The sequence below is a fragment of the Anarhichas minor genome, unplaced genomic scaffold (assembly GCF_050575085.1).
Source record: "Anarhichas minor isolate MPS153535 unplaced genomic scaffold, ASM5057508v1 ptg000005l, whole genome shotgun sequence".
Classification (NCBI taxonomy): domain Eukaryota; kingdom Metazoa; phylum Chordata; class Actinopteri; order Perciformes; family Anarhichadidae; genus Anarhichas; species Anarhichas minor.
In genome coordinates, this window is record NW_027466451.1 from 750934 (window position 1) to 868628 (window position 117695).

The 117695-nt window shown below is 42.4% G+C and overlaps 3 protein-coding genes across 7 annotated transcripts; 1 reads left to right on the forward strand and 2 right to left on the reverse strand.

The window, feature by feature from the left end:
- Positions 1 to 30560: 30560 nt before the first annotated feature.
- Positions 30561 to 98343, forward strand: ndrg4 (NDRG family member 4). Of its 5 annotated transcripts, none has more exons than XM_076112452.1 (18): positions 30561 to 30634; positions 59926 to 60020; positions 63411 to 63559; positions 67454 to 67492; positions 79192 to 79297; positions 83707 to 83827; positions 84053 to 84115; positions 89746 to 89806; positions 89938 to 90024; positions 90138 to 90194; positions 90751 to 90854; positions 90944 to 91000; positions 92268 to 92319; positions 93945 to 93992; positions 95817 to 95852; positions 95990 to 96041; positions 96221 to 96259; positions 98189 to 98343. In XM_076112452.1, the coding sequence occupies exons 1-18, from the start codon at positions 30561 to 30563 to the stop codon at positions 98341 to 98343; spliced, it is 1395 nt and encodes a 464-aa protein (XP_075968567.1). The 5 variants fall into 5 exon arrangements, with proteins under 5 accessions (XP_075968567.1, XP_075968560.1, XP_075968574.1 ...); XM_076112445.1 differs by having other exon boundaries at positions 59926 to 60016; positions 63404 to 63559; XM_076112459.1 differs by lacking the exon at positions 30561 to 30634 and having other exon boundaries at positions 59939 to 60016; positions 63401 to 63559.
- Positions 98344 to 101617: 3274 nt separating this feature from the next.
- Positions 101618 to 108477, reverse strand: LOC142971808 (olfactomedin-4-like). Its single transcript, XM_076112491.1, has 7 exons — positions 108351 to 108477; positions 108125 to 108244; positions 107811 to 108029; positions 105707 to 105860; positions 105305 to 105532; positions 103377 to 103545; positions 101618 to 103147 (listed from the first exon to the last, which is right to left on the reverse strand). Exons 1-7 carry the CDS (start codon positions 108402 to 108404, stop codon positions 102712 to 102714), a joined length of 1380 nt encoding a protein of 459 aa, XP_075968606.1. The 5' UTR covers positions 108405 to 108477; the 3' UTR covers positions 101618 to 102711.
- Positions 108478 to 112601: 4124 nt separating this feature from the next.
- On the reverse strand, positions 112602 to 113693 carry LOC142971998 (uncharacterized). Its single transcript, XM_076112751.1, has one exon. The coding sequence runs from the start codon at positions 113691 to 113693 to the stop codon at positions 112602 to 112604; it is 1092 nt and encodes a 363-aa protein (XP_075968866.1).
- Positions 113694 to 117695: the final 4002 nt, after the last annotated feature.

The following is a 117695-nucleotide window of genomic DNA, read 5'->3' on the forward strand; positions in this document are numbered from 1 at the left end:
ATAAAATAGTTCTTTAGTGGTTGATGATTCGTCGTGGAACCACACAGTGTTTTAAAGAACCATTATTTTCTCTATGGTTTGAATGGGTTTTCCTTTTTTCAAGATGTAAGCCATGCTGATAAGCAACATTTTGTGGTGGTGTTTGATATTTTATGCTATTTTTGACTTATCACGTAAAAAAACAAAACACAAAAGACTAAATTTAGACTAAACAATGCAAGCTTTACTTATTTGCTTTTTTCTGGAGTTTTCAGCCATATTACATGGTCTTCATCAGCAGACGGAGTGTGCTCAGTTGTGATGGAGATGAATATATTGACAATAGCCACTGCCTGTTAGGATTTGGACTGCTTATTCACTGAACTTGGAAAATAGAAGCTTGACAAAACAATCCAAACTCAAGTTCATCTTACTGGCATTTTTTTGAGCTTTCAACCATCAAATGGTAAATAGACTTGCGTTTATATGGCACCTTTCTAGCCTTTCTTCGACTAATCAAAGTGCTGTACACTACATGTCAACATTCACCCATTCACACACAGTCATACACTGATGGCAGAGGCTGCCAAACAAGGTGCCATCAGGATCTAATCTAAATGCTAGTTGACATACACGGCCTGCGGGAGTATTTGGGGTTCAGTATCTTGCCCATGGACACTTGGATCCGCCGATCATCCGATTAGTGGACAACCCACTCTACGTATTGAGCCACAGTAAAAAGATTTTCACTATCATGAATTTTCAAATTACCACGTATTATCCACTGTCATGCAATCGTACGTCTCTGTCCAAATACATGTTGGGACCATGTGCTTGGCCATGTGCTCTGAGACAAAGAGACTGGGCCTGCCTAGTTTGCAGAGACATCTGCAGCCTAATCTGAGTTTCAGATAAGAGCAAGCTCCAAGGAATGTTTAGATGGGAAAGCAATAAAACATCAACACTGCAATCTAATTGGACGAGGGCCACAGACACCCCAAACTACAAAACCCCTGAACACCCCCAACTCTTGGCCAGTCCATGCGATTCAGTTCGCAAGTAAGGAGGCAAACACAACATTGTTGTTTTTAGAAGAAAACCCTCGGTAAACAGTTTTACTTTCGCTGGACGAATAGAGACTGTTTATGTTTTGTTTTTATTCGCATCCTGGAAGAGGAAGCGGACAATTTTCCTGCAGAAGTGAAGAAACTGATTCTTCAAAGAAAGAGGACAACTTCTCTTTCTAACCCAGTCGATTTCATGCCGGTTACAAGGACAGAGAATTCCCTTAACGAGCTGAAGAAATTCTCTGCTACCGAGAGAATGAATTGCGCAGCCGGAGACCCGAGGACGTCAAAAGGACCGATTTGGCCACTAAATCATCTCATAGTAAGACTTAAGGTGTCTGGGCTAGATTTAGGTCATTGTGCTTATTATCTTGTTTGTGTTGCTTAAGTTACTGTGTCATATTTATAACGTGGTGTGTATGCTCAATAATCACTGAGATTAACAACCGAGATCGTTAATGTTGTGTAGAAACTACTGTGTATTTCATACTGCTGCAATCGAGTTTAGATCATACACCACTGGTGAGGCCGGAAGTTGTGTCTCATCAGTTCAAAGGCCAGAACCGCAGCTGGGCAACTCAAAGATCGTCAGCCGTGTTTCTGTAGATGAGAGAACAATCTTCCGTACTCTACCACGGCGGGGAGGTTCTTATTTTGTTTTGGAGGATTTATTTTGTTTTGTTTGCATTCTCTCTCCTTTTACTAACCCACACACACACATATAGCGTTAAGCTACATGTAGCTCCGGGTGAGCCAACGGCTTCAGGCATGTGTAGATAACGAAATCTCTAGTGACTATCGCCATGTCTCCAACGTGCAGTGCAGTATATTACATCATACATTGTCTGAGCTCACATACACACACATTCTCCCCCTTACCACAGTTTGTTGATTGATTCTAGATAGCGTGCTGATAAATGTATAGTATTTGTTGTTAGTTTTAGATATTAGTTGACTTGATCATTATTATTGGAACTTAATAAACTGTTCTACTTTAAGGAGCAGCTGTCTGTGATTACTTTGTGCATGTATTGTGATAATAGCTGGATATTTGGCCCGTTGCTCAAACTTAAACCTTCACTTTTCACTCTGAATGTGCAATAGTACTGAGACTATTGACATTGTGAGTGAATGCTAATTATGAGACTTAGTTCATAGTTTGGTTATTGGTCCCTGTTCGCAGGGTGGTGCCCCTTATTAATAATTGTTAATAATCTTACTGACATTAATACTTCTATTGATGTCAATAATTTAGTTTTTCATATACGCTGATAACTCAAACACGCTCCTTTTCGTTCCCAACATACATGTATCACCATTCCATAGTCAGGCTGCCTGCCACCTGCTACAGATAATGAAGCGAGGCCTAGAGTGTATTGGACTCCCTCCTCCTTCCAGCCCCAACAACATGGCATTGTATGAGCCGTTGCTCTCGTGCCAACGCAGTGCCCCCCACCCCACCCCCCGCTGCGTTGGCACAAGAGCAACGGCTCGGGAGATAATACTCATTTGGAGAGCGTAGCGGGGGCGTTGCTACAGATACAACTAATCCTCACACCTCATCGCCAAGATGTGGCTGACTGATGCAGTGCTCGCCTCTGCCGCTCCCTCTCTCTTTTCTTTCTTCCCCCTCCTCATTTCTCTCTGCTTTCTTGACATTCAGTCCCTCTCCTGCTGTCTTTGTTCTCATCTCTAAGCTCTCATCTATTTCTATTTTTCTTCTCCTCCTGCACTTATCCCCTCTCTACTGGGGCCAGAGCACAAGGGGCGAAAGGGCGGGGCACTTTTTAGAGAGGAAATCATAACAGCGGATTTAAAAGATAAGATAAGGGAGGTTGATTAAAAACAAAGAGAGGAGAATACAGCTCAGCAGGAGAGAAAGATGTTTTGTTTTGGAGAACCTATACCAGGACACTTTATATTGCAGCTTCAAGTTATGTCCACTGGCCGAAAAAAAACATATTCCCATACACAACCATTACAAAAGAATGGTTGTAAAATGATGTGTACATTCTCTTAGCATCATAAACCCACCAGAACTGATACTTTTATAATCAGAATTTGAGTCTAATAAGATATTGGTACAATAAATATTACAAAAGCTAAATCCCCCAAAACAATTCCAGTCCTTTTTATGTGTAGGGTCAAGGCTCAGTCAAATGAAGCACTTAGTGTAAGTTCAGACAGGAATACTATACTCTCGCATGCCTAAGCCCATAGCTTATTTACCATACATCTGCCATCACTCCTCATGCAGGCACACTCATTATTTCCTTGCTGTTATTGTTCGGGGCTGTCAATCATATCAGCTGTCTAGATCAGCTGGTCTCTCTAGCCAATAGCACAAGGACATCGTCAGCCTATCATCTTGCTGCTGTCTTTCTTTAAATATGATCGTCTCTCTACCTTCAGTTTGGTCAAGCTGCTGTTACGCAACCCTCCACCTCCCCATCTCCGCCCAATCTTCACAGATTCATCAACTCATCATTCTCTCAACCTCATCAGCCACCATCACCACCAGTGTCTGGACTCCACGGGGGGATTTACAGTGGGTACGGAAAGTATTCAGACCCCTTTAAATTTTTCACTCTTTGTTTCATTGCAGCCATTTGCTAAAATCAAAAAAGTTCATTTTATTTCTCATTAATGTACACTCAGCACCCCATCTTGACAGAAAAAAACAGAAATGTAGAAATTTTTGCAAATTTATTAAAAAAGAAAAACTGAAATATCACATGGTCATAAATATTCAGACCCTTTGCTGTGACACTCATATTTAACTCACATGCTGTCCATTTCTTCTGATCCTCCTTGAGATGGTTCTACTCCTTCATTGGAGTCCAGCTGTGTTTAATTAAACTGATTGGACTTGATTAGGAAAGGCACACATCTGTCTATATAAGACCTTACAGCTCACAGTGCATGTCAGAGCAAATGACAATCATGAGGTCAAAGGAACTGCCCAAGGAGTTCAGAGACAGAATTGTGGCAAGGCACAGATCTGGCCAAGGTTACAAAAGAATATCTGCAGCACTCAAGGTTCCTAAGAGCACAGTGGCCTCCATAATCCTTAAATGGAAGAAGTTTGGGACGACCAGAACTCTTCCTAGACCTGGCTGTCCAGCCAAACTGAGCAATCGTGGAAGAAGAGCCTTGGTGAGAGAGGTAAAGAAGAACCCAAAGATCACTGTGGCTGAGCTCCAGAGATGCAGTAGGGAGATGGGAGAAAGTTCCACAAAGTCAACTATCACTGCAGCCCTCCACCAGTCGGGGCTTTATGGCAGAGTGGCCCGACGGAAGCCTCTCCTCAGTGCAAGACATATGAAAGCCCGCATAGAGTTTGCCAAAAAACACATGAAGGACTCCCAGACTATGAGAAATAAGATTCTCTGGTCTGATGAGACCAAGATTGAACTTTTTGACGTTAATTCTAAGCGGTATGTGCGGAGAAAACCAGGCACTGCTCATCACCTGCCCAATACAATCCCAACAGTGAAACATGGTGGTGGCAGCATCATGCTATGGGGGTGTTTTTCAGCTACAGGGACAGGACGACTGGTTGCAATTGAAGGAAAGATGAATGCGGCCAAGTACAGAGATATCCTGGAAGAAAACCTCTTCCAGAGTGCTCTGGACCTCAGACTGGGCCGAAGGTTCACCTTCCAACAAGACAATGACCCTAAGCACACAGCTAAAATAACAAAGGAGTGGCTTCGGAACAACTCTGTGACCATTCTTGACTGGCCCAGCCATAGCCCTGACCTAAACCCAATTGAGCATCTCTGGAGAGACCTGAAAATGGCTGTCCACCAACGTTCACCATCCAACCTGACGGAACTGGAGGGGATCTGCAAGGAAGAATGGCAGAGGATCTCCAAATCCAGGTGTGAAAAACTTGTTGCATCATTCCCAAGACTCATGGCTGTACTAGCTCAAAAGGGTGCTTCTACTCAATACTGAGCAAAGGGTCTGAATACTTATGACCATGTGATATTTCAGTTTTTCTTTTTTAATAAATTTGCAAAACTTTCTACATTTCTGTTTTTTTCTGTCAAGATGGGGTGCTGAGTGTACATTAATGAGAAATAAAATGAACTTTTTTGATTTTAGCAAATGGCTGCAATGAAACAAAGAGTGACAAATTTAAAGGGGTCTGAATACTTTCCGTACCCACTGTATATATATTGTTGCCGCTCAGGGCAATCACAACTCGATCCCAAATCTCCTTGTTGAGTTCAAGCGCCAAAGAATTTCTGTGTAACTCATTAACGCAGCATCTGTCATAATAAATGTTAACTACTAATCATTCACTTGTCTCTCCTGATTGAAATAAGAACTCTAGTGCTCGTTCTTTATCCGATCAAATGTGGACCATAAGAAACTTTAATTAGAGTGAATCAGTGGCATTGTGGCTTTATAATGTATAATGAAACGGTAATGTGGTTACTTTTTCAGTAATGAATAATGTGGGGGATTACAATTTGAATTTTGGTACAGTAGTTATATTACAGTTACTAATCGCAGTAACATTTAGTTACTTTGACACACATACATGCTAGCTGAGGCAGCTAGCGTCTGATGTATATAGTATGTTATCCTATGTTTATATTTTATATTCTAATTGCTGTAGTTTGGTATGTTAAGTGTATTCTAATATATTCTTTCTATTGTGTATTCTATAGATATATATCTCTGGTGTCCATATATTCACTGTGTATCTACTGTTGCCGTGGATAACCTGCTGCTGTAACACAATCGTTTTCCAATAATTTAAACACATTTTTGTTGATCGGATTGTAATCGGATGCTTAACCACACTAGAGTTGTAAATGCACCCAAAGAGCTTTGAGGATGGACTGTGATCAGAAAAGCCAAATCATCCCCAGAGGTGACCAGGGACGCATTAAGACCACATTGAACATGAGGGTAACTGCAATTGTCTTTTCCAATCTACATACAACAGCTATGTGGGCAGTAGTGATCTCTGGCCCACAATATTCGGTACAGCCGGTTACGTCCCTTCTCTGTTGTCCAGGGGAAGGATTTAGGGACTAACACAAAATAACCCAAATGAAAACCAACTAGCTCGTGTACCATAAACAATATTTATTATGCTCACTGACAGTGAAAGATGAGCGAGTCTCAACACAAGATTTGGGAGAGGATGGGACAGGTGTGGTCGTGCCAAACAATTGAAACAAAGATAACAGAACTTGGCCTAACTAACTAACCTCTGAAATCAACAAACAAAATGGCTTCTCTAACTTATCTAAATGTGCTTGACCAAAACCCAAATACAGATGAGGCACCGACCAACAAACCTAGTGTATCTAGACACAGAAAATCCTACGTGTGTGCCAATGTACAGGGTACCCCAGACTCACCTGCTGTCCGCAACCTCTCACCACAAATACTAACACGTTCAGTTCTCAGGATTGACATAAACAGTGTGAAATGAAGTCCCCCTGAACGCCGAGGCTTCCTGCCTTTTATCTGTGGCTGTCCCTCCACCGATTGGCCAGCCTGCCGCTGGTGCCACCCACCAATCAGGACAACCGGCCCCCACATGTGGAATCCAATCGCCTGATTGCTAGGATAGGAGAACTGAGAGAGAGAAAAAAAGGAAGGGCAGGAGTGGAGAAAACGCAATACGTAACACAGCCGTTAAAATATTTGAAACTTTTTGCCGTTCTCCGCAATGGAATTTACAACCTGACGTGTCGTAGCTCCCTCATACAAGAGAAAGCTGCATTAATAGACACAAAATCATTTTATTTTATATATTTGATTCCGTCACCATCCTGCCATTCCGTAGGACTCTTGTTTATTTTTCCCGCCCAGAATGTGTCTACTATCTGCCTTATTCAATGTGAATGATATTACATAAACATTAGATATTATCTAATGTTTGGGGAAACGAAATGGAGATTTCAGAGAGAAGCAGACAGGATATGCGTTTGTAAGGATATATCAGGTTAGAAAGACAACGATAGAAGCTAAAGCTACAGATCACAGTGTAAAAGTGAACCACCACATCAACTGAAGTTCGAGACAGATGAAAATGAAAAGGAAAAACATTGTTCCTGTAAAGCAGAGTAGGTCTTTAATCACTGTTACAATCATTAAAAGCAAAAGCAGCATGTGTAGACATTCAGTATACCTTCAGTAGCTAGCGTTGCTGTTCAGTAGAGAATGCAACTTTTAAGACACTTCCGCATTGGCTTCACTCCTTCCAGGATCTCCGGTTAACGAGTATCACTATTACACAACGTTTAACCATGACGAGCTCCAAATCTACAAAATCAGCCTAAAAATTAAGAAAAACTGAAGTTATCGCATGTGAGTCTATGGAGCAGAGCCGATTAGTTCAATCAGGAGAGACAAGTCATATAAAGAAAAGATAATTGTTTATTATTAACAGATATGTGATGATAAAGTCTTGATAGTCTTTGGAGCTTGGACTCTACGAGGAGATTGTAATGGAGGGGCGTCTGCAGCAGCAACATAAATCCCACACGGAGTCCAGACACTGGTGGTGGTGGCTGGTGAGGCTGATAGAATGATGAGCTGATGAAGATGATGAATCCTGGGCGGAGATGGGGAGGTGGAGGGGTGTGTAACAGCAGCATGAACGTACTGAAGGTAGAGAGACCCATCATATTTAAAAGAGACAGCAGCAAGATGATAGGCTAACAATGTCATTGTTTTGTTGTGCTATTGGATAGAAGAGACCAGCTGATCTAAACAGCTGAAATCATGATTGACAGCCCCAAACAATGACAGCAAAGAAATAATGAGTGACCATGCATGAGGAGTGATTGAAAGATGTATGAGAAATAAACTACGGGCTTAGGAATGCAAGAGTATAGTCTTCCTGACTGAATTTACGCTAGAGCTTCATTTGTCGGACCCCGGTCGGAGCTGGCCAAAGCTACGATATGATTGGCCAGTCTGTGTTCGAGGGGCAGGACTTAACGAACTGTCAATTGCATACTATGGTGCACTGGTGGCCCTGCTCAGAATAGAAACACTGGCTGCACAATGTCTCCGCAGTGAGGGAGAGTTGTGAATTTGGTTTTAAAGCTGACGCAGAGATACAGGGCTAAAATGTGAATAAAATCTGACAAAATAGAATAGAAATGTTAATCACAATTGAAGTACCTATATGTAGAAAATCAGAGACAAGCAGTGTGAGAGAGGGGGAAAGAGTAAGCCTTGGGCTCCTCTCAGCATTTCATCTACACAAATGGTTTCCCAACAAATACCAACTGTCGGAGGCCCTTAAAGTAAACAAAAGCCAGAGGCAGCATTAATGTCTTGTATGTCAGCTTCCTGGCCGCTCGCCCTCAGTCTGCCCTTTGCTTCAGCTAAACCTTCCCACCAAGTACGCACAGACACAAGTAATGAAAGGCCAGTAATAGATCTGCCTGCAGAGAAATGCAACCAGACAGTAATGGTTAGATCCACCTACGAACAGAATTCACACTGTTTAGATTTCTACCCTGTGGGGGAGACTGCAGACACTGAGATTGAACCTTAATCTTCACGACATAGGGGCTAAATTCATTATGAATGCAGCCATCATTTTATGACCATTGTGACTTTTGTGTAATTCTGAGATTCATTGCTGTAGTGATCCAACTGTAAAGCTTTGATTCTTCCGACTTGCCTTCCGGTGCTATATAAAATATAGCCCTAGCTACATGCAACTAATTTAAATAGGCTGTCACGACATGGCTCTGAAGCCCTGACACTGGTAAGGGAGACGCAGACAGTTGACCAAAAGTAAAGAGTTTATTAGACATAACAATATATCTAACTCGCAATGGTGGTTGCGAACGAGCCGTCCTCGTTCCTCCACGGGGTGATAAGAGAGCGCCGCTGGTTGCCAGGAAAGCGGAGCTTTATACTGGAGCACCGGGCCCAGGTGTCTCCAGTTAGCGATCACCACCTCTGGTACCTGCTGGCTTAAAGGAACACACAAAAAAGTAACCAAGTGTGTTGCACCCTTAAAATGAACTGTCCAACAACACGTCCTTCTTCGTTTTGTAACTTTTATTTACAAACCCCACGGTTAAGCACAAGCACATTTTGCCTTCAGTTTGCATACGTTCTCTAAAAACTCTCTTAAAGCGACAGCGCTTTCTTCTAAACTAAAGGGTCAGTACACCAACTTTCTTCCCTTTTCAGTTAGCAAGCATACAGTTAGTGTTATTAACTACTGAAGTAATACAAATATGAATGAACTTAAACACATTTAAAGCAAATTATTTTACATAGACACACTGATAGTAAATTAGCAAGAAATTGGAAATTACATATTTCAGTGCGCTACATGTGCAATGAGAAAATAAGATAATGTAACTTTATAAATTATAATACATGTAGTGTATTTAAGAAAAATTATTAAATTATAAAATAGCTATAACTTTGTGATTCTCTTTAGGCCAGCAGAGAAGGCCTTGCAGGCCCTGACGGCCCACCACTGCAGTGAAACGTAGCACATTATCCAGAATGTGGTGTGGTTTGGTTAGAATGTGAGAACATGGCATTTCTCTTTGCCACACAAAAGATGAAATCCATTTACACCCATGACTGTAAAAAATCAATCATGCAGCTGAAAGGAAACACCGCATTTGAACTGGAGCTTTTGGAGGGACAGACAACTTTTCAACAGTTGTTGCCTGCAGGGGCACTCTGGGGTGAGCTCAGGTGGCACACTAAGGTTAGATGTTACACAAAGGAATGACATTCATATGTTTAGAATTAAATTCACTGAGTCGGTTTGTTAAAATTATACAGTTTGGACCAGATGGATTTCTGTGACATTTGGAAACAAGTAATGGTTAGAACAAATAAAACCTCATTATTTTGTCCTGTTGGTGACGAAGTCGAGACACAGACTACGTAACATCATCCGAGGTAACATACTGAAGTGGAGCAGGAATAGCTTTGCTCTCCGTCCAGTGCCAGGACTAAGTGCAGGACATTCAACATAGCTAATAGCAGCGTCAGTATCACAGTGTGCCTCACATCTGTGTGGCAACCATCAATCCATTAATCCATTCATTGTTTTGTCAGGATTCAGCTCCCTTGCATCTGACCCACATATTAACACATATGGACTGCACTCCAGGAAGATGTTTTCACATCACTATTAAAAGAGCCTTTAGACAAAATGGAGGACACGGTCAACAGCTTCACAGTTGTTTGCACCATAACCTTGACCACCAACAGCACTTAAAAACGAAAATTGACGTGTTTTTGAGGGAAATAAACTGCCCCAGTGGCAATGCCATAAAACCCCCTAATGATTAATGTATCTTCATACTGTATGATTCAAAGATTACGTGCTGAAATGTCACTGTCCAGATAAACTCATTTACCCCAGTTTCATCAGCTTTTTAGAAAGACCGATAAAGCAAACCTCCCAAAGAAAAGCCAAAGCTAATGGAAAAGAGGCTAGCTCAGGGACCAGGACTTTAGTAGCTTTTGTTGCAAAATATTTTTTGGGATTAGTTGTGCCACCAATTGCTAACAACTATTTATTCCAACAAAATTGGGTGATACTTCTTTTTGTAATTTCTTTATGATTTCCTAGATGTTTTTTTGGAAAAGTAATTTGATAACTAGAGATAATGGTGAATTTTGTCTATAAGCTGCATATCATTTTGTGAAGTAAAAAGTTTCTATTAACATTATCAGTGCCAAATTACAGACCTGTCAAATTAAGTTGCACACAATTTATTTAATAATAATAACTTTATTCAGATAGCGTCTTTCAAAAGCAATGTTACAAAGGTCTTTAAATTGAAAGGTGATGAAAGTAATTAAGATCAGAATCAGCTTTATTGGCCATGTACGCGTACGCATACAAGGAATTTGACTCCGGTTTTACATTGCTCTCCACGTAAATACACAGAATTTACAAATAAACAGGAAAAAAAAAATGTAAAATATATAAAAACCAGGGACAACAAAAACAAAAAGTACAACAGATGTAACCATAAACATTTAACGACTATGTACAATATAAATATATATCCAAAAAGTGTGTATATATATATGTATATATATATATATATATATATATATATATATGAACATAACTCTATACAACAACAGTGTCCATGGAATTAAGGTGATAGTGCAAATAGAGGTAGTAGTGCAGTTTGACTGATTAATTGTTCATCAGAGTGACGGCCAGTGGAAAGAAGCTGTTCCTGTGTCTGGTGGTTTTGGCGTACAGAGCTCTGTAGCGCCTACCAGAGGGGAGGAGTTGGAACAGGTTGTGTCCAGGGTGTGAAGGGTCTGCAGTGATCTTTCCAGCCCGTTTCCTGACTCTGGAGGTGTACAAGTCCAGGATGGAGGGCAGGCTGGAACCAATGATTCTCTCTGCAGACCTGACAATCCGTTGTAGTCTGTTTCTGTCCTGTTTGGTGGCCGATCCAAACCAGACAGTGATGAAAGAACAGAGAACAGACTGGATGATAGCCGAGTAAAACAAAATCAGCAGCTTCTCTGGGCCTTTTTTCTGATGGTGATGATGTTGGAGACCCACTTCAGGTCCTGGAAGATTGTGGATCCCAGAAACCTGAAGGTCTCCACACAGTGCTGTTGATTATGGTGGGGTGGGGTGGGGTGGGGGGGGGGGGGGGGGGGGGGGCAGTGTTGGAGGACTCCTCCTGAAGTCCACTGTCATCTCCACAGTTTTGAGCTTGTTCAGCTTCAGGTTGTTCTGACCACACCAGGTGCAATTGTTGGTGTAGAGGGAGAAGAGCAGTGGGGAGAGCACACATCCCTGGGGGGCGCCAGTGCTGATAGTCTGGGTGCTGGATGGGATTTTTCCCAGCCTCACCTGCTGCGTCCTGTCTGTCAGGAAGTTTGTGATTCACTGACAGGGGGAGGCTAGCACAGTGAGCTGGGAGAGTTTAGGTTGAAGTATTTCCGGGATGATGGTGTTGACCGCTGAGCTGAAGTCCACAAACAGAACCCTTGCATATGTCCCTGGGGAGTCGAGGTGTTGCAGCATGTAGTGCAGTCCCATGTCATCCACCGACCTGTTTGCACGGTAGGCAAACTGCAGGGGCCCTGTGATGTCCTTCAGGTGGGTCAACACCAGTCTCTCAAAGGATTTCATCCTGTAGTTTGTGAGTACTTCCAGGCCTCTCCAAACTGACGAGGGGTTGTTGGCTGAAAACTTCTAGCTTTCCAGTGTAGCTCTTCTTCGCTACCTTGATCTCCCTCGTCAGTGTGTTTCTGGCCTGGTTGTACAGAATCCTGTCCCCACTTCTGTAGGCCTCCTCTTTAGCCCGATGAAGCTGCCTGAGTTTTCCAGTAAACCAGGGTTTATTGTTGCTATTTGTGCAGAAGGTTTTAGTCAGCACACATACAGTATGTCCTCACAAAAACTGATGTACGATGTCACAGTGTCAGTGAGCTTATCCAGGTCTGTAGTTGCAGCCTCAAAAACACTCCAATCAGTGCAGACAAAGCAGGAATGTAGCTCCAGCTTTGCCTCGTTGGTCCCTCTCCTCACAGTCTTCACCACAGGCTTTGCAGATTTTAACTTCTGCCTCGGTCGGGAGGAGATGAACCAGACAATGATCAGATAGTCCCAACGCTGCACGGGGGACTGAGCGATATGCGTCCTTTACAGTGTAGCAGTGGTCCAGTGTGTTTTTGTCCCTGGTGCTACACTTAATATGTTGTCTGTATTTTGGCAGTTCTTTGCTGAGGTTTGCTCTGTTAAAGTCCCCAAGAACAATGAGCAGGGAGTCTGGGTGATTGTGCTCCATGTTGGTGATCTGCTCAGCCAGGTGTTGGAGTGCCTCACTCACACTGGCCTGAGGTGGGATGCAAACACCGGCTAGAATGAATGAGGAAAACTCCCGCGATGAATAAAATGGTTTGCAGTCTATGAAAAGTGATTCTGAATAAGGGCTGCATGATTCCTTTAACACTGTGACATCCGTACACCAACCTTCATTAATATAGAAGTAGATACCGCCTCCCCTCGTTTTCCCCGACAAGCTCTGTAAAACTTTACAGTTCGATGAAAAACGGTGAAAAAGTTTAACCAGTGGATTGACGGCTGTATAAAAGTTCCTCTCTGCTGAATGTGATCAGAGAGGGAGAGCTGGGGAAGAGACAACCAAACAAAAACAGAAAAAGTACGAGACAACGCAGTACCGAGGCTGCCATCTGAGGCACCATCTTGAAAATCTCAAGTTCAAGATATAAGCAAGATAAAACCATTAAAATAGAGACTACAATATACCACTAGTTAGAAAAAAGCCATTAGATAAAAGTGAGTCTTAAGAAGAGATTTAAAGTATGATACTGAGTTGAGTTTGCTTACCAGAGATCCTCAGGCAGGGAGTTTCACATGTGAGGGGCCCGGATCCATCAAGTCAGGATTTTGGAACCATTAGTGGTGCCCTGCTAGAGGATCTCAAGTAGCGATGAGGCTTATGGGGAGTAAGCAAATCACAGATATAGGCAGGAGCCAGACTATTCATGGCTTTAAAACTAAGCTGTAAAATCTTAAAATCAATTCTAAAAGTCACAGGTAAAAAGTAAAGGGCAGCAAGGATTAGTGTGATATGGTCGCTTCTCTTAGTACGTGTTAAAAGCCTGGCAGCCGCGTTTTGTATCCACTGCATTCTTTGGATGTTCCACCTGCTGATACCAGAATAAACTCCGTTTTAATAATCAAGTCTGGAAGAGATAAAAGAATGGATGACCTTTTCTAAGTCTAAAGGGAGGGAGATCTGATCTTGGTAAGCTGTCTTAGTTGGGCAAAGCAGGACTGAAAACTCTGGTCACCTGAGCGTCAAAAGACAAATCAGAATAAAAAATGACATGTCTTTACATACATTGTTGGATAAGGCATGCAGACTAGAGGAGTGATTATGAATTTAGCTAGTGCTGGGGCTACTGGGGGTAATGACTATTTCTGAAAGCTGAAAGGACATTTTTGGACATCCAATTTGTAATTTATGTGATGCAGGACATTATAAAGAATACATCCGGTAACCATACTTTAATGGGACATACAGTTGTGTGTCATCCGCATAGCAGTGGAAGTCAATGCCATGTCTGCGCATGATTTGGGTAACATGGTGAATAAGAGGGGACCCAAAATAGAGCTTTTGGGGACCCCACAGAATAGGAGAGCACAAGATGAGGAGGCATTACATTATTACATTTCATTATATTAACTTTAAAATGTATCAGCTTCAAGTTGGTAACTGGAACTGGAATTTAATCCAGAAAATTCAACAAAGATTTAGTTGGTGTTTAAGATGAACTCCACCGATTTAATATAACAAAGTCTGTTACAGGTTGGGGAGTGCTACTGCACATAAAGACAAAGAGGGAGCTGCACAAATTATGATAAATCGCCTCAAGTCGTGAAGCTTAAGTCAGCCAGGGGCGGATTTAAGCTCTGCCTGTGGCCCCCAACTAAGCTATATATTATATTATGATATTGATATTCCAATATAAATTAATTGTCACCAGTCAGTGCACTGTAACAATGTTAAATCAGTGAAGTAGTCTTTTATGCTATGCTGTTTTAAATGCCATGCCCCATGCCTGTTCTATGGATGACAACAAATTGCCTGGTTCTGTCAGTAGGTTGCCATTTAAAACTTTATAGAGTAGTGCGACTGTGGCTAAGTGGAGAGCAGGGCCATCCTTCAATCAGACTTTCAGCGGTTCGATCCCCGGTTCCGCTTAATTGGATGTAGATGTTTCCTTCAGCAAGACACTTAACCCCAAATTCGCTCCCGTAGCTGTGCCTACAGTGTGTAGGATCTGAATTGTAAGTCGCTTTGGATAAAAGCGTCTGCTAAATGACTGTAATGTAATGTAGTACAATCCACTCACTTGTGTGCTCCCCCTGATTTGATCACCCTGTATCATCACAAAAACTCAGAAATCTACAGAGGCCAATTGATGGCATAAAAGGTCAGTGAGTCATAATAATAATAACAGCAGCTCAGTCCTCAGAGGGGTCAGTCTGTCTGCCTGTTGGCAGTAGACACACTCTGGGCTCCTGTGGCATTAGTGCACAAAGTGAGGGCTTTTTTAGACTGGATCAATGGGAATAGCTTTGTGACAGGTCCATGCTGAGTTTTAAACCCCTGCCTGAGTGCTGATTGTGGCTCCGTCATAGTCTATTTATGTGTTTACTTTTTTCAGTCATGACTCGTCGGTGGTTGAAGGTTTGAGTCCAGGGAGGGCTGCCTAAGCCATGTGGTGTATTTTTTTGAAAGATGAAGAACACAGATACACTATTATAGACGGCGCATAAGACTATAGGCTGTAGGGCTATCTTCTATATACCATACATTATAGTAGGAGATAGAAGGTAATTGAATAAGAAAAGCACTGATCTAGTAGTTCAATGTGATTGCATAAAAGTAAAGAAGACTAAACTCGACTCACTTTTTGGTACCAAATCCTTTTCTCTGTTAATTTCCAACTGCGGATAGTATACCCTCAGTGTAGAGAAAAAGTAATGCATTGCCATCTAGAGTGGCCTTAAAATTGAGAAAACAATAACACCATATAGGTTATATAGGAGTAACATCTCTTTCAGCAGATTGGACTGTTATATATTTAGTAGCGTGTTAATTCACATTACATAACTGTCACATTGAATCACTGTGGATGACTGCAGTGGAAAAACTGGTCTCAGTTAGTTGTGTGCTTGACGCAGACTATGATAGAAGGGCTGTGTGTAATATTCCAGGCAGTGAACGAAACAATTGGTAGACTTTGAATCTAAAAGCTTGTGACATGTGCCAACAGATATCAAATGATTCCATGTGACACAAACATGGCAGAAAAAGCTGCTGCCGGCTGTGAGAGGGTTTATAAAGGGATCACTTCTCTTGTCCTTCAGACTTCCATTTTCCCCCCCCACTGGAGCATTGTCACTTATCGCAGCATGTCATTTGTGTCATTTGCAGTAGTTTAGTCACTTTTTCTCTAAAAATTATTTAATAATTTATGCGTTCAGCGAACATCATAGTCTAAAACAATTTGTAGTAAACCGGTGGCATGTCAGCCTTTTGCTCCAGGCCATTGATGCAGGATACGTGACTGTTGACAGACACAGTGGGAGATTGCAGAGATTGACCCCGTGGCTGTCTACTTATAGAACAGTAACAGTCTCCACTCTCACTGCAGGGTGAGCTACTGGTTGCTACAGTCTTACTGAGATGCATGTATGATTAAAGCTTCATATGAGAAAGTGTGTGATAAACAAGTAGAGAGGTAGAATTATACATTTCTACACACAAATGGGTAGAAAAATGGATGAGGTTCAAATAATTAAAGCCGTGCTCCATTAAAGCTCAGCAAAACAATAACAATATACACACACAACAGCGACAGACAAACCACTTCGAAAACAGCAAAGACAGCCCACTCAGAATATTCAATCATTATAATTATAGAAATGAAAGTCTGACCTTTGCTGAGCCTGAATCCCTGTTTTGAAAATACCATTTAATCAAATGATTGAGTTAGCAAGCTTTCTTGGAGTGCAGAAATCATTCAGAATTATCATCAAACAGCACTACCCAATTGGTTGTCTTGGTTTTACAGTACAATTTCCACAATATACAGCATAAAAGCTCTGATAAACCCACTGCACAGCACACTCTGTGCGCAGCACCAAAAAGCAAACAGCAAGTAGCTGTGAAAGAAATTGAACATTTATTTGCTGAAAAGCAGATATGTTTTTGTGGAGTTTGAGGACACAGACACAGAGCTAAAGGGATTTTTTTTTCTCCAGAATAAAAACCATCTCATGCTAACACATCGCTGATAAATATGTGGGCACTGGTTCGCTGACACGTTAGATAAAACAACTTGATTAGCTGGTGACACAGATTGTGGTGGCTGTGTGGTAAAAAAATACAATTCATGTAGCTTTAAACCTGTAATAATTGAACAAATTGTGCTCACAACACTGACATATCATCTCCTTTTCAGTTGAGATAGTGCACATATTAGTTACAGAGTTAAGGATTCATTTCGAGTCGTGTTCGTATCTACTGTACATGACAAATCTGTTTTTGGACTCCACTCCTCCACTATCATGTTCACCACTATGATCACCAGTGTTGAAGAAAAGTTTCTTTCAGGTCCAATTCTGTGGCCGGTTCAGATGAGTTTTATTCACTGCGCAGTGGAGACAGAAGTTCACAACAAAGATGTAGAATTCTCTCTGACCAGAGGGAGTTCTGTCCATGGTTATATACAAGCTTACAAGAAATAACAGTTAAACAAAAGGTGTGGGTTGGGCTAAGCTTCTCAGGAAGGACAAGGGACCTTGAAACTAGCAGCACCCAAGATGTGTATTCGTTGTCAGATCAGGGGATACTCACAAGTTGGGCGATTGTGGCTCAGTGGAGAGCCTTCAACCAGAGGATCAGTGGTTCGATCCCCGGCTCCACTAGTCGCATTTTGATGTGTCCTTGGGCAAGACACTTAACCCCAAATCGGTCCCGTGTGCGGATGTGTGTGAATGTTAGATAGTCCTGCATGTTAGCCCCTGTCATCAGTGTATGAATGGGTGAATAATGACATGTAGTGTTAAAGTGCTTTGAGTGGTCGGAAAGAATAGAAAAGTGCTATACAAGTACAAGTCCGTTTACAAGTCTGTAGTTGTGATTTGCATGGGCTCAATTACAGGTCTGTTTTACAAAGCAAAAAGTGATTGATAAATTGAGGTGTGACCTCTTACAGGCTGGGTCGAGATTTGTTAATTGATGTAAAATAGTTTCCGTCTTTACAGAGGTTACTGTTACAGACAGAACTGTCAGGAATACACAGGCAATATATAAGAATACAGTTAATACAATTTGAAGGTATAACATTTTCTTCTACACCAGCTAGTTGACTCAGTAAGATACCTGAACATTATATCCTCTCTTCATATTAAGCATCATTTTCCAATGAATTCGATTTTTCACAATGGGCATTTTGCCTTGCTGTTGCATTAAAAGCACAAGTGCGACTAATAACATTCACAATGCATGATTAAGGTGTCAAAATAATCCGCAGGATCATACAAGGACCCTGGAAGTATCAAATGTAAATTTAATGCTGTCAATTACATCTGTGCCTTTCAACATGTGAAAAAGGACTAATGTTGCCAGATGCTTACAATTAATGGTTAGTTTTAGTCTGCAAAATATGGATTGGGGAACCGAGAGGATGAACCAAACTGCAGGCACAGGAAGACAAGGTGAGAACAAGGGAAAACACATGGATAACTCTGAATAAATAATAACAGCTTGGCTGAGAGAGATCAAACTAAGGCCATGTCCACACTACTCCGTTTTTACTCCGTATTTGCTACGTTTACACTGAGCAGCCACACTACGCCGGAGTTTTGGAGCACCCTAAACGGAGGGATCTGAAAACTCCGGCGAGGTTGGAGGTGTTTGAAAACTTTGCGTTTGCGTGTGGACGGTCGGATACGGATGTGCTTAGAAAAAATTACGCCCACACCCGTGTTCGCTACTGGATTGGTTCTTGGCAACCATGACGTCTCCGTCCCTGATTCGTCACACTCACTATCACATGACCCGTACCCGGAAGAAAACAAACTGGGCTACCAGCGATTCATTTCAACATGGATAACTAATTGCAAGCGTTGCTGCTAGCAGCAGCTATGCAGTAAAAGTCTGCATTTCTGTGGAGGAAGCAGCTGTTATTGGAGTGATTAGCGAGCGGCGTGACCGGCATCAGCCCTATGGAGCAGCTGGTTGTTTTTAGATTATAATGAGAAGACATGCTGCTCTAACGTTTTACTTCTTCCGTTTGGTAGCCTTGAGAGACCTTAGTCTGTAAGTATGTATTTATGGAGCATGAAAATATGTACGTAGATATATTCTATTCGCGTGTTTAGTATAACATTTGTGTTGTATTAAGTGCTAATCGCGGTTAGCATTTCTCCATTGGCGGTAATGTTAAAATTAGCTTAGAAGCTAGCTAGGCGGACATGTTACATGCTGGCTATATCATGGATTGTTGTTTTGTATTCGTGTAATGTGTATAGGGACAGTTCGTAAAGCCATATTTCATATTGTGCTTCCACAGTTTTACAAATAAAGATTCACAGTGAAGTCTTGAAACTCTTCTATGGATTCCATGGTCTTTATTTCACGGATCTACTGTTAGCGATCTGCTAAGCTTTCCTGCACGAAGGAAGAGCAGAATAGAGTGAGAGACGTGTGTTGACCACATGTATGGACCCATATTCTAGTAAACGTTTACGTGTAAGTGTTGATTTTAAAGTAAATTTGATGTGAGAGAGATAGACCCGCACCGCTGTAATGCTAATCGCGGTTAGCATTTCTCCATTGGCGGTAATGTTAAAATTAGCTTAGAAGCTAGCTAGGCGGACATGACGTTCAGAGCTACTAGTGAGAACAGACATCAACAACACGGAGGAAACGAGTGAGAGACCACATTGATGGACCCATAATCTAGTAAACGTTTATGTGTAAGTGTTGATGTTAAAGTAAATTTGGAGAGAGAGAGACAGAGCGAGTATTTTATTTTTTTTTAACTAAGCAAGCAATTCACTTCCTGTTTACACCGTCACGCGCATGCCCAGTGTAGTTAATGGTCACGTGCTGTCCGCCTTCGACGGCTGCCGTGTGGACGCAGATCAACTCGAGAATGATGCTGAAACTCCCGTGTGGACGGAGATCGTTTCTATTTGACAAATCTGCATCCAAGGAGAAACGGAGTAGTGTGGACAGGGCATAACACTGAGGTTGAAACAACAACGATCTGGCAGCGAGTGGATGTGGAACCAGGGTAGATATACTGTTGGGTGATAAGTAGATGGAAGGCAGCTGGGTGGACTGGGTAGGTGAGTTGAATGAACGTAATCAGGAGGGAGCCAGGAGGAGACCAGGGCCCCGTTCCTCGTACGTGGTTCAACTAAGTCGATCAAATGTCATATTAGCCAGCCTAAATTAACACGATGATTGAAATCAGGCTATCTCGGTTTCTCAAAGGCTGATCCGCGCTCAAACACTCTCGTTAATTCGAACCAGACTATCAGGATCAGGATAATTGCGCGTGCCCGTCCTTGTCACGGGGCATGATGAGGACTCAAGCGCAGACAGTCAGAGTAGGGGAAAAAAGGTCTTTAATAGCTCACAAACAAAAACAGGTAATCCAAGGACGAGACAAAAGACGAGGGGGAAAATCCGGCAGGACAAGGCAGGGCAGACAGACTGGGGAACAGGATGAGCAAAACGGGCGGGTAGGTAGGAAACAAACACAATAATCTGGCAGTGAGTGAGTGAAAGACAGGGGTTTAAATAGTGAACTAGGCAGAGTGAACAGGTGAGACTAATGAGCTGATGAGGTGAGTGTGACTGGCAGGTGCACTGAATGAACTGATTAGGTGAGTGAGGAGCTACAGAAAGAAATAAAGACACAGAACACACAGGGCAAAGCCTGATCGTGACAGTCCTACTTCAAAAGGGGGAAGCGTCTATCACCGAAACCATGATTTTTTTAAAACTCAAAGAAAGAGCCTCTTTTTTCTCCGCTGACGAGCAGGAGATGATCATGAACGCATATGAGGAATTCCATCCATCCATCCATTTTCCACCGCTTATCCGGGGTCGGGTCGCGGTGGCAGCAGGCCAAGCAGGCCGACCCAGACCTCCCTCTCACCGGCAACATGTTCCAGCTCATTCTGGGGGATCCCGAGGCGTTCCCAGGCCAGCTGGGAGATGTAATCTCTCCAGCGTGTTCTGGGTCTTCCCCGGGGTCTCTTCCCAGTTGGACGTGCCTGGAAAACCTCCAGTGGGAGGCGTCCAGGAGGCATCCTAATTAGATGCCCGAACCACCTCAGCTGACTCCTTTCGACGCGAAGGAGTAGCGGCTCGACTCCAAGCTCCCTCCTGATGACCGAGCTCCTTACCCTATCTCTAAGGCTGAGCCCGGCCACCCTACGGAGGAAACTCATTTCGGCCGCTTGTAGCCGCGACCTTGTCCTTTCGGTCACGACCCAGAGTTCGTGACCATAGGTGAGGGTAGGAACGTAGACCGAGTGGTAAATTGAGAGCTTTGCCTTCCGGCTCAGCTCCCTCTTCACCAAGACGGTCCGGTGCAGCGCCTGCTTTACTGCTGCAGCCGCACCGATCCGCCTGTCGATCTCCCGCTCCATCTTACCCTCACTCGTGAACAAGACCCCGAGATACTTAAACTCCTTCGCTTGAGGTAGGCACTCCGTCCCCACCTGGAGGGAGCAATCCACCGCATATGAGGAATTCAAGACCATAATCACGGCAAAATATAATACCGGTGCCGCTGCGAGGGCTAGACAAGAAGCACGGCAAAATATCTCAGACAAGTTAAATGCGTAAGTGTTGGGAAATGTATAGGCTCATTTTAAGTGCCTCATCACCCCAATCAATCAGATTATATGTCTTTAAATGTGCCTGCTGGCAGTAGGCTTAATGGAATGCATCATCCAATGAGATCTTATAGCGAAAATAATTATCTCAACTCTTTCAGAATAAGTAGATAAAAACAAGCCCAAAGAGTATCTAATTGACACGAAGTAATATGAGGATACATGTACTGTATGCGCGTATGTATCATGTAGCCTACTATATATGTGTATATACATGTATGTGTAGATTACCATATAGAACTAGGAGTTTGAATATGTGTGTGTGAATCTGTGTATGGGCGGATCAGTATGTATGTATGTATTATTCATAATCAGAAATTCAATCAATTGAAGCAGTGAAAATAAATAGTGTGTGATTCTCTCTATTATTATCATGAGTCCACCTTAATCATTTTCTTCAATAATAATATGCTGGTGTACTAATAACACTGTCCTATAATTATGAGTGCTTTAACCCCCATGTATGCAACCCAGCCATCAAGAGGACATGGGAGCAAGTAAAAACTAAGCACAAAAACATTATTCAGAATGGTGAGTCAATACAATATGTGCCATGGTGATGTATTGAACACATCCATACGTTTCTTAAGCGCCAAATAAACTTTACGAACAGCACGCCGGCATGCAGCGGCTTTCCCGATGTTCTCCGCATCGCCGACACTGTACAAAAATGTACCACTTGCAAAAAAGCGCAAGGCTGCATACAGTCTGTGAGACAGTCAATGCTCGGCTTGGTACTTGACAGTGGAGGGAGAACTAAGAATTGAATCCTTAACTGGAATTCCCCTTTTGCGATTGTATACTTCACGATGCAGTTTACATACAAAACGTCATCACTTTGTCAATTTATCCTATTTGACATTCATTTGAAATTGTCATTAATAGCATGTGAATTCTTGAGTTATGGGCAAAAATTTGTTTTGTGAAGCCACAGTGACCTTTAGACCACCAAAATCTAATGAGTCCAGACGGAAGTTTTTCCCAAATTTGGAGAAATTCCCTCCAGGCGTTCCTTAGGCATTATATGAATCCCATTGCTTTTCTTGGCATGACCCACCCTGGGCAGCATTCAAGCGCTAGGATTGGCCAGGCATCCATGCTTGCAGAGGTACTGGTAACCTGATTTTTCCAGGTCTCATGCCCTGAACAATGGGCTATCCTGACCCTAACTACTCAAGACCTAAACTTAACCAATCATCTCTGCCTCAACTGTTACACAGGGCGGGTCTCGCCAAGAAGAGCAGTAGGATTCATAATAAAGTGTTCCTGAGTTAACAAGAATGGGATGGGTGGACGGATGGTCAGACAACCTGAAAGCGGAATGCCTCCGGCCACGGCTGTCGCCATGACATTGGCAAAGTGGCTAATTTCAACAACATAGAATCTCTTTGCAAGCTTCAAGTTGATGCTATGTAATTATTGCACAAAATGCTCAGAATGTTTATGTGTGTGTCAATATAAAACAGATACACAGATATGCCTTAAATCATTCTTTCTGAATCAGATTAAATGTCCAATAACATGGCACAGCATATGCTTATCTAATAAAGGTTGTGTCATACATCTATCTAGATCTAATGCATTTCATTAGATTCGACCCCAGAGTGGTTGTTAAATGCTGCTTGATCAAGACATGTTGGATAGCAGAGAGTGTTTTGGAAAGCTCTCCATCAGTTTGAAGCTGCTGTCTAGTCAGTCAGACTGTGGTGTGCTTCTGGAAGTGGGTCACACTGTCCATGAGAAAAAAACACGTACAGGGCAGGGAAATGGAGGGGGGAGGATGGATTGCTCCATTGAAAACCAAAACAGAGTTGAGTTTCCCTTAAATGTTCAAACTTCACATACAAAAAAGTCGCAAAAAGGTTAAGCATGTGAATTTCCAACACTTTGTCAGGATGGCAAACGTCAATCATGTTTTACTGTTTGAATGTGGGCTTGAGATGTGCAGGATAGTCACAAGTTAATGCAATTTGATTCTATTCATCAGCTACTGTTCAAAGGGATATAAAAAAACAAATCGCATGCAGCTTATTCTACATCACTTTGCAGCCTACATCATCAGCCAGCTCACCGCTTAACTGTCTCATTTGCAATATGGAATATACTAACATCACTGATATTCATGACGTGCCACTCTTGGAGGAAATACAAACAAAAAGAGATATGACTCTGGACCAAAAAAGAAAACTCGTGCTAATGAAGCAAGTGGAAAGAAATTGCCAAGCAAATTTTGGAAATTAGTGAGGACTCAAGAGACAACCGTGTCTCCTAAAAATGACGTTCCCCCCCCCAAAACTAAAATGCATTCTCAATTACGTTTGACTAAAAATGTATTTTCTCCCTGATTACGTTTGTGTTTGACGTATTGTTTTATTTGTTACCCAGTTTGACATGGCGTCATATGTTTGGAGAGGATCTGATTTGTGCAAATTATCAAATGTGAACCATAGCGACTCTGTTCAGTCAACTCAATTTAGCAAGTTTTCAGAGAAGAGTAGCGTTGTCAGTAGAAACAGAACTCAGCAGTGACTCAACAAGGTGTCATAAAGATTTCCAAGGTGAACGCAGTGTTTTCTCGTGTGAAAACACCCGAATGAGCGAGCTTAATGAGACTGTCAAAGGATATTTTCATGGTTGTGGCAAAGACACTTTAAAGAGACTCTCTATTGAAGTCTCTTTAAAGGGGCCATGTGTAAGATCAGGCCAGAATTTTTGTTAAAAACACTCAAAAAATGTGTCAGGATCCCTGTCTGACCCGTTGTGTGTTACCTCTGTTTCCCCTGATCTCCTCTCCTCATGTATTCTGACATTCCCCTGTTTGTTATTGTGTGCCATGTGCTCTGTGATTTTCCTCGGCCTCCAGACACCTCCCATGGCCACACCCCTGATTAGTGCACAGCTGCAGACACTCCAGCCGATTACCTCCTGCAGGCTGACACACGAGACTCTTATCCCACTAATCATCCCCCTGGCACTATATCAACCCTGGTCCTGCAGTCTTGGGTTGTCAGTCTGTACCGTCTTTCACCCGCTTCAACCCCGTACTGTCTTTTGCCTCGGTATTCCGCTACCGCCGCCCGTAAATTCCCGTTGACGATTCCTGTGCTAATCTCTCTTCTCTCTGCTACGGGTGTAGAGTACTTTTTAATCTGCCTGCCCTCCGGTGTCGATCCACGGGAATCACAGCGTCGATCTGCCTGCCCTCCGGTGTCGATCCACGGGAATCACACCGTCGATCTGCCTGCCTCCGGTGTCGATCCATGGGAATCACACCGTCGATCCGGCCTGCAATTCTGTATCGGACCACGGGCTCCACACAGCCAGTTCTATCATCTGTCAGGTATAAATAAAATATCTTTATACCGTATTCTGTGTCCTGTGGTTGCTGTTGGGTCCTGATCCTGAACTCCCGTGACAAAATTAACATTATTGATGTACATGAACATTTCTGACGTTTTGTCGAAGACATCTATGTATTGTGTTGCAGAGATATCTACTGAAATGAGCATGCTAGTCAGCTAGCCCTGGCCCCTCCACTCTTGTAATATCACTCGTACCTGGAAAGGCGATAGTGAGTCACTGTAGTGTCCAGTCTGCACTCAGTCCAACATGAGGGGATGAAGAAGTACAGCTTCCCCTGGCGCTTGTCAATAGTACGTCCATGGTCCGTGGACATTTTGATTGTTTTCTATTGGATTAAATCAGAAGTGAAAACGACTCACGAAAATGACTCACAGCCTCACTTTGTCCTCCCCTCCGCCAGGAGACTACTCTGCTGGGAGTAGAGCATGCGACGGCTCTAGGAGACGGACCTTCAGCTTGAATTCAGTTCCCATTAATCTTGCTCACAGACGATGAGAAAGAAAAGTTTACAAATTTTTCCTACAGCCGCTCTTTTTGTAAAACAAAAAGCAACCAACCAAGTTTACCTCCACTATTTCACGCTTGTTACTGTAACCCAACAGACAAATTCCTTTTTTCTTTACCTTTTGCTTGGTCCATCCGGTCTATTTGTTATTGTGTCCAACCAAGTCTCGCTCCAAGAAGTATCGTTCTGAAATCTTGCGTTGCATCCACATTGTTGAAATCATCTTAATATTCACCCATGAGATTGAAAATCCTTTAGATAACACTGAGCTATGATTCTTGTTCTCCAACACAACAAACTCTGACAACACCGGCACTCTCTCTCTCAAACTCTCATGTTTCCTAAGTTGTCTTCCGGCAACAAGTCACATGACACAATGACAGACAGAAAGCAAAAGGTAAAGAAAAATGTTCTATTTAGCTGTAGGTTTCATTCCATAATGTTGACAGATCCTTCTCATAACAATCTGTGCCTGTCATTGGCAAAAACAAACACTTTTAGTGGACGTTTTTTGACGGTAAGGAATTGCCCTGAAGGACTACATCGCAGCCCGTTTATCAGCTGCCGTCTGCGGCATTCTCCCTCAATACTGGACCAAAAACTGTTATCCTCATTAATCACTTGGACACAAAGACATAAGAAAATAGGGGTGAGGTTGAAAAATGACGAAGTTGCCTTTTAAGGCTTTGGTAAACAGCAATGTAGGGTGCTGAGGACTAATCAGATATGTTCTTCCTTACAGATCAGCCCCCTGGTCTCCTGCATTATCTGTCAGCCCTGTCTTCTACAAAATTGCCTTCCCATACAACTAAAATGTCTCACTTTAAATTGTTTCCAGATAAACATGTTTTCTCCCAGATTACGGTCACAGTTGAAACACATGGTTAACCTTGTAAATTGAAACAAAACAAATGACAAAAAAAGTACTTGGTTGGTTTTAGTAAAAGCACATCATGACTACGGCTACGACTATGGCTTTAAATGACTACGAAATTGAATAAAAAACAAAGACTCAACAAAACACAGGACACAAACGGCAGTCTCCTGGGTTAAAGTGTGTTTAGTGACCCCCACATGTACTTCCTTCCTGCGTGGGCTTCCGGTGACGTATTTTTGATACTTCAAAAGCAGATATGATCAAAAACAAAATGTAGTTCACTATGCATTTTTGTAGTATAGGAACATCATTTTCAGGATTCGGGGCTGCTTAAGAACTCTCAACCAAATATCGCGGTGAAGCGGACTGATCTGGAAGGATGACATATTTGAAGCTTTGTACAAACAACTGCGCTTCAGAGGCCTAGAATATCTCCTGTTATAAATGTGTCATATTATATTCAAAGGAGTCTCTGCTGAAGTTCTGCCATGGATTGCTGGATGATGCTGCTATCAGTAATCAGTGTTTCCATCATGCCCCAGTTGCCCAAACATGGTGAATTCCTTTGACCAGACAACAAAGCTCCCCTGGTTGCCTGTCGGTTGGTGTGTGCGTGTGTGTGTAAGGATGTCTGCGATCTGATATTTGTGTCACAATTGGATGTTCAAAAGTAGATATTTTCTGTCACATATTTGTCGGTGTGCTCAAAAAAAGGTATGAGTAATTTCCGCGCTGGTGTTTGCCAACTCAAAGCTGCAGTGTCCTGCTTTCGAGAACAACATGAACACACACATCTCCTTCCCAGCCAGACTCAACTCTTTCCCCCTTGTCTGCTCTCCTCTACTTGCCCCCTTTCCTCCTCCCTCCCACCCTTTGTCACTTTTTCACTTCCCACCGCATCATTGGTGAGGCCACGTGCTCTCTGTTTATCATCGGCAAGGGGAGGGAGATAGAGAAAGAGAGACTAATCTCTCTCTCGTTTCGTTTAGTCCACAGACACACACACAACGTCCACTATTCCAATCCTCAGCAGCTTGAGGGACGCTCACACGAACACTGGGAGCAGAGAACAGCTAAACCCAACCGTACCGACTGGAAAAGATCTCTACTCCACCACAGGTACAGTAAAGCTTGATCCGTCTGGAGCATGATTTGTTTTTTTTGTCTGAGAATGTGTGTGAAACTGTGTTTTTGTACCCCCCCCCCAAAAAAATCAAGGCTCTAAAAGTCTTTGTGATGCTGACACAAGCAGAATATTTTTTCTCCGTCTAAGAAATTTGGAGTTAAGCTTCAATATGCTGCAGCTGAATAGAAGGATGGTAAAATGAGTTTTGGCACATTGTGTGTGTGTGTGTGTAGCCCTGCTGCTTTGTACTCTATACTTTACTTCAACCCCCACCTCCTCCCCATTACACACACACACACACCTCCCATCGCCAGCCTCTGCAATGGAGTGAATAGCACGTCGGCAGGTTGAATTTATTGTCCCTGCAGAAAAAAAAAGTACGCCATTTACACTACAGCCGTTGCCTATGAACACAACTAAAAAGATCATGTGTTTGTGCTGAGATTCTTATATTTACAGTGAAACTTGGTTGGTGTGTTGAAGTGGCTGCTTCTAGAAAAAGTGTTTTCACTCTCAGTAAACACAACAGACTTAAGTCTAAAGAGCATGTATAGAAAATAGTGTTTGGTTTCTGAATGCTGAATCTACAGTACAGTAGGTGGCAGTCATAAAAGATGATTGAATTGCAGGCTTGTGCTAGCAAGCAGTGTAGCGAATCTGCTTGCATTAGCTGAATGCTGCTGAAAGACTGAATAAAATGTAAGACTTAAAAGACATAGGATTTAAGTCCTTTTTGTGAATTGTAACAAATTGGAAATGCTACTAATAAACCTCATAAGTCTCAAATATATATGTATATATTTTTAAAGGGCCTGTCTGGGTCAAACCATAACTAGACTAGATTAAGGAGATGTTATGTTGCATCCCACTCAAAAGCTTCCCACTGTAATAGCAACATGCTGTATGTCCCTTTTTTTTTGGTCCTCTTCCGTTGGAGAACTCTGCTCCTCTTATCGTCTCCTGGCAAGAAGTGTTTTCACATTATTGGGCGAATTCACAAGGAACGGCACCATAAATTGCGCTTCACTTGAAACCGCTATATGGCCCATCTCAATGTCCCATTCACAAAAGAGAATGGGCTAAAGATATTACAGGGTAAACAAGCCCACAAATATTGGTATTTTAATGCATTTTTGCTGTTTTTTTGTAGAGGGAAGAAATCATTTTTTCATTTGTTTATATAATCACCTTATTTTTCATTCAATTTAAGCTAGTTTTTTTTCTCATCTACTCTAAAACAATATTTTATTTATTTTCATGACAAAACTGTCATTGCATCCTGTCAGTGCGTCCCAAAATAAGCGAGTTTGAGTGAACACCCCTTAGCGCTTCAGCTACCACCAGCTCTCTGACTCAAATAATTTCACTGTAACTGTGTTCGGCTATTAGCGCTGTTCTTTGTGAATTGGACTGTTAGTGCAATGAGGCTCATTTGCATAAATGGGGCACATTTTGTCTGGATTTGACTTCATTTAAATGTGTATATTTTATTTGGCAGCAATTGCACTTTTCTACCTTTTTGTCTGATTCGTGCAAGTTTAGTATCCCTAAAAGCAACTCAATCCTTTAGTGAATTGGCCCCCCCTCTTTTAGGAACGCCACCTATTGGCTTTTTTCAGTGCTGCGCTGCTCTATCGGCACATGAAACCAATGAAGCCGAGCCTGTCTTGCCTTTGGGAGTGGGTCTGTTTCTCAGGTCGGGGTTTATAAATAGATTTACAAAGAGCAATACGCTGCTGCTGTTGTTCCTACATGAGCTACTGCGTAACTCATCACTGCTTCAGTGAGCCCATATTTGGAGAAAGGATTTGGGAGTTTTTGAATGGCAGTAGCTCACTATTTGTGCGAAAAACAAGAATTAAAGTCAAAACTGAAATTATAATACATTTTCCCTAGAAAAAGAAACAGTCTGTCTTGACAGTCTGGTCATTCCCCATAACTGGGCCAATGAAAGACAGCTGAAGCTAGCTAACCCCCCCCCCCTAAATGTCTATCAGGTAGGCTAACTAGCTAGTTAGCTAATTTTCACTTTCTGACTGGAATGTGAGCTTAAAAGCACGACTGCATTTCCTAAATGTTGAAAGTTGTTAAAAGACTGTTAAAAAAGTGTTATCAGTGTATTTTCCTACTATTGCTACATTCCATTTACCTCGGAAATTGGAAATAGGAGCTTGCTATGACGTCACACCAGAGTTGACTGCGTTCCAGTATAACAAGTCAGAACACTTAATGGGGTTTGCTCCAGTCAGGATAGCTATTATTAGCATTACCAGTTGATACAAACAGCATACAAACGCCACAACTTTCAGATTCAGAAAGCCGACTTCAGGTGGTGGTCTAGTTGAAATCAGAAATTCCGATTTCCCTTTCCAAATTGAATGCAGCATATATTTTTATGTTTTCAGTTTGACTTAAAGGGTAAAGAGGCAATAGGTAAGGTTTCAACTGTCCTTTAGAATAAACTGGTGATTCCATATGATTCATATAGATGCTGATAAATACTGTTGTCATTGATTAAGACGTTTCAGAGATTTCGGGTGTGCAAGGCTTTCTCTGTGTTTCTGGTTCTCTCTGTTTTGGAACAACTCTTCTTACTCCTCGGAGTCCAAAGACCCCACTGTCACCACCTCCAACCCCCCTCCCACCCTGTGGCATTTTCAACAATGAAGGCTGGCACTGCAAGTGGGCCACTGGAAAAAAGCAATGTTGTTATCACCGTGTTTTGCATGCTGATTTGCTAGATGCTTCTTTTGGATCTCTGCTCTAATTAGTTTCCTTGTGTCTATTGGGAAATGGAACTACAGTATTATTCATGTGAATTACAGTCTGTGTTGTTGGACTTCTTTCTGGCCACCATAACAGTCAGTTAATGCAACTTTAAAGACCTCACACTGGATTTGTTATTGATTATAAAATCTAATAACTAGATTAGCATCAATCACACAACAGTCTTCTATTAAATGTTAACCTTCACATTTCTCTCCCCGGCAATTTCCACAGGATCCTATTCATCTCTGCCTCCTACCTAATGATACCTTCTGTCTGCTCTGTGTAGTTTTATTGCATGGAGTCTCCTCACATAATTCTGTGAATCTTATTACTACCTTTGCACCTGCAATGCACCAACACCAGTACAGTAGACCTTGTCTCTTGTATTTTATACCCACTGCTAGATGGGGCCTGGATTATTTTGGAACTTTCCTCCCAAGGCTGGCTGTACGGTTCCACAGAGCCTCCTGCAGACCATGTACGTAGGACCCTTGAAGCCACTGTACCTACCTACATACCAGTGCCGCACAGGTCCCTCCTTTATCCAGCCTGTGTGGACTTATCTATGACATTTTCCGTCCATCCGTTCCATTCTGTCAATCAGTCAGTCCCGTGTTTCACATGTTCATTCTGCAGCAGCGGCGCAAAAGCCCACAAATCCAACGAGAACTCATTGTCTAGTTGTTAAACAGACATGCAACAGGTTGAGTAGTCATCTGTCATCTGACAAATATCTATTTAGAAATAATTTCTAAATCGTAATCTTTGTGTTTAGTGATCCCTGCAGAAGAAAAAGTTGCCTTGTGTTCAGAGCAAGAGTGGATGTCATGATGTGTAAAGTGAAGGCCATCAATTCATTATGTGAATGCTGCTGCTGACACATTGGTTATTGAATGTCTCTGCTGTGGTCACTAATGGAGGATATCTATAAAAATGGAGGGAGGCACACTGGAGGCAACAGTGTCATATGTGGATGTCCTCAAGATGGGTCATTTGCAAGTTAAGTTGTTATTCATTAGAAAAATGTATGCACCGTATGCAAAATAGAAAGAGATTTGAAATGTCGCTGAATACGGATTGGTACTGAAATAGAAATCTCTTAATAACTGAATGTGCATTAGTTAGTGGGTTATTTGTACAGAACAAAAATAGCAGCCTGGCAAGGATCATAATCCATCAGTCTAAAAATAATACATGTGGTGTGTTTTTGTACCACCTCCTCGCATTCCCCTCAGTGTCTGTGAGGATTAATAACCGGAGGAAAACTCTATCTGATGTTAGCAATAGCTACTGTATCAACAGCATAATGAGATGTAAATAGTACAATAGTGGTGTCTGGCCATTCAGATGGTTCTGATTTTTTTTGCAGTGTTTGTGAATTCTGCCTCCTGGTGAAAGGAATTTTATTTGTGGTGAAGCGGAAGCATTTGACTTTCCAGAAAGTGAAAGTATTAGAGACCTCAGATCTCCTATAAATACAGTTTACCACAAGAAACCGTCTTACGATGGGATCACACCAGCAGCGATGGTAAATTGGGCCAGGGGCGTAAAGTGGTGGGGCCAATGGCCACTTCCCAACTTCCTACACTCCTACTTCTGGCGCCCTTACTTGGACCGCGGCCATCTTCGAACTCAACCTTCATTTTGATCTAGACTACACAGCTGTAAAGTTTCATGATGCCAAAAAGGGCCAGGGGAGTAAACTGGTATGGGGCAATGGCCCCTTTGCCCCCCTTGCTCAGACCACGATCAAAACCAGAAGTACTACGACTACAGCTATATTTCTATGGAGTTAGGTAAAAAAAGTACAATATATATTTTTGTAATTCAGGTTAATAAACTCTATTTATTTTTCACTTGATTTACATCGCTCTTTATTTTCTGTAGGGTATTGCGATTTTCATCAAGATCTATTCTAATATTCCTCTATGAGGTACCCCTTAATCGCTCGACATGATTTAGTTTTAGCTCCAGTCACAAATAAAATACAAGACAATCACTACTGTTGGGGTGCTGGGTTGTGACCTTGTTAGAAAAATTCACTCGAGGCCGATGTAAAAAATCAGGACATTTATTCTTGCAAGAAGGAGACAGAGTTGATTCACAAACAGGTTATGCATCAAGGCTGCTCAAAGGTCTGTCTCTGAGTCTCTGATATATATACACTACGGATAACACACAAATGCGTTGGCACAGAGTAATTTGCATAAGATCTGGAACATCACTTTGGAGCCGTTTCTTTGACAATTTGTTCTGTTCAAGGGTCATCTTATCCTAATCAGGAAACGTCATGGTTGTAAATCAGCCTACGTATATACTGACGTGAACACAACAGATTTACTATCTTCCCTTGACCGGTCATAAGTAAACAAACAGATGAGATAGCCATTAAGAAAGACAACTAAGACACTTAATGAAGAACACAGCTGAGAAAGCTTGTGTGAAGATTGGTTCATACATGGACACAGACTTTATGGAAGGGTTAGGTTTTCCACCAGACCTGTTTTCAGTGTACACTGTTATAAAGCCATGTGTCTCTGTAGGAAGTGACTGCGGTTTGCCCGGGAAACCATTCATCCACTTAGCATGCTCCACCGAGCTTTGCTCCCCGACATCTGGCTCTCCGTTTGGTTCAGGAAGGAGTCCGGCAAACACTCGCCCCTCCCCTCAGTGTGCTGCCACACACTGTTCGCCCGTCTGCCCTGCTGGCATCCATGTTTGGCTGTGGTTAGTGGCCTTAGCATAATGGTAGATAAGAGGTTAATATTTCAACACCTCAGCACGACATAAATAACCAGTGATGCATGGGTAGAGCAGTGTGTGTACTGGTAGTTCCATCAACGCTAAACCAAACACTCCGTATAAAACAATATAAGTGAGCTAACTAAAAAACAGTGATGTAGGCAACCAATTGACTGTAGAGCAAATTAATACACACTCAAAAACAAGCGGTGATGTATGCAATTTATCTGCTCAATGTCCTGGTACAGCCATAATACACATAATACACTGCAATACACAACAAATATTGGAATTCACCAAGCTTAGCAGTACAAATCAAAACAAACCTATTTTTTAGGCCTCTGCTCGAAAATTGCATACCCATACTAAAGAGAGTATATCTCTGCAACCACAATGTCTATTTGAATAATTTTGATGTAATAAAAGGAACACTTGTTAGATTTGTTCAGATGTGTAAATATATGTTACTGGTAAAGAGTAAATGAAGATGGGACACAGCACAAATTGAAAAGTTTCAGGTTCGCCTAAAACAAAAAGCACTTATAGGATTATTATTTCTTTGGAATGATGCAGCTGCAGGTCTAAACCTCACCCAAATCATAGCACAATATATGAACAGTGTCTCTGCAAAGTCTAACTTTGATAAAGTGAAGCAGAAGAGGTTTTAGTACAGAGAATTCAGGTGAGGTCTCCAAAATGGTCATTTTGGCACCATGTGTGCCATTTGAATTTTCTCATGTACCAAACTATATATTTCACTTGTATATTACTAATGGTGTTCAATACATCCAAATACAGCAGTTTGGGCTTTATTTTGAAAGACAGCATCCTCTCTGAGTCCTCTCTGTGTCTCTCTGCGTACTATAGAGTTTTTCTCGATGTCAGCCCCCTGTGAGTACGCAGGGCACTATCTCAGCAACCCATTGGTCGATTTCAGTGATTGACACCTCATTTGAAGCGTTAGAGCCAATACAATTTAGCTATACCAACCAGAATGAGATTAACAGCACTGTTAGCCAATCAGAATCAGCAGGGCGCCATCCTGTGAAACGTGCTGGCTATGACGCAAGGCGATTCTTATACTTCCTGCTTGGACCGACAGCAACCTAGAAACGCCCGGAATGATTTTAGTGTAACACAGGACGTAGTTGTAATGTATTTCAGTCTGGAATTACTGGGAAAATAAATATATATCGATGAAAAACAGCAAAGGTAAGAGAAATTTTATAACTATCGTTTGATGAAGCGATTTCTGTTGTTGGTGTTCTTTGGCTCATATCTCGCTCATGCTTTGTTATTGATGTATATGTCCGGAATCTGTGGAGTGGCTGCTTTCTTTTGAGATATCGTGTGTGCGTATTGCATAAAATACCACAGCGGTAGAGCCAGAAATGTGGCGAGTGGGTTGACTAGGTGGCGCTATATGGATTTTGATATTTGATAATTCATTTAGTTAATGTTTGAGTTGTGTTTGGAGCGTATTCTTGTAGCCCAGGTTCTGCTGTTTAATTTGATGTGTGACATCACTATATTCGTTCGTGATAAGTGCATTTTTTTCGATGGTATATGCTAAACTTTCTCCACAGCCCCCCCAAAAAGGGGGCACTCAGGCTTAAGTGAGCCTATAGCGGTCCATGGTGGAGCATGATTCTATAAATGGCCACCCAAAATAGTATGCAGTTTGCTGCAGCGGAATGTGAGCCGTGGACAGACAACAAGGTGCACACTCACTCACGGATGCATGCAACCGATCGCATTATCCTCCTGGCGGAGACACACAAAAAAAGACTATGTAAAAGCAAAGTACAGAGATGTTACGAGCTGAAGGGAAGCACAGTTATCTTTATTTTTTAAAGTTAGATAGACATCACATTAAAATGTTAGACCACCTCTCAGCATTGGTAATGTGTCCCACACAAACATACTCATATTTGGTTTGGTGGGATCTCTAGGTGGAGCTCATGTGGCAAGAGTCAGTTAGTTTGATGTTATGATGTAGATCATGGGTTAACACAATGGTGAAGATAACAGCTACTGTAATATAATTCCAGCTAATTTTGCTGGAAGACAGGATTGCGCAGGATTCCAGCATCAGTACAAGTTGTCTTACAAAACTTAACTCAGTGCCTACCAATCTGCTGGACAAAGTCCCAGCTGTGAACAAGTGGTGCAATGGATCATGAAACTCACAGATCGGATCAAAAATCGAATCACTACAACAACAAAAAAAGGGAGCAAATCTGTTAGAGATTCCTGATCGTGTTGTTTTGCCGCTGATACTACTTGCAGATCATTGATGATCCATATTGGCAGATACAGATCCCTTTGTTTGATTATAGCAGCTTTTTTGCCACCATCCCAAACATCATTTCAACCACTCTGAAATCAGTGTAAACCATCACTAATTCGTATGTTATTCTTTTACTTTGTTATAGTCATTTATAGTTTTTTTTTCATAAAAATTCAAATGATTTGGAAATAAAAGATTGCTTAAGATTAAAACACATCTTGTCATGAATAGTTTTATTGATGTATTATAAGCTGTTAAGAGCTAGTGTTAACAGGTTATAGTTCCCTCTCTAAGAGGGAATTTGTTTATGTTGCTGTGAAAACATCTCCTTCAAACAACTGGATTTATTCAAGTTTATCACCAACACTACATATTATTAGACCACTTTAGTAGCTCTCCTGTCAATTTCAACACGGATTGGTTATTTACAATGTAACATTATCAGAGCTCAGCGAATAGAAGGCATGAATACCGATGTCCTGATCGCATATTTTACTGAACATTGGTGGAGAACGATGTCATTAAAACTTTATTTCACACTGTGATGGTCAACTTGGACGTCAGTGGGCTTCACTTTAATCACACCTGCTCACTCACACCTCAGGCAGTGCCAACTCTTCATCGAACCAACACAGTCCTTCAAAGCTGGGAACATATTTGAGGTTATACATCAGAGCAGGATTTAGTTAAGTTATGCATGAATTTAATCTTGGCATGCTGGTTGTCGTCACTGCTGGTGCTGATAAAAATATCCAGACATTCAACTCAAAATCTAACTTTTCTAACTAGCTTATTTCTTACATTGTATTTCCACTTTTAGATCAGTATAAAACGGAAATAAAAATAATGTCACAATATTTTTCCAATACCAAATATATAAATCACAAATGTAAAATGTATGTAAAGTTATGCTCAGTGCAATAAACTGTTCCCCACTGTTATTTATTACATGTACAATAATATAAAAAAGTGAGAATACAGAACTTTTGAAAGAATAAATAACCCATTCTTTTTAAATAAAGTTTTTACTAGGAACTTTTATTTGTGTCAATTTTGGTGGTCCCTGTGGATGAAAGTGTTTCTACAGGGACCATAGTCCTTTTTAGAAAACCTCTCATTTGACTTTAGCAGGGTCTTACAGTCTGCTCTGCTCAGTCCTGGTTCTCCCTTGCCTCCCTTCTCTTCAGTGGGCCCAGCAATACGGCCTGGGTTTCCAGCAGTGTAGTGTCGGTGTTGGCTCCCAGTGGGGACGGGAGGAGCAGAGAGGAGAAGCTCCTGGAAGGAGCCACTGCTTCCGGGCGCTGAGCTCTCCTCCTTCCGCTGTAGCTTTGACTGCAGGCCGAAGGCAGCAGTCAAGCCACATCTGGGTCCATCCATGGTGAACTGGTTGCTGGCCCCCCTGGAGTCTGAGCTAATCGATTTGATGGTGAACCTGCGTGATTCAGCCTGATTTCACACAGTATCCAACCTGATGGACAGGTTGACTTTAATTTAATTCAACTTTTTTTCACACACATTTCCTAAAATAACGATTTTACAGAAGTTGAGAAAACAATCTTCCCACAGGCTCCATTTAGTAGCTGTTCTGGAGCTTTCAATAATATCACATGATCTTCATCAGCAGTTGGAGTTTGTGTTATTCTAGATGCTTAAAATAATTTTTCTGCACTTTAAGGACTTCCAATTCATGTTGGCTTGAAAACTGACTCCATCAGAAATCATGAACAGCTACTAAATAGTGGTGAGATGTTTCCTTTCCTGTTGTTAACAAGATCAAGAATGAATGAGGTTCCATTATCTATATTTAGTCAGAGTTTTAGGCTGCATCTGGCAATCTTGTCTCTTAATATGGGATTATTAATTGGTCTCAAATTGAATTTCAGGTATCATTAAAGAGGTCTTTAAAGCTCTTACAGATGTGTCCTTTAGAAACCTGACAATACTCAAAGTAAATGGATGAATAAGACTGGAGATTACAGAGGTTTAGGGCTCTGTCTTCTGCTCACATCCTCACTGTTGAAAACCATCTCCCAGCAGAAACCTAGGCCCTTAAAAGGGGCGCCGCCCTCTCGCACCCCTCTGATGCCCCTCACTGAGAGCTGAGGCAAAAATAGAGCTCAGAGGGAGCGTGTTGTTAAAAGTGTGAGCACACCACTTCGTCACTGGACATTCCCTGTGTGCTCTTTACTCTCCTTTGTTTTACCTGAATCAGCTTGCTGTTTGTTATGAATACACTAAGCATGAATGCAAAAACACACAGCCTTCAATCAGAAAACGAGGCTGCTTTATGTCAGAAGAGAAAGTGTTGCTCAGTCTGGAGCTGATAGATGATATTGAATATTTAATCCTCCACTCCGACATAGATATCTCTGCTCTGGGTAGCCTCTCTGAAGACTCCTGTAGACGTTCAGCAGCTATAAATAAGTCATACATTTCTCTTAAAATGGTGCTAGCTGAGCTGCTAACTGTGATTTAAACATACATACATACATGTAGGTGTGTAAAAAGTAAAAAGATGTCTTATCTGTGTGCACACCACACGGACCAACAGGTCGGATGATGGTGACGGGAGGAAGGATGTGTGGAAGTGAATGTCGGGGGGGCATGTCAGTCGGGATTAACGTCGCCACTCTGCTTGACTGGAGGAAGCTCCACCAGGAATCACATCCACGTAGTTCAATAAAAAGACGTCGGGGAGGAAATAAGATGGCAGACAGATGATGGATAGACTGCTGCTATTTAGATTATTTCTGTTTTTCATAAATTTCATGATGTGTTTATTTATAAATATATGGTCAGGGGCAGGCAGCTTCAGCGATATTAGCTACCGTATTGATATCACGGTTATCGGCAATAGAGGTACGTAGGACTGATGACCAAGCAGCCGTATTTGATGATTTAGAAGTGTTAAACCTAATGATCAGTGGATCACTAAAGCTCATTCGATGTTTCACTGAATAAGTGAACATTTTGATCTGCTGGTGGCACTAGATGAAAAAGCAGAGGAACACCTAAGTCAGTAGAATACATCCTCTGGGCTCCACGAATGGGTGAATCTAATTTCACGGCAACCTGTCAATTATTTGTTGAGACATTTCGGTCTGGACCAAAGTGGTGGACCCACTGACAGAACAACACTGTCATCCATACAGCCATGCTGCTAGCATGACTAACAAGCCCATTCAAGCACATAAATATGCTAACATGACCACTGTGCTTTTACACTTAAAGGGCCAGTGTATAGGATTTAGTGCCATCTAGCGAATGAGGTTGTAGATTGCAATCAACTGAATACCGCTCTACTCACCCCTCCCTTTCCAAGACTGTTGGAGAACTACGGTGGCCTTCAGGTAACGTAAAAACGTTAAATACTCTCTCTAGAACCAGTGTTTGCTTTGTCCGTTCTGGGCTGCTGTAGAAACGTGGTGGTGCAACATGTCGAACTCTGGATATGAAGGGCTCATTCTAAGCCAACGAAAAGTCTTAGTTTCATGTGATTATACACTGATGGAAACATAATTATTCATATTATATTCCATTTCTGTCAATGATTCACAAACAAAAATCCTGCACACTCCATAGTATTGTAGAAATCAAGCTTCAAAGCTGCAGTTGACTTCACAGCATTTTAATTTTCTGGCTATAGCAGTCTCTATATTTGTGTCCTTGTTGCTTGTACTTTACCAGTCACTCCATCTTCTAAAGCTCTTAATCAGCAGAAGCATGCAGGTAAAGGTGTATGAACTCAGTGAAGATGATGAGCAGGAGGGGCTAATTAAATCACTTGAGCAGAGTTTGTAACCTTGTGGCCTGACGGAGCTGGGGGAGAGAAATCAGGTGAGCCTCAGCAGTTTTACTCAACGTGTTGGAATTGTCGACTGAGCAGCTTTGTATGTTGAGCAAACTATTGAAAAACAAGACAGAAGTACATACCAATGCAGTGGCGGGCCGTGTATTTTATTCCTGGGCCTTCAGTGCTGTCCTACTACAGTTGAACCACCTCCTAATTTTAATTAAATTAAATTAAATTAATTTTTGTATAGCCCAAAATCACAAATTTGCCTCAGATGGCTTTACAATCATACATGAAGCTCAACACCTATGAGGGCTACAAATACACTAACTGCAGAGTGCAGATACATGAAAACGCGTGTGACGGGATGCTGCGTCATTAACGGACAATGTATATAGTCAAAATCAATGTAATTAACACAATGACAAGAACAAACTCACAAGAACCAGTCACATATATTCACATGACAACAAAGCATGACAAAACAATCCAGCAAAACTGCGGCGCTAAAACACGCATTCCGCCACTCAAGAGCACGGGCCATTCAAATATTATTCACATCAGAGCTTAGCTTTCCAAAGAGATGTCGCATTAGTACCTACCTTTTACATAGCAGTTCTGTACATGACACAGATGTACAATAAACACTCCAACGGCTGCGGGCGGGCCGTCGGAGTGGTAACAGGTTAACTAAACTGATTCAGTCATTTGAACAGTATGGTAAACTATCAGGATACAAGATTAACGTGGGTAAAACCCAGTTACTCAAATATAACTATAGCCCACCAAGATAAATTGAAAATAAATACCCCTTTGCATGGCAAACAACATCCTTCAAATATCTGGGCATCAATATTACAAAAGATCTTGCAAAACTTGCAGACTATAACTATGATCCACCAATAAGAAAAATTAAGGAAGACATAGCAAGATGGAACTTAATTCCTTTCCTAAGTCTCACTGCGAGGATTGAATTCATTCAAATTAATATACTGCCCAGACTACTTTATCTATTTCAAACTATACCAATAGAGATTAACCAAAACCAATTTAATGAATGGGACAAGATGTTATCTTGGTATATTTGGACAGGTAAAAGACCCAGGGTTCCGTCTCAAAACCCTACAACTACCCAAAGAAAGGGGAGGATGGGGCCTCACAGATGAGAGCAGTAATATGCTGGTGCAACCCATCGTATAAGGCTCAATGGAAAAACATTGAAGAGAAAATAACTTTCACCCCCATACAGGCAATCCTAGCTGATAACAATCTACAAAGTCACATAAATACTACTGATAACCCATGGGTGAAGTGGACTCTTGAAGTATGGAAAACCATTATAAGAGAACACAAACTAGAGGGAGATATTGTAACACTTAAATGGTGTGCATATGATTCTGACTTCACACCAAATAAATTGGATGCTAGATTTAGGGATTGGACAGCTACAGGAATAACAGCCATATGCAACATATTGAAAGGAGGCACACTGCTACGTTTTGAAACTCTTAAAGAGAAACACTCACTAGAAAAACAGGACTTCTATCAATACTTGCAGATGCGACATTATGCGAATACAAAGATGAAAAATATGACAGAGTACACATCTGATAGAACTGTTTAGAAAAGCATATAACACAGGTATAGGCAGTAAAATCATCTCATGTATATATAAATGTCTTGAATTTTAAAACACATTCAACCTCCTATATTAAAACAAAATGGGAGCAGGAGGGGGCAATAACTATATCTGAGGAAGAATGGACAGTAATATGGAAATTTCAATGGAGGTGGACCAGCTCACAGACATGGAGAGAGTTTGGTTGGAAACATGTGATAATGTATTTTATTACACCCTCTCAGAAATGCCACTATGATAGTAACCCTCCTGTTTGCTGGAGAGGATGCGGAAATCAAAATGCAAACCATTACCATATTTTTTTGGACTGCCCTGCTTTATTGGAGAGGGATACACACTGCCCTACAAAACATTTTTGAAGGTGAAATACCCCAAGAAAGTAAGACCATGTATCTTGGATATTTACCTAAAACATTGTCAAAAAGAGACAAATATTTCATAAATGTACTTGGCTGGCAAAAAGACTCTTATCAGGAAATGGTTGACACAAGAGAGTCCCACTCTGAATACATGGATGGACATTTACAAAATGGAGAAGATAACAGCCAGAAGGGCTGCAGCTGCGGTGGTCGCGGATGCTAAAACTCGGGCAATGGGAGGAGTTCGGGGAGGGTATGGAGAAGGACTTTCGGTTGGCCTCAAGGAGGTTCTGGCAAACCATCTGACAGCTCAGGAAGGGAAAGCAGGGCCTACCCTAGGCTGTTCTCAGCTGGACTGTTGGACTGTCTTGGCCTCTCTGCTGTTTGCAAATGATGTGGTCCTGTTGGCCTCCTGGGATCGTGACCTCCAGCATTCACTGGGGCGGTTTGCAGCTGAGTGTGAAGCGGCAGGGATGAGCACCTCCAAATCTGAGGCCATGGTGCTCTGCCGGAAACCGGTGGATTGCTCCCTCCAGGTGGGGACGGAGTGCCTACCGCAAGCGAAGGAGTTCAAGTATCTTGGGGTCTTGTTCACGAGTGAGGGAGATTGACAGGCGGATCGGTGCGGCTGCAGCAGTAAAGCAGGCGCTGCACCGGACCGTCTCGGCAAAGACCCTCAATTTAGCAGTCGGTCTACGTTCCGACCCTCTCCTATGTTCACGAACTCTGGGTCTTGACCGAAAGAATGAGGTGGCGGCTACAAGCGGCCGAAATGAGTTTCCTCCGTAGGGTGGCCCGGCTCAGCCTTAGAGATAGGGTAAGGAGCTCGGACATCAGGAGGGAGCTTGGAGTTGAGCCACTACTCCTTCGCGTCGAAAGGAGTCAGCTGAGGTGGTTCGGGCATCTAACCAGGATTCCTCCTGGGCGCCTCCCACTGGAGGTTTTCCGGGCACGCCCAACAGGTAGGAAACCCCGGGGAAGACCCAGAACACGCTGGAGGGATTACATCTCCCAGCTGGCCTGGGAACGCCTCGGGATCCCCCAGAATGAGCTGAAAAATGTTGCGGGGAGAGGGAAGTCTGGGTCAGCCTGCTTGGCCTGCTGCCAACGCGACCCGACCCCGGATAAGCGGTAGAAAATGGATGGATGGATGGACAGCATCTGTCAACTACAAACTGGAACAATATTTGTCATATTGGGAAAAATGGGTTACATACGTAACACCCCATAGACCTGATTTTATTTTCATAAATCAATGAATGTACCATAGAGAATAGATCACTCCCTAGTTATACATAGTTTTCTTTTTATTCTTTGATTATTTTTGTTTTTGTTTTGTTTTTTTCTGTGTTTTTTCACTCCTTGTTCTATGTGTATAACTAAAATGAGCATCATATGAAAATCTGCACATGCAATGTACATTGTCTGAAAGACATCTGTACATTTCTAATTAATGCCTACTATCAATAAAAAAGAAAGAAAAAAGGAATATATGATATTTTTGTGTCATCTCAAAGTGATTACATGTTCTCCTCTAAAGCATGAGTATCAGATTATTATTTATGATGCTGATAATTGTAAAGCGTCACTACCTTTAATCTGTCCGGCATTCATCTGAACAGAACAAAGTAATAAGCAAAGACAATACAAATGGACTCTCATAACTCTATATGAACTGAAGGAGGAGGAAAATAAAACACAGAGTAAGGCAAAGAGAAAAGGCTACTATGGTGCGATTGTGAGAGGTGTAATTTAGTAAAATGTACATGCCAATGGAGAACAAAGGAGGACATTATGTGTAATTTAAACCAGGGGAGCAGGGGGGACAGGGCAATAATACCAGTTCTATGATTTAATACGGCGACAATGCAATGATAGTATTCATACTGTGGTGTCAATTCTGCCTTTGCTGCTTTCTGACTAACCCAGTATGAAATGTGATTGTTGTAAACGTGACAATACGAAGCAGACGAAAGCACATGTGATAACACAGAAGATATGTAATCTTGACAAGTCGGTGTCATAATATGGTGGGAAAATATACATGTACCGTTGAAAAGAAAAGCAGTGAGCAGAAGGTGAGCAAGTCTCAATGGGACTAAGCTTGGTTGTCATAGCAACCCTTTCTGGGCAGAATGAAAAGAAAAGACTAAATGAGTGAGAGAAAAGGAAAGAGGACATCTCTATTTTGTTCTCCTCAACAAACTGCAGTGAAGTAGACTGTTTTCTCCCCAAACTAGAAAAAAGGGCCGCTTGTTCTGAGAGAAAAAGCTTTTTTTTAGTAGTGTTCCTTCATGAAAGAGAGGACATAGTAAACAGGCCTGTAAATAACTTCTCACCCACTGACACTTTGGCTGCCTGACCACAGTTGGTTGAGGGATGAAGACAGGCTTTGAAGTTCGGCCCTCCACTGTGGCGAGTGGACTGTGATGGCAACATGCCACTTTAGCAACACTCACTTGCTGTACTCGGCAATGTGTATACTGCAAGTTCCATTAGCAGTTAGCCATTAGCCAAACACATTGTCACTAAAAGTGAGCTGAGAGTGACTGTTTCCCCCACTGTGTTTCAGGGCACAGAGTAGCACATGGGGGTTCGACAATGCACTCAGCTGTGTTATCACTGTTGCCCCCTACAGGCCGTGGAACGGTTAAGACTAGTGAGTGAGAAGTCAGCAGGCATTCAATGACAGTATAAAACAGACAATAAAATGCCTGTTTTGAGAGTGTTTTTAGGAATGCAAGATTAGCTGTGGACAGACAAGGAGGTGCACACTCACTAACGGACACTAACGCAACAGATCGTATGATCCTCCTGTAAGAAATAGTATATGTTAACTGGGTATACATGATATGACCAGGTCGACATGAAGCAATGTGCATTCTTGAATTTCATGAAATGTTTTTTTTTTTTAACCGTTATCGAAGTTTTGTTGCCTAAACATAGCCTCAACCATTTCACATCGTAAAATGACAGGTGAAAAAACGAATATGCGTTATGACACATCTGAAATGTCATGCTACTTATACTTCCGTGAGATTGGGTGGGTTAGGCAACTGAAAGAACAACAATCAACACAGTGCAAGAAATAGAAACATTAAAATTTACAATAGAATATAAAAGAATATAAAATAAAGTGCACAACAAACAGACTGATGGGAGAAAACTGTTCAAGTGGCGTGAGGTCACCCGCCAGGTGGAAGGGGCAGGAATAGTTTATGTCTAGGGTGAGGGGGGTCGGCTACAATCTTTCTTGCTCGATTCAGGGTCCTTGAAGCGAAGTCCTGGAGGGACAGCAGATTGCAGCCAATCACCCTCTCAGCAGAGCGAATGATATGCTGCAGTCTGCCCTTGTCCTTGGCTGTGGCTGCAGCATACCAGACCGTCATGGAGGAGCAGAGGATGGACTGTTGGTGTACAGGGAGAAGAGAAGGGGGGAAAGAACGCAGCCTTGGGCGGGAACCGGTGCTGATGGTCCGGGAGGCTGAGATGTGCTTTCCCAGCTTCACGTGCTGCTTCCTGTCAGACAGGAAGTCTGTCATCCACCTGCGGGTGGAGTCGGGCACATGCAGCTGAGAGAGCTTGTCATGCAGCAGAGACGGGATGATGGTGTTAAAGGCATAGCTGAAGTCCACAAACAGGATCCTGGCGTAGGTTCCTGGGGAGTCCAGTTGCTGGATGATGAAGTGAAGGTGTCACAGCTCGGTTACTTCTATCTAGCTTTTTCGTCCTTTCACTCACCTAATCAGTTCATTCAGTGCACCTGCCAGTCACACTCACCTCATCACTCTCACCTGCTCACTCTGCCTCTTCACTATTTAAACCCCTGCCTCACACACACTCACTGCCAGATCGTTCTTTGCTTTCATGCACTCACCCATGGACTGATTCCCTGTTGCCGACCCTGCCTGTCCCGGACTACCTCGCCTTGCCCCTGCCCTGGAAACTTACTCAGCCCTTCTGTCCTTGACCCCGAGAAACCTGTCGTGGATTCTGCCAGAGAATATTCTGCCTGTCGTGCGTTGCTAATAAAGAACTCAAATCAAACCAGTCCCGGTCTTGTCGTACTGCTCCTGGGTCCTAACTACACCCGTAACAGAAGGGCCATGTTGACTGTGTCGTCTACATACCTGTTGGCTCTGTAGGCGAACTGCAGGGGGTCCAGGAGTGGGTCAGTGAGGGTTTTTAAGTGGGACAGGACCAGGCGTTCAAAAGACTTCATGACCTCAGAGGTCAGGGCGACAGTCATTAAGCCCTGTGATCCTTGGTTTTTTGGGGACGGGGATGATGGTGGAGGCCTTGAAGCAGGCTGGTATGTGTCATGTCTCCAGGGAGGTGTTGAAGATGTCAGGGTGTAGGGGGGAGACAGAGTCCGGGCCGGCTGCTTTGCGGAGGTTCTGTTTTTTAAACAGCCTGTTGACGTCTCTCTCCAGAATAGAGAGTCGTCAGTGGGGAGGGGAGTGGGGGCGATGGGATGGGTGATACAGAGGCATGAGCCCCTGCTGAGCTGGAGGAGGGGGGCCTGGTGGTCTGGGGCTGGTAGATGGAGCCGTGGGGGGTGGGGTCAGGACTGTCCCATTGTCTTTCAAATCTACAGTAGAACTCGTTCAGCTTGTCTGCCAGGCATAGGTCGTTCATGGAGTGGGGGGCTTTAGGTTTGTAGTTGGTGATCTGTCTGATCCTACATCCATACTACTCCGTTTCTATTTGGAAGCAGATTTATCAAATAGAAACGATCTCCGTCCACACGGCCGTTTCAGCATCATTCTCGAATTGATCTGCATCCACACGGCAACCTTCGAAGACGGGCAGCATGTGACCATTAACGTACACTGGGCATGCGCGTGACGGTGTAAACAGGAAGTAGATTGGTTGCTGAGTTTTTAAAAAATACTGCAGAGTAATAAAGTAGTCTTTAATAATGAAAGGTTGTGTTTGATACTTAAGATCTTCCTCTAAAATATTCCTCTATAAACTCAAACAGACAGTTCGTGGAACGTTTTAGAAGTTTTATTTTTCAGACGTAGTTACAGCGCTGCGGGTCTATCTCTCTCTCTCTCACATCAAATTTACTTTAAAATCAACACTTACACGTAAACGTTTACTAGATTATGGTCCATAAATGTGGTCAACACACGTCTCTCACTCGTTTCCTCCGTGTTGTTGTTGTCTGTTCTCACTCGTAGCTCTGAACATCATGTAACATGTCCGACTAGCTAGCTTCTAAGCTAATTGTAACATTACCACCAATGGAGAAATGCTAACCGCGATTAGCATTTAATACAACACAAATGCTATACTAAAAGAGCGAATAGAATATATATCTTCGTACATCTTTTCATGCTTCATAAAGAAATACTTACAGACTAAGGTCTCTCAAGGCTATGTTAGGGTTAGAACAAAGGATGAAGGAGCCTGCAGGCCGCAGGAACTCTTCTGCTGCGAGCTTCTTACTGCGCATGCGCAGCAGAAAGAATGAGCTGAATCCGGTTCAAAATTTAAAACAATATTTAATGTACTACACGAAATTCACTTACAAACTGAATTAACTATCAATAGTAATGTTCTCGAGAGCAGAGACCACATACACGCATCTCCTCACAGTCCGGCGCGGCCAGTTAGCTGAAAATGAGAGCTGCAGAGATCTGAGATAAACTCCCTAAAACATTGTCTTTTGTATCCCCTGAGAGTCGGAAAGTGTCCGATACTGTCATAAAACGTGTGAATGACCCTCCGTGGCAATTAGTGATTGGCTTCATTTGAATTCTGTCCCCTCCCTGGATTGATCCTGTAGCAAAACATCTTGGCTCCTCGCAAAACATCTTGGCTCCACCTCTCCGTCGTGGTCAGCTTGGCATTTGACCGTCCCACTGGCCCCATCCTCCATCGATGAGGTCGCCTCCATTTGCTGCTGCATGTCTGTGTAGCCTCACTCAGAATTCCTATCTGACCCTCAAGACTTACAGTGTTTTAATACCTACAGTGACTATACTTCTATGATCTAATACATTCAATGAGTTAATATACTGTAACATATAATATCCTCTATAAGTGAGGATATTGTAAACATATAATACATTCCATATGGAAACATATTGTGACTAACATATTTATTATTGTGACACTTCTACTCACCACTAGGGGTGTTATTAAATCCTACTAATAATGCGTTTATAATACTGAAATTCTCCACAGCTACCAAACGGAAGAAGTAAAACGAAGCAGCGTGTCTTCTCATCAGAATCTAAAAACAACGAGGCACTAACTGTTGTTGTTCTCACTCGTAGCTCTGAATAGCATTTACGGCTAACTGTGGCTTGGCCGCTGGTCACGCCGCTCGCTAATCGCTCCAATAACAGCTGCTTCCTCCACAGAAATGCAGACTTTTACTGCACAACAGCTGCTAGCTGCAACGCTTGAAATTAGTTATCCATGTTGAAATGAATCGCTGGTCGCCCTGCCTGTTTGTTTTCTTCCGAGTACGGGTCACGTGATAGTGAGTGTGACGAATCAGGGACGGAGACGTCATGGTTGCTAAGAACCAATCCAGTAGCGAACACGGGTGTGTGCGTAATTTTTTCTAAACACATCAGTTTCCGACCGTCCACATTCAAGCGCAACCCCGGAGTTTTCAAACACCTCCAATCTCGGGGGTGTTTTCAGACTCCTCCGTTTACGGTGCTCCAAAACTCCGGCGTAGTGTGGCCGCTCAGTGTAAACGTGGCAAAAACGGAGTAAACGGAGTAATGTGGACATGGGCTGAGGCCTCTCCAGACAGAAGCAGAATCACTTGCTGAGAGCTGGTGTTGCAGTTTCTCAGAGTACAGTCGTTTAGCATCTCTCACCGCCTTGCTAAACCTGTATTTTGCCTGTTTATAAATGTCCTTGTCCCCACTACTAAATGCCTGATCCTTGTGCAGCCTTAGCTGTCTGAGTTCTGCTGTAAACCAGGGTTTGTCGTTGTAACTCACCCTGGTGGGCGACTGTGGCTAAGTGGATAGCAGGGCCGACCTTCTAATCACAGGATCGGTGGTTCGATCCCCAGCTCAGGCTCCACTAGTCACATGTCGATGTGTCCTTGAGCAAGACACTTAACACCAGAAATGTCTCCCGTAATTCTACGGTGTAGAAATGTGATAGTATCTGAATTGTAAGTCGCTTTGGATAAAAGCGACTGTAATGGTGCTTGTTGGAACACAGAAGCTGATGTATGACGTCACAGCCTCTGTGTATGTCACAAAATGTTTTCCTTTCTTGTTGAGCATTTAATAAACTGTCTGTATTTAGGGAGTTCATTGCTGAGGTTTCCTCTGTTAAAGTCACCAAGGACAATAACTAAAGAGTCCGGGTCGGTCCGCTCCACACACAGTATCTGTTCGGCACCGACCAGTATGAATGAAGCGAACTCACGGGGGGAGTAAAAGGGTTTACAGTTTATGATAAAAGATTCAGGAAAACAGTGTTGGAGAATCAATGTCACATCGTTACACCAGCCACTGTTGGAGTGGAATCAGATTCCTCCACCCTTCAATTTGCTGGAGAGCTCCGTGTCGTGGTCCGCTCTGAACAGCTGGGAGCCAGCCAGCTGGAACGCAGAGTCCGGTATCGATCCACAGAGCCAGGTCTCAGTAAAACGCAAAACGGAGGATGAAGAAATGTCTCTGTCTTTCCCCACCAGCAGCTGAAGTTCATCCAGTTTGTTGAACAGTGAGCGAACGTTGGAGAGAAATATGCCCGGTAGCGGTGTGCGAGATCCACGTGTGCGGAGATGCACAAGTGCTCCTGAACGTTTCTCTCTCCAACGGCGTTTCACTGAATGCGTGAGAGCACTTTTGACTAGAATGTCCAGTAATTCCACAGAAGTTAACAGAAAACTTGGAAGTAAGTCCACTGGAGTTGTTGCCCTGATGTTTATGAGCTCATCTCTGGTGAAAAAGCTCCGGGTATTGCAGCAGAAAACTGTATTTACAAAAACAACACAAAACATTGAGCACAAACACACCGAGGCAGCCGTCCGCGGCGCCATCTTGAATCTTCTATCTTCTATCTTTGCACACCTCCACTTCGTCTGTGGCCGACTGTGGCTCAGTGCTAGAGCAGGTCGTCCTTCAATCAGAGGATCTCCGACTCTGCTAGTTCATGTCAATGTGCCCTTGGTCAAGAAACCTAACCCCAAATTACTCCCACTGGGCTGTGCGTGAATGGGTATGAATGTTCCTTAGTTTTGATGGGCAGGTCGCACCTTGCATGGTAGCCCCTGCCATCAGTGAATGAATGGGTGAATGACATGTAGTATGAAATTACTTTGAGTGATCAGAAGACTAGGAAGGCGCTGTTCGAGTACAACTCCATTTACCATTTACTTCTTCTGACATCTCCAGATTGTGTTGCCTCAATAGTTTATAATCTTCCAATATTAATGTTGGCCTGGTGGGTGTGCTTGAGGAAACTTTAAGGAATTATTTCATAGGGACCATGACTCCAGCAAACTCTATAGGATCTGGCTAGGCTTTTCAAGAAAAAGGGTCACAGTTATTAAAACGTTTTGGAATCATCCTCCCGGGACAATAAATGCTCTTACCCAGTAATTATTGAGACTTTTTGCTGCAGAACAGTTGAACAGACTAAACTATCAAATTGACCACATTTAAAAGACCAGGAATTCACGCACATTGTAGACACTAACAGGAGACATACAATAACATACACATTCTAAACTACATGTATCAACATCTTTTAAAAAGAACCAACACGATTTTCACCATAGATAGATAGTACAGAAGTTACACACTAGACAAAGCATTAAATCAGAGTAGGACTGAGCGTTATCTGTACACAAGGCCAAATATAGCCGATGTAATGCAATGTTAATTGATTTCCCAACCAGCTGTCTTACATAAGCATGTCAGAGTGAATCGGGATGGTGAGCAAGAGAGGGATGAGACGGGGTGAAATGAGGATAAAAGATGAGAGGATGAGATGGGGTAAGAGTGAAAGAATTGAGAGTGACAGAGAGGGTCAGAGGGGACACAAAGACCGTTGTCAAAAGACAGCTAGAAGAAGGGACGAGATGCTGAACGACAGAGAAGAATATTGCATAGAGAAAAGAGTTTGGAAAAAAATAAACTGTCAAACAGTGGTGACAAATTTGGGAAAGCAGAGAAACAAAAAGAAGCAGAGACGGAGAGAGTTGGAGAAGTATAACACATTTATTCTCTTACCTGCACCGAGTGGCTATTTATCATTTGTAAAGTCGGCAATGTTTTAACTCCCAACCTTAAAACTGCACTAGTTATTGTGTTTTATGTTAACCTTGTATCAAATTATTACAAATCACGTCAAAAGGATTGTTCAAATCTACCGACAATTGTCACCCAACTGTGCATTGAGCTTTTTAGCCTCTTTTAGCTCTTTGTTTTGGTTTTACATCTTCCTAATTCTGTTCTCATCAACTCCCTCCAGCATCCAATTTCAGTAAAAAACAAGCTCTGATAGACTCACAGTACACTACCTGATCAACACCAAACAACAGACAGACAGTTATGAACTAGCAAGTGAACATGTTGGAGCATTTAGCAGCTAAAGAGCCAGATATTACCCTCAGGAGGTGGTGGAGACCAAAACAGAACTAAAAGGAGAGTGAATATGGAAATAGCATTCATCTGTTGGCCTTAAAGCTACAGATGGTAACTGGTAACTGTCATATTTGACAGCCGTACACCACACAGATAATCTGTGAAAACATCAGGTTCCCCTGCCTCCTCATAGTGCTCCGAAAGGGATTTAAAAGATTCCGCGGCGCCCTAAAGAAAACAACCAATCAGAGCCGAGGATTCTTTAATGTGAAGCTTGTGAACTCTTGAGCTGCTGGATCAATAAACACGCAAGCTTTAAGGGAGAACATTTTCTGAAAGTAATGCAAATTTTGAGAAAATCCAGCATGATGGATACAGATGGTTCTAGAGGCAAAATGATAAAGCAATGGAAGGGGTTATGTAAGAAATCCAAGGAGAGAAGAATCAAGGATTTATGGAGGTGAAATAAGGATGAGGAGGTAATCCTTTAGGATCCTTGTTTTTTTTCAATTATTTTGAATCTTTCATGCTCATTGCTGTGCTGTCTTAAAGAATGTGGGCGGCATTTCCTTTGGATAATCTCTGAATGAAGTTTGAGTGTGTGTAGGTGGCGGTCTTTTCTTCGTCTCTACAGCCATTCTGGCTGTGACTGCTGGTGTTAATCATCCAGTTCTTGTTTTTCATATCCAGCTTTAGTGAGTTCACAGTCTGATGAATGTTGGGTTGATCTCCCCGACAGTCTGGAGGCTCCAGTTTCCAACTACGTCAGTCAGTCACAAGAGTGCACTCTCATTGGAAATAAGTGTGTGGGGTTTTATCCATAGAATAAACTATATACAGCCAAGAGCATCATTTCCACTGGGGATGTTTTTTATATTATGAACATCGAACAAAACGTTCGGAAATTAGTGTTTGGTAGATTATTTCTCTGTTGTAACAATGCTTCTTGGCAATAAATGTTATACCGTTGGAAAGCCTGTTTATTTACCTTTCAAACAGTGCCCCATTTGTAAGGAACATTCATTTGTGGGATGAGCAGCACAGCTGAGTATGTGGGTTGCGCCCATGAAAAATTTGCCAAATCTTCTCTGCCAATGCCAAACAGCTTATTCTGCTGTTGCTATTGACTCTTGTTTGGTGTTGTTTGGTGGATTGGATGATTGAAGTCTATCAGTAACAAGGAAGAAACAAGACATATTGGCAATTTTACAATTTATTCATTTAAACAGGAGCCTCAGTAGCGTGTGGAAGAACCATACACAGCCACAACAGCCTGGCACCTCCTCCTCATGCTGGTCACCAGCCTGCTCACACACTGCTGTGGGATGGCATTCCACTCAAGCAGGATTTGTCGCAAGTCAGCCAACGTGGTTGTGTTGGTCACTCTGGCACAAACAGCTGGTCCCACAAGTGTTCACTTGGGTTGAGGTCAGGACTGTTGGCAGGCCATTCCATCCTCTCTACTCCCAAATTCTGGAGGTAGTCTCTGATAAACCCTGCTCTGTGGGGGCGAGCGTCTTCATCTTAGAGGATGGAGTTCGGTCCCAGAATGTGGAGAAATGGGATTGCCACTGGTTGCAGAATCTCATCTCTCTGCATTGAGATTGCCTCCAATGAAGACAAGCCTCATTTTTCCAGTGATGGAGATGCCGCCCCACACCATCACACTGCCTCCACCAAAAGGTGTTACTCTATCGGTGCAGCAATCAGCATAGCGTTCTCCCCGTCTTCTCCACACTTTGACCCTACGATCCAACTTCCTTAGACAGAATCTGGACTCATCGCTGAACATAACATTCCTCCACATGTTCAGGTTCCAGTGCAGGTGTTGCCGACACCAGCGCAAACGGGCCAGCAACAGCAGAATAAGCTGTTTGGCATTGGCAGAGAAGATTTGGCAAATTTTTCATGGGCGCAACCCACATACTCAGCTGTGCTGCTCATCCCAGAAATGCATGTTCCTTACAAATGGGGCATCGTTTAAAAGGTAAATAAACAGGCTTTCCAACGGTATAAAATTCATTGCCAAGAAGCATTGTTACAACAGAGAAATAATCTACCAAACACTAATTTCCGAACTTTTTGTTCGATGTTTAGTTATGCACAAAACAGAAAGCTTGACAGGCATAGCAACAGTAACTAACCATCCATCCATCCATTTTCCACCGCTTATCCAGGGTCGGGTCGCGGTGGCAGCAGGGCAAGCAGGCCGACCCAGACCTCCCTCTCACCGGCAACATGTTCCAGCTCATTCTGGGGGATCCCGAGGCGTTCCCAGGCCAGCTGGGAGATGTAATCTCTCCAGCGTGTTCTGGGTCTTCCCCGGGGTCTCTTCCCAGTTGGACGTGCCTGGAAAACCTCCAGTGGGAGGCGTCCAGGAGGCATCCTAATTAGATGCCCGAACCACCTCAGCTGACTCCTTTCGATGCGAAGGAGTAGCGGCTCAACTCCAAGCTCCCTCCTGATGACCGAGCTCCTTACCCTATCTCTAAGGCTGAGCCCGGCCACCCTACGGAGGAAACTCATTTCGGCCGCTTGTAGCCGCGACCTTGTCCTTTCGGTCACGACCCAGAGTTCGTGACCATAGGTGAGGGTAGGAACGTAGACCGAGTGGTAAATTGAGAGCTTTGCCTTCCGGCTCAGCTCCCTCTTCACCAAGACGGTCCGGTGCAGCGCCTGCTTTACTGCTGCAGCTGCACCGATCCCGCTCCATCTTACCCTCACTCTTGAACAAGACCCCGAGATACTTGAACTCCTTCGCTTGAGGTAGGCACTCCGTCCCCACCTGGAGGGAGCAATCCACCGGTTTCCGGCAGAGCACCATGGCCTCAGATTTGGAGGTGCTAACTCTCATCCCCGCCTCTTCACACTCGGCTGCAAACCGTCCCAGTGAATGCTGGAGGTCACGATCCGAGGAGGCTAACAGGACCACATCATCTGCAAATAGCAGAGAGGCGATCCCGAGACCCCCGAAACTGACGTTCTCCGCCCCCAGGCTGCGCCTAGATATCCTGTCCATGAAAATCACGAACAGGACCGGTGACAAAGGGCAGCCCTGGCGGAGGCCAACACCCACCGGGAACGTGTTTGACTTATTGCCGAGAATGCGGACACAGCTCCTACTGCAGTCGTACAGAGACCGGATCGCCCGTTGTAACGGGTCCGGCACCCCATACTCCCGCAGCACCCCCCACAAGATCCCCTGAGGGACCCGGTCGAAAGCCTTCTCCAAGTCCACAAAGCACATGTAGACTGGTTGGGCAAACTCCCAGAGCCCCTCCAGTAGTCTTGCGAGGGTAAAGAGCTGGTCCACTGTTCCACGGCCGGGACGGAATCCGCACTGCTCCTCTTGAATCTGAGGTTCGACAAGCGGTCGGAGCCTCCTTTCCAGCACCCTGGCATAAGCCTTCCCCGGGAGGCTGAGTAGTGTGATACCCCGGTAATTCGAGCACACTCTCCGGTCCCCCTTTTTGAAGATGGGAACCACCACCCCGGTCTGCCATTCCATGGGCACTGATCCCGACCCCCATGCGACATTGAAGAGGCGTGTCAGCCAGGACAGCCCAACTATGTCCAGCGCCTTCAGCATCTCAGGGCGGATCTCATCCACCCCCGGCGCCTTGCCACCAAGGAGCTTTTTAACTACCTCAGCGACCTCTGCCAGGGATATGGGTGAGCCTCCCCCTAGGTCCTCAGGCGCTGCCTCCTCTGCAGAGGACATGTTGGTCGGGTTTAGGAGTTCCTCAAAGTGCTCTTTCCACCGCCCGACGATGTCCTCCGTCCGGGTTAGCAGTTCCCCCCCCCCCCTGCTGAGAACAGCCTGGGGTAAGCCCTGCTTTCCCTTCCTGAGCCGTCGGATGGTTTGCCAGAACCTCCTTGAGGCCAACCGAAAGTCCTTCTCCATGGCCTCCCCGAACTCCTCCCATGCCCGAGATTTAGCATTCGCGACCACCGCAGCTGCAGCCCTTCTGGGCTGCCGATACCTGTCAGCTGCTTCAGGAGACCCCTGGGCCAACCAGGCCTTGAAGGTCTCCTTCTTCAGCTTGACGGCTTCCCTCACCTCCGGTGTCCACCACCGGGTTCTCGGGTTGCCGCCACGACAGGCACCGATGACCTTCCGGCCACAGCTCCTAGCGGCCGCGTCCACAATAGAGGCTTTGAACATGGTCCACTCGGATTCCGTGTCCCCAACCTCCCTCGGGATGTGTGAGAAGTTCTTCCGGAGGTGGGAGTTAAAGACCTCCCGGACAGGGTCCTCCGCCAGACGTTCCCAGTTTACCCTCACTACACGTTTGGGTTTACCGGGTCTTTCCAACCGGTTCCCCTGCCATCTGATCCAACTCACCACCAGGTGGTGATCAGTTGACAGCTCTGCTCCTCTCTTCACCCGAGTGTCCAAAACATACGGCCGCAAATCAAATGATACGATTACAAAGTCGATCATTGATCTCCGGCCTAAGGTGTTCTGGTACCAGGTACACTTATGAGCCACCTTATGTTCGAACATAGTGTTCGTTATGGCCAAACTGTGGCAAGCACAGAAGTCCAATAACGAAACACCATTCGGGTTCAGATCGGGCAAGCCGTTCCTCCCAATCACCCCCCGCCAGGTTTCTCCGTCATTGCCCACGTGAGCGTTGAAGTCCCCCAGGAGAACTATGGAGTCGGTAGGCGGCGCCCTTTCCAGGACCCCTCCCACCGACTCCAAGAAGGCCGGATACTCCGAACTGCTGTTTGGTGCATAAGCACAAACCACAGTCAGAGCCTTGCTCCCCGCAACCCGTAGGCGCATGGAGGCGACCCTCTCGCTCTCCGGGGAGAACTCCAACACAGCGGCGCTCAGCCGGGGGCTCGTGAGTATCCCCACTCCCGCCCGGCGCCTCTCACCCTGGGCAACTCCGGAAAAGGACAAAGTCCAACCCCTCTCCAGGAGCTTGGTTCCAGAGCCAACGCTGTGTGTGGAGGTGAGTCCAACTATTTCTAGCTGGTATCGCTCCACCTCCTGCACCAGCTCTGGCTCTTTCCCCGCTAGCGAGGTGACGTTCCACGTCCCTAGAGCTAGTCTATGTCGCCGGCGATCGGCATGCCCGGGCCTCCCGCCCGACCTACCGCCCGGTCTGCAAAGCACCCGACCCCAATGCGTGTCCCTGCGGGTGGTGGGTCCACAGGGTGGCTGCTCCATGATGTTTATTCGGGCTGAGCCCGACCGGGCCCCATGGGCAAAGGCCCGGCAACCAGACGCTCGCCTACGAGCTCCCCTCCTGGGTCTGGCTCCGGGAGGGTGCCCCGGTTTCCCTGGTCCGGGCGAGGTGACTGTAGTCCGTGGGCTGCTCATCATTAGGGTCGTTTTGAACCGCTCTTAGTCTGGGCTCTCCCCTGAAACCTGTTTGCCTTGGGAGACCCTACCAGGGGCTAATGCCCCGGACAACATAGTTCCCAGGATCACTGAGCCACTCAAACTCCTCCACCACGATAAGGTGGCGATTCGCGGAGGAGCTAACTAATCCAGTTAGTGAATTCAGTTCGGTCAACCTGTAAATTTGTTATTTTTGCAATAATACTTTATTTTACTGGAAAATTTAAATGGATTGTTTGGAAGTTGTAATTTGTTGGTAATTTCAACCAGAAATAGAGAACAATGAAACATTTGACTGAAATAAACATTTGTTGTTTTGTAAGTAGATAAAGGATTTGTGAAGTGGTGACTTTCCGAGAAAAACAGCAGACGCGTAGCTATAAAGTGAGGGAGCAGGAAGAAGAGAGGTGGTGTTGTGTTGTCTCTGCTCTCATATCGTCGTGGCTCCATTCCAGCGGCCTCAGAAAGGTCACACTCAACCGTTTGATAAACTGGTCACAATGGGAGGGAGCGAGCAAAGGCAGTAGGTTAAGGAGAGGGGAAAGAGAAGGAGAGGAGAAAAACAAGTTTGAATGTTTGGTGATATTTGTTGGACATCTGGTTGAGATCTCACATTACAGATGTTTCTGATATTCTGTCTGTGCATGCCTCCTCAGACGATGACAGTCCACAGACACATTTAAAAATGACTGTAATGTGTAATGAATCAGTGTATCTACACCTCATCTGACCTGGTCTGGTTTGATCTCCTTCATGTCGAGAGGACAATGTATGTTACCAAGTTCAAAGATACAAAAATGTATTTTTTGTAAGTAGTGGCTCCGACACTCTGGGGTCACACACACAAACACACACTTTGTCAGCTGGGAGCACCTCTCACTGGCATCTGGGCTTTGTTTCTTTTGGGTGTCAGATAACACAGATTGTGATGAACGACTGCCACGAGAGAGGAGAGAGACAACATTAGAGGGCAAATGAGGTTGGAGCGAGACGGAGAGGGAAAAGACAGTGAGATGTTGTGTGTTGATTCGTTAAAGACCTAAGCCCTGACAGACTTGGGTCAGTTACATCATCAGCTATATCCTTCTATCTAACTTCACATTAAATTAGGAAACGTAGAGAGTGTTATTTAATGAAAAAAACAAAACAGCCACTGTAAATCTGACCAATCTGCCACTTTTAACATGGCAGTACCTCAGTTAGGTGATGTAGTGTCAATGGAAACTCTATTTAAAGTGTTCTTCTGCACTCCAGTGTTGGCGGACTGATGTGATCGTGTACTGTAGCAGTGTTATTGTACTAACCCAGCCCTGTGTGTGCTGATGTGTCACAATGTATTTGTGTCCTGTGTTTTATGGCTGGTGTGTGTGCCCTCAAACATAAAAGGCCAGTTTAAAGTACAATCTGTCCAGCATTAGCCTCTCCTTGTTAGGTGGATCAAACTGTCATCAGGAGTACAGGGACACAATACACTGTGCTGTTTTACTCACTGTACTGTAAGTCCAGATACACAATGTACAAATTCCAGCACAAGTAATGGTACACTGTGAAGTTTTATTAACCTGTAGTAGAGCTATAGACCAAACAATCCCACTTCCAACTCATCATGTACCAACTCTCGGTCAGTGGCCCCACTTGTCAAAACTATGCCGCTCTATATACCACTCTAGCATCACTTTAGCATGTGTCAGTTTTCCATGTGTTATACACTAATTCAGTGGCGGGCCGTGCATTCTCTACCTGGGCCTTCTGTGCCGTCTTACTACAGTTGAGCCACCACAGCTACGGGTTATTGTTTGTTTCGTGTAAACACCTCATATTCACATAACACTGCAAAATTTGACAAGTGAAATAAAATGTTACATGAAGCTCAACACCTACCCACCTTCATGTAACATTTTATTTCACTTGTCAAATTTTGCAGTGTTATGTGAATATGAGGTGTTTACACGAAACAATACACTAACTGCAGAGTGCAGATGCATGCATGACGGGATGCTTCGTCATTAACGGACAATGCATATAGTAAAATCAATGTAATTAACACAATGACAAGAACAAACTCACAAGAACCAGTCACATATATTTACAACAAAGCATGACAAAACAATCCAGCAACACTGTGGCACTAAAACACCGCACACTCAAGAGCACGGGCCATTCAAATATTATTTACATCAGAGGGAACGATATTAACTATATAATAAAAACAACACGATAGACAAATTAACACAACGCTACTGCAGATGTAAAAACACAAAAGCAGTTCACTTACCAAATGCTGTTCATTATTTACAGACAAAGTCCATCCTCCTGTCTTTGTTTACAAACAGTTCAATGACGCGGTTGTACAGTACATCTGTGCGTTTCAGTTCCAGCAAGAGGTCTCTGGAATATGTTTTGATGCGTTTGAGGGCTGAAAATGTCCACTCGACAGAGGCAGTCGATGTTGGGATAGTCACCGCCAAACATGCCACTGCGTAAAGTTGACGCAGCAAGGCCGAGATCCTCCTTGTGGCACTGGCACCGCAGTGGCTAGTCTGTGGCAAGCGTCAGTCAGGTGTCACAACAGCGGCAAGCGAGCGGCACTCATTCGGCACCTGTCAAGAAGCTGCCGAGCTGAGCGGGCAGAGCCACATTTTCCTTTTACTTGCTGGGTCAAGGCTGCTAGCTGTGGGGTTAGCCGACCCTTTGATACGATTTCCCGCTTTTCCTGAAATGTCCTCCTCGAGAAAGGCTTTGTCAGTAACTCCGCCACCAAATCGGTTTCTCCTCCTCCTTCAGCCATTGAGTGTTAAAAAAACACAGCTAGGTAAAATAAAAAGAATCTACACCAAGCAAAACGCTAAAAATGTTATGTCAATGTCATAACTTCTTACATATCTTTCAACCTGAACTCTTACTAAATACTAAAATCTGCTAGCTAGCTTTCTATTTGACAAAAGTCACGCTGGCCCACTGACCAATCACGGCGCACGTTAATGCTGCGCTGCACGTTAATGCAGACGTACTTAGCAGGCTACCTCGATACCACTGGCACGTCAAAGAATACGCCCAACATGTCAAACTAAACATCTGATTGGTTGAAGACTATGACAATCAACAATATCGTCCCCATTTACTTTAATCTGCAAAGTCTACCTAGAGGACCTCGGGCCTCTCTTCTATAGAGACAGCATAGAGGTGAAATCTGATTGGATAAAAGCTCTCCTTAAAACAAGCTGTGCTGGAAGCAGAGCTGCAGGCTGGAAGCAGAGCAACAGAAAAAGACAGTAGCTGTGCTTTGAGGAAATAAGCTAATGGGAAAAATAATTATAATACATGTAGTGTATTTGTGAAAAATTATTAAATTATAAAATAGCTATAACTTTGTGATTCTGTTTAGGCCAGCAGAGAAGGCTTAGCTGGACCTGACGGCCCACCACTGCACTAATTACATGCATACACTGCCTTTACAAAATAAACTTCAACATGTTTATTAGACCTCAAAGATGAAAACAACGCATACATTGTCTCTTTACAAGAAAACTCCACAGAGCACCTTTTGTTTTGGAAAAGATTCACCTCTAGTCAACTTTTTACTTCTCAGGAAACCCCGATATATGCACTGTAGCTGTGTATGTTTTCGTTTTCTTTTACCAGTAATTCTTCCAATAAATTTGGGCAGGTTTCTAATTCCCGTCATGATTCCATCTCCGTTTCCAATCAGTTCCTCATCTATCAGCTGCTCAGATTATCCTCGTTCAGCACATCATTTAATCAGCGATCTGAGTGCTTCCATCATTTCACAATGTGGATTTGTGAAATTACTCCTCGAAGGACTGTTTCATTCCATTTAATTGAAACTGAAATGGCATCATCATGCAACACACTGGAAGAGAAACAAATGCAGATGAATTTAGTTTTCTAAGGTCAAACAGTATTCTGCATGATGAAATAATAGTGTAACCTTAGATGTGTGTGTGTGTGTGTGTGTGTGTGTGTGTGTGTGTGTGTGTTGGCGTGGTGATTCTAGGTTGCTGTCCAGGATGGCAGGGATGAAGGAGCAGCAGTTCACGGAGGAGAAGCCCCTGCTGCCGGAGCAGCGCGGCGTGGACTCAGACATGGTCAGTCCACCTGGTTTATTTACCGCGCTTGTCCTCTGTGTACGTACCCCTGATCCGGGTGCTGGTTGGTCTGTGACAGGACGAGCCACTCGGAAAGAATTATGACAAAGATGTTTGTGCTCATTAGCCGCGATGGCTCATAATTAGACAATGTGCTTGTTTGAGGAGGAAATTAATGATCTCCATCTGACCGTGACTCTTTGATAACAACACTATGAAAAAATAAAAGCTCATGTAAGCTGAGAGAGAGCGCCGGAGAACAGAGAAGGGAGGCAAAAACAGAGCGGAGAATAGACAGAAGGCAGTTACAAAAAGGCCACTTATTCATTACCTAAGCAACAGGTTAAACGGCTGCTGAATCAGGGGCTCTTATTAAATGTTTGAGAGCCACTCCAGATGATGGAAATGGTGGAGATGAACCAGATCAGCTTGACAGAAAAAAGGACATTAAAAGGCAAAATGTATGCCTGAAAAAAACTCACTTGTTGGGCCAATTATGCTAAGGCCACTTTTATTATTGTGGAGCACAAACAGGCGGACAAAAAATCATTACTGCTAAGAATAGCATTAAAATAATATATTGAACAAACCATAAACAAGAGTGGAATGTACTTCTGCTCCTGACAAGCCTCATGTTTCTGCTGGAGAAATCAATGTGACTAAACCTTTTAGCCATGACTCACCTGGCCAGCCATGACTCACCTGGCCAGTGTGTCATAAGTGAAACAGTGCAGTTGCTCAGGTTTTTATTTTAATGCTATTTTGCATTCATAAGATGTCTTCTTTCAGACTAGTGGAAAGTAAACACCCAAAATATACATTTAGCGGTTTATTTCATTCCTTTGTCTATTTGAATCTATAGATTTGTCCGAAATTCATCAAAAGTTACTATTAGATAATGCTACACTTGCATATATAAACAATAACAACATATCAGAAAACTTGAAAAAAAAAATATATTGTAATAATGGAAGTTATCAACTTAAGAAGTGTCATGGTGATATCTATTAGTTATTTTTTTACTCAATTCACCTGTAGTGTCTTCAAAATGTCTGTAATTTCAACAAAACATGAAACATGAACCTGAAACGTCTCTTTAAAGGACGTTTTCTCTAAATACATTTTTTTCTCAGACTCAGACCCATAAATCTCCACTTCAGTAGCTCTTACATACACCAAACTTTACACTTTCATTCCTCTCTATGTTCTGAAGGTTTCTACAGATGTGTGTTTGTTCATATATCAATCATAGCCTGATTTATAGAACATTGTATTACTAAAAGCATTTTAATGGCTGTTGACAGTATTTTCTGATTTATGGAATGATACAAAGACATATCCAAATCTCCTCTGTAAACACCTTGACTCTATTATGTCAACAAAATGAAACAAGAATTCTGAAACTGGCTTTATCCAATGTTCAGATTTCTGTTCTGGAAATGTATGAAAATTAGCACATATTTAATAAGATAATACCTTGTTTGCTCATTTATACTTTAAATTTCAGAAAACTTGTAATACAAAAAAGAATTGTCTTAATCTAAGTAATCAATTGGAGAAGTTTCATGGTGATGTCTATAAGTTAAAACTTTCCCCTATTCATCTGTAGTGTCTCCCCTTAATATAAGTATCCTAAACATACTGTGCATCAATATGATTGACTCATTCTGCCATCAATCAGCTCATCTAGCAAAAGGTCATTAGGCCTGCTCATTACGACAAGCTGCATCGATCCAGTTACATGTTTGGGTGACTCAACGGGCCGCTTGTTTTATCATTCTGTCGAAGACGACTTCAGCTGCCTCTCTTCTCTCCCAGCTCATCTAAAGTCTGTAGCTCTGGTGTTGTTACTGAGTGATCAACTCCTGGCACAAAACGCTGGTAAAGCTCAGGTCTGACTCAGTGAGTCATGTTGGACGAATGCTGCATTTAGTTCACACAGGCATAACAGACGTTTTTATTCAATGAAACTAATTTGAAGCTGATTTGAAGCTTTAAGAAAATAAACTGATGCCTATGCATTTTAATTGTCCATATACTCTATACAGTATATGAACACATGATGAACATCCATTTTGGTCATTTCGTTTTAAACATAACCATCATTCCTGATACAGCTTCTGCCTTTTGCATGAAAAAGTCCAATAATGCAGACGATTTAAAGGTACCCTAAGTCACTTGTATGGAGCAATGTTTTTACAGGTACTTTTCTCTGTATCAAGCACACATACTGTTGGTTTCTTGAAATGTTGCTGCTTGTCAGTTGGTTGTGGTAAGACCTCATCGTGTCACAGATGCTACCATTACCACTGCGGTAACATGAGTTGCCATGCGCAGAATATATACATTCTCATATTCACAAAAGAACACAGAAAGAACTGGAAGGAGAACATGTATAGGTTTCTTTCAGGACCTCCAACTCGGCCAGAGGCCATTCGTAAGAGACGACATTGGACCTCTTTAGGATTTATCTGACAACCCGTTAGCAAAATAAAACATACAACAGGCCTAATATAAGGAGTACAACACGTTCATAAAAGAATAGAGAAAAGAAAAAGATCTTTCAGGACCTTGGCCTCAGTCAGAGCTATCCTTAACTTACTGACACCACTTTAGGTGCAACAAATTCAAATGTTTTTTTGACTTTATAATCTTAAAGAATATAAAACATTTTCTTTATTTTAATTTTGTTGAAAAAAATAATATCCAAGTTTCTTTCTTGTACATTTGCAACTTTGATCTCAGTGTTTTTTCTATCAATATTACTCCGGCTCCATAATTTTATGTTTTTTACCTATATGGGCACTAATACACCATCATAGTTTCCAGTATTTCTATATGAATTAATTTCAATTGGACTACCAAATGAATAATTAATGACTCAGTATTTCTCCACAAGGATGTTATTTCTTGCATTATAGAGCTTAGACTGTCACGTTGGGAAACTTACTTAAAGAAATTGCACATGAAAAGTCAAACCAAGCAAAAGACTTTTGTTGTCTGGTCAGTTTGTGGAGACCTTGGACTTATGACCTCAGTACGTTTAAGATCCTGGTTACGGCCCTGAACATACCAACTACGACCTTTATGCAACTTGTATTTACAGTGTTTCCATGTGACCTTAATGCAGCATATTCCTGGTTTAGAGTTGCATGTGCATGGTTTACACCTGTTCCTGTTTTTCAAAATAAGGTTGCAGGTCTTGACCTCTCTGGTGATGCTGGAGCAGAAATAAAGCAGAGTGAGGCCAGAAGTGTCTTTGGAGCTTTAAGTCCTAAAGTGCATCACATTTTTATGTCTACCGTATGTTGTTGCTGCCCCCCCCCCCCCCGACCCCCCGTTGTTACCCAATAACCACCTTGTGTTTGTTGTTTCGCAATACAGCAGGATAAAGGAGATGAGGCATCGGGGGGGTTACCGTGCCCCGCAAGCCCGGTGCCCCTTAACCACCCCCCTCCCCCCAGCCGCCCCACTCACCGCTGGCATGTCATCGCGCGACACTGGCTCCGCCAGACGCGCCGTCGGGCCAGCGGGGTCCTCCCGGTAACTACCAGAACAAACAGAATCATCTACCTGCCAGCACACTGAATGTAACACACACATGGTAACCGCTGGTAACCATTGGTGGAAAACACCCACTGTCTGCACTGTGGTTAAGAAAATGTTGGAAAAACATGTTATTACTGTTGTTATAGCATACACGTGACTCGCAGTGGTGGAAGTAGTAGTCAGGGAGAAAGCTAGGTTTACTTAAAGGGGCAAAGTGTAAGATGTGGCCAGAATTTTAGTTTGAAACAAAAAAAATTAACAAACATTATCACCGGAATGTGAAGAGGTTACAGTGTTGATGTCATGTCAGAGACGTCTAGTGATATCTACTGAAATGAGCATGCTAACCAGCTAGCTCTGGCCTATCCTGTCTGGTAATACACCTTAATCACTGTAGCTTCCAGTCTGTACTCAGTCCAGCATGAGAGGAAGAGGAAGTGGAGCTGCCCCGATGCATGTTAATACATCCATGATTCGTGTATATTGTTTGTTCGTTGGATTATATCCAAAATGGCAGAAACGTCTCTCGCAGGGAGACGGAACTTCTGTTATCAGTTAGCTAAATTTCAGCCAGTGCAAACACCAGTGTCCAAGGTCCCTATCCAAACGTACACGGACTGTACAGCCCCGGTTAGCGTCACAGTAAACACAAAGACTGCTAACGTAAACTAAAGCCCAACGCCACATGTGAATCATAAGATCTCTCAGAGTTTTAGCAGTTTGGTTGAATTTTGTGTAGCCCTGCTGTTAGTTACCAGTTTACTTTTTTTTAAATGTAGATTGTGTAAACCCAGCAGTCGAGGTAAAATGCTGACCCCCATGTGTTTGGAGCAGGTGGCCAGATCGTACACATTGCTTCTTTGGGTAAAAACAGCAATACACACAAAAAAAAAAAAAAAAAAAACTTAAATTTAGCATACTTAGTATTAAAAGTTAAGTACTCCTTACTATATGCAGTATAAACTGTATCCCATTTTTTTTATCTGATCATATGTATATTTATATAAAATCTTAATCTGCATAGTTACTTTAGTAGAACAGAGAGAAAGAGAAGAGTGCCACCTGCTGGTCCGACCACCGTACTGTCACCATAACATCTTTCCTCTGAAAAGAAGGATCCATTTGCATGAACTCCACAGTAACTGAGGTGCCCTTTGAGTTTCTGTTGAGATGAGTTTATCAGAGAAGTGAACAGCTCATTCAATGGTATTTGACGTTTTCCCATTCTTCTAAAGGGCAGCTTCAGGTCCTGTTGTTGTCTTGAGACCTTTTTTTCTCTTTAGGTGTGTCCCTGATCTGACTTTGTCCACTGCTACCCTTAACAACTTTGTATGTGACTCCCCCTGCCCCCCCCCAACACACCTTAATCCACAACTATTCCTTTTCACTTCCTCTGTCATCTTTAATCCTATCATGTGTTTTTTTTTCAGAAATAATATCAATAATATTGTGTGCATGTTTAACAATGAAGCAGTGTGACAACCATCTGTTCCGATTGGCGTCTAACCTCATGTGCATGTCCTTCGTTTTCTTCGGTCCAGATGTCCAGATGTTCCTGTTCTGCTCCTGGCTTTACGGAAGCAGCAGAGCAGGAATAAGCTCTTGCATGTGCTGAAATAACACAAGTTGGGATCAGTGAACTTTCACTGTCGTATTGAAAAATGACAAATTAAAAACACGTTAAATGATCTAAGTTGTTGCTCTGATGCATGTGTCATTTTCCTACACAGCAGTGTGCATGTAATAAGGGATGAAAAACCTGTATTATGTCAATACATCTCTTCTCGAATGAAGAGTCAAGACCAGATTCCTCAAAAAATGAGCACTGCACATCCCTGTGTCCTAAAAATGACATTCCCGTACAACAAAACCGCTTTGGGAATTTAAAAGGAAACATATTTTTGTCGTGGATCACTTTTGCCTTTGACGTATTACAAATAAATTCCAATGAGTCCACTTAGGGAGGAGGTCGGGGTAGTGGATGAGTCAAAAAATAAAAGTTTAATTTTGTGTCATTTTTAACATTAATAAATTTGTGTTTCAAACTGCGACCGTAATCCAGGAGAAAATATGTTTCCCTCTAAACTAGTGCAATTTAGTTGCATGGGAAAGTCATTGTGGAGGAGACGGGGTCACATTGCGAGATTAAAAATATTTTCTTCACGACTTGTATCCCAAAAAATAATTTTGCTGGACATGAAATTGTGTTTAAAACACCGGGAAGCTGTGACTGTCGCTGGCACAGCTGTCCCCTCTCTTGAAGCCGGCTTGTCATCAATCAGTGTCTGTTACTTTTTTAATCTGTTTTGTCACTCATGGAGTCAGACTGGCTCGACACTGTGGCCGAATGACAAAAACGTCATCTTTATGACCCAGCTCATCTTTGTTTACAGACGAAGATGACTGTTGCTGTGTTTGCGTGTGTGTGTGTTTGTGTGTGTGTAGGGGGGGGATCTGGTTGCTGTGCTCTCTCTCATCTCATCTCATCTATTTAAAAAAAATCACCATCTTCTCTTACTGCTGATGTGTTCCCAGTCTCCCACATGCACTTAAGTGAATATTTACTGTCTCTCTAGAATAACAGGTGTATTTGGCCCAAACCAAAGAAGTACGGATGTGTTAAAGCACTGCTCCTAAAGGGGCACTGCGCCAATTTTACCCTTCAGCATCAGTTTGCTAGCCATAAAGAAAGTACTACTTAGCATTTACAGACAGCTGAATCACGTCTTCTGTGGCTCTGGGGGGAGCGTTCCAAAGTCTGACAAAATAACCCAGATGATGTCATAATGATGTCACCAGGGTTATCTCAGCTTGGGCTTTGAAAAAACACAAACATTTTTAAAAGAAAGCCTGTGTTACAAACTGGTGTTGTGAAATTTAAAAGGGCCCGATGAAAGCCACTATCTAAGCTGCATTATGGGAAATGCAGGACCCAGTATCCCTTGTTAAAACACCCAACCTTATGCAGTGCATTGCTAAATTGTTGGAATATCTTTGAATGAATTCAAACCGAAGATGGACGACATGCCAGCTCCCCAAAAGTGAAGCCACAACATCCCTGGTCGCTGGCTGCATTATAGCACATAAGTCCCGCCCCCTCCACGTTAGCGACTGGGACATGGGCTAAACTAAAAAATTAAAATGCACATCAAATAATGTTTTCCTGAAGATGGCCACTCTCATTTTAGGTAGTTCTTATCACGCCGATGTATGTTCAAGTTTTTAATTAGTTATTTGATGCTATAAAAAGAGGGTGTGACGTAATGATTGATTTCAAATTGTACGAGAAAGGAGATGCAACTTTAACTTACAAGAGTCTGTGTAATAGAACATGTCATAAATTTATTTTTACAGATATTATGGTTAGTTCTTTCTAGCCAAACAGCCACCGTTGTGCTAACGTAGCAGCTAGGTGGCTCACGCTAACAAGCCGTCTGTAGTCAAGATTGACTCGGACGGGTGAGTTCAAATGACGTCAAAACCTCAAGATGGTTTTGACGTCACTTTTGTACATAGGAAGGAAGTGGAGACGAGTCGTCCATCTATATTTACAGTCTATGACTCAAACACAACCAATACAATTTGACTACCAAAATCGTGGCTTTTTGTTCCTATTAAGGGAGTAATTAATGCTAAATTTCATTTATAACATACATTTCTGTGTATGTTCAGAGACAGTAGAACATCATCACTGTACCGCTAAAGTGCTTCTGGGAAACAGTGTTTTTCTGTGTCGGTTTGGACCTACAGTGCACAGCTCATGCTGCTCCTCTGTGAGTTTAGCTGGCCTTAAGCTCCAACAACGGATGCACAGTCAGACTCACTTATCTCTTTCCTATTTTAATTTGTTTCTCTCTGTCTTTCGTCTCTGCTTGTCTCTCTGTGCAGGAAAGCTGTGAACAGCTGATGCCGGCAGGGGATTGGAAGGTATAAGCCCATGTGTGTGTTGCTCTCTCTCTCTTTTCTTATCAGTGCGTCTTTTGTGTCGTCGTCTGTCTATCATCCCTCATCTTCTTTTGTTTGCCAACTCTTTGTGCTCGCTCACTCGGGTAAACAGCCCGAGTCAACAGAGACGTGGAAAAGGAGGGGAGGTGGAAGATAGATATCTATAAATTTACAAGGCTAAATACAACAACGATGATAATAACTAAGATGGAAGCGCTACATTAGCTATTGCTCCACTGTGGGCCCCGGGTTTGAATCCTTTAACCAGTTGAGGCCTCTATGTGTGGAGCTTGCATGTTCTCCTTGTGCTGGATCCAAAGACAGGTTGGTTAGGAACAGGTTACTCTGATATGATGAAAGTGTCTGATTAATAGCAATAAATCTGAGATTTCTACCCTGAGATTAAAAGCTTTCAAAGGTTAATTTGTATTTATTTGGGACTAGTCTTTACACACTTTGGAGTGTCAAGATGCGCCACATTTCAGCTTTAAAATGTTTGTTGTCTGTTGTCTGTTTATTGTTAATGTCTGTTTTAAAAACAAAAGGCAATATCTACCCTGGATGTATGGAGCAACACAAATGCTACAAAAGAAAGCTATAAGAATTGTAAATCGATTGGATAAATATGCAGAGTGAAATTGCTTACTTACATGCTTTAAAATGCTGGGGGAGCCAGCAAGAATTTAGGGGAATGGTATGTTTAAAAAGCCACGGTAAGGACACATTTAACGAATAGTTGTATATCTCGCAAAGTGGTTCACCTATTGAATGGTTCTGACAATTGAAATTAATTGAGGTGGTAAACACATATAAATCAAAAGTATTTTTATTATTGTTTGTTTTATTTTTTGTAATACCTCAACCTAGTACTGAAAGGGTTACTTGTTGGAATATGTTACGTAAAAAGGGTATTAAGATAAGCTTAAGCTTCAGCCTGCATCTTTCCAGTCAATAGAATTTGTTTTCCCTTTAAATTCATGCCTTTGTGACGGTGCAGGGAACACTAGAACAGGGCTTAGGGCCTAATTGTAGAGTTGAGGAGGCAGCAGGATGAAGTCATTTACTCAGGTAGATAAGTTTAAATGGGCAGAAGGTCCAGCAAACAGATTACAGGTAAATAGGTGACAGGAAAAAAAGAGGCAACAGAACACCATATAACTACGGGCGCCGAACTGACAAAGAAGCAGTTATATGCAGTGAATGACTGATCGGGGAAGGGAGAACAGGTGAGTGCAGGGCTATTGAGGGACAGGTGAAACTAATCAGTCCGGGGCAGACATCCAAAACAGGCGGGAAAACACTCAAAGGCAGGACGATAAGAGATCTGAAACTAGAGGAGAGAGGAGTGTAAGAAAAAGAATCAGAAACCACTAAGCATGAATTATATGAATGAAAAACATAGCAGGGCAGATATGAAAGCCTTATTGTTTTACATATTTCAACACATGACAGAATTACAGGTCTGCATACATAGAGGGATGTGAAATTGAGTTTTGTTTTTTTGTACAATAATAATAATACAATACCATACTATACTAAACTATATACTATATATTAATGCTAGGCCAGTTAACGCGTTATTATCGCGTTAACGCATTAATTAATTAACGCCGACAATTATATTATCGTTAACCCAGTTTTGTTTATTTTTATTATTAAGCTACATTTTTAACACAAGTACCAGGCAGCAATCAGTGAACAGCTGTGTTTGTGTGGCGTCACTTCCTTCTCCCCCCCCCCGGCTCCGGAACCCCTCCTACACTCCGTCACCGTCTTCACTCTTGTGAACACACACACACACACGAGCGCGAGCTTCTCGTTACAGGATCAAACGTGACTGTTGTGAAGTGGAGCTTCTAGTGAGGACCAAGACACGTCTTGTTTGAACGGAATACTTTACTGTCTGAACTGTAGTATTAGTGTTACAGTGAACAGAACATGCTCTTGCACCCAACATGTGGTTTTCTACGTTTCATCAAAATTGTTAGCGAACACATACCATTGTACTTCCTGTCTCTTCAAACTAAAAGCACTTCCGTTTTCATGCTCTTCACAATAAAAGTAAATCATGCAATCAAACAATTTACAACAGTGACAATATTAAAATACATATTGTCGAGTTTTTAAAGTGTTTTGTTTGTAATATGTATAATAAGCATTTAGTTATCGCTACTGAGAATTTAACAAACAAAAAAAAAGAAGTAGATAGGTTTGCAGTTTTCAAAGGTGTATATTTCAAATATCAACTCTTACACACATGAAAATAAAGTTATGAACACCAGCTGAATATCTATGATCAGAATCATTATAACTGTATTTTAACTGCTACTGTGTAAAGGGAATACTGCTGTTAAAAATAACCTTATTTGTTTAAAGTGTTTGCAAACCAAATGTTGTTGACCTTTTGTTCATATAGCAGTACTTTAAAATAAAAGTGCGCAATACACTACTTTTGAATTAATTATTGAACTTTGCGCATAACAATGCGATTAATCGCAAAAAAATCATGTAATTAATCGCGATTAAAAATATGAATCGTTGCCCAGCACTACTATACTGTATATATATATATACTATAGACCAAAATACTATACTATACCAGACTATACTATTCCACATTAATACTTGTATATCATGCTATATTATAATATATTTTAGTATACCATAGTATAATATAATGCTAAACTATACTACCGTACTGTACTATATTAGAATCAGAATCAGAACCGTTTAATTGCCAAAGTATGTTGCACATACAAGGAATTTGACTTGGTGGATGGTGCATAACAATAAACAATCAACACAGTGCAAAATAGAAGACATGATTTAAAAATAGAAACATATTGAAATTACAATAAAATATATAAATATGGTAAATAAACAAACAAATTATACATTATACAATAATACCAAACCATACTATATCTTTGATTTTGACACCTTAAGCTCAGCTTTGCTGCATGTCATTACTTTAAACTGTAGGCCACGTAGTCAGGTTTAGCTAATATATCTCATACTTAGCTATACTTCATCAATTTTAATTACGCCTAACACTTAGGCTGAGAGCATTGCAATGAATGAATTGAATTGAGCAGTATTTTTGACATTGGATAACTGCTGGTGTGCATGCAAAAGGGTTGTTGCTACCTACTGTAAGCTAGCACCTACCTTGCAAAACGTTGCTACTGTGTATAAAACCTGACCAACTGCTCCTTGGACAGGAGCTAATACAGGCTAATGCTAGGAACCGAACATGAAACTGCAAATAACTGAAGTAAAGGAGTGGCTGATGAAAAAAGTAATTTAGTGAACTGAAGAGAGCCAGAATCTGATAGACGTTTTTGTCATGACGGATAATAAAAACTGCCTTCTATAGGTGTGCCACTCCCAGGCCTCAGGCATTGTGCATGCTACCTCACTGGTGTACTGACATCAAATACTGTAGTAATGCTGTTTCACCATACGTGCTTTACGCCAGTTTTAAACTCGACTTAGCAAACCTTAGCACCTGAACTCTAAAATTCATAAACTTTCATGAAACCATTACACCATCTGTTTGAGAAGTCTTGTGTTTTTTCCTGTTTTTTGAGTTGAGCTTCACACATGTAACAACGCTGCTGGTTTATTTTAGTCAGACGTGTGCTAAGTGTCAGACAGGAGTGATGAGAAGTTTCTCACCAAACACCTCTCTTTCGCACTTGAACCTGACACTTCAAGGTCTCAAAAAACATCGCTGCATTTGAAGAGCAGTGTTGTTTCTGCTTCTGCCTCAGATTCATTCGTTCAGTAATTAATACAAACATTGTCATTTTATCAAAACATGCCTATTTGAAATTACTATTTCATCTTTTTTTGTGTCAGGGAACTGCACACGTAGAAGCATTATCAGTATAAACTGTGAGGAATAAAAGTCAAAATCTTTTCCAAGAAGTAATTACGACACGTAGCTTACAGTAGAACCACAAGTTGTCATTTTTACATTTCAACCTCATGTACAAATTAAACAAACTAAATACAATATGTTAATTAGTGGGCTGTAGTGGTATTGGTTGACATTTTTAGGACAGAGTCAAGCTGTGTTTCCCCCTGCTTCCAGTCTTTATGATATGCTATGCTAAGCTAAGCTAATCGCCTGTTGGCTCCAGCTCCATATTTTGTGCACAGACTTTGTGGTATTGATCTTAACTAACTCTCAGCAAGAAAGCGTATCATTTCTACAACGTCTAAGTTTCTTTAAAAATACTTTGAGCCAGGAGACCGCTGTTCATGTCCCGAGTGAAATCAAAAGTAAAAGTTGCCTTAAGGCTTATGATGTAATGTTGTTACTCTTGTTTTCTTTTGTTATTTATTCATGTTAGTTACATTGTTAAGTTATATTGTTATTAGTGCTGGGCAACGATTCAAATTTTTTATCGCGATTAATTGCATGATTTTTCTGCGATTAATCGCATTGTTATGCGCAAAATTCAATAATGAATTCAAAAGTAGTGTATTGTGCACTTTTATTTTAAAAGTACTGCTATATGAACGAAAGTGCAATAACATTTGGTTTGCAAACACTTTAAACAAATTAGGTGCTTTTTAACAGCAGTATTCCCTTTACACAGTTAAAATACAGTAATAATGATTCTGATAATAGATATTCAGCCGGTGTTCAGAACTTTATCTTCATGTGTGTAATAGATGCAATTTGAAATATACACCTATAAAACTGCAAACCTATCTACATCATGTTTATTTTTTATTTTTTTTATGTTTGTTAAATTCTCAGTAGCGATAACTAAATGATATACTAATTATACATATTCCAAACAAAAACACTTTAAAAACTCTAAAAAATATAATTTTAATGAATAATTTCTTTTTTGCTTTTTGGGGTATTTTGGTCAGACACATATGCAACGCTGATTACCGTAATATGTGTGGTATTTGTTATGTACGTTGGTACATAGAGGGTGATAAGAAGCTGTACCTGGAGGGACTTAGGACCCAGGGGAATGTAGGTGAAGCATGGGAACCTGGAGGGAGTCTGTACCGTGGCAGTCACGTGCATGTGGAAGTTATGCTAATAAAGAGTTGCAGTTAAGAGCAGTTTGTTCTCACGTGCTTATATGTTTATTTAAAAACACGACAATATGTAATTTGATATTGTCACGTTTGATCCTGTAACGAGACGATCGTGCGTGTGTTTGAGACAGGAGGAGGGGGGAGCGGCAGCAGCAGCAGCAAGAGAAAGAAGAGACACCACACAAACACAGCTGGTCACCGCTCGCTGCCCAGTTCTTGTGTTAAAAATGTCCGCTTAATAATAAAAAAAAGCCTGCGTTAACGTGCGATAAAATAATTGTCGGCGTTAATTAATTAATGCGATAACGCGTTAACTTGCCCAGCCCTAATTGTTATATTACGTTGCTACATTACATTGTTACATCACGTTGTTACGTCACGTTGTTACGTCACGTTGTTACGTCACGTTGTTACATTATTACGTTGTTACATTATTACGTTACATTATTATTTAACACAAGCCATGATCTTCTACTATAAGTAATTTTGTTGCCTAAACCTAACCAATCGTTTCACAGCGTTAAACACATAGCTTCTTTTATGGGGGAAACAGAGAACAAACCCCTATTGAAATAATTTTGATATAATCCAAGTCAATCTTAAAACTTCCATAAATGTGATGATTGTCGACATTTACACCAACACCGTTTTGTAAAAGGCAGGCTGAAACATCTCTGATATAGATATTGGTTCAAACGCCCTCCAGCCCATCATCGCTCATTAAATACTCGTGGGCAGAGACTGTATGTTTAAAGTAGACAGGGTAATGCAGAGTCAGCAGGGAGAGAGTTATTCTCCTCTGAAGAGGAAAGGGGGGGGGACAAAGTCAGAACAGAGAGGGGTGTTTCAAGTTGAGTCAGCACACTAAGTGTTCTGTCAACAGGAAAGGGTGGATAGATGGGGAGAGACGAGGTTGAAGCGGCAGGACAAAGGGCCACATCGCTGAATGACACACAGACTCTGGTCTGCACTGTTAGTATGGTCAGCATGTGACACCATTACAGTGAGGTGAATATGCACGTACGCTTCTCACCCGTCAGCAAACCTCAATTTAATTTCAACTGGAGATATATCTTTTGAATGTTAACTGTAGTGACCGTTGCTTCCTCTTACATTAATGGTTCATCTCAGGAGGCCCTGAGCAAAATTAGTTTACATTGACATTTTATTTACTTCTTGGACATTTTGACCAGAGTTGAAAGGTTGACTTCTCAGCTGTAGGGAAAGGAAGCCAGGAGACATGCAAAAGGATAACAGAATTCTCGAATGTTAAGTTCATCTTGGACTGTTTTTGTAGAGTTTACATGAAGATAAATAATGGCATGTTATTTTGTTACAGTTTACAGTTAAGTGCTTCCCACAAGGTAGCAAATTAAAAATCAAATAGAAAATAGATATAAATAGAGATTTAAATGAAATACTAATGCTAACACGTCTGAAACATAGCAATTAGTAATCTCCCAATTACTAATTATATCTCCCAGTGTTAATTATTTAGTTATCTCTTGTTTTTTGAAGACTCATCTTGTGTACTCATGTATATTTATCTAATCAAAAGTGATGAAAAGCACATTTGACTGCTTGCTTGCGGGTTGTACAGTCTTTAAAAATGGATGTTATTTTGTGTGAAGAGTTTGTTTTGTACATGGAGAACAAAACGCTGTACAATTATTCAACCAAACTGACAATTGAAAGGGCAGAAAGGGACAAAGATCCCTCTGAGTGACAGTTGAATAGAAGAAAGAAACAGGAAGCTTAGGATCAAAATGTGTGCAGATTTAAATGGGAACAGGTTTCTGTTTCAGTGTCAAGTGCACAATAATGCCAATAACGAACTGGAATATTAACAGGCAACAGGCGTACTCTACCTCTACACTTAGTCTGCCACAAGCTGATATAGCTTAACAGCTGTGAGTGTAACAATAGCCAGGTTGGTTGTTTATGGTCATAATGATAATTGCTGCCAACTTGTGATGACTTCTTTGGTAGATTTAGCAACTTTTGGAGCTAATGCTGTTGGCAACACTGAGCTGGGTTTTTAGGTTTTATAGTTTTTTAAATCTAGTGCACTCTTGCTAGTTACATTACCAACTCTAGCTTGAATTGTCAAAAAGCATTGCAGAAGAAACAAAAGAAAACTAGACAACAGATACAACTACATGCTAAAAACATATAGTGATTCTAAAATAACATAGATACAATTAAGAATGGAGCCATTTGGCATAATACAATGCTTTTGAGAGAAATGGATTTAGCTAGCAAGCTACATTAGCTTCCTCCATTTTAGACCCTCCTGCTGTCCGTTCTCTCGAAATTCAGCATTGTCAAAACAGTTTGCTATTTTTTATAGTCAAAGTTCTCCAAAGTGAAACATGGCGCTGAGAATTTGTGTGGATTTACATTGCCCCATGCGAGTCACAGATCAATTTCATTGCATTGAAATTAATGGTAGCTCTGGGGAGAAGCTGGCACTGTCTGAAGCTTTATACAAAGGAGAACGGGCTGCTGCAATAACCACTGAGGCGAGATGATTCTCCTCTGAGTCTTGTTCACCGCTGCATACTGTAACATGTTATGTCCAGGCTGACTTCACAAAAATTATATTAGGAGACTGTACTAGGAAGTACAGTCTCCTAATATAATTTTTTAATCCAAAGATTTGTCCTCATCGCAGCTAATTCATGTACAGCAGCCAGCAGCCTTTTTGTTTTCTCCCAAAGAAGCTGACATAAGTGGTGGAAAACAGAAACACAGTGAAGCAAAAATAGAAAAGAACTAGACCTAGAGAGCAGTGGTGCTGATGAGAGAGAGAGAGAAAGAGAGGGAGAGAGAGAGAGAGAGCCTTTAGACTGGAGACGGACAACACAGCCGACCAATCCCGTGCATGGGAGGCAGCACCGCGAACGAATCATCTCCTGCCTGCCCCACACCCTGTCTCTGTCTCGGGTGCCTATGAAGCATGAGGAGAGAGAGGCGGGGGAGTCAGCAGCTCCGAGCTTAAGAGTCTGGGTGGGAGTGCTGCCGAAGCAGACAAAGACACCGCAGCATCCAGCATCCGGCTCTCACCAGGACCTAGTCCCTTAAAACAGGAGAGGCCTGGCTGCACCCTCCTCCTCCTCCTCTTCTTCTTAGTCGGCTGAGAGCGCGGTCACTGCGGAGCCATGCCTGAGTGCTGGGACGGGGTGAGTGGCAGAGGAAGTGTGTGTGATTTGTTCATATAGTGTGTGTGTGTGTGTGTGTGTGTGTGTGTGTGTGTGTGTGTGTGTGTGTGTGTGTGTGTGTGACTGTATTTAGATCTGGTGTCAACAATGTCAGAATAAATTTCTTGGCCTTTACAAAAAAGTCAAATGACAGCTTTGAGCTGCTTCTATAAGCCCCTAAATGTTTAATTTAGCTTATTTCATAGCAAAAAAAAAAAAGATATTATATTGAACCCATTTCCACTGCAGGAAACAGAAAAGTGCTGTGTTATAATTGACTGTGTGGAATCTGTTCCGTGTCAAAGAGGAAGAACTGCAGCGTCAGTGTGAAACGACGCCTCGTTCTTTGGCCCACTGACACACTTAAGCTCCCCCAACACAGATGCTGCGCAATGCACTGATGCACATACATACCTCTATGGAAAAACACCTGTGTGTGTGTGTGTGTGTGTGTGTGCGTGTGCGTGGGGGTGTCGAGGAAGTGATAATCCCTCTGCAGCATCATCCATTTTGGCAACCTTGAAACGGATGAGTAAAATCTGTGTGTGTGTTTGTGTGTTTGTGAAAATCAAATCCAGCCAGCCACGTTGCTGCGGAGCATTTCAAAAAGCTGTGTCTTATTGTGAAAGCTGGGCGTCCACGTCCACTGAGAGATACTGTAACCTCCCCCCCCATCTCCCTGGACGTTTGAAGGTCATCAGGGGCTTGTGTGTTTGTGAAACATCTCCTGCTGCAGTAATTGCCCCAAATTAGAACGCTGATTGCGAATAACACCGATGTTGACGTTGAAATAATAGAGAGATAATCTGGCTGCATTAACTCATAACTGCTGACTATCTGCTGCTTTGGGGAAGCTTTTTGGCAGTTGGCTGCATCCATAAGTAGTGTCTGTTTCTGTACCGCGAGCCATTTAAATCAGTCCTCAGTGAATGTGTGTTATGTTACAAATAGCACACGACTGCTGCTGCTTGACAGAGGATTTTCAGTCAACTGTTCATCTGTGTTTGAATAGTTTAAGACGTGAAAAAAAAGACACTGACACGGGGGGGGAGTGACAAAGTATCGGATCTCTTGTTTGTTGGAGAATACACACATGAGTGTCAGCAGCATCAATAAAAGGCTTGCAGGGCATTTCACCGCCTAATCCAGCAGGCATAATAATCCCAAAATACCACTCTGTGTGTGTGTGTGTGTGTGTGTGCCTACATTGCACAGCTCATGAACACACATTACACACATCTCCTATACCTCTATTTCGAGTTTGTCTGGCTCTCACCAGCGGATACTGTCACAACAAGAAAGATTTGGATGCTCAGCAAGCCAGAATGAGCCTTTAGAGACCTGTGCTTTCATATTCTGCTCAATTATATTTTTGAACAAAAGACTCGTCATTATTTAGATGTTGTGGCTTTAACCAGGACATTGTGATTTTATATTATTATTATTGCTTTTAAAGATCAAATCCTTAGTAAATCATTTAAATGATTTTCTGTTGTTGTGAAGCTGGTGTCAACCATAGTCTGTATATAAGAAGTGGATGTGCTGTTATCAATCCTTGAGTTCTGCGATCCCCATCTTGAAATGCCATATAGCCATATAGGCTATTCTGCAACCAATGAATGGAAGTTACCATATTTGGAATGCGGAGGAGTGACGTAGAGACGCCGTATACTACTCTGGTGGCGGCAGCAACCTGTCAATCACAGTAAGCTCGCCCTAAAGCATACCCTGCTTTATGGTCTATTTGACTCTCAATGAACCATACTTTACTAAATGAACATCATGCTGTATTGAAGAAGACTTGAAACTAGAGATTGAGACCATAAACACATGTTTACAATGTTTACTGAGGTAATAAATCAAGAGAGAAGTAGAGTCATTTTCTCATAGACTTCTATACAACCAGTGGAGTCGCCCCCTGATGGACATTAGAGAGAATGCAAGTTGTAAGACACTTCCGCATCGGCTTCACTCCGCAGAACCGGAGTTTGCCGCCTTGTGCCAATAGACAAAGGACTCCAATGCAAGACTTGATACACTGAGTTGTAGTGAAGAAAAAGTCAGGGATGAGTCCAAAATGCATGCAAATGAATCACAAAACAACAGACATGATCTGAGTGCAGATAAGTAAAGGTTGGTCTGAAAAACACAAGGGAGCACACTGACTAAAAAAGAAGGGTGATAACAAGGGAACAGGTGAGAACAATCAGGGCGGGGACGACAATCAACAGTGAAGTGAAATATCTGACACGACAGTAAAACAGGAAATAACAACTGAAGGCTGTAAAAAGAAAAAAACCTCAGAGGACAGGTGTGCTCTCAGGTGAGATAAGAAAAAGCTGAATTTGGAGCCAAATTCAAAACTTTGGGCAGTGGCAGAATATATGGATAGAACCCTCTGCCAAGCTTTGCTAACTCCTCCAACATAAATCACACGTATCATTATGTTTTCATATAAGAAGATGATTCTTAACAACCTTTCTATTTAAGTTCCCTCCCATTAAGCTTTTTTTTAGTGCATGTCCAGTTATGAATGTTTCAATCTTTGATATAAAACAGTATTTCGTCTTCCAGTCTTTCTGAAGAATTAAGATCAGAATCAGCTGCATTCTCTCTACTTGCCATCAGGGGGCGACTCCTCAATATTACGTGGCAAAAAAGCAACTTAATGTTTTTTTCACACCGTGAATAAAAGACATCAACCAATCATGTTGTGCGGAACGTATTCAAAACATACCCTATAGTGTACAAAAGCACGGAGGCTCCGTAGTCCGAACCAAGACTGCAAACTTTATTACTCCTTTCAACATTGACAAAAGCTTAGACCAGATCCACTCCTTCTGTTCTTACCTTTCAAAATAAAAGCCCTAGACATATACACTGTGTAACTGTTTACCAGAGGGAACTCAAATTATTTTGCTAAAAGGAAACTCAATAACATATCTTACCGTAGCTTTAGGCAAAACAACTGTTTACCTCAGACAGACTGACAGATGCTGCTCTGAACCTGGTAGTTGGTTCTCTGCCTGCACAAATCTATTTTAACCTTTTTTTGAAAAAGTGATGCTACTGTCACAAATAGGCATCGCTGCCGGTATGAATAATTTTGATGCAAAATATTAGCAATATTTGGTGAATATTTAGCATTTTCTTGTCGTTTTATACTTCAAGCCCCGGGTGTGTGAAGGTCTTTACACGAAGGACTAATGATTGTTGAAGGGGGCTGTTGAAGGGGGAAGGAGCAATCTCAAGTTTAATGAAAAAGCAGGTTTAATGATGAGTGTCTCACGACTCACAGATGGCGATCAGCGTTTTCTGGTTTCCCCGAGGCGATATGGCTTCAAATGTTCTCACTGAAATGTCCGACTGTGCGTGTGAACACCAGGTGAGCGAAAGTGTGTTTGTGTTTCACAGGAACACGATGTCGAGACCCCTTACGGGATGCTGCATGTGGTGATTCGCGGGGCACCAAAAGGGAACAAGCCCGCGATCCTCACCTACCACGATGTGGGACTGAACCGTGAGTACTGCACAGAATGTGTGTGTGGCTTGACAGATTTTAAAGACTTTTCAGCAAGGTGTTTCTGCACTTATCAGAGGTGATAATTGGACTCTATGCTGCATCATTCCTTCCTGTCCACACTCTGCTAGCACACACACGCACGCACGCACGCACGCACACACTTTAGCAGTATTAGTTTAAGTACAGTGTGAAGAATTTGTATGTTGGAAATTAAAAATGTTCTTCTTCCTGAAAGGTAAAGATTTCTAACAATAGGTAATGGTGTAGAAAAATCCTCTCACACTCAACGTTGAAATCTAAAAGAGGAGTCACAGCATTTCCTATAGACCTTTTTACAGGTGACGTCATCAACACTATGTCTGCGCATGTTGGCGACAGAATTGTTGTTTTTTCCCCAGCCATCCAGATGAGTCAGCATACTTTAAATGTTGAATTAAAACTGTCACCAGAATCAAAATGTCTGGTTGTTCGTTTGTCAAAATCGACTCAAGTTATACAGACATTCCTAACGGATTGCGACCGCTTCAGAAAAACAGGTGTTTCAGTTTATCAAGTGACCGTGTTAACTGGTGACTTTCAGCTTAATGCGTCTGCCCATGGTAACTCACGTTAATGTTTGGAATCGATAATAAACACAGGTATCTAAAATTGATAAAGGACACCTACATGTTCTGTTGGTGTTTTCAACAGCTGCCGTCGCTACGAACAACGACGCATTTGGGCAAGTCACCAGTTAAAACGGTCACTTGTTAAACCGAAACATCGATGGCATCTATTGCTGTTATCTATTAAACGTGTTGTTGACGTCATGGTGTATGACCTTCTGTACATGAACACAGATACCTTCACTGGATATTAACTTGTAGCTCCTAATGTCTCTCTGGTGTAACATTTCATGTTAGGTTTCTCCACCAAGTACATGTTTATATCTGGATACTAAATATTGGGCTGTATGTGTTCCACCCACTCACTAACAGCACACGGATCTGGAAAGTCACTTTGTTTGGATGCATTCACCATCTTTGGAGGTTAATGTTCGTACATAGCTTGATACGGTAACACGGTTAAAAGGTTAATTTATTGTCATTGTACAACAGGGTTGCACAACGAAATGCAGATTGTATTAGATTAATATTACACTCTCTCCGTACTTCTGTTGCCAAATACTTATGTACACTTATGTATATCGCCATTGTGTAAAACAGTCTATACTCTAGCACAGAGGTCTTCAACAGGGGGTCTGCGAAATTTTTGGTTGATTAGACAATAAAAAAATTTAAAAAATGTTTTGTTTTTTTCTCTAAACATGAATGTGTGCATTATTTTAATAGTTCAGTATTGCATGAAAGATAACAGGTATGTTTATGCATAGCAGTGGCACTAATAGGCCATCACTCATTTTTCGTTTCCAAATTTATGTTTAAAATGAAAACATCAATTTGAATAGCTTGTATGCATGATTATCATGCAATTGACAGACAATGTTGATATTGGCATTGGTATCAGCTGACAAGGTATGTTTATAAATGGCAGTGGCATGGCCACCCTTGGCAGAAACATTGAAGACCCCTGCTCTAGCATGTAATGCAGGCTCAATAATGTAATACCTGGAAAGATGATATATAGTACGATTAGATATGTAGACAGAAGCAGAAGAGATGAAAACAATGACAGAGAAAAAATTGTCGACAGACAAAGAAAAAAAAGAGGAAGCAATGAGGCATAAAGAAATGTAGGTCAGAATAACATCCCGCAGAGGGAGGCGGGGTCTGTCCAAAGCAGCACTGCTTTGATGGGTGGAGGTGGTGAGGGTTTTGGAGGACAGGGGCTGATCCACGGCTCCATTGTCTGGCTTTTGTGGTCCGTCCCACTGCCTTTTTTCTTTTTCGTCCTCTTCCTCTTGTCATTATTATTATTAATCGGATCACCCATCTCATTTAGATACAAGACAGAACACAGGGCAGCCCACTTCCGCAAGAAAAAAAAAAGAAATACAGCGATAAATTACTAACAAGAAAAAAAACACAATCTGTAAAATAAAATAGACTAAAGAAAACAATAGAGCATAAAAATAACTTGCAGTAGAACCACAAGGCTATTAGTATTCCCAGCCATTCGCTAAATCAGTCAATTGTGGTGCACAATCATACAGAGCGAGGGATGAAAGAAGGTGCACTGGAAAAAAGAAAAGATTAAACACACACACACAAGTAGAGAGAAGAAACGAACAGGAGGGAAAATAGAAAGCGACACGCAGAGAAAGAGATTAGAGGTGAGAGAGAGACAGAAAGGCAGGTTTTAAGAAGTGGAAAAGAGGTCAAAAAAAGGAGATGGATGATAGAAAGAGAGAGAGAAAAAAGAAAGTGCTGAGGGAGAAAGTAGGTCATGGAGTCTGTGGGAGTGCAGACTGCTGAGCGCTGACAGATGAATCAGCTTGTACTGATGAGAAGACTTCTCACCTCTGTCCTCTCAGAGCATCGCTATTTCTGAGTACATAAGTAGCCCACAAAGTACTAGGGGCATGCGCCGCAGCAACAATTAGGCACTCACCTTACAGACCTCCCCTGCTTTTTATCTCCGACCCAGTTGTCGTGCTAATTGGTGTTCATTAACGCGGCGCAGCCAGGGCCCGGGGAGGAAACAGTGCTGCGCGCGCGGCTTCACTGAGTCTGACACGCACGTACTGAAAGTAGGCCAACTGCAGAGCCAGCGGGAGGAGAGCGAAAACGCAGCTGACATCCATTATACATGCAGCTATTTCAGAATGCAATGTTCAGAAATTTCTATGCTAGTTCAGGTAATGGAGCTCCAACGGTTGAAAGAAATCTTCAGTGAGTCAAAAGACTTTATTATGGCCCCTTCATTTAGAACAAAGGGAATTTGTAACTGGTTATAAAACAGTGCCAATTTAATACTGATGCCTCTACTATTAAACTTGCTCACGTCATAATTACTGCGGCAGCTGGTCGCTGCTTAACGATAAATGTAAATATGGGTAGTAATAAGCATGCTTGCACAGACGACCTATACGACCGTCTGTGATTAACGCTGCGGCATCGCAAACCCTCTCTTTGATATCACAGTTTGAATCATTGGCTTCAACAAAAGGTAATTTAGTGCATGTCAGTGCTCACAGCCCAGCGGCTGCACTGCTGCTCCCATACTGCAGTTACAGTTGATAACGTGCCGACCGACAGCTGCGTCGTGGAAGGGTAGCGCCCACCCTCCGGTTCCCCCTCAGGTTAACACTGTTCGCTATCTTCGCTATGATCATAAGCATGCAATTGTAGTTAGGTCAAAGGTGCTACATTTGAAATTCAGAGTTTATCTATTGACTCCACATGGTTCTCAACATGGCAGCAGCTCAGCCTATAGGTAGCAGTTAACAGTGCTGACAGGGCTCACAGTGCAAACAACGGTAATTGTGCTGACAGGTTAACACTGTTAGCTATCTACGCACATTTTCCGTAGTTTGTTAACGCTGTTGGCACCGTTAGCTATGAAACTACGGCTCAGCCATTGCCATGTTAAGAGCCGCTGAGAGGGAATTTCAAATGCTCCCAATTTCGTACTCGCTAGCTAGCTAGCTAAGAAAGTACAACATTAAAATAAAAAAGCTTTGGGGTTGTTCATCCATTTGCCTCTTGACTACAGGGTAACAGCTTCCTCCGCATTCTAGTCTTTGTGCTAAGCAAGGCAAGATGAAGAGGACCTCATGTATTCACAATTTTCTTTGATTAACTAGAAAATCTATTGAGATATATAATCTTTTTAGCAACAGAGATCTGGCCAAAATGGCAGTGTAGAGTGGTTAATACACAGTCACTTGAAACTTATCATGTTAGTACAACAACATAGGACCTGAGAGCTATAACAAAAATTACTATTTAAAAAATGTACAGTCTTCATGGAACATGTTTTAAAAATGTAATTTTCAGAAGCTTGTCAGAGGATGAAGTTTATTTTTAGTTTATTTAAGTACAAAATGCTGCGAAAAGAATAATTGTTTTTAAGTGTAGGTAGGTAGTTTACCAGCAGTGGCTGTAAAGACAAAAGAAGGACATATAAATCTTGATTTATTGACCTGGATATAAAGGCAAACAAGTGTACTTCAAACACATTTCTATTTTAATTAAAATGGAGGGGAAAAAGGTTGATATGACATCTTATATTTGTCAGGAAGCTGTCTTTGCCTCCGATTTCTGGCACAGCATCAGTATTACAGATGGTCAACTTCAAGGAGTGTGCTGCATGTCAAACCTGATCACATTCCTCTGCTGTCATCCCTTCATCCTCTCCTCCTCGTCCTGCCCTTTGCTGTCTTTCTCCTCCTTCCGTCCCATCTCTCTCTCCCCTCACCCCATGCTACCTCTGCTCATTTCCTCTCCTCCCTCGCTCTCCCGCAGACAAGCTGTGCTTCAACTCCTTCTTCAATAACGAGGATATGCAGGAGATCACCAAGCACTTTGTGGTTTGCCATGTCGACGCCCCGGGACAGCAGATTGGAGCGTCGCAGTTGCCACAGGGGTACAATATGCACACAAAATAACCAGTAATGAATGGATAATTATTTATAATTTAATATGTGTTGGTGGTCAGGGGATTAGACTATTGCTGAAGAGATAATGCTGCAGATAACATTGTTTTTGGAGATTATCTCAAATATGTAAAAAAAGAAAACAATTTTTATGCACTGATTATCACAGTATGGGAAGCAATGATGACCAGAAGTTGTGTCCTCTCTCTCCACAGGTACCAGTACCCTACTATGGACCAGCTGGCTGGGATGTTGCCCACTGTGGTGCAGCACTTTGGGTTGATGCTTTTTCTACATCCACATCTTTTCACAAGTCCGACACAGACAATGTTTTATTTTTTGTGTTATTTAAGAGCCATCTGCAGCGAAATCATGTCCTCTTTGTGCTGTAGAAGCTGAAAATGACGAGACATGTTTGTCGCTGCAAAAAACTATCAATTTCAACTTCCCTGTTTATATCAACGCTTTCAGATATTTATTAGTACATTCAAAATGATCATGAGCATGTGATTTTAGTTAAGTTAAAGGTGCTAAATTTGAACTTCAGAGCTTATCTATTACCTCCACATGGTTCTCAACATGGCAGCAGCTGAGCCGATGGCTAGCAGCTGCCAGCTGACAATGTTCACAGCGCTAACAGTGCAAATAACGGCAATAATGCTGACATCCCTAACAGTGCAAATATCATCAACAGTGCTGAAGGAGCTAACAGTGCAAACAACGGCAACAGTTTGGACAGTACTAACCAGTGGTGGGCCGTCAGGGCCAGCAAAGCCTTCTCTGCTGGCCTAAACAGAATCACAAAGTTATAGCTATTTTATAATTTTATAATTTTTCTTAAATACACTACATGTATTATAATTTATAAAAATATTTTTCCCATTATCTTATTTTCTCATTGCACAGCTACTGTCTTCCTCAGTTGCTCTGCTTCCAGTGCAGCTTGTTTTAAGTAGAGCTTTTATCCAATCAGATTTCACCTCTGTGTCTCTAGGTAAGAAGAGAGGCCCGAGGCCTTCAGACTCACAAGTGAATCCCTTTGCAGTTTAAGTGAATGGGGACGATATTGTTGATTTTCATAGTGTTCAACCAATCAGATCTTTAGTTTGACATGTTTGACTTGCCAGAGCCTGCTAGCTGGCCTACAAGTAGGTCAGCATTACGTGCAGCTCAGTTTTCAAGTGCAGCTCTGCAGTGAGGTGCAGCATGCGCTGCGATTGGTCAGTGGGCGAGCACGTGACTATTGTGAAACTAAACTTAAAGTAGCCATCAGAGGCTTAGTCGGAGTAGAGTTCAAATTGAAAGATATGGAAGAAATTATGATATTTTTTGCATTTTGCTTGGTGTAGATTTTTGTTTTTTTTACCCAGCTTTGTTTTTTTAACACTCAATGGCTGAAGGAGGAGGAGAAATGGATCTGTGTGTTGGGATTTAACCGTGGGATTAAACTCTTTGTCAACAAAGAAAGGAGGATGGAGTTTGTCCTTAAGTGAACAGCATTTGGTAAGTCAACTGCATTTGTTTTTTTTACATCTAATATCTGAATGGCCCTCGAGTGTGTAGCAGAATGCCTGTTCCGCTGCAGGTCTGCTGGATTGATTTGTCATGCTTTGTTGTCATATGAATATATGTGACTGGTTCTTGTGAGTTTGTTGTTGTCATTGCGTTAATTATATTGATTTGGACTATATGCATTGTCCGTTAATTACGAAGCATACCGTCATGCGCGGAGTTATTGTCTGGACAATTGAATCTGTTTGGGCTGTTTTCTTTTACAAAGCAAGAATGATGGTCTGGAGAAATGGGGATTGTGTGGCGATTGCTTTAGCCCTGTTTGATTCAGTAGGGAACAGCTACCTAAACCTGCGGGGAGAGTTCGTAGCTTGTTTGCTGCTGTTGTTTTCCCGTTAAGCTAGTTTAGCGTAGCCTCCCAGAACACACGTGCGCTAACTCAGCTGTTTTTGTTTTTTTTGTTCCGGGTTCAGAAGACATTATATTTCCTACAATTTAAGCTTCTGCATTTTCCAAATGCACTAGTATTATTCAAACGTATTGTTCGGTTCGTAAGCCTCGTACCGAAAGGTTTAATTTGAATACGTGTAGTTACACCCCTAGAAACAAATAACCGTAGCTGTGTCGTCATAATGAGGTTATTAGGAGTTGGCTCAGCTGCAGGACCGCAGTGAAGGCCCAGGTATAAAATGCACGGCCCGCCACTGGTACTAACGATGTAACAATGCCAAAAGTGCTGAGAGAGCTGACTATGTTAACAGTGCAAATAATGGCAAACGGCTGAAGAGAGCTAACAGTGTTCAATTGAATGGGAACAGCTACGCCCGTCAGAACGGTGTTATCAGAATCAGAATCAGAATCAGCTTTATTGGCCATGTATGCTTACGCATACATGGAATTTGTCTCCGGTTTCCACTCCGCTCTCAATGTACAAACACCAATTTACAATAAACAAGACAATATATATATAAAGAATAAAAAAGGGCAGCAAAAAAGTAGAACGGATGTAGGTATAGACATTTAGCTATATACAATATAAGTATAAATATATATTCAAGAGAAAAAGTGTATGTACAGTATATACGTATATACATGTGAACATAAACCTATAGACAATGGCATGAATTATAAGTGGTGGTAATAGTGCAGTATAACTTATTTATTGTTCATGAGAGTGATGGCCAGTGGAAAGAAGCTGTTCCTGTGTCTGGTGGTCTTGGCGTACAGAGCCCTCTAGCGCCTACCAGAGGGGAGGAGTTGGAACAGCTTGTGTCTAGGGTGTGATGGGTCTGCAGAGATCTTTCCAGCCCGTTTCCTGACTCTGGAGGTGAACAAGTCCAGGATGGAGGGCAGGCTGGAACCAATGATCCTCTCTGCAGACCTGACAATCCGTTGCAGTCTGTTCCTGTCCTGTTTGGTGGCTGATCCAAACCACACAGTGATAGAGGAACAGAGAACAGACTGGATGATGGCTGAGTAAAACAGGATCAGCAGCTCCTGAGGCAGGTTGAACTTCTTGAGCTGGCGCAGGAAGTACAACCTCTGCTGTGCCTTTTTCCGGATGGTGTTGATGTTGGAGGCCCACTTCAGGTCCTGGGAGATTGTGGATCCCAGAAACTCGAAGGTCTCCACAGCAGACACAGTGTTGTTGTGTATGGTGAGGGGGGGCAGTGTTGGGGGGCTCCTCCTGAAGTCCACTGTCATCTCCACAGTTTTGAGCTTGTTTAGCTCCAGGTTGTTCTGACTACACCAGAGGACCAGCTGTTCAACCTCCCGTCTGTACGCAGACTCATCACCGTCCCTGATGAGGCCGATGACCGTTGTGTCGTCTGCGAACTTCAGGAGCTTGACCGTTGGGTCCTCTGAGGTGCAGTCGTTGGTGTAGAGGGAGAAGAGCAGTGGGGAGAGCACACAACCCTGGGGGGCGCCAGTGCTGATAGTCCGGGTGCTAGATGTGATTTTTCCCAGCCTCACCTGCTGCGTCCTGTCAGTCAGGAAGTTAGTGATCCACTGGCAGGTGGAGGCTGGCACAGTGAGCTGGGAGAGTTTGGGTTGGAGTATTGCTGGGATGATGATGTTGAACGCTGAGCTGAAGTCCACAAACAGAACCCTTGCATATGACCCTGGGGAGTCAAGGTGTTGCAGCAAGTAATGCAGTCCCATACTGACTGCATCATCCACCGACCTGTTTGCACGGTAGGCAAACTGGGGGTCCAGTAGGGGCCCTGTGATGTCCTTCAGATGGGTCAACACCAGTTTCTCAAAGGATTTCATGACCACAGACGTCAGCGCGACGGGCCTGTAGTCATTCAATCCTGTGATGGAGGATTTCTTGGGGACCGGGATGATCGTGGAGCATTTGAAGCAGGAGGGTACTTCACAGAGCTCCAGTGATCGGTTGAAGATCTGTGTGAAGATGGGGGCCAGCTGGTCAGCACAGACTTTCAGGCAGGAGGGTGACACACCGTCTGGGCCTGGTGCCTTCTTGGTCTTCTGTCTGTGGAAGAGCCGACTCACATCCTCCTCGCAGAACCTCAGTGCCGGTGGGGGGTCGGTTGGAAGAGGTGAGAAGGAGGCAGGGGGTGTAGGTGGTTGTTTGATGGTGGGGGGTGTGAAAGTGGACTTATCAAACCTGCAATAGAAACAATTCAGGTCATCAGCCAGTCGGTGATTGGCCTCAGTGGGGGGGGATGGTCTCCTGTAGTTCGTGAGTACTTCCAGGCCTCTCCAAACTGACGAGGGGTCGTTGGCTGAAAACCTTTTCTCCAGCTTTTCAGTGTAGCTCCTCTTAGCTACCTTGATCTCCCTCGTCAATGTGTTTCTGGCCTGGTTGTACAGGATCCTGTCCCCACTTCTGTAGGCCTCCTCCTTGGCCCGACGAAGCTGCCCGAGTATCTCAGTAAACCAGGGTTTATTGTTATTGAATGTGCAGAAGGTTTTATTCGGCACACACATGTCCTCACAAAAACTGATGTACGATGTCACAGTGTCAGTCAGCCCATCCAGGTCTGTAGCAGCAGCCTCGAAAACACTCCAGTCAGTGCAGGCAAAGCAGGACTGTAGCTCCAGCTTTGCCTCGTTGGTCCATCTCTTCACAGTCTTCACCACAGGCTTTGCAGATTTTAATTTCTGCCTGTAGGTCGGGAGAAGATGGACCAGACAATGATCAGAGAGTCCCAGAGCTGCACGGGGGAGTGAGCGGTATGCATTCTTTATGACAGTGTAGCAGTGGTCCAGTGTGTTTTTGTCCCTGGTGCTACACTTAATATGCTGTCTGTATTTAGGCAGTTCTTTGCTGAGGTTTGCTCTGTTGAAGTCCCCAAGAACAATGAGCAGGGAGTCTGGGTGTTTGTGCTCCGTGTTGGTGATCTGCTCAGCCAGGTGTTGGAGAGCCTCGCTCACACAGGCCTGAGGTAGGATGTAGACACCGACCAGGATGAACGAGGAAAACTCCCGCGGTGAATAAAAAGGTTTGCAGTCTATGAAAAGTGTTTCTAGGTGAGGGCTGCATGATTCCTTTAACACTGTGACATCAGTACACCAAACTTCATTAATGTAGAAGCAGATTCCGCCTCCCCTCGTTTTCCCCGACAGCGCCGTTACGCAGTCCGCTCGGAGGAGTTGGAAGCCCGGCAGATGTAGTGCGCTGTCCGGGATGTGCTCACCGAGCCAGGTTTCAGTGAAGCACAGGGCGGCGGATCTGCTAAAGTCCGTGTTTGCTTTGTTGAGGAGCAGCAGCTCATCCATCTTGTTAGCCAGAGAGCGGACGTTCGCCAGGTGAATTGACGGGAGCGCAGTTCTGAGTCCCCGTCGGCGCAGGTTAACGAGCGCTCCTGCTCGCTTCCCTCGTCGGCGTCTCCGATAAATTCCGAGTAGAGCAGCTGCTCCCCCAACTAAAATCTCTGAAAAACTCTCTGGTTCGATGAGATACGGCGAAAAAGTTTGGCCAGTGAATAGACAGATGTTTAAGAGTTCCTCTCTGCTGAATGTGATCAGAGAGGGAGAGCTGGAAACAAGACAAATGAACAAAAACAGAAAAAGTACGAGAGAGCGCAGTACTGAGGCTGCCATCTGTGGCGCCATCTTGAAGGGATCAGCTGTAACCGCCGTATGAGAGCAGTGCAGAGCGGCGGCCGTGAGCTAGTGAGCTCAATATTGAGTGAAGACATTCCCTACTAACAGAATGGGATTGTAGCGTGAACATACAGTACCAGCCACAGTACAAAACTTGGCTCCTGCACAAGCATGAATTCCAATCCATCAAAGCCATTGAACAGCATATAGGCACACCGTGACTCTCTCTTGTATCCATGCAGGCTCCACCAATTTGAACTGTTTACAGTTGTATATCATTATTTGTCTTTTAAACGTTGCCTGTAACGTTCTTATTTTTTAGGTTTAAGAGCATCGTGGGGATCGGAGTCGGAGCTGGAGCTTACATTCTGGCCAAGTTTGCTGTAATTCACATCCTGATTCATCTACACTGTACTTTAACATTCAGGGTTCAAGTGTTCTGAGCAGTGTTTTGGTTAAAGTTGTCAATCTCTGAATCCAAAACTAAATATGTTTCTATGTATTCTGCTCTCAGCTGATCTTCCCTGACCTGGTGGAGGGTTTGGTTCTGCTCAACATTGACCCCAATGGCAAAGGCTGGATTGACTGGGCTGCCACCAAGGTACCTGTCTATGACTATATACGTAATGTATTTTGAGTGGGTGCAAATACACTTACAAATTCAGACCTGCTTTTTTGTTCTTGCAACAACAATCTCCTTGTGTTCCCCCCCAGCTGTCAGGTCTGACCAGCGCTCTGCCAGATACGGTGCTGCCACATCTTTTCAGCCAGGTAAGCTCAGGTTCCGGGAATAAAAATGAGGAATATATTTTTTTTCAATTGCTATTCCAGTTTTCTTCATTTTCTGGTTCTTGTTAGAAATATGACAAGCAATGCAAGTAAAAATGACTTCCTTGATTCTCAAATCAAAGACTATATTTATGTGTCACAGAAAGATATTGTCGTATCTTTCATGCGACAGTGCTGTTGAAGTGATGAGGAAGGATGCTCCGTGGACACTGTTCTTGCTGGTATAATAAAGTTTATTACAAACAAGCAACACATGCCATTACGGACGTCTAGATCGCCCGGAGGTCTCAAGTCGAATCTGAAAGTCCTCCCTTTAGGGCTCTCGCTTCATCTTTATATAGGATACATGTCATGTAACATCTGGGCGGAATGTAAGAGAATGTATGTGGCCTCCTCATTCTACACATCCACCCTTCAGCCCCTGGTATCCTGCACATCTGGTTTTCGTCTAAGACAAATACACTTGGGGTCTTCGCTGTATTGTACAAGACCTGAAAATATACCACAATATTAAGCCAGTTTATGTGTTTGTCTGCAGGAGGAGCTGATGAACAACACAGAGCTGGTGCAGAGCTACCGGCAACAGATCAACAACACCGTCAACCAGTTCAACCTGCAGCTTTTCTGGAACATGTACAACAGGTGGAGAGATACAGTTTCCTACTCAGACTTACACACACACACACATACACACACACACTGTCTCTTAACATTCATGTTGTCTCTTTCAGTCGGAGGGACCTGGACATGAATCGCAGTGGCACGGTGATCAATGCAAAGACCCTGAAGTGAGTCTCATAAAACAACCGCGTACTTAATCGCATGATTTTTCTGCGATTAATCGCATTGTTCTGGCAAAGTTCAATAGTGAATTCAAAAGTAGTGTATTGCGCACTTTTATTTTAAAAGTACTGCTATATGAACAAAAGTGTAATAACATTTGGTTTGCAAACACTTTAAACAAATAAGGTTATTTTTAACAGCAGTATTCCCTTTACACAGTAGCAGTTAAAATATTTCTTGTATATTATATATATTTTATGAAATCAACACATCAAAAACAGTAATGTGTGTTGAAATAATATTCTATGAATAATTTAAGCCACTATAATTTAATCGAAAATCTTCCCCAGATTGGACTGCTTAGTACGTGTTGTGGAAGTCCCAGATATCAGGAAACTAAACGCCGTCTTGTCTGGTTCATACCAGTCCGGAGGAGCTCCGTGGATTTTATCGAGCTGTGTTCACTGTGTCTAGCAAGCTATACGTCGGCCGTTTACTACAGCTGTATGAACACAAAATAAACCGATTTGGCTGTGATTTAACTGCAATAAACCGACAAAAAGGGACCCCGAAATAACTACGTAATGATGCCGATTTGTAAAAAGTCTGAATTCATGTTTTGTTAGTTCTCTCCACAAGACGACAAGCAAATAACTTTTAAAATGTTTGTTTTCTCAATGGAGTCTGTATCGATCGGTGCTAGGCTATGCTAACATTGTAGCAGCTCCATCAACACTCAACATAACGTCACATAGGTGTAAATACGGCAGCGTCTATTCATTGTTTGTACCATATGGTTTACACACACAAATTTATACACATAGTTTGGTCCGCTCTCCACTAATATGAGGTATCGTAGAGCTCTGGATGAACACAGACGGATACAGTATTTGTTTCCTGATTCAACGTCAGGACGTCATTGACGACAGGAGGAGCATCTCAACGCTGAAAGGCTATTTTAATTTTAATAACGCGTTAACTTGCCCAGCACTAATATATATATTTTAAAGCTCCTAAGAGGAACTTTTATTTTGTTTTGGATTCTGGCGGTCCCTGTGGACAAAAGTGGTTGTGTGGTTTTTGGACAAAAAAATTATACTTTCTTTCCTGTTTTGTTGGATTCCTTGAACTAAACCAATAACTGATTAATACAAATAACAATTGGTAGAATCCTAGCAATGGAAAAAAACTCAACATATAACCATGATTCTGATAAAGTCAGGATGGTGTGAACTCCAGCTACTCATCTAAACATTCTGAATGTTCCTGAAGGTGTCCTGCGATGCTGGTTGTGGGAGACAACGCCCCGGCTGAGGAGGGAGTGGTGAGTCCAGCATCTTCATCCATACACTCTGAAAATGTACCCTCATAGCAATACCTCTGTTTCACCAGCTATCGGTCTGCTTTAGCTCACTCCTTTCACTTCCCCACTGAGATGACTTCCTGTTTCAAGGATTTATAAATCCATCTGAAGCTCTAAACAGCTTGCTCTCCCCCTCCTCCCCTGTTCTTACCCTGTTAGATGTTTTGTTCTCTGCATTTAAATCCAGGTAGAGTCTGTTTGTCCTCATTCAGTAAAACAGAAACAAGTCAGCCAGCAGAGAGAGACCTGGTTCACTCTCTCTGAACCCAGGGACTGTGTGTCTGTGTGTTACTCATGTTGTGGGGACATAAATCAGTTTACACGTCACATTGTGGTGGTTAAAGGTTTGGCTAAAGGTTAGGATTAAGCTAGTAGTAGTTCAATTAAATTAAATTAAATTGTATTTATGTAGCCCATACCACAAATCAAAAAATTGGGGTTTTTCAATCTGTGTTATGACCTCTGTTGGACCCCTCGCATTGGATCAGTAAAAACTCCCCAAAAGAACTTTAACAGGGACAAAAAGGGAAACAAACTCAAGGAGAGCAGCAGAGGAGGGATCCGTCTCCCAGGATGGACAAAAGTCCAATAGATGTCATGTGTGTCAGAACAAACAACATAATAGAATTCCAACATAGTCAATCCATATGATAGAAATAATACATATGAGTGCAGTAATAGCAGTGGTAGCACTAATAATTGCAATTTACTGTTGTGAGGACATACATTTTTTTATAGTCACATTGTGGAGACTCGCCTTTTCTTTTGGGGACAAAATGCACGTCTTCATAACGGAAATCAGTAGATTTTAAGGTAGAGACTTAGTTTAAGCAAGTAGTCGTTATCGTTAGAGTTAGGATTAGTCTCCAGGAAATTAATGTAAGTCAATTTAATGTTCCCACAAGGGATGAAAACACTGTTCTCAGGGGGCCAGATGGCCTCGCTCCGTCTGCTTCGCTAGTTTGAAGTGGCCCAGATATTTATGCTTCTGCACCAGTTAGTCCGCCGCAAATGTAAATCAAATCACTCGTGTGTCATGTTAACATTTAACATGAGCTAATACTACCAGTTGTGGCTGCTGTGTTGCAGGACACATTCCTTCATACACGTACTCTGCTCAAAGAGAGAAGCAGAGAGATGCATTTATCTTAGACTCACATTTGCAACAGTTTAGTCGATTATTTACACAGCTCTTCATCACGAAGCCTCGTTACAGAAAACATTTGGGTTCTCATATTTAACATGTTTGGGCAGTAAAATATGTAATTTGGGAATCTGTGTGAAGGATTACAGATTAAACGCAGCAGGGAGCAGCACAGAGCAAAAACATGTTCCATGTGGGTGTGATCTGAGTGTGTGTGTGTGTGTGTGTGTGTGTCGTGTGCACACTGCGACTGTGCTCCCAGCCTGCTGGAGTGACTCATCTCTGCAGCACACTGCAGTATCTGGGTCCCTCACATACACACGGTCTGATCTAGTCCCCATATATAAACTATACATACAGCACAAACACAGTTCCAGGTGTTTTTTGTTACTGCAGCCTTTTGACCTATTTCAGTTCAACCTGCTGTTTTTCTGTCCTCAAGGTCGAGTGCAACTCCAAGCTGGACCCGACCAACACCACCTTCCTAAAGGTATCTTGTGTGTCCTCATCTCACCCACAGCTACTCCATCAGTAGACAAAAAGTCTGAGTTGTTGTGGAAACACTACTTCAATGAACCTTTTTTTTACATACACAAAATAATGAAATTAACTACATACACTGCATATCTATGTGATTGCTTAAACACTCACAAATTCATCTATTCAGACAGAAAGATTTTATATAATGAAAAAAAGTCTAAAGACACATCTGTGACTGAACCTGTGGGACTTAATGTGACGATAAATCCTCAGCAGGGCAGTGGATGCACTTCCTGTGATGACCAGTAGCTTCCTGTCTACTTAATGACACTAGATCGATATTGATCAAATGGAAGCAGCAGCTGCACTTGTATTTCTGCAACAACAACAACAACAATCTAACGAGACAAACATTTCAGTTTAGTTATTTCATTTTAATTTGATTTGCACATGGCATATACAACACCATGAAACCAGATAACAGAAGCAAGACAGATGTGTCAGAAGAGGTCAAGACACCATAAACATATACAGTCAACAGTCAGCCCTGTCTCTTTAAAATGATGTTCACATACCACGAAACTGCATTATGAATTAGTTAGCGAGGGAAACATATTTTGTCGTAGATTACGTATGTTTTTTGAGGCATCACAACTAAATTTCAAATGAGTCCGCAGAAACATCGAGAGAGGGTCGGGGGTGGAGGATAGGTAAACAAACACAGGGCCTTCACTAGCAGACTGCTGATCACCTCTCATATGAACCAAGTACGTTTGTTGCTTAAACATAAGCAAGTAGTTTTGTAGCATTTATTTGTTTTGTTTAGTTTCAATTTACAACATTATTAACCACGTGTTTCAAACTGCGACTGTAATCCGGGAGGAGATCTGTCTCCCTTGAAATGAAATTGAGAGAGTATATAAATACTGGAAAGTCATCAAAATGATCAATCCATAGAGAAATGCACAAGGTTACAAGGTTTATTTATTGTCATTGTACAACAGGGTTGCACAACAAAGTGCAGTTTGTAGTCCCACCACATAAAAATAAATCTTGTGTCATATGTGGAGGGTGGAGGGTGACTTACGTCTCACAGGCTGAGGAAAGAAGCTGCTCTGAAGTCCGGTGGGACGGTATCCTCTGTGTTCTTTGCAGGCGCCTCTTGTCAATATCACAGCCCATATTCAGAAACTGTGAAGCACTGAGACACGCTTTATAATAAAAAAAGAAATGAAAATCTCAATTTATAAAATATAGGACCTTTAAAAAGAAATTAGGATACAAAACACAATTTATATATAGACAATAAATGGCAACAAGGGAATTCGGCACCAGTCAGCTGACAACAATCAATGGATTATAGTAACAATAAAAGTCATGCATTGGGCCAAAGGAAAAAAAAATCTGTATTCACAAGTAACATGTTGCATCCAGCACAAGATGAGCGGTTGCAGATGTCAAGCATAATCTCAAAAGTGAGTCTTATTTTGGGGCATTTTACCTTCACGTCACAGTAGAGAGAAGGTCGACGAACTAGAATGGTCTCAAGCTAGACTCAAACTGGAAACGTTGCAATTACATTGTCCCCTCAAACACCTGGGACACTAGGACACCCAATCTTGTAATCTTCAAATATAACAATTATACAACTAACTTGTACAAAACAGAATTTACACCAAATTTGATGCAATAACAGGAAAAAAACTACTTGAGATACTGTTGCTAGCAGAACAGAGGCAAAACAAAGAAAGATGGCGCACAATTGCTGCATCTAGTTGTTTTTAATTGTTTGTGTAGCAGCTTGGTAAATTGCTTCTCTCATCTCTCGTGGTAGATGGCTGACTCTGGTGGACTTCCCCAGCTCACACAGGTAGTAACACTCAAACAAAAGATCTTGCACAATCAACAGGCTGTCATACAAATCAAATTAAATAAAAAAAGAAATCTGACAGACCGTATTTGACATTGTTCAGTGAAAAGAAAACTCTGACGTGTTTTGTTTTCCAGCCTGGGAAGCTGACCGAAGCCTTCAAGTATTTCCTGCAGGGAATGGGCTACAGTAAGTATGCAGAAAAAATAAGTGTCTATGTGTCTTTGCCCTTGCAGTAATTTCATCTAAAAAGTTATATATCAGCAGAAGTGTTATCGTAGTAATGTGTGAGTGACTGATGTATTTCATGCAGAGGGACATGAGCTGTGTTAATCTTGCCCTCTGTCTCCCTTGCCCCGTTCTCTCAGTCGCTTATGTGAAGGATCGGAGGTTGAGTGAAGGGCCAGGTACTTCCCCCTCCCCCTTCACCTCTGACCTCTTACTGCTGCCCTGTTGGATTAGCATTATGAAATTTTATTTTGATTTCAATTGGTTATTAATACAATATTTTGGGCTGTTATGAAATGTTTACGTGTACTTTTATTTATTTATTTTTTATCAGCGGTAACATTAATACGGAAGCCCTGAGAGGCAAGTGAGAAAACTAAATTATGGAGATCCATTTTCTAAGTTTGATCTAAATTCTTTTCTTTCTTAAGTTTAGAACTTTAAGAATGTGTGAAAAGGTTTTGCCAGGTGAAAGAAGGTCAGAAATTGTAATACTAATTTTGGCCACAATATGTTCTTAGTAGGACTAAAAGCATTAATGTTTTCTGTCAGGTGAGTTGTAATTCACACAACTTGCTAACAGATAATATATTTTTGTACCTTTTCTTTAGAATGCATGCAGAAATTAAAACTCACTTGGAAGAAAACATGAATGCTTTTAGTCCTATTTAGAACATGGGGCAGTGGTGCACTTCAGCCTCTTGCAGCCGGAATGAGTATTACAACAACTATTTTCACCTGCTAAAACTGGGTTTTCACCTGTTGTCAAAAATCAAAAAAGAATTGAGAACCTTTCCCCACCGGTTTTGTAGATGGAAAAAAGCAAAGATGAAGAACTTCGAAAGATTATCCTTTTTTTCACCAGTTCTTCAATCATAAGCACAGGACATTAAAACAATCTAGATCAGACTTTAAAAATGGATCCACAGAATCATTTTTTTTCTAACTTGCCTCTCAGGGCTTCCGTACAATATACCCCATCATTGTTTTATCAAAGATATTTTTTCCTCCCAAAGAAAAAAATATACTGCCCTTACACCCCCCCCCCCCCCCCCCCCCCCCCCCCCCTCTTTTGCCATTGCATCTCCAGTCCTGCTCTTTGCATGGCCTTCTGCTAGCTTTGAGCACAGCCTCTTGGACTATGTTTGTGACAAATAACCATGTCTTTAAATGATTACCAACATTGGACACTAATAGTTTAGACTTTAAAGTAGAGTGGCCAACACAACACTTAATCTAGTTTATGTAATCAAATGAGAACTTCAGCAAATTAAGACTACATGAAATGCTGACTGAACTCAATCCTCAGGGTTATGCAGATTCTGCGCTGAACTGCTGAGACTGAACCTCATAAGCAAAGATTACAATATGAAAATTTCAGTGTGTTTTTGAGACTGAAAATTGTCTTAGGGCTCTTTCATTGCATATCTTACAAAAGACTCTACAGTGCAGTAGAGAAAGGAAGCCTGAGAGGCTTATTAAATTAAGAGCATCTTGCTAAAAGGTTCAAGATGAAATGAGAAATGTCTTTAACTGTGTCCTAAAAGCTGGCGAGAGACATAACTATGTCAGTGGCATATTCATTAAATTGCAACAACTAAATTTGATTTCAAAAATTGATGTACGACACTAAGGTAAATGGAAATTAATGAATGTCTGACAACAAATGTGAAATGTATCTGGGAGATCTTACCTCCAATTCATGCATTCAAATAAAAAAACATTTACCTTATCTGAAGACACCAATTCATATTTTCTAAACACTGTCAGAGTGAAAACACATGATTGACCATTCAGCCGCTTAAGAGTCTGATATTTTTCTTCGGCGGTGGTGGAGACCAAAAACAGAGCTCAAGGGAACGTTAGTTTTGGACTTGGATTTAACAGTTGGCCTTAGAAACATGACTCCATTTTATTCCAATGTGCGTCTGTCAACACACTGACAGCTCCAACCAATCAGGGCTGCCGGTCAGCTGCCTGTTCTCACCAGCTCCAAAAAGATATTCTTCAGTTGTCAACATTAGCATGCACTCTTAACATCTCCACAATATTAACTGATCACATTTTTTTCAAAATGTAATGCTTAAATTATTTCCCCTTCCTCCCAGTGCCCTCCGCCAGCATGACTCGCCTGGCTCGTTCCAGGACGGCCTCCCTGACCAGCGCCGGCTCCATAGACGGGTCCCGCTCTCGGGCCTGCACCCATTCCGACAGCACCGAGGGAGTTGGCACCATCACCCACACCATGGAGGTGTCCTGCTAAAGGGTCGGCCAGCCATTGAGAGAGAGAGAGAGAGAGAGAGAGAGAGAGAGAGAGAGAGAGAGAGAGAGAGAGAGAGAGAGAGAGAGAGAGAGAGAGAGAGAGAGAGAGAGAGAGAGAGAGAGAGAGAGAGAGAGAGAGAGAGAGAGAGAGAGAGAGAGAGAGAGAGGTGTTGGCTAGATGGAGGGAGAGAGAAAGATGGAAAGGATGAGGAGAATTTGAAGTCAGACGTGGTAGATAGAACGAAACAGCAACAGGAAGGTGGAGACAGCTCTCTCTGTCTCCATCTATCTCCTTCAGATCCCTTTGTCTGTCATCTCCCCTCCACTGTAAGATACCATACGTGTTGCTACTAATACCCCTAACCACACCTTGAAATAGCCATCTCAACCTCACCCCCATCGCCCAGCACTGAAAGATTTAGGCAACTGATTTTGTTGTTGAAGTGTCATTTTTGTGTTAGCTAATTGTATCCTCATTCTTTGCCTGCAAGCCCCCCCCCCCCCCCTCCACCCCCCCTCCACACAAAAAAGAAGTAACCCTTTCTGTCACCAGTCCAAAACAGCAATATATGAAATGAGCTGCTGTTAATAATAATAATAATAATAATGTCGTTTGTAAGAGCTGGTTATTTCTCTTCATGAGGAGAACGGTAAGTGTCAGAGGATGCGCGTCCAGAGTTTGACAGACAACAGAACACAGCCTATCGTAGACGAGTGCACCTGTTGCTTAGAGAGGATTTGTTAGGTTTTGTTTTGTTTAAGAGCATAGCTAGAGCACACCACACGGATTTAAAGCTGCACTCAGTGAGATTTTATGTCAAACTTGTAAAGTACTCTTAGAGTGCGAAAAAGTGATATCGTCAGCATACATGCGCATCAGGCAAGCGCTAACCTCCTCTGCTGAGAAATGAAGCCAACGCAGAAGTGACAGAAACTGCAGTTCCTCAAATGGCCACTTGAGGCGAGTCAATCCCTGTAAACCTCCATTTTAAAATGGCCAACACTACAGCAGAAATAAACATGTTACAATCCTGGTCCAAAAAACAGTTTTGGTCTTTAAAGCGTATTATTTGTTTATGACAACTGTAGGGCGGTGAATTTTTATAAAAGTCTCCCGTTTTAATTATATTAAGGCTTAAACTTATGCGTAATTAAGTGTCTTTGGTCGCTTCGGAAAACTATGGTTGACGTCACGGAGACTACGTACATATTTTACACATGGTTTCAGGCCACCAGTCGTTAAGTGCACTGAGGCATGAGAAATGAATGATATTAATACATCAAATGTAACAATTGTTGCAGCAAACTTACTATGAATCACTTGATCAGTAAGCAACTCAGAGGTGGAATTGGACTTGTATTTCCAGACTTCAATCACTCACTTTTTAAGCACTTTCCAAAGAGAGAAAGCTCAATTCCATTAGGTGTGATGCTGTTTGGAGCATCAGAAACAGGCTAGGCTGGTAAAAATCACATTAGTGCAATGTTGCTGAGTGCAGCTTTAACCTGTGTCATCTCACATTTCTAACCACATGAATATATAGTATTTATTAACATGTATATGCATGTGAATGTGAACGTTATCTTAGGGCATTCTAGTATCCAAGTAGTATTTAGTAGAATCACACTCTGACCCAAACCAAACTAGCCCAGGGGGGACCGAGGCAGGACCAGGCCAACCCAACAAGCTCTTTTCTAGGGTCACCGCCAAAGAACTGGCAGCAGCCTTCCCTTACAGTGCCCAGCCCCTCTCCACGGATATACCAAAGCCCCCTGGTTTCATGGCTTGGTAATGTACAGTCTTCATGTACCATATTCACCTTCTCCTGTTTCCAGTTTTACAAAGAAAAACCTTTGGTCCCCTCACACAAGGGGCGTAGCTTCCAATTGCTGAGGTGTGCGCTTCCCTAAGGTGGCCTGTAAGGGGCGGGGCTTTTTTGGAGCCATTTGTGCGCAAAGCTCGGAATGTAGGGCAACCCGCAGCCACCTTAAAGAAAAAAAAAAAAAACGTACCCCTAAAACAATCACAAGGTGCCCCGGCTCTCACAGGCAAACCTAGTCGCACCCTAAAGGGCTATCAGCTGAAGTCACTTTTTAAAATGTTGGAAAAGGTATTTTTACCGAAACATGGAGAGAGATTCTGACCTGAAAAAAAAAAATGTGAATGAATGTTAAAAGTAGAAAGAATGGGATTTCTGATGAAGCTAGAGAGATTATTGTTGAATTTAATTTTGAAAAAAAGGAGAAATTGGGTGACGATATTAGACAGCCAGATCGGACACCTCAGTTACTCTCAGAACCTCATGGGTGAATTTCATGACCAATGAAGTTTGCATGTTCACCTCTCAGCGTTTTCTCTCTTTACGAAGCTATTTTCTGCCATATACACTTAGGTTTCCTCCCACACGACTTCGACCCAAACTGCCCGGGGGGGATCCTGTATGTATTTTGTCCTTCATTGAAGTGCTGTACAGTATTGTCAACCCGCACCTCTCAGAACCCCTCACTATGGTTTGCACTTCTATCCCTGCCCGCGTCTTTGACGTTTAACCCTGAACATAAAAACCAAGCTCCTTCCTGCTATTCCTCAAGTCTACAAATAGTGAAGTTCGGTAGCAATGTGTGGAAATCAATAGCTCCTGTGAGCTGGCGCTCAATCAGTTTGTGTAGACCTTGGTCCTCCTTGCACTTGTAGATACTTTTACTTTATAGAGCAGGTTACCCAAAGCGAACACTCTTAACACACAACTTAAACATGTTTCTGTTCCTCTTCCCCTGGAGTTTCTTTTTTTTTTAGGTAACAATAGGGTGTAACCTCATCTTGATATAATGATATTGTTTCATGTGTACTACTACTACTCTTCTTCTTCATACTGCCATTTGTATTGAGCAATAAGTTCTTTTTTTCTCGTTTGGTTGTTTCATATTATGGGGTCTTCCCCATGAGCTTGTTTCTATTCACAACAGTAGGACAGTAGAAGGACTCTTACCTACTTTGCTGTCATTCAAATGTGTAATCAATATATTATATACAAATAAATATAAAAAAGCTGTCTCTGTCCATGTACTGATCAAGTAACAAGTATGAAATAAAGACTTTATGTCAGAAGTTATTGGTTGTCTGATCATTTTCTGTTATGTTGACACGCATTTTCAATATATGGTGAGCAGCTCTCACCTCTTTCCCTTTATGTATATCTATAAATTATGTTATTTGATAGACAGATGCCACCCCTCGACGAGAGCAATGCTACATACATTAGAGAACTTCAAACTGTTTTAAAAAAAATTTATTATTGTGATTTAATGTCATATTGTTAACATTTCTTCTTCACCTCATGCAGATGAATTGTTTCTGGAAAGTCCTAATGTAATGTTTCCACACTCTAGGTACATACATCAATCAGCTACAGATAGAAGTACTGTAATTCTTGCAATGAAAATGTACATTATGCCTAATTTATCATGTAGCTTTACCATGTAAACCACTCATAGCACAGGTGATTTCCCACCCCCTCAATGCTTTCACTTCTGGTTCGGTGCATTTCTTTTCATTCTTGGGTTTAGCACCAGTAGCATTGTACACAATGACAGATATTTGGGAACATTCAGGATGTTCCCAAACATTTGTGGTGACCGAATGGTGTTGGAGTACCATATCTGTCAGTGACTGAGGACGACTTATGAAAATTGCCTGAAATGTGAGAATATTTTTAACTACTACATTAATTAAACCTGCCACTTGGACCCGGCATACAAAAGCACATGTGGAAAGAGTTTTTGTAAATACTCTCACTGCCAGAAGGGTAGACAAAGGTCCACACAAAGGGTTCAAATGTATAACTGTTATTTTATCTTGAAAGCGAATTAAACCAACCTATCCGTCTGTCTACTAGCTAGCTAGCTGACCAAATTGGTGGTTCTTGACTTAATCTATTATAATTATGTTTTAATACCCTGTGGTTAAACAGAGTAATTACAAAAAACACTGTCGACATGCTCTTTGTACGCTGTCCGGCCGGCCCCACACAGCCAGCAGCTCCCCGAAGCTCCAAAAAACTTTGTTGTAAATTTCCAAATAACCATTATTTTGATAAACTGATCATATATTGGGAATCTACATGGTTATGTTCATGGAATTATTTAAACTTCATAACAGCTTTTTCTAAAGCTTAGAAACAGTTCTTTTGGCAAGTAAAGCCAAGTAAAGTAAAAGGAAGTAAGATTATAAACAGACCCAATGCGCCCTAGTTAAGACAAAGAATAAGGTGAATTAAAGAGTCGCCTATATTTTTCCGTGCGAGTCACTATTACTGAATACCATTATTAAGATATACATTTTATGGAAAAAGTTGTCAATATTATCCATTTACCCAAACAAAACCTTATAGGAGACCATGTAGGAGTCACAGTAGGCATGTAGCATCTGGTCCACAGGGCTGTAGTTCAGGGACTGAATGTTGGGAGACATCTTGCTGATGAAGACACCAACATTGAACCTCTCCTCCCTCGTTGTGGTGTCAAATGAATAGAAGATCTCCTCAACTTCTTTGTTGACGTACCGTGTCGCATAGAGCACGCCGCAGGCCATGAAGGTGTTAGTAACCCCCTGCTTGTAGATGGAGGTGCGCCAGGTTTGGCCGAGTCTCAGCGGCTCGCCCTCCTCCACCTTGGACAGCACCAGATTGCCAAAGTCTTGCGTGGTGGTATAGATCACCCAGACGCCTGACTCATCTGTCGCCAGGTCCAGGTCGGTGAACGGGTAGCATTCATCAGGGTGACAGAAGTTACCCTTTGAGTTAAACCTGAAAAAAAAAACAGAAATGATGTTTCATTTGTAAAACAATGTATCAGTATCTTAGTTTTCTTGAAAGCATGTTATGCTCGCATGTTCATCATTTTACACTTAAATCATTTTTTAACAGGTACATTCAAACATTACAACTACAGAATTCAACTTCTTCATGCAAAGGTGGAAGATATCCTGTCTCATGTTATTCTTTCTGACGGCAACACAAATAATAATCAGCGAACCTGGTGCCTTTGGGTAGTTGGAAATTGATAACAGTTTTGGTGGTGAGGTTGAATCGACAAACAGTATCTTGGTTGTAACAGTTGTAGTACAAGGCCTCTCCATACAGCACAACATTTGGACCCTGGATGGTGTTGGTGGTTGGGTTAGCGGTGTGGATCAGGACATTACCTGGAAGAAGAAGAAGAGGAAGAGGGGGAAGAAGAAGCAAGAGTGGAAGGAGCGAATGTAATCACAAGTATTGTTATAATTTGTTAAATATTAAAGAAAGCAACCAATAGTATTTTGGGTGCCTTACATTTATAAATGATAAGTATGGTTGTATTCTGTATTTTTCTATCTATCAATAAATCCCACAAACAAAATCAATTTTGGACATTTTGTTGTTAAAAACATTGCTTACAGTTTGCTAGCTAGCAGTAGTGTACTGGCTATCTGGCTCTGTCTCCTTACCAGCCCTCTATGTGTGCCTGTCATTTAGGATGCTCATGAAAGCCTGCTGCATGCATTTTCCAGTCAAACTTGTGCTTATGTCATAGGCTCCGCCTTAGCCCACTCCGTTGCTACTGTTGCGGGTGTTAAACGGTGGATAAATTGTTTTGAGCTTCACAACCCCCGCAAAATTACTCGTTAAACCAGGGGTCGGCAACATGCGGGCAACCGCATGCGGCTCTTCAGCCCCTCTGTTGCGGCTCCCTGAGTCTACATCCACACTAATACGTTTTTGTTAAACGATCTCCGTCCACACGGCGTTTCAGCGTCGTTTTCTAAATCAGTGGTCTCCAACCGGGCCGTGGATCATTTGGTACCGGGCCGCAGAGAAATAATACATATTATATTATTTCCGTTTTATTGATTATCAGAGTCTGAAAGAAGTTTTATTTTGAAAAATGACCGGATTCTCTCGCAATTTCATCCGCCTGTAAAGGTTGCCGACCCCTGCCTTACACCATCAGAATTTGATCACTTCGGTTCAATAACATTTGCAAAGTCTAGAAAAGCTGCCCTATTGAATTATTCTATCCCCATTCCAGTTACCATAGGGCTAAAGCGAAAGTTAGCTGGTGGAAGTCTCTTGTGCGCATACCCCATTCCCATATGGAATGCATGTTAACATTGTGCTTAATGAGCGTGCAGCAGTAAGACGGCCAACATGCTCTATATACTTTAACTGCACATATGTAATCAATGTATGATGGGGCGAGGTTTTAGAGCCTCCAGCGGACACAACCCCAGCAGAGTGCTTAGTTTTTATGATTCTTAAACATAACTTTCTTTACCATTTCGTTTGTCATGATATTGGATTTTGCTTTGTTTGTTTCCTGTTTTATTTTGACGTTCCCTGCCTATTGTGTCCTGTGTTTGTTTGACTTCTTGTCTTTGTGTTTTTCCCTCCTTTTTTCTGTGCATCACCTGTGTTTTATTAGTCTCGTCCGCCTCGCTCTGTTCCCTTGTGTTTCTTCCATCTATCAGCTTTCGGCCTGCCCTTGTGTCTGCCCACCTGTGTCGTCTTGTTGTCTGATCAGTTTCTTGTGAATTCATAGTCCTGTTGGTTGTCGGTTCTTCGGCTAAGTTTCCTGTTTGTATCCCTCGAGTAGTTGTCTTATGTACCTAATCCTGTTGATTTCTGTTACTCACTTTTCGACTCACCTGCCATGTAAGTTTGGTTTTGTACGTTTCTTTATTGAAATCATCGTTTATAATCCTTCTGCTCTTCGTGTTTGTCTGCATTTGGGCCCATCCCCTGTTGTCTGTTTGCCAGACCGTGACATTTTAAATCATTCAAATTTGCCTGGGTGGTTGATAAACACATATTTCTTCATGCTTTACCCGGACTTGCATTGCAATACAATAGATGTCTCTATTGAACAAGTATGTTCACTGAACTATAAGGAAGTACATTTCTAACTTTAACACAAGAGTTCTTTACCTGGTGCGCTCACTCCAACAATGAGAGAGCTCAGGCTGGAGTAGAAACGGACATAGTTGGAGAATTTATTGCCGGAGGTCATCATTACCAGCCAATACCAGCTCTCCTTCCCCGCCTCTGGTTTTGGATCCCGACCCCAGGCTCCATACTTGTAGGAACCGGGGTACTCTCCTGCTGTGTACATCCTCGGTCCGGTAATGTTCAGAAATTGACCGTGAGGGCAGTTACCTGGGGGGGAGCCTAATCAGTTTCTACAGGCAAATTATGCTAAATTGCTAAATGTATCATGAGTGAAATATGCCAAAAAAGCAATTGATACACAACCAGAGTAATATTTTCTGGTGGCCTCCAGTGGAAGTGAAAGAGAAGTAAAAAGAGAAAAAGCGAGGTTTTGGCACATACCACGTGGAGGCTGAATGGGTTCGGTGGTGGGGTAAAGTCCAGACTTGCACTGGTCCAGATCTTTCTTCAGACGCTGGTTGGTTCGTTGTGTGTTCACCACCCGCATGGCGTCGTACGACTCCAGCTCCTGCATCTCTGCTTTCAGGTCCTCCAACTAAGAAGCAGACCAGACATCCCAACATTTGTTTGGATTTTTATTTTGGATTTTTTACAAACATGAACAGTATTACCTATCATCAGAGATACTGGATTGACTCATACATTGATAAAGAAACATGTCACCAACAATATTTTGAATAATAAATACAATAGACCTGACTGCATAGAAAGACTGGTACAAGTTTGACATTTGAAAAATATTTTGTATGAGTACCTGAGTACACTGTCAGTTAGCAGCCCTGTATAAAGGCGTGAGTGGTTTCATAACTACCTGATGAGCTCAGTGATGCATTCAAAGTCAACAGGGGGGCTTTGCAGTATACGTCTTTTCTTTTTTTTTTTTTACATTTTGTCACGAATTTTCATGTGGGATACATTCAAGTTACTATGTTTTGATGTGATTACTCTCTGACTCTTATGGTGAGTTCACACCAAACGTTAATCGCGTCATTTGCGCCGCGTTACCCGTGGGGGACCATTTGTGGTCATTCGCGCCAGACGCGCCGGAGAGGGGGCGTTATTAATGTAAATCATTTATTTACTCCATCAATCATGAAAGAAATAACCTCTATTTCTGCTTAATACTTGTTGTGGAAGTCCCAGATATCATGGGAAACTAAACGCCTTATTGTTTGGTTCATAACATCATCTGGAGGAGCTCCGTGGATTTTATTGAGATGTATTCACTGTGTCGAGCAAGCCACACAAATAAGCAAGCCCGGAATCGGGCCAAATACACCGGCCCGAATCCAGCTGCCGACACTGACATTATTTGGATTGCTCGCACATATCCACGAACGCACGTACTAACGTACGGTGTATTTGGCCCGATCCGAGGCGTCATTCACCCCGAGTCTCAGCTCCTGTGGGAGTGACTTAATTGTACTCTCTCGAAATAGAGAGGCAAAGTCCCTCCCCTTCCAGTGTCCCCCATAGAACCTTATTTTGGAAAAGATATGCATCATAGTCAACGGCGAGAGACAGACATCATTTTTTTATCCTGTTTGAATTGTGCCATGAATTATACATTTGATGTTTGTCAATTTAAAAGATATTTTTGCAACATATAATTTTGTGTAAAATGGCTCGGTGAACTTTTGTCTCGCACAATGTGCTGACAGACCAGGGTAGTGGTGCTTCATATGTGTGGACATGCCCGATGTATTGCCGTTGTCGTGTCTTTCTCGTTGAACAATGCCTATGTAACGGTTTTGTCCACCACCCTTTATCCCGACATTTTTAGTAATGTCGTAGGGACACAATCAGCGGTTCACATGTGTGCCGTACCGTGAGGGGTGATCTGTACGGATCTGTCACGGATCGACCACTAGCAGCAACTAAATAATATTTTTTTGGACCGATTAAGGGAAACTGGACATTTTCCCACGGCACACCTGACGATCTCTCACGGCACACTGATGTGCCGCGGCACAGTGGTTGAAAAGCACTGAAATAGATCATAAAGCAGAGTATGCTTCAGGAAGGGCTTACTGTGATTTTTCAAATATTGTAACTTCCGTTCATCATTTGCAAAAAAAACAAATGGCGACAGGGTAATCCAAGATGGCGACGGCCAAATCGACGAACTCGAGGCTTCAAAATGGCCATCCACAAACCAATGGGTAAGGTCACTATGGCTACGTCCACTTATATACAGTCTGTGAGGCAAACACTATCACTAGGAAAAAGCCAGACATCTAATTATGCAACATTGTCATAATTTATGCAGATTTGCACATTATGGTCATTCTGTAGGACAGTGCAGTAAAAGTCTTCGAATAATATATTTAAATAATAATAATAATAATAAATAATGTATTTTCATGTTACATTTTTGCTAAAGATACCATAATCCAACCTACACTTTTAGGAGACTTTCACATGGCTGCCTTCTTAAACAATGTCATTGTTGAGCGGCTGACCCGATGTCGCGATGCAAATCTACCTGTTCAGTGGTGTTGGCAGTCAGACGCTGGTGACTCAGGGTGGCGCTCTTGAGCCTGGCTAGAAGCTGGTTGATCTGCATCAGTTCGTTCTCTATCACCTGCAGGCTGATAACCCCGTAGAGCTGTCCGTCGTTCTCCCTCTCAAGCATGGACACATCCTCCTGCAGCTGAGGCAGACGTAGCTCCAGACCCAGCAGCAGACTGTCCAGCTCTGCGACCTGCAGACAGGGCAGCTTGGCTCAACCTTTTATGAATATCTTAATTATTATTATAAGATAGCCGAGGGAGGCTGCGTTCTTTACAGACTACTTGCCTTCTGTGGGGTGATGTCGCTGTTGCATTTCAATGCACTGTCCTCCACCGCAACGAGTTTGTCATGAGGGAATAACTTCTCTGAAGTAGTCAACTCACACGAACACTCACTTGAAGGTGCCTGAATATTAAACGTGGCATGTTAGAAATAAACACTAAATATCAATATATTTTAAATGGGCAGTGCGTGATCATTTGTAATTAAATTTAAAAAAAGTTGTAGTTACCTGTTGGGTGAGGGCGAACAGAGCACACAGTGGGACGATCACATACAGCTTCATGGTGGATCAGAGAGACCCAGTTTGAATAGGACAGTGTGTCTGACTGTAGCAGCAGCTTCTAACCGCTGAACAATCCCACTAACCTCTGTGATTTTGGATGTGTGATCAGTGTGTGATATGTGTCACGTTTCCTACAGAGACGGATCACTTCCTCCTTGTGGTTGGGATTTTTTATATGTCATAGGGGGAAAAAAACTTGAATATCATCAGATTTTACAAAATATATCCTGTTTAAAAGTAATGTGTGAGCAACACAAACAGTGGTGAAACAATTCAATTCAATTTATTTTTGTATAGCCCAAAATCACAAATTACAAATTTGCCTCAGAGGGCTTTACAATATGTACACATTTGACATCCTCTTGTCCCAGGACCCTCACATCGGAACAGGAAAAACTCTCCCAAAAAACCCCTTTAACGGGGAGAAAAGAGGAAGAAACCTGTGGGAGAGCAATAGAGGAGGGATCCCTCTCCCAGGATGGACAGAAGTGCAATAGATGTCATGTGTAGAACAGGATAGTGAATTACAACACATTCAATGTAATTACAGCACATTCAATGTATGACAGAACCACGGCAGGAGGCAAGACCTGTTCCAGGTATAACCTGGATACACAGGAACCTGTGAGGCGAGAAAGCACAGAGACTCTGGTGAAGAAGCAGGTCAATAATTTGCATTAATGGTATCGGTAATATGAAATAGTAATGGGAATAATAATAAAAGTGATATTAGCAGTTGGAGTCAGCAGGGCCATGGTAGGAGGAAGGACCAGGGTCCAGATGAAACCATGCTCCATGGAAACCTGTGAGGAGAGAAAGCACAAGGACTCCGGGGAAGAATCAGTACTGTGCATTAATGGTATCGGTAATAGGGTTAATAATGAAGATCGTAGTAGGTGTCAGCAGGGCCATGGATGGTTGAAGGACCAGTGTCCAGATAAAACTGCGGTCATGGTAACCTGTGAGGCGAGAAAGCACAAATACTCTGGGGAAGAAGTAAAGTTAGTAATGAGCATTAATGGGACATCAATGCATACAGACAGAGGTGAAGAAGAGGAGGAGAGAGGTGCTCAGTGTATCCTAAGGAAGTCCCCCTGTAGTTTTTGCCTATACCAGTTTGTCTAAGGGCCGGTCCAAGGCAAGCCAGAGCCAGCCCTAACTATAAGCACTATCAAAGAGGAAAGTCTTAAGCCTACTCTTAAATGTGGTGAGTGTGTCTGCCCCCCGGACTGAAACGGGAAGCTGGTTCCACAAAAGAGGAGCTTGATAACTGAAGGCTCTGGCTCCCATCCTACTTTTTAAGACTCTAGGAACCACAAGTCACCCTGAATTAATGGAGCGCAGCTCTCTAGTAGGGCAGTATGGTACTATAAGCTCTTTAAGATATGATGGTGCCTGACCAATTCGGGCTTTGTAGGTAAGCAAAAGGATTTCAAATTCTATTCTAGATTTTACAGGGAGCCAGTGCAGAGAAGCTAATACAGGAGCAATATGATCTCTTTTCTTAGTTCTTGTTAGTACACGAGCTGCAGCATTCTGGATCAACTGGAGAGATTTAAGAGACTTATTAGAGCAGCCTGAAAATAAGGAATTGCAGTAATCTAGTCTAGAGGTAACAAATGCATGAACTAATTTCTCTGCATCGCTTTGAGACAGGATGTGCCTGGTTTTTGAAATATTACGTAGATGAAAAAAGGCAGTCCTAGAAATTAGTTTTATCTGAGAGTTAAAAGACAAATCTTGATCAAAGGTAACTCCAAGATTCTTTACGGTGCTGCTGGATGCCAGCCGCAATGCCATCTAGAGAAACTATATCATTAGATAACTGATTTCGGAGGTGTTCTGGGCCTATTAGAATAACTTCAGTTTTGTCTGAGTTTAACATCAGGAAGTTGCAGGTCATCCAGGTTTTTATGTCCTTAAGACATGCTTGCAGTTTAGCAAGCTGATTGGTTTCATCTGGTTTGATCGATATATATAATTGAGTATCATCTGCATAACAGTGAAAGTTTATAGAGTGTTTTCTGATAATATTGCCTAGAGGAAGCCTATATAAGGTGAACAAGATTGGTCCAAGCACAGAACCTTGTGGAACTCCATAATTGACGTCGGTCTTCATCGAGGCTTCATCGTTTACATAAACAAACTGAGATCGATCCGATAAATAGGATCCAAACCAGTTCAGTGCGGTTCCTTTGATGCCAATATAATGTTCAAGTCTCTGCAACAGGATGTAGTGGTCTATAGTGTCGAACGCAGCACTAAGGTCTAACAGGACAAGAACAGAGACTAGTCCTTTGTCTGATGCGATTAGAAGGTCATTAGTTATTTTTACCAGAGCTGTCTCTGTGCTATGATGTTTTCTAAATCCTGACTGAAAATCCTCAAATAAACTATTGTTACGTAGAAAGTCACACAACTGATTCGCAACTGCTTTCTCAAGGATCTTAGAGAGAAAGGGAAGGTTAGAGATCGGTCTATAGTTGGCCAACACCTCTGGATCGAGAGTGGGTTTCTTAAGAAGAGGTTTAATTACAGCTACTTTGAAGGACTGTGGTACATGGCCTGTTAGTAAAGACAGGTTGATCATATCTAATAAAGTTGTGCTAATTAGTGGTAGCACTTCTTTAAACAGCCTAGTCGGTATAGGGTCTAAGAGACAGGTAGAAGGTTTAGACGTAGAAATTGTTGAAGTCAGTTTGTCAAGGTCGATGGGAGTAAAGCCATCTAAACATATATCAGGGTTTACAGCTGTTTCTAAGGTTACTCTATTTGTGGAAAGATCGGTACTAGTCAACGGCAGTACATTGTTTATATTCTCTCTAATAATTATAATCTTATCATTAAAGAAGTTCATGAAGTCATTGCTACTGAGGTCTATAGGGATACTCGGCACAACAGAGCTGTGACTCTCTGTCAGCCTGGCTACAGTGCTGAAGAGAAACCTGGGGTTGTTCTTATTTTTCTCTATTAACGATGAGTAGTAAGCTGCTCTGGCATTACGGAGGGCCTTCTTATACGTTTTAAGACTGTCTCGCCAGACTAACCGAGATTCTTCCAAGTTAGTGGAACGCCATGTTCTTTCAAGTTTTCACGATGTTTGCTTTAATTTGCGGGTTTCAGGGTTATACCAAGGAGCGAACCTCCTTTGTTTTACTAACTTCTTTTTTAAAGGAGCAATAGAGTCTAGTGTCCTTCTCAGTGAGCTTGTAGCACTATCGACAAGATGATCAATCTGGGTAGGACTAAAGTTAGCACAGGAGTCCTCTGTTATATTGAAGCATGGTATTGAGTTAAATACAGACGGAATCGCTTCTTTAAATTGAGCTACGGCACCATCAGATAGACATCTAGTGTAGTAACTCTTGCTTACCGGTGTACACTCCGTTAGTAGGAATTCAAAGGTTATTAGATAATGGTCCGATAAAAGAGGGTTCTGTGGATAGACTATTAAATCTTCTATGTTAATGCCATAAGTCAGAACCAGGTCGAGTGTGGTTAAAACAGTGAGTAGGTTTCTGTACATTCTGACAGAAACCAATCGAATCTAATAAGATAAATGCAGTACTGAGGCTATTATTCTCGACATCCACATGAATATTAAAATCACCTACAATAATTACTTTATCTGTTTTAAGGACTAGACTTGATAAAAACGGAGAAAATTCTGATAAAAATTCAGAATACGGACCTGGGGCCCGGTACACTATAACAAATATAACTGGCTGTATTGTTTTCCAGGTTGGGTGTGAAAGACTAAGAACCAAGCTTTCAAATGAGTTATAATCTAGTTTAGGTTTAGGGTTTAATAATAGGCTTCAATCAAAGATGGCTGCTACTCCACCTCCTCGGCCGGTGCCTCGAGGAATGTGAGTATTGATATGACTTGGAGGAGTTGATTCATTTAGGCTGACATATTCTTCATTACACAGCCAGGTTTCAGTAAGACAAAATAAATCAATATGATTATCTGATATTAGCTCATTTACCAATACAGCTTTAGATGACAAAGATCTGATATTTAAGAGTCCACATGTAATTATCCTATTTTGTTGCACTGTTGCGGTAGTTTTAACTTGGATTAGGTTATTTTGTTTAACTCCTCGATCGTTTATTTTTGATTTAATTAATTGAAGTGGCCGTGGGGCAGACACAGTCTCTATGTGGTTTTGGGTGAGTAACTGCTCTAATGGAAGCTCAGAGGAGTGTGTAAGACTGCAACTCTGCTTCCTGGTCTGAACTCTGGTTTGTCATGGACCAGGTCCACAGAAACTGGGTCAGATTTGCAGAAATGAGATCTGCTCCATCCAAAGTGGGATGAATGCCGTCCCTCCTAAGCAAACCAGGTTTTCCCCAGAAAGTGTCCCAGTTGTCTACGAAGCCTACATTGTTTGCTGGGCACCACCAAGACAGCCAGCGGTGAAACGATGACATGCGGCTAAACATTTCATCATTGGTCAGATTCGGGAGGGGGCCAGAGAAGACTACGGAGTCCGACATGGCTTTTGCGTATGTACACACAGATTCCACATTAACTTTAGTGATCTCAGAGAGCTGTAGTCGGGTGTCATTACCGCCAACATGAATAACAATCTTACTGTATTTACGGTTATCTTTAGCCAGTACTTTCAGATAGGACTCAATGTCGCCTGCTCTGGCCCCGGGTATACATGTAACTGTAGCCTCTGGTTTCGCTAGCTTCACGTTTCTCAGAATAGAGCTACCTATGACCAGAGTCGGTCTCTCAACTGAGAAATCAACTCTGCTGGGTGCGGAAGACCCGTTTGTAACGCGAGGTGGCTGCTGGCGAGTCGAGTGCCTCCCGGGAGCAGTCACCCGGCCCCCCAGCTGCTCGGGGGCTGCAGGGAGACAGCTAGCGGGAGCCACGTCTGTTTGGGCCGCACCGGCTACGCCCGCAGTCACCAGCGTCTTAGCTTCCATGATGCGGAGCCGTACTTCTATCTCGCTAAGCCTTGCATCTAACCGTTGAGTTACCTCAGTCTGCGCCAACGAGTAGGGGCGAAGGGTAGAGGAAGCCCGGGAGGGAGTATTCTCCGTCAGGACTGCGAAGCGGTTGGAGGTGTTTAACGGAAGCTCCCCAGCTGGTTTTTTCCGGAGGCCGCGGCGTACCACCTCCGTCCAGGATGCTGGTTTCGGAGTGGAGCTATGGGTCGGGTCTATAGCAGGTCCTCTCAGCTCGTGGTCGGAGGACCGACTCTCCTCCCCGTCCGCAGGGCCGGGTAGCCAGGGAATAGTGTCCGCAGTGTCCGAGACCAGCTGAAATTGCATAGATGAGATATGCTTTGCCTGGGCCGCCGCTACGGATACGAATCCGTCGATCAGCTGTTCCCTTTTCCGGACTTCAGACTCTAGGCGGTGAAAATCGTCCCTTAACTGTGATTATGCGAGTTTGCAATCTCCACACAGACCTGGCTGAATGGCCATTTTGGAAGTTCCTGCTTCCGGTTTATCTGAAATGAGAGGGAAAAGGTGATGGCTCTGCTCAGAAGTTGTCATAAAAACAAACAAACAAATGTATGTAGCAGAAGGCGAGTGAAAGGCGTAAAGGTGTGTGTGATCCGATGGCCTCCACGCTGTCTCAGCTGCAGTTCACATCACACTACAGGCTGCTGCTCTGCTGCTCTGTCGCTGCTGCTCTGTGCTCTGTCACAAGTATTCACATCCTTTACCTGAGTGGTACAATAAGCGCAGAATGAATGATTTAAATGTCGGGTATAGGCAGTTTATTTTTGCTGTCATCGGGCAACAATTCAATAAAAACTTTTCAGCATAATGTAATTTACCCAGTGGTGGGCCTTCTCTGCTGGCCTAAACAGAATCACAAAGTTATAGCTATTTTATAAATTAATAATTTTTCATAAATAAATTTCATGTATTATAATTATTTTTCCCATTAGCTTATTTTCTCATTGAACAGCTACTGTCTTCCTCAGTTGCTCTGCTTCCAGCCTGTTTTAAGTAGAGCTTTTATCCAATCAGATTTCACCCCTATGCTGTCTAGGTAAAGAAATCTGCCTGAGGCCTTCAGAATTACAAGTGAATCCCTTGGCATCCCATGTTTAAGTATATGGGGACGATATTGTTGATTGTCATAGTCTTCAACCAATCAGATCTTTAGTTTGACATGTTGGGCGTATTCTTTGACGTGCCAGAGCCTTCTAGCTGGCCTACAAGTACGTCATCATTAACGTGCAGCTCAGCAGTGCAGCGCTGTGATTAGTCAGCATGTGACTATTGTGAACCTTAAGGTGGAAACTTAGTGGTAGTAGTAAGAGTTCAAGGTGAAAGATATGTAAGAAGTCATGACATTTTTAGCGTTTTGCTTGGTGTATATTCTTTTTTTTTTAACCTAGCTTTGTTTTTTTAACACTCAATGGCTGAAGGAGGAGGAGAAACGGATTTGGGAGTTGCTGACAACGCCTTTCTGGAGGAGGACATTTCAGGAAAAGCTGGACATCGTATCAAAGGGTCGCCAACCCCACAGCTAGCAGCCCTGACCCAGCCAGGAAAAGGATTTGTACGAACGGTATTCCTTGCTGACAGCGTCAGAGAAGCGTTGCACATTTTATGGCTGGGAATGCGTTTCATTTTTAACAGCGTCTTGGTGTTTGGAGCTACGCTAACCTGAGGACACCATCGCATGGCAGGACACTTACAAGCTACGGTGCTTTTGAAAACTTTTGCTGAGACCCGAGTGGATCTACAACTCAACGAACACGTTCGCAGGAGGACCTCGTACTGGAACTGAACTGCTCCGATGTTCTGTACAACCGCGTCATTGAACTCTTTGTTCACAAAGAAAGGAGGATGGACTTCGTCTTTAAGTGAACGGCAGCTTTGGTAAGTGAACTGCTTTTGTGTTTATACATCTGCAGTAGCATTACTACTGTGTTAATTTGTCTATCGTGTCGTTTTTATGAATAATATTTGAATGGCTCGTGCTCTTCAGTGTGCGGTGGAATACCTGTTTTAGCACCGCAGGTTTGCTGGATTGATTTGTCATGCTTTGTTGTCATATGAATATATGTGACTGGTTCTTGTGAGTTTGTTCTTGTCATTGTGTTAATTACATTGATTTTGACTATATGCATTGTCCGTTAATTACGAAGCATACCGTCATGCGCCGGGTTATTGTGTCACGGTTGGGTTTTGCTGTGTGTGTGTGTCTCTCCTGATCATGCTCATTCTCTCCACCTGTGCCAAATCACCTGCCCCTGGCTTTTCCCTCTGCAAACCCCACTCATCTCCACTCACCTGCCGGCAATCCGCTCATCACCCCTCACATACTTATACTCCCCTGCTTGCCCTGTTTCCGTGGACTCGGCTCATCGCCAGTGGTTACCCCTCATGTTGACTCCCACGGTTTGTGTCTTTGCCTTTTGTGACCAAGCCCCTTTTGTGACTTTGCTTTTATTTTCAGTTTGGATTTTTCGCACTGCCGGTTGGAGTTGTTTTTGGTTTCTGTTTTTGACTGCTTAAGTGCCCAGTAAAGAGCCTTGCATTTCACCTCACCTTGTGTCCTGTGTCTAAGTTTGCACCTCAGTCTCTGCTCCACTCCTAAACCCACACGGTAAACCGTGAAACGTCACATATTGTTTGGACAATTGGATCGGTTTGGGCTGTTTTTCTTTTACAAAGCAAGAATTATGGTCTGGAGAAATGGGGATTGTGTGGCGATTGCTTTAGCCCTGTTTGAATCAGTAGGGAACAGCTGAGGGGAGAGTTCGTAGCTTGTGTGCTGCTGTTGGTTTCCTGCTAAGGTAGTTTAGCTTTGCCTCCCTGAACACATGTGCGGTGCCTCAGCTCTTTTTTGTTATTGTTCTGGGTTCAAAAGGTCACACAGCCTAGCCTGTTGTCTGTTACGTGAGCGCAGTCCACCGAAAACATATTTTCCAAATGCACTAGTATTGTTCGGTTCGTAAGCCTCGTACTCATCGTAAGCCTCGTACTCCTCCACCATCAATGACTCTCGGCAATATCCATCATCTCCTCACCTACAAACCCTTCCATGCCCCTGCCTCCCCCATAATGCTTCTACCGCTCCAACCCTTTACCCTGTCTCAGAATATCCCATCTCAGACACGGGTCTGCTCACCCCAGTATGGAGGACCACATTTAATTCATTAACCAATTGCACAATAAAAATAGGCATTATTGAATCGGTTTAATCTACAAATAAATAGACTACATTACAATGTATGGAATTGTTATACAAAGAGGAATTATTAAAAATAATTATATAATATTTGTCCATCAATAAATAGTTCAAATTAAGAAGGGGTTTGCAAAACGAAATAGAACAAAGATGCATTCATCAATAAATAACGGAATTTTAATAATCTAGTTGGCAATTAAGTTGAAATATAGAAACAAATAACTGGATTCATAAATTGAATTAAGATTACAGATTTTAATCAGGCACTGCATTCCCATTTCCCTGCTGCTTGTACTCCCTCCATTAGCTACCGGATCTGCTCATTTTGTTTCTTCTTTCGGCCTCTCCAGTTAGGCTCTCTATGACACTTTTTGCCTTACGCTGGTAAAAAAAAAAAGAGTAAAAACAATGCAAATTAACCATGGGGTGTAACAAGCTTTCTCTGATTGGCCCCTGGCCCACTACTGCGTGAAGAAGGCCTTGACGCAGCGCAAAAGGCTCGGCTTTACTTCGCCCACAAAAGTAACTATTGTCGCTGTGTGCACAATGCTCCAGTGGGAAACATTAGCCATTGAACTTTTTCACGAGCCATTTATTTCTCAAGAACTAGCTGAGTGTAACAGAGACTCCAGACGAAGCTGTGGATGTTTAAAATGAGATCCAGATTTATCCAGTTAATCATTTAACACTGGATTTCCTGGAATGCCTGAATTTCATTTACCAGCCCTGTCAGATCTGAAAGGGACATGCTATAAACAAGTTGTGCATATGCTTATGTGTGCAATGCAATATTATTTTCCTTTTTTTTTTAGATTTACATAATTGCATGAAATAGCTGTAGGAATATTTTTTCCTGTGGACCCTAGGAAGAGCAGCTGTTGCCATGGTAACAACTGATAAGTAAACAAATAGGCAAATCAACAGTTAAATCCTTCTTTTCCACTTCCACAAATTTTGCTTAAATTTATGAATAAAAACATTTTTTGTCTAATACATACATTTGAAATAATCCAGCAGCAAGTGAGATAGTTTACAGAATCTTCCAATCATCTGACGCGCCTATCACACGTTCAAGTATGCAGAGTATTTTGATTATATTATCAAATACATCACTG

Coding starts and splice junctions, on each gene's coding strand:
- ndrg4 (XM_076112445.1), top strand. CDS start 30,561: ATGGGGCCTGGATTATTTTGGAACTTTCCTCCCAAGGCTGGCTGTACG. Junction 89,807..89,937: donor ACATTCTGGCCAAGTTTGCT/GTAATTCACATC, acceptor TTCTGCTCTCAG/CTGATCTTCCCTGACCTGGT. Junction 91,001..92,267: donor ATCAATGCAAAGACCCTGAA/GTGAGTCTCATA, acceptor ATGTTCCTGAAG/GTGTCCTGCGATGCTGGTTG.
- LOC142971998 (XM_076112751.1), bottom strand. CDS start 113,693: ATGCAATTTCAGCTGGTCTCGGACACTGCGGACACTATTCCCTGGCTA.
- LOC142971808 (XM_076112491.1), bottom strand. CDS start 108,404: ATGAAGCTGTATGTGATCGTCCCACTGTGTGCTCTGTTCGCCCTCACC. Junction 105,861..107,810: donor CTGCCAACACCACTGAACAG/GTAGATTTGCAT, acceptor TCTGCTTCTTAG/TTGGAGGACCTGAAAGCAGA. Junction 103,546..105,304: donor TGTTGGAGTGAGCGCACCAG/GTAAAGAACTCT, acceptor TTCTTCTTCCAG/GTAATGTCCTGATCCACACC.